At 28.5% G+C, this 114,117-nt stretch overlaps 1 protein-coding gene and 1 long non-coding RNA gene across 3 annotated transcripts; one reads left to right on the top strand and one right to left on the bottom strand.

Annotated features, from left to right (window-relative positions):
• Window positions 1–34,608: 34,608 nt before the first annotated feature.
• Window positions 34,609–72,899, bottom strand: LOC136981445 (uncharacterized). Its single transcript, XM_067277772.1, has 16 exons — window positions 72,805–72,899; window positions 53,118–53,455; window positions 41,944–42,124; window positions 41,776–41,852; window positions 41,579–41,677; window positions 39,587–39,775; window positions 39,080–39,189; window positions 38,311–38,428; window positions 38,010–38,217; window positions 37,783–37,850; window positions 36,786–36,866; window positions 36,540–36,704; window positions 35,897–35,988; window positions 35,694–35,802; window positions 35,464–35,619; window positions 34,609–35,385 (listed from the first exon to the last, which is right to left on the bottom strand). The coding sequence occupies exons 2-16, from the start codon at window positions 53,170–53,172 to the stop codon at window positions 35,276–35,278; spliced, it is 1,818 nt and encodes a 605-aa protein (XP_067133873.1). The 5' UTR covers window positions 53,173–53,455; window positions 72,805–72,899; the 3' UTR covers window positions 34,609–35,275.
• Window positions 49,970–56,864, top strand: LOC136981446 (uncharacterized). Of its 2 annotated transcripts, XR_010881709.1 has the most exons (4): window positions 49,970–52,308; window positions 53,907–54,010; window positions 55,773–55,818; window positions 56,761–56,864. It is a non-coding gene; the product is annotated as an uncharacterized lncRNA (long non-coding RNA). The 2 variants fall into 2 exon arrangements; XR_010881708.1 differs by having other exon boundaries at window positions 49,971–52,308; window positions 55,773–56,852.
• Window positions 72,900–114,117: the final 41,218 nt, after the last annotated feature.

The raw sequence follows: 114,117 nt of genomic DNA, 5'->3' as shown, positions 1-114,117 counted from the left end.
TTTTCTTTTATTATAAAGGCAGATCAGATTTTAAGCTTGTATGTGTAGTCAGGGCCGGATTTACATAAGGACATTTGGGGCCGGTGCCCAGGGCCCCCACAAAACTATGTTTAAACATTTTTTTTTTTTTTTCCTATTACTGCGACAGCCTTGTGTGGCTTAATCATGAGGGCCACAGGCAAAGAAAACCAAACCCGGGGAAAAACCTATGGAACATCGGAAAATTTCGGGAAAAAATTTTACGTAGGTATTTTCCGATTAAATTAAAATAATTAGTTTTACACAATAAAATATATGTATGTTTACCATAACCTTATTTTAAAATGAAATTTACAACTTCCTAGTTGAAATCTAGTTGAAAGTACAGTATTTTGTGAAAATTTTCTAAATCATCAAATTTGCCTACTCTTAAAGGGGGGCCCCACCGAATTTGTGCCCAGGGCCCCTGGATTGGTAAATCCGGCCCTGTGTGTAGTACTTAACCCTCAATATACCAATATTTTTATAATGTGCGTTCCAACTCTTGAAAGAGCTTTACTCTCAGCCATGATTGAATAATTATACTGTCCTCAGGTCACTCTGATCCGTATAATACTCAGTACTTTGTTGATTTTTTTCGGATAGTGTTTTTTTCTTTTGCAGAATATAAGTAGTGTTCTTGTGTTTTTATTACAATTATAGTTTATTTGTGAAAATATTTACAATGAAAAACGACATTTTGACTTTTGTCATGTTATGAACCACACTGTTGAACTTAAAATGCTTCAAAGAAGTAATAAGAAACAAATAATTGTAAGAAATAGAAGTCTCATTCCCATCAAAAATAGACAAAGGAAGTGCAAGAGATTGATATGTAGAAACTGCACATTACGTGTACAAATTGTGCAATATATGCATCGTTCTGGATAACAAAAGTAAATTTACATGAACTAACCTTTTGTTCGTCATGCATCAACACGAATGTCTGGAACAAATTTCATTAAATACCTTCCAGTAAGAATTATTAACATCGCTTTCTTTAAAAAAAAAGGAACTTAAAATGTTACCATATTTTAAATCTAGCAGCTTGTGAAAAAATCCAGCAACAAGTTGTGTAACTATTCCGGTCATTGCTAATTTTTTTAAAATAATTTTTTATTTTTTTTAATTATTATCGAATGGCAAAAAGCGCAATTTTGAGGGTAGAGATGAAATTTACAGGAAAAAAAATGTAAATGCTAATAACGAGTAAAATCGTCATTAGGTCCAACCCTACTGGAGATACACACGACCCCCATTATCTCCCAACCTCCTCGAACTTTAACCACCAAAATTTAATAGAATCAATTCCCGTAATACACGAACTCTTCCTGCAAAATTCCTAAAATTTTCGACGAAAAGCACAAGAGTTATTAGGCTTCAAACACGGTGAACAAAATCGTGCAACACACACACTAACATCTATACATGCAGAATTCCCCCCGAATTTCTTCGCATTTCTCGTAATTTCAAGGCCCCAGAGTCTAAAAATGTAAAAATCTCGAAGGATCATTCTTTGACCGATCGCCATACTTCCTCGCTGTCATATGTAACAGCCGAGAAAGTAAAAATACTTTCCCCCTCTCTCGAATGGTATATATTTTTATTAAAATGTAAGACTCGCACGAGAAAACCCCCCTTGTTCGTTCCACGTGCAAAACAACGTGTTTTAAGATGACAAAAACGAAGATTTCTCTGTAAAATAATTAACTCTTTGTGGTTACCGTTAAGACAATGACAAGAAATATGTTTAGAAAAAGTGAATGTTTATGAATTTATGTAAATTTAAAACAGGATAAGTAAAAAGTTGCAATGGAGAATGTTGTTGTTAGAACGAATTTACAAATTGTCTGCAATAATTTAATTCATTAATTATACATTAATATAATTGTGAAGAATTTGATTTATAAATTGCAAAAATTTCTGTGAAAATATCAATATACCGATTGACGAAACAATAAACAATGAACAATACAAATAATAAGAATGTAATATAACAATCGGGCGTCTTTGTCAATATAACAATCGGTCTTATTTGTTTCACTTCATTTAATACGGGGAGACGAAATACGTGTCTCTCCGGACTAAATGGGGGCGGAAACCCAAATCCTCCGAGCCTTACCTCCTCGTGGTGCCCCCGGGGTAGTACCTATCTGCCGCATTCTCGTGTGATCTGACCGGGACTTATAGGTTAAGAGGATGCCAGTCAGAAAGTGCAGTCGAAATTATCTAAATAACAATAGACAAGTAAATTTAACTCTAAAAAGAAAAAAATTACTGTTTAAGTTGTAAGACAAAATTAAGCTGTTACTGTTCAAGTAAGTAGTTTTTGAAATTAGTTAAATACTAACTAAATATTTTTCTAAATATTTCTAAATTATTTATTTATTTATATATTATTATTACTACCCATTCTGGATACACTCCTTGATTAGGAAAACAAAACACTGCGATACAATGAACATGAGATTTCAAACAAAATTATATATTATTATTACTACTCATTCTGGATACATTAGACATGAAACATTCAATCGATACACAAGTTTAGTTCTCTTTAAAAATATTTTCACAATAGATAGATAACACGTGTCTTAAATATTTGGCGCTATGATTACATGAAACATTCAATCGATACACAAGTTTAGTTCTCTTTAAAAATATTTTCACAATAGATAGATAACACGTGTCTTAAATATTTGGCGCTATGATTACATGAAACATTCAATCGATACACAAGTTTAGTTCTCTTTAAAAATATTTTCACAATAGATAGATAACACGTGTCTTAAATATTTGGCGCTATGATTACATGAAACATTCAATCGATACACAAGTTTATTTCTCTTTAAAAATATTTTCACAATAGATAGATAACACGTGTCTTAAATATTTGGCGCTATGATTACATGAAACATTCAATCGATACACAAGTTTAGTTCTCTTTAAAAATATTTTCACAATAGATAGATAACACGTGTCTTAAATATTTGGCGCTATGATTACATGAAACATTCAATCGATACACAAGTTTAGTTCTCTTTAAAAATATTTTCACAATAGATAGATAACACGTGTCTTAAATATTTGGCGCTATGATTACATGAAACATTCAATCGATACACAAGTTTAGTTCTCTTTAAAAATATTTTCACAATAGATAGATAACACGTGTCTTAAATATTTGGCGCTATGATTACATGAAACATTCAATCGATACACAAGTTTAGTTCTCTTTAAAAATATTTTCACAATAGATAGATAACACGTGTCTTAAATATTTGGCGCTATGATTACATGAAACATTCAATCGATACACAAGTTTATTTCTCTTTAAAAATATTTTCACAATAGATAGATAACACGTGTCTTAAATATTTGGCGCTATGATTACATGAAACATTCAATCGATACACAAGTTTATTTCTCTTTAAAAATATTTTCACAATAGATAGATAACACGTGTCTTAAATATTTGGCGCTATGATTACATGAAACATTCAATCGATACACAAGTTTATTTCTCTTTAAAAATATTTTCACAATAGATAGATAACACGTGTCTTAAATATTTGGCGCTATGATTACATGAAACATTCAATCGATACACAAGTTTATTTCTCTTTAAAAATATTTTCACAATAGATAGATAACACGTGTCTTAAATATTTGGCGCTATGATTACATGAAACATTCAATCGATACACAAGTTTATTTCTCTTTAAAAATATTTTCACAATAGATAGATAACACGTGTCTTAAATATTTGGCGCTATGATTACATGAAACATTCAATCGATACACAAGTTTATTTCTCTTTAAAAATATTTTCACAATAGATAGATAACACGTGTCTTAAATATTTGGCGCTATGATTACATGAAACATTCAATCGATACACAAGTTTATTTCTCTTTAAAAATATTTTCACAATAGATAGATAACACGTGTCTTAAATATTTGGCGCTATGATTACATGAAACATTCAATCGATACACAAGTTTATTTCTCTTTAAAAATATTTTCACAATAGATAGATAACACGTGTCTTAAATATTTGGCGCTATGATTACATGAAACATTCAATCGATACACAAGTTTATTTCTCTTTAAAAATATTTTCACAATAGATAGATAACACGTGTCTTAAATATTTGGCGCTATGATTACATGAAACATTCAATCGATACACAAGTTTATTTCTCTTTAAAAATATTTTCACAATAGATAGATAACACGTGTCTTAAATATTTGGCGCTATGATTACATGAAACATTCAATCGATACACAAGTTTATTTCTCTTTAAAAATATTTTCACAATAGATAGATAACACGTGTCTTAAATATTTGGCGCTATGATTACATGAAACATTCAATGAGTGTATCCAGAATGGATACACTTTTTGATTAGGAAAACAAAACACTGCGATACAATGAACATGAGATTTCAAACAAAATTATATATTATTACAATAATAAATTAAATAAATATTTCTAAATATTTTTCTAAATTTTTCTAAATAAAAACTTGCATTATTCGGAAAATTCACAAGTTCCGACTGGCATCCTCTTAACCCATAAGTACCCTGGTCAGTGACGGAAAGCGAGATAGGAATAGGCAAACAAGGCAGGGGGTAGTTTTTCCTCCCTGTCGTGTCTCCACCTTGTCGTGGTGGGGAGGCTTGGTGATCTGTGCTGCAGTGTCTCGATGGGATTTCTCGTCAGAGTATTGTGGCCTGATCCAACTAAGAGAGACACACGCCAATGCTGAGCAGGAAGGCATGGTGCAGAGGTAGCTTTCTGCCTTATCTTTGAGTACGCCTTGTCAAAAAATTCACGTGGCTGGTGACATTTAAAATATGGAGTTTAGAGGAAGTTTCTGTAGTTACTACAAATATAAACTGAATTCTATCTGTAACAAATGTATAAACACACCTGTTTTTTTATTTTGGGTTAAAAAGCTATAAGAATTACTTATATCTACAGATTTTAAATATAATTTAATACATTTTAGTAAATTTTTATATTAAAATGATTACTAGTTTAAAAGATATTTCAATTTTTTACTTTCGGACCGTAACAAATTTGTAATACACAGGCTTAAAAACGACTAAAAAGGTATAATAATTTAAGTTGCTCGTATTATTATTAACAACAGAGGACAATAATAGTTTTGAAATCAAATACAGTGGCAATTTAAACAGTGTGCAGTGATATTGTCACCGGATGTCAACAGTATTGTTGCTCAGGATACGCTGTTTGTATTATTATCGTGTGATTCTCATATCCCGTTTCTGTTAGCACAATACCCACGCATTATTGTATGTTCTGTTTATTGTTTGTCAATGTTCAGGATCCACTGTTTGTACTTTACAGCAATTATCTTTGTAATTTTGTTCTCTCTGTTCATTTTCAGCATTTGTCACCTTGTGTTACAGTTTAATCATTCCTTATCTTAGTCCCACAGGGCCGGATCATCGAATAGACAAATGAGGCAAATGTCTAGGCCCGGTTTTTTGAAGGGCCCGGTCAAACTGTCTACTGTATTTTGAAAAGATTTGTAAATAAGATAGTTTACTTTTCTGTTGGACAACTGTACATAATAAACAAATAAAAACATATTGCTTTTTATATCGTTATTATAAATTCTAAAATCTAAAGAAAATATGTTCTTATGTTCTTCTTATTGAAAGTAATTCTTCCGATAATTTAGAATTTTTTATATAGCGATAAGAATAATATTAACTATATGTATTCTTAACATCCTGTGAAATGTTGTTAAACTAGCCGTTCGGGACGCCCCTAGTGGGCATTTATAAATAATAATATACATCAAGAGACAAGTCGCTCCAAAATTTATTAGACGATCACCATTTACACTGATGTTCCAGAACAATTTTATAGACAGCCGGACCTTCCTTTTTAGGCTACTCAACTGCCTACGTTTTAAAAGTTCCTTTAAAAAACACAGAAAAACCAATAAAGTTAAAAAATCTTTAAAATTGGTATGGTAATCTTACGACATCTTTAGGTCATCCTTATCCCGTCGAGATCTCGGCTCCTTTTATCCACTGAGAATTAGCGCTGTTTAATGTAGATTACGCCGATATATCCCTCTGGTGACGAATTTAAAGTAAATTTTTGTTTAATTTTCGTCGGATGGATAAATATTTTTTTAGAAACAAGAGACAAGTCGCTCCAAAATTTATTAGACGATCACCATTTACACTGATGTTCCAGAACAATTTTATAGACAGCCGGACCTTCCTTTTTAGGCTACTCAACTGCCTACGTTTTAAAAGTTCCTTTAAAAAACACAGAAAAACCAATAAAGTTAAAAATCTTTAAAATTGGTATGGTAATCTTACGACATCTTTAGGTCATCCTTATCCCGTCGAGATCTCGGCTCCTTTTATCCACTGAGAATTAGCGCTGTTTAATGTAGATTACGCCGATATATCCCTCTGGTGACGAATTTAAAGTTAAATTTTTGTTTAATTTTCGTCGGATGGATAAATATTTTTTTACAAACAAGAGACAAGTCGCTCCAAAATTTATTAGACGATCACCATTTACACTGATGTTCCAGAACAATTTTATAGACAGCCGGACCTTCCTTTTTAGGCTACTCAACTGCCTACTCTTTAAAAAGTTCCTTTAAAAAACACAGAAAAACCAATAAAGTTAAAAAATCTTTAAAATTGGTATGGTAATCTTACGACATCTTTAGGTCATCCTTATCCCGTCGAGATCTCGGCTCCTTTTATCCACTGAGAATTAGCGCTGTTTAATGTAGATTACGCCGATATATCCCTCTGGTGACGAATTTAAAGTTAAATTTTTGTTTAATTTTCGTCGGATGGATAAATATATTTTTTACAAACAAGAGACAAGTCGCTCCAAAATTTATTAGACGATCACCATTTACACTGATGTTCCAGAACAATTTTATAGACAGCCGGACCTTCCTTTTTAGGCTACTCAACTGCCTACTTTTTAAAAAGTTCCTTTAAAAAACACAGAAAAACCAATAAAGTTAAAAAATCTTTAAAATTGGTATGGTAATCTTACGACATCTTTAGGTCATCCTTATCCCGTCGAGATCTCGGCTCCTTTTATCCACTGAGAATTAGCGCTGTTTAATGTAGATTACGCCGATATATCCCTCTGGTGACGAATTTAAAGTTAAATTTTTGTTTAATTTTCGTCGGATGGATAAATATTTTTTTAGAAACAAGAGACAAGTCGCTCCAAAATTTATTAGACGATCACCATTTACACTGATGTTCCAGAACAATTTTATAGACAGCCGGACCTTCCTTTTTAGGCTACTCAACTGCCTACTTTTTAAAAAGTTCCTTTAAAAAACACAGAAAAACCAATAAAGTTAAAAATCTTTAAAATTGGTATGGTAATCTTACGACATCTTTAGGTCATCCTTATCCCGTCGAGATCTCGGCTCCTTTTATCCACTGAGAATTAGCGCTGTTTAATGTAGATTACGCCGATATATCCCTCTGGTGACGAATTTAAAGTAAATTTTTGTTTAATTTTCGTCGGATGGATAAATATTTTTTTAGAAACAAGAGACAAGTCGCTCCAAAATTTATTAGACGATCACCATTTACACTGATGTTCCAGAACAATTTTATAGACAGCCGGACCTTCCTTTTTAGGCTACTCAACTGCCTACTTTTTAAAAGTTCCTTTAAAAAACACAGAAAAACCAATAAAGTTAAAAATCTTTAAAATTGGTATGGTAATCTTACGACATCTTTAGGTCATCCTTATCCCGTCGAGATCTCGGCTCCTTTTATCCACTGAGAATTAGCGCTGTTTAATGTAGATTACGCCGATATATCCCTCTGGTGACGAATTTAAAGTAAATTTTTGTTTAATTTTCGTCGGATGGATAAATATTTTTTTAGAAACAAGAGACAAGTCGCTCCAAAATTTATTAGACGATCACCATTTACACTGATGTTCCAGAACAATTTTATAGACAGCCGGACCTTCCTTTTTAGGCTACTCAACTGCCTACTTTTTAAAAGTTCCTTTAAAAAACACAGAAAAACCAATAAAGTTAAAAATCTTTAAAATTGGTATGGTAATCTTACGACATCTTTAGGTCATCCTTATCCCGTCGAGATCTCGGCTCCTTTTATCCACTGAGAATTAGCGCTGTTTAATGTAGATTACGCCGATATATCCCTCTGGTGACGAATTTAAAGTAAATTTTTGTTTAATTTTCGTCGGATGGATAAATATTTTTTTAGAAACAAGAGACAAGTCGCTCCAAAATTTATTAGACGATCACCATTTACACTGATGTTCCAGAACAATTTTATAGACAGCCGGACCTTCCTTTTTAGGCTACTCAACTGCCTACGTTTTAAAAGTTCCTTTAAAAAACACAGAAAAACCAATAAAGTTAAAAATCTTTAAAATTGGTATGGTAATCTTACGACATCTTTAGGTCATCCTTATCCCGTCGAGATCTCGGCTCCTTTTATCCACTGAGAATTAGCGCTGTTTAATGTAGATTACGCCGATATATCCCTCTGGTGACGAATTTAAAGTAAATTTTTGTTTAATTTTCGTCGGATGGATAAATATTTTTTTAGAAACAAGAGACAAGTCGCTCCAAAATTTATTAGACGATCACCATTTACACTGATGTTCCAGAACAATTTTATAGACAGCCGGACCTTCCTTTTTAGGCTACTCAACTGCCTACGTTTTAAAAAGTTCCTTTAAAAAACACAGAAAAACCAATAAAGTTAAAAAATCTTTAAAATTGGTATGGTAATCTTACGACATCTTTAGGTCATCCTTATCCCGTCGAGATCTCGGCTCCTTTTATCCACTGAGAATTAGCGCTGTTTAATGTAGATTACGCCGATATATCCCTCTGGTGACGAATTTAAAGTAAATTTTTGTTTAATTTTCGTCGGATGGATAAATATTTTTTTAGAAACAAGAGACAAGTCGCTCCAAAATTTATTAGACGATCACCATTTACACTGATGTTCCAGAACAATTTTATAGACAGCCGGACCTTCCTTTTTAGGCTACTCAACTGCCTACTCTTTAAAAAGTTCCTTTAAAAAACACAGAAAAACCAATAAAGTTAAAAAATCTTTAAAATTGGTATGGTAATCTTACGACATCTTTAGGTCATCCTTATCCCGTCGAGATCTCGGCTCCTTTTATCCACTGAGAATTAGCGCTGTTTAATGTAGATTACGCCGATATATCCCTCTGGTGACGAATTTAAATTAAATTTTTGTTTAATTTTCGTCGGATGGATAAATATATTTTTTACAAACAAGAGACAAGTCGCTCCAAAATTTATTAGACGATCACCATTTACACTGATGTTCCAGAACAATTTTATAGACAGCCGGACCTTCCTTTTTAGGCTACTCAACTGCCTACTCTTTAAAAAGTTCCTTTAAAAAACACAGAAAAACCAATAAAGTTAAAAAATCTTTAAAATTGGTATGGTAATCTTACGACATCTTTAGGTCATCCTTATCCCGTCGAGATCTCGGCTCCTTTTATCCACTGAGAATTAGCGCTGTTTAATGTAGATTACGCCGATATATCCCTCTGGTGACGAATTTTAAATATAAATTTTTGTTTAATTTTCGTCGGATGGATAAATATATTTTTTACAAACAAGAGACAAGTCGCTCCAAAATTTATTGACGACTTTATTAGCTTGTTTGTAAAAAATATATTTATCCATCCGACGAAAATTAAACAAAAATTTAATTTAAATTCGTCACCAGAGGGATATATCGGCGTAATCTACATTAAACAGCGCTAATTCTCAGTGGATAAAAGGAGCCGAGATCTCGACGGGATAAGGATGACCTAAAGAAGATGTCGTAAGATTACCATACCAATTTTAAAGATTTTTAACTTTATTGGTTTTTCTGTGTTTTTTAAAGGAACTTTTTAAAGAGTAGGCAGTTGAGTAGCCTAAAAAGGAAGGTCCGGCTGTCTATAAAATTGTTCTGGAACATCAGTGTAAATGGTGATCGTCTAATAAATTTTGGAGCGACTTGTCTCTTGTTTCTAAAAAAATATTTATCCATCCGACGAAAATTAAACAAAAATTTACTTTAAATTCGTCACCAGAGGGATATATCGGCGTAATCTACATTAAACAGCGCTAATTCTCAGTGGATAAAAGGAGCCGAGATCTCGACGGGATAAGGATGACCTAAAGATGTCGTAAGATTACCATACCAATTTTAAAGATTTTTAACTTTATTGGTTTTTCTGTGTTTTTTAAAGGAACTTTTAAAACGTAGGCAGTTGAGTAGCCTAAAAAGGAAGGTCCGGCTGTCTATAAAATTGTTCTGGAACATCAGTGTAAATGGTGATCGTCTAATAAATTTTGGAGCGACTTGTCTCTTGTTTCTAAAAAAATATTTATCCATCCGACGAAAATTAAACAAAAATTTACTTTAAATTCGTCACCAGAGGGATACATCGGCGTAATCTACATTAAACAGCGCTAATTTTCAGTGGATAAAAGGAGCCGAGATCTCGACGGGATAAGGATGACCTAAAGATGTCGTAAGATTACCATACCAATTTTAAAGATTTTTAACTTTATTGGTTTTTCTGTGTTTTTTAAAGGAACTTTTAAAACGTAGGCAGTTGAGTAGCCTAAAAAGGAAGGTCCGGCTGTCTATAAAATTGTTCTGGAACATCAGTGTAAATGGTGATCGTCTAATAAATTTTGGAGCGACTTGTCTCTTGTTTCTAAAAAAATATTTATCCATCCGACGAAAATTAAACAAAAATTTACTTTAAATTCGTCACCAGAGGGATACATCGGCGTAATCTACATTAAACAGCGCTAATTTTCAGTGGATAAAAGGAACCGAGATCTCGACGGGATAAGGATGACCTAAAGATGTCGTAAGATTACCATACCAATTTTAAAGATTTTTAACTTTATTGGTTTTTCTGTGTTTTTTAAAGGAACTTTTAAAACGTAGGCAGTTGAGTAGCCTAAAAAGGAAGGTCCGGCTGTCTATAAAATTGTTCTGGAACATCAGTGTAAATGGTGATCGTCTAATAAATTTTGGAGCGACTTGTCTCTTGTTTCTAAAAAAATATTTATCCATCCGACGAAAATTAAACAAAAATTTACTTTAAATTCGTCACCAGAGGGATACATCGGCGTAATCTACATTAAACAGCGCTAATTTTCAGTGGATAAAAGGAACCGAGATCTCGACGGGATAAGGATGACCTAAAGATGTCGTAAGATTACCATACCAATTTTAAAGATTTTTAACTTTATTGGTTTTTCTGTGTTTTTTAAAGGAACTTTTAAAACGTAGGCAGTTGAGTAGCCTAAAAAGGAAGGTCCGGCTGTCTATAAAATTGTTCTGGAACATCAGTGTAAATGGTGATCGTCTAATAAATTTTGGAGCGACTTGTCTCTTGTTTCTAAAAAAATATTTATCCATCCGACGAAAATTAAACAAAAATTTACTTTAAATTCGTCACCAGAGGGATACATCGGCGTAATCTACATTAAACAGCGCTAATTTTCAGTGGATAAAAGGAACCGAGATCTCGACGGGATAAGGATGACCTAAAGATGTCGTAAGATTACCATACCAATTTTAAAGATTTTTAACTTTATTGGTTTTTCTGTGTTTTTTAAAGGAACTTTTAAAACGTAGGCAGTTGAGTAGCCTAAAAAGGAAGGTCCGGCTGTCTATAAAATTGTTCTGGAACATCAGTGTAAATGGTGATCGTCTAATAAATTTTGGAGCGACTTGTCTCTTGTTTCTAAAAAAATATTTATCCATCCGACGAAAATTAAACAAAAATTTACTTTAAATTCGTCACCAGAGGGATACATCGGCGTAATCTACATTAAACAGCGCTAATTTTCAGTGGATAAAAGGAGCCGAGATCTCGACGGGATAAGGATGACCTAAAGATGTCGTAAGATTACCATACCAATTTTAAAGATTTTTAACTTTATTGGTTTTTCTGTGTTTTTTAAAGGAACTTTTAAAACGTAGGCAGTTGAGTAGCCTAAAAAGGAAGGTCCGGCTGTCTATAAAATTGTTCTGGAACATCAGTGTAAATGGTGATCGTCTAATAAATTTTGGAGCGACTTGTCTCTTGTTTCTAAAAAAATATTTATCCATCCGACGAAAATTAAACAAAAATTTACTTTAAATTCGTCACCAGAGGGATACATCGGCGTAATCTACATTAAACAGCGCTAATTTTCAGTGGATAAAAGGAACCGAGATCTCGACGGGATAAGGATGACCTAAAGATGTCGTAAGATTACCATACCAATTTTAAAGATTTTTAACTTTATTGGTTTTTCTGTGTTTTTTAAAGGAACTTTTAAAACGTAGGCAGTTGAGTAGCCTAAAAAGGAAGGTCCGGCTGTCTATAAAATTGTTCTGGAACATCAGTGTAAATGGTGATCGTCTAATAAATTTTGGAGCGACTTGTCTCTTGTTTCTAAAAAAATATTTATCCATCCGACGAAAATTAAACAAAAATTTACTTTAAATTCGTCACCAGAGGGATACATCGGCGTAATCTACATTAAACAGCGCTAATTTTCAGTGGATAAAAGGAACCGAGATCTCGACGGGATAAGGATGACCTAAAGATGTCGTAAGATTACCATACCAATTTTAAAGATTTTTAACTTTATTGGTTTTTCTGTGTTTTTTAAAGGAACTTTTAAAACGTAGGCAGTTGAGTAGCCTAAAAAGGAAGGTCCGGCTGTCTATAAAATTGTTCTGGAACATCAGTGTAAATGGTGATCGTCTAATAAATTTTGGAGCGACTTGTCTCTTGTTTCTAAAAAAATATTTATCCATCCGACGAAAATTAAACAAAAATTTACTTTAAATTCGTCACCAGAGGGATACATCGGCGTAATCTACATTAAACAGCGCTAATTTTCAGTGGATAAAAGGAACCGAGATCTCGACGGGATAAGGATGACCTAAAGATGTCGTAAGATTACCATACCAATTTTAAAGATTTTTAACTTTATTGGTTTTTCTGTGTTTTTTAAAGGAACTTTTAAAACGTAGGCAGTTGAGTAGCCTAAAAAGGAAGGTCCGGCTGTCTATAAAATTGTTCTGGAACATCAGTGTAAATGGTGATCGTCTAATAAATTTTGGAGCGACTTGTCTCTTGTTTCTAAAAAAATATTTATCCATCCGACGAAAATTAAACAAAAATTTACTTTAAATTCGTCACCAGAGGGATACATCGGCGTAATCTACATTAAACAGCGCTAATTTTCAGTGGATAAAAGGAACCGAGATCTCGACGGGATAAGGATGACCTAAAGATGTCGTAAGATTACCATACCAATTTTAAAGATTTTTAACTTTATTGGTTTTTCTGTGTTTTTTAAAGGAACTTTTAAAACGTAGGCAGTTGAGTAGCCTAAAAAGGAAGGTCCGGCTGTCTATAAAATTGTTCTGGAACATCAGTGTAAATGGTGATCGTCTAATAAATTTTGGAGCGACTTGTCTCTTGTTTCTAAAAAAATATTTATCCATCCGACGAAAATTAAACAAAAATTTACTTTAAATTCGTCACCAGAGGGATACATCGGCGTAATCTACATTAAACAGCGCTAATTTTCAGTGGATAAAAGGAACCGAGATCTCGACGGGATAAGGATGACCTAAAGATGTCGTAAGATTACCATACCAATTTTAAAGATTTTTAACTTTATTGGTTTTTCTGTGTTTTTTAAAGGAACTTTTAAAACGTAGGCAGTTGAGTAGCCTAAAAAGGAAGGTCCGGCTGTCTATAAAATTGTTCTGGAACATCAGTGTAAATGGTGATCGTCTAATAAATTTTGGAGCGACTTGTCTCTTGTTTCTAAAAAAATATTTATCCATCCGACGAAAATTAAACAAAAATTTACTTTAAATTCGTCACCAGAGGGATACATCGGCGTAATCTACATTAAACAGCGCTAATTTTCAGTGGATAAAAGGAGCCGAGATCTCGACGGGATAAGGATGACCTAAAGATGTCGTAAGATTACCATACCAATTTTAAAGATTTTTAACTTTATTGGTTTTTCTGTGTTTTTTAAAGGAACTTTTAAAACGTAGGCAGTTGAGTAGCCTAAAAAGGAAGGTCCGGCTGTCTATAAAATTGTTCTGGAACATCAGTGTAAATGGTGATCGTCTAATAAATTTTGGAGCGACTTGTCTCTTGTTTCTAAAAAAATATTTATCCATCCGACGAAAATTAAACAAAAATTTACTTTAAATTCGTCACCAGAGGGATACATCGGCGTAATCTACATTAAACAGCGCTAATTCTCAGTGGATAAAAGGAGCCGAGATCTCGACGGGATAAGGATGACCTAAAGATGTCGTAAGATTACCATACCAATTTTAAAGATTTTTAACTTTATTGGTTTTTCTGTGTTTTTTAAAGGAACTTTTAAAACGTAGGCAGTTGAGTAGCCTAAAAAGGAAGGTCCGGCTGTCTATAAAATTGTTCTGGAACATCAGTGTAAATGGTGATCGTCTAATAAATTTTGGAGCGACTTGTCTCTTGTTTCTAAAAAAATATTTATCCATCCGACGAAAATTAAACAAAAATTTACTTTAAATTCGTCACCAGAGGGATATATCGGCGTAATCTACATTAAACAGCGCTAATTCTCAGTGGATAAAAGGAGCCGAGATCTCGACGGGATAAGGATGACCTAAAGATGTCGTAAGATTACCATACCAATTTTAAAGATTTTTAACTTTATTGGTTTTTCTGTGTTTTTTAAAGGAACTTTTAAAACGTAGGCAGTTGAGTAGCCTAAAAAGGAAGGTCCGGCTGTCTATAAAATTGTTCTGGAACATCAGTGTAAATGGTGATCGTCTAATAAATTTTGGAGCGACTTGTCTCTTGTTTCTAAAAAAATATTTATCCATCCGACGAAAATTAAACAAAAATTTACTTTAAATTCGTCACCAGAGGGATATATCGGCGTAATCTACATTAAACAGCGCTAATTCTCAGTGGATAAAAGGAGCCGAGATCTCGACGGGATAAGGATGACCTAAAGATGTCGTAAGATTACCATACCAATTTTAAAGATTTTTAACTTTATTGGTTTTTCTGTGTTTTTTAAAGGAACTTTTAAAACGTAGGCAGTTGAGTAGCCTAAAAAGGAAGGTCCGGCTGTCTATAAAATTGTTCTGGAACATCAGTGTAAATGGTGATCGTCTAATAAATTTTGGAGCGACTTGTCTCTTGTTTCTAAAAAAATATTTATCCATCCGACGAAAATTAAACAAAAATTTACTTTAAATTCGTCACCAGAGGGATATATCGGCGTAATCTACATTAAACAGCGCTAATTCTCAGTGGATAAAAGGAGCCGAGATCTCGACGGGATAAGGATGACCTAAAGATGTCGTAAGATTACCATACCAATTTTAAAGATTTTTAACTTTATTGGTTTTTCTGTGTTTTTTAAAGGAACTTTTAAAACGTAGGCAGTTGAGTAGCCTAAAAAGGAAGGTCCGGCTGTCTATAAAATTGTTCTGGAACATCAGTGTAAATGGTGATCGTCTAATAAATTTTGGAGCGACTTGTCTCTTGTTTCTAAAAAAATATTTATCCATCCGACGAAAATTAAACAAAAATTTACTTTAAATTCGTCACCAGAGGGATATATCGGCGTAATCTACATTAAACAGCGCTAATTCTCAGTGGATAAAAGGAGCCGAGATCTCGACGGGATAAGGATGACCTAAAGATGTCGTAAGATTACCATACCAATTTTAAAGATTTTTTAACTTTATTGGTTTTTCTGTGTTTTTTAAAGGAACTTTTAAAACGTAGGCAGTTGAGTAGCCTAAAAAGGAAGGTCCGGCTGTCTATAAAATTGTTCTGGAACATCAGTGTAAATGGTGATCGTCTAATAAATTTTGGAGCGACTTGTCTCTTGTTTCTAAAAAAATATTTATCCATCCGACGAAAATTAAACAAAAATTTACTTTAAATTCGTCACCAGAGGGATATATCGGCGTAATCTACATTAAACAGCGCTAATTCTCAGTGGATAAAAGGAGCCGAGATCTCGACGGGATAAGGATGACCTAAAGATGTCGTAAGATTACCATACCAATTTTAAAGATTTTTTAACTTTATTGGTTTTTCTGTGTTTTTTAAAGGAACTTTTAAAACGTAGGCAGTTGAGTAGCCTAAAAAGGAAGGTCCGGCTGTCTATAAAATTGTTCTGGAACATCAGTGTAAATGGTGATCGTCTAATAAATTTTGGAGCGACTTGTCTCTTGTTTCTAAAAAAATATTTATCCATCCGACGAAAATTAAACAAAAATTTACTTTAAATTCGTCACCAGAGGGATATATCGGCGTAATCTACATTAAACAGCGCTAATTCTCAGTGGATAAAAGGAGCCGAGATCTCGACGGGATAAGGATGACCTAAAGATGTCGTAAGATTACCATACCAATTTTAAAGATTTTTAACTTTATTGGTTTTTCTGTGTTTTTTAAAGGAACTTTTAAAACGTAGGCAGTTGAGTAGCCTAAAAAGGAAGGTCCGGCTGTCTATAAAATTGTTCTGGAACATCAGTGTAAATGGTGATCGTCTAATAAATTTTGGAGCGACTTGTCTCTTGTTTCTAAAAAAATATTTATCCATCCGACGAAAATTAAACAAAAATTTACTTTAAATTCGTCACCAGAGGGATATATCGGCGTAATCTACATTAAACAGCGCTAATTCTCAGTGGATAAAAGGAGCCGAGATCTCGACGGGATAAGGATGACCTAAAGATGTCGTAAGATTACCATACCAATTTTAAAGATTTTTAACTTTATTGGTTTTTCTGTGTTTTTTAAAGGAACTTTTTAAAAAGTAGGCAGTTGAGTAGCCTAAAAAGGAAGGTCCGGCTGTCTATAAAATTGTTCTGGAACATCAGTGTAAATGGTGATCGTCTAATAAATTTTGGAGCGACTTGTCTCTTGTTTGTAAAAAAATATTTATCCATCCGACGAAAATTAAACAAAAATTTACTTTAAATTCGTCACCAGAGGGATATATCGGCGTAATCTACATTAAACAGCGCTAATTCTCAGTGGATAAAAGGAGCCGAGATCTCGACGGGATAAGGATGACCTAAAGATGTCGTAAGATTACCATACCAATTTTAAAGATTTTTAACTTTATTGGTTTTTCTGTGTTTTTTAAAGGAACTTTTTAAAAAGTAGGCAGTTGAGTAGCCTAAAAAGGAAGGTCCGGCTGTCTATAAAATTGTTCTGGAACATCAGTGTAAATGGTGATCGTCTAATAAATTTTGGAGCGACTTGTCTCTTGTTTCTAAAAAAATATTTATCCATCCGACGAAAATTAAACAAAAATTTACTTTAAATTCGTCACCAGAGGGATATATCGGCGTAATCTACATTAAACAGCGCTAATTCTCAGTGGATAAAAGGAGCCGAGATCTCGACGGGATAAGGATGACCTAAAGATGTCGTAAGATTACCATACCAATTTTAAAGATTTTTAACTTTATTGGTTTTTCTGTGTTTTTTAAAGGAACTTTTTAAAAAGTAGGCAGTTGAGTAGCCTAAAAAGGAAGGTCCGGCTGTCTATAAAATTGTTCTGGAACATCAGTGTAAATGGTGATCGTCTAATAAATTTTGGAGCGACTTGTCTCTTGTTTCTAAAAAAATATTTATCCATCCGACGAAAATTAAACAAAAATTTACTTTAAATTCGTCACCAGAGGGATATATCGGCGTAATCTACATTAAACAGCGCTAATTCTCAGTGGATAAAAGGAGCCGAGATCTCGACGGGATAAGGATGACCTAAAGATGTCGTAAGATTACCATACCAATTTTAAAGATTTTTTAACTTTATTGGTTTTTCTGTGTTTTTTAAAGGAACTTTTTAAAAAGTAGGCAGTTGAGTAGCCTAAAAAGGAAGGTCCGGCTGTCTATAAAATTGTTCTGGAACATCAGTGTAAATGGTGATCGTCTAATAAATTTTGGAGCGACTTGTCTCTTGTTTCTAAAAAAATATTTATCCATCCGACGAAAATTAAACAAAAATTTACTTTAAATTCGTCACCAGAGGGATATATCGGCGTAATCTACATTAAACAGCGCTAATTCTCAGTGGATAAAAGGAGCCGAGATCTCGACGGGATAAGGATGACCTAAAGATGTCGTAAGATTACCATACCAATTTTAAAGATTTTTAACTTTATTGGTTTTTCTGTGTTTTTTAAAGGAACTTTTAAAAAGTAGGCAGTTGAGTAGCCTAAAAAGGAAGGTCCGGCTGTCTATAAAATTGTTCTGGAACATCAGTGTAAATGGTGATCGTCTAATAAATTTTGGAGCGACTTGTCTCTTGTTTCTAAAAAAATATTTATCCATCCGACGAAAATTAAACAAAAATTTACTTTAAATTCGTCACCAGAGGGATATATCGGCGTAATCTACATTAAACAGCGCTAATTCTCAGTGGATAAAAGGAGCCGAGATCTCGACGGGATAAGGATGACCTAAAGATGTCGTAAGATTACCATACCAATTTTAAAGATTTTTTAACTTTATTGGTTTTTCTGTGTTTTTTAAAGGAACTTTTTAAAAAGTAGGCAGTTGAGTAGCCTAAAAAGGAAGGTCCGGCTGTCTATAAAATTGTTCTGGAACATCAGTGTAAATGGTGATCGTCTAATAAATTTTGGAGCGACTTGTCTCTTGTTTCTAAAAAAATATTTATCCATCCGACGAAAATTAAACAAAAATTTACTTTAAATTCGTCACCAGAGGGATATATCGGCGTAATCTACATTAAACAGCGCTAATTCTCAGTGGATAAAAGGAGCCGAGATCTCGACGGGATAAGGATGACCTAAAGATGTCGTAAGATTACCATACCAATTTTAAAGATTTTTTAACTTTATTGGTTTTTCTGTGTTTTTTAAAGGAACTTTTTAAAGAGTAGGCAGTTGAGTAGCCTAAAAAGGAAGGTCCGGCTGTCTATAAAATTGTTCTGGAACATCAGTGTAAATGGTGATCGTCTAATAAATTTTGGAGCGACTTGTCTCTTGTTTCTAAAAAAATATTTATCCATCCGACGAAAATTAAACAAAAATTTACTTTAAATTCGTCACCAGAGGGATATATCGGCGTAATCTACATTAAACAGCGCTAATTCTCAGTGGATAAAAGGAGCCGAGATCTCGACGGGATAAGGATGACCTAAAGATGTCGTAAGATTACCATACCAATTTTAAAGATTTTTTAACTTTATTGGTTTTTCTGTGTTTTTTAAAGGAACTTTTTAAAGAGTAGGCAGTTGAGTAGCCTAAAAAGGAAGGTCCGGCTGTCTATAAAATTGTTCTGGAACATCAGTGTAAATGGTGATCGTCTAATAAATTTTGGAGCGACTTGTCTCTTGTTTCTAAAAAAATATTTATCCATCCGACGAAAATTAAACAAAAATTTACTTTAAATTCGTCACCAGAGGGATATATCGGCGTAATCTACATTAAACAGCGCTAATTCTCAGTGGATAAAAGGAGCCGAGATCTCGACGGGATAAGGATGACCTAAAGATGTCGTAAGATTACCATACCAATTTTAAAGATTTTTTAACTTTATTGGTTTTTCTGTGTTTTTTAAAGGAACTTTTTAAAACGTAGGCAGTTGAGTAGCCTAAAAAGGAAGGTCCGGCTGTCTATAAAATTGTTCTGGAACATCAGTGTAAATGGTGATCGTCTAATGAATTTTGGAGCGACTTGTCTCTTGTTTCTAAAAAAATAGTTACTGCCACCGACGAAAATTAAACATAAAATATACTCAATTATACTGAATAAAAGCTGAAAATCATCGCTGGGGTGCCCTTGTGGATGTTCTTAGCAATGTCTGTAAATGTAGTAGCAACAGTGTCATTCTGGGACAATAATATTTATATCGTTAATTTAAATAGTAGCTAGGGGCGCCTCTAGTGTTTAACAGTGTGAAGTTCGTTGCAAGTGTGAATTTTGAATTCTTTACTTTTCTACTGTAAGGCATGTTGAGGTTCAGAGGTAGGTCATTTACCATTATTATAATAGAGTAGACAACCGTATAACACGGTAGATACGTTCCGTGTTATATGAACTCCGTGTTGTACAAGTCACTTAGATTTTACAAATACATGAGCCGGGCACTCGTGCACTTTAGCCGGTACGGCTGTTTGAAAGGTTTTCTTCCCTAAAATTAATCGATTCTAGACTAATTTGACTCGAACATTTCCAAAACATGTATAATTTTTTAGGAATAACCCATATAAACTATGCTATAAACAAAAAATTGTAGGAATACTTACCGAGTGCGCATCGTTCGAACACGCCCATGCTTAAGCTTGTTTTCGTCGCGGAGCGGCTCATTGAACGGCGGACGCGTGTTTCCCGATAAGTTATTCTTTCTGCGAAAAATTCGCTGAACTTTGGAGACGTCATTAATAGAAATATACTTTTTATAGCTGTTGAATAATAAATGTTTTTTAGTAGGTCCGCTGCTTGTTTAAACTCAATGGTTTGTGCAATGTCCACTATTTGTCCAGATTCGACCAATCCTGTTGAGACACGAGTCGGCCATGACAATTTGACTCATTCTTTTACCGTGTTATACTGGTACGAGCCGCTTTTAGCGTGTTATACGAATCCGTCTCATATGAACCCGTGTTGTAGGGGGTCCTACTGTAATTTTATAATTTTGATTATTTGAGCTTGTTAAATTATAAATTTTAATATATTAGAGAAAATGAATTATCATCACGCTTCGGGTTCTGAGAAAAGAAAGTGCATGAAGAAGTTGGAAGAAGTAAATAAACAGAAACGCTCTGCTAAAATATGTTATTCATACAAATGTAGACGATATCAATGTGGAAGTTGAGCCTGAAGAAAAGGACGTTGGTGAATATTCTGGAAACAGTGAAAATCAAGAAGTACAAATAGAGAAGACAGAAAACAATGAAAATATAATTGAAGTAGTTGAAATGAAAAATATAGAAGACAAAAACATACCAGAGGTTGAGAAGAAAAACGAAAATGCAATTAATGAAGTAGAAATACAAAATGTAGAAGGTAGATCCAACATCGTTAATGCTATTTTAATTTTTGACAATTTGGACATTTCATTATGGCCTTTAAATTTAACAACAGACACGCAACATTATTTGCTTAAAAATAAACCATCGTCAAATATTTCTCTTGTGCACACCGCTAAAAAAGTAGTGGCAGAAGGTGGAAAAACTGTAACTCGGACATTAAAGAAAAATATTTTTACTCGTAACAAAGCAAACGGTGAAAAAATTGAGCGAGAATGGTTAGTGTATAGCCCAAGTAGTAAAGCATGAAGTAAAGCAATGTTTGCAAGATATTTGCGATCAGAAGAACTGCTTTTATAGAAGGCTTCTCGGACTGGAAAAATGTAAATGTAAGAGTAAAAAAACATGAACGTTCTACTGACCATAGGCATTCTATTGAAATTTTGATAGGAAAAAATTCAGTTGAGGGACGTGTAGATACTATAGTTGAAAAAGAGTATTTAGAAAACAAAATACTGGAGAAAAGTACTGCTGCGGGTAGTAGCAACAATTAAATTCTTCGCTAGAAATTCTCTTGCATTTCGTGGCTCTAATGAACTCTTTTCTGAATGTCAAAGCGGGAATTACATTGGAACTCTTGAATATTTGACAGAATTTGACGACTTTTTAGCATCGCATATAAAACAATATGGATCAGCTGGAAAAGGCAACGTGAGTTATCTTTCTTCGACTATTTGTGATGAATTTATTGAAATATTGAACAAGAAAATGTCAGAAGTTAAAGCTGCCAAATATTTTTCTATAATAATTGACTCTACTCCTGATATAACACATTTACACTAATTAACTTTTATATTGCGCTATTTATCAGAAGATGGAACCCCCAATCGAGAGATTTTTTGGATTTATTTCCATTTATTCTCACTCGGGGGAATCATCAGAAAATGAACTTTTACATAATATTGCAAAATTAGGACTTGATATTAGCAATTGTAAAGGACAAAGTTACGATAATGCAGCAAATATGTCCAGCAAATACAATTGGCTCCAAAACCGCATTAAAAGACATAGTGAAACAGCCCATTACGTTCCTTGTGCTTCGCATTCATTAAATCTGGTAATAAATAGTGCTAGTGAATCATGCTTGCAGGCAATAACATATTTTAATTTACTGGAAATCATTTATACCTTTTTTCGGCTTCTACGTACAGGTGGAACATTTTAGAAAAAAACTTTTGCCGCAAATAATAAACATTTTACAGTAAAAAAGTTATGTACTACGAGATGGTCTTGTAGAGCTGATGCAGTTAAAGCAATTCGCGCTGGGTTCGACCAAATAAAAAGTGCTCTTCTTGAAATATCTTTAGACGAATCTCAGAAATGTTCTGTTAAAGGAGAATCACGAAAAATGGCAAACAAAATGAATACTTTAGAATTCATTTTGTTAACAGTTATTTGGGATAAAATTCTTTCCAGAATAAATGCAAGCATTTTGCAGTAAATATTTTTGACAATTTATATCATTACGTTAATAGTTTAAGAAGTTCATTTCTGGAAATAGAAGCTGAGGCATTAAGCACGTCAGAAATAAAAGTGTATTGTGATTTAAAAAAAGGTTCCAAATAAAAAAAAAACGTTTCTTTGATGATGCTTATAATGATGAGGGAAATGTAAGTTTTTGTCAGAGCCAAGAAATGTTTAAGCGAAATTGTTTCTACGTAATTTGTGATAAAATATCTCTTCAATTAAAAGTTAGAAGCAAAAGTTACGAAGATATTGATGAAAATTTTTAAAACTCTTCGTACAAACATAGCTGCCGACGAAGACGTATCAATTGATACCGCATTGCTAAAAAAATGGTACAGTGGCGACATTGATACTGAAGAATTGGACGAGGAATTGTTGCAATTTAAATTAATTTGCGAAAGTCAAAATTTAACGTTGCCATCTGATATGCTGCAATTTATAAAGAGCACAAAAATAGTATCAACATTTCCAAATACAGAGATATTATTACGAATATATTTAACTTTGCCTATATCAAATGCATCTGGTGAAAGGTCATTCTCAGTATTAAAACGTGTAAAAAATTATTTACGAAACTCACTGAATGAATCAAAATTAAATTCTTTAGCTGTTTTATACATCGAACAAAATGCTTTGGATAATATTAATTATGATGAAATAATTGATAATTTTGCTGAATTAAAGACTAGAAAACAGAATTTTTAAATAAAGTTTATTTAAATACCTCTGTTTTTGTTGACTTCGGTTATAGTCGATTTTTTCGCGAAAAATTTGTCTTTGTTTTCGTCGATTGCCTCGGATTTCGTCGGCGTGCTCGAGTGACCTCGCTGCTAATTTTGCGAAAACAAAGGGCGATCCACGCGTTTTCCGGCGCAGTGTGGCGTTATTTCTCGTTGTGTGAATATTACCCCGCGATGGCCCGCCATTGGCCAACGGTTCCGTTTCCTGAACACTGGGAGTTCAGTCGTGGGTTCGCGCTTTGCCAGGGCGGGCTGGCCACGTGAAGTTTTCCGGGTTATCTCCACGTCTGTAACGCCTGAATATGGGCCAGTAACCATTAAACGGAATTCCCGGAAGGCATTATTCCCTCGATACGACCATCATAAACGCATACAACTACTGTTACATGACAATTACGTCACACTTTACCACGGGGCGATATAGGCTAGAAGCTCGTGTCCAGCTTTTACAAGATAAGACCCCGCGTATCTAGCCGAACAATTCCATTGCTTTTATCTTAATGCTAATTAGTTTTTTATATTAATTTCTTATTTCTTTTAGTATTTAACGCTATATTAATTTTCTATAAAATGTGTTTTTGGTATGTATTTTGGAGTGTTAGAACAAATTAATTGGATTTACATTGATTCGTATGGAAATAATTGCCTCGGTTTTCATCGGTTTAGAATTTCGCCGATTGTTTTCGGACGGATTATCGACGAAAACCGAGGTATCACTGTATTTATATACTTACTTTTTAAAAACTATCTTGGCTTTTATTTAAATTATTTTTTTCATTATTCAATTTACCTCTCATGGGTAAAATATTATATTATTTAAATATTAACAAAAAGGTTAAATTAAATAATTGATATTTTAAGGTAATATCGTTATTGTATAACAACTTTTGTTAGACATTTAATAAAATAAATTTCAATTTTTTTTAAATTTATAAACAAACTTTTCTAGAAAAACTAAAATTTTTTGTTGTATATTAAATATTTTTTATTAATAAAAATTTAAGATTTGTTTTAGTTTTTCACATTACAGTAGTACCTCAGAATACGAAATTAATCCGTTCCTAAACTGTCATGAAAATGTCGTAAGGTGAATCATTTTTCCTCATATGATTACATGTAAAACCAAATAATCCGTTCCAACACGAAAAACACTCAAATTAAAGCTAAGTAGTACATTGAAAAAAATAACTTTAGTAAGGAAAACACTGAAAAATGCGTTTTGTAGTTGTAAATGTATAAATAACCATAATAGAATAACAATTGATATAAAAAATGTAGCTTTATTTGCACTTGAGATAGACCTTTGAGGATAGACGACGATGGAGGCGTAAACTGGTGGTGGAAAAGAGGGAGAAGGGAAATCATACTAAAACTTAACTTACATAACATAATGTATCAATAACTAAAAATAACTTAACACTAATTTTTTTTAATCTTCTCTGTTTTATATATATTTTTTAAAATTTTTTATTCACTGCTTTTTGCTTTCTTTCCTTCACTTCCACCAGCACTTTCACTGGATAGAGGTCGCTTGGTAAAATATCTATCCAAAGAGGTTTGGCTTTGCCTACTTTTTAAAATGTTTCTAAAATGACTTAGGCAAATGTCATTAAACTGAGCAGCAATGCGGCCAGTGTGAACCTTTTCGGGATGTTTCTTTTCAATAAAATCGGTCACAGTCACAATCAGAAAGAACACGTGATCATGACGGTGGCGCTGCAAACTAATGTAACGTCGTATGGTGAGCTTTTGTTCGTATCGTGGAGCAAAAATATGTTCGAATTTCATGTCGTATGCTGTAGCGTTCGTATGTAGAGGTATTACTGTATTTAGTTTTGTTTTATATTTGTTGTGTGCATTATTTCTTGTGGGAGAGGGAGGGGGCCCGGTAGGAAAAAATGTCTTAGGCCCCAAAGTGGGTTAATCCGGCCCTGCTTAGTCCCACACATGCTCAGGCATGGGCTTTGTTCATCACACTATGGTTTACCGTTAACGCGCGTACCTGCTTGTTCTTGTATGTATTGATTATCACTTATTGTTATACCACTGTAGCACTGTATATCCACTGTATAGCCGCTTCCATTTGCACCCCTGTAACCATTTTCTTGTGTAGTCAAATTTATTTTCTTACTATGTAACATATTGTTTCAAATAAAATCCCGGTGCGGCTGGTGACCTCCCCTTCCCCTTCTCACTTCTCTTTCACATTTTCATCCCTTTTGGCACTGGGCGGCACATATGTGTTCCGGCACGAAACCGGTTTGGTAGGTACCTTGACTCTCGCCAGAACAGATATGTTCCGGCGTTTTTGCTTTAATTTTTCTTGAGAACAATGCATTTTATACATAAGCAGATCACATTATCGTTTTCTCCTGTTTTTATTCTACATCGTAGTATACTTTTTGGATTTTATTTTTAAATAAATTCGTTGCTTTAGATTTTTTAAATAAACGTACTGCTCAGATAGGAGTGTATCATGTTTAGCACAGGATAAAGCAAAATATTTTTATTACAATTTATTTTCATCCAAACAAACAATTCACACTCAATGGAAATTATAATACATTATTTACATACTTTACTCACTTGAATACATTCAAGAAGCACTCACATCTAGAAAAGTAAATAACAATGTCTGATAAATTCAAATTTCACAGTTTACTATTTAATATACCAGTTTAATTATGAAAGTGAATTTCTAATATGAAAAATTTTCTAAATATGATTTTTAAAAAATTCAAATGATACATGAAAATATATAAGCTTATCAACCTACTCCAATGTTGGCCTAACTTGCCCCAAATGTTTCTAAACAATATGTTCAAGGCAATTATTCTTATATCAGTCTCGACTTTTATAAGATACTTTAACATACATTATTGGCAAGAGAATTTTATGCATTTTATTCATTGAACAGCATAACGCACGAATCAAAGTATTCAAGTAAATATAGTGAAAATTAATGAGAAAATAATATAAGTAAACAAATTTAACAATAATTCAAAATCAGTGGCGTGCCGTCATTGGAAGCGATGGAAGCGCCGATTCCACCTTCCAATGACCTTCCCTCGTATTTTATAAAATATAAATTTTCATATTTTAACGTATTTTAACATTAATTAAAATTAATATTTTATTATAACTGCATTATGTATCTTTTACAAATTTCTATACTACATGTGAAAAAAAACGATAAGATTGCTACTGTATGTTCAAATAATTCGGTAGCGGAAGGAGTGTCGAAACCAGGTCAGTTTCCAATCAGCCAGATTATATAGGCATTGGCACATGCGGTTTACAGAGCACCAACGTCACCCGGTTTAGCTGGTGGATGCTTCACACATAAAGCTTCTAATTTTATATCCCGGACCGGTTGTGGGCTGTTAGCCGCCTGCCTGCTAGATATTCGGCAGCCCTCGCCCGATTACGTGAATCACGAGCAGACTAGATCAACGGCGGGCAACCCCCGGCCCGCGGGCCAGCTACGGCTCGCGAAAAGTTTCTATCCGGCCCGCGAGATCTTTAATAGATTATTAAATTGGAAAAATAACTAATTAATGGTTATTTTTCCAATTCTTTGTAATTTTCGAAAACGATAAGAGAAATAAATGTAGTAATTAACTTTTTATTTATTTATTTCATATTTGCAGACTAAAAAAATTATGAGTTACAAGAAGGCGTCAATTAACTACTACGGCCCGCGGAAAAAACGTAAAATTTATTTTGGCCCATGTTATAAAACCCTAGACTAGATTTATAACTTAACCCAACCGATAGGAGTTTACTGGTATGTTTTTATGATAGTTCTGTATAGTTGACAGGAGTTTTAAAAAAATCCATTAAAATATTTGATATATTTATTCCGCGTTTATTCCGCTCTCCCATCTTATATTACTTACGGATTTCAATGTTAAACCGGTGATATTACGATTTAGTATGTCCCATCTGTAAGGGGATGCAGAAAAAACGTGCACAATTCTAGTACAGTGTTAAAAAATTAACTGTTACTTTGGCAGCATCATTTACAACCAAATTTAATGAATGAGACGTACAGTACATACAATGGTACAAAAAAAAGCTCTAAAATTTATTTTCCTTAAATTTACGATTTATGTATCGGTTGTCATAAAAATTCCTTTCCACTTCTTCCCAAGACTACAGATATTCAAGTACAAAGTAACCGGTTTCGACTTATTTCTACTTAAGAAGTGACTAAATAATTAAGAGATTAGGGAATGGGGACATAAATAAAACCCTGATGAAAGAGCCGAAATTTTACTTAAACGGAAGCTTAACCGAACCAATTTCTTGCCGAGTACAGTGGGGTCTGATCAGGCCGGATGGCCGAGCGGTCAAGGTGGCAGCCTACCGCTCTGGGGGACCCGGGTTCGAATCCCGACGGGTCGAAAAATCCCCAGGAGTTTTTCGGGGGTGGTCCGTCCGGATATGTCGGGCCCCGTCCCTCACCACCCGGTCGCCCCATTGTGGGCCTGGCCGAACCCATAATGGCTTGCATAAAGAGGCCCTCTTAGTGCCCACAGGGCGGAAAGAGTTAAAAAAAAAAAAAAAAAAACACCAGTGGGGTCTGATCTCTTCGTAATATTAGATGTAATAAAGACAGAAATTTTTCCAGTTCAATGAGAGTGACCGAAAAGTTGTAAATTTTGGAAATTTCCGTGAACACTCGGTCCTAAAACGAATTAGTTAGAAAACGAACGACAGACAATCTGTTAAGTTTAACATATTTAGATTTTTACAGCTATGGTGAGAAACGTTTAAAATCTACAACAACCCCGTCGCGTCCTTTGATATATACTAGTGATGCGACAAAAGAGGCATTTGACATTGACCGGTATCGGCACCCTCGGGATTTGGCACGCACACACCTACCTGGACAGTCTCTGATTCCATTCATTAGCCACTCGTAGGGAGTTATTTCACTAAGTGGATTGTTTTAAGATTTAAAAAGTAAAGAATATTTTGTTATTTATATGTACGTTTCTTCACAAAGTTATATTTAATTATAAGTTTCTTTAAAACTATATTCGTACAATTGAAGACTTTTTTGTACTAGGTATGTATATTCATCACACATTTTGTTTTATCAAGTAAGCTTTTTTTATAATTTTAATTTTAGCCCTTATATCGTGGCTAGTGATTCAAAAATTTATTTTAAAAAAGTTTTGGTTCAAGACCATATAATGAAAAAGAAAACATTATTAAAAGAGAAAGACCGATGCCTAAATTAAATATAAATATGTCAACAAAAAAATTTCGACATTTTGACGATAAAATTTATGACGAATGACGATTCTTTCGTAAAATTGAAGCAATTTGGAAATCAAAGCGGAATAGAATTTAACTTTGGTAGACAATATAAAATAAATATTAAAAATTATAACAAGATAATTACGATTAATAGATGTTATATGTTTTTTTTCAAAGCGAGAATTGGCATTTAGAGAGCATAGGGAATTTATTGAATCTAATAACGGAGGTAATTATATTGAACTTTCTTATTTATTAAGTACGTCAGATAATCTATTTAAAAATGCATATAAAGAAGTATACGGTTTTTACTGGCTTATCGAACAAACGAATACGAACGGGCCCTGACGCGCAATTAATTGATAGCCCCTGTAAGTCGGCTTCTTACAGAAACACAGCTTCCCTATCATCAAATGTCACGGCACGCCACTGGTCTTTCTTAGATTTTACGCTTTCTAACATGTGAAATATCAATGTAAAGGCACTGGTTGTTTAACTTAGCTTACGTAAGCGTCATTACCCTCCATTGCCATATGCTTTTTTTGGCTTACAGCATATTATAAATTAAACAAAAACCAGGAATTGGAAGCTAAATATATGTAGTTTATACAATATAATGATTAAATCTAACAATTTAAAATAAAGATGAACTTATCCTCAGTTGAAATTTGCAAGATTTTTTAAGAGATCGCCTCAATGAAAGGAAGGAACTCTGTTTCTGACGGCGATCACCACATGACTATAGACTTATGATGACATTTGCTACCTGACGACAACAATCACGAATTCACAATTCATTTCTGTTTCGAGATAGCTAAGTGAACGGGATTGCACTCTGAGAGTCATTGCCCAACTTTCGCCTAGATAATTTAGTTTCTTACTAAATTATTGTAAATCTTATATAATAGAACTACGATTAACCAAACGTCTAATTATTAAATCACCACTTGCCTCTTTACATTCTCCCACTGACTTCACACTGCAAGTTTCTTACGTTCTCAGTGAACGCAACTCCAATCATGTCTGCAAACTTGCGGAAAAGAAAACATGCTGTTCCTACTATGGCAGAAAAAGTTGAGATTGTCAATGCGTTGAAAAAAGAGAATCTGAAAAACAGGTTGCAGACAAATATGATGTGGTGTGGGAGCAACAAATGTTTTGGACATTAAGAAAAATGGAAACAGAATCCTGCAGTTTGCTTCTACCCTAGAAAGTGAAGATGACTGTTCTAGTAGAAAGGCAATGAAAAAAGCAAACGAAGCTGCAGTTAGAGAAGCATAATACAGTAGACCCCTATAACACGGGTTCATATAACACGGATTCGTATAACACGGCGAAAAAATTGCGATCGTATTCGTATAACACGCTAAAAAGAGACTCGTATAACACGGTAAAACGTCATTGCCAACTCGTGTCGCGACAGGATTGGTCGAATCTGGACCAATAGCGGATATTGTACAAACCGTTGAGTTTAAACGAGCACTGGACCTACTAAAAACCATTTATTATTTAATGGCCATAAAAATTATATTTTTATTAATGATGTCTCCAAAGTTAAGTTATTTTTCTGTGAAAAATTCGCTGATCAGGAAACACGCGTCCGCCGTTCGATGAGCCGCTCCGCGAGAAAAACAAGCTTAAGCAATGGCGTCGTCGAACGGTGCACACTCGGTAAGTAATTCTACAATTTTTTGTTTATAGCATAGTTTATATGGATTATTCCCAAAACGTTATACGTGATTTGGAAATGTTGAGTCAAACTAGTCTAGAATCGATTAATTTTATGGAAAAAAAATCTTTCAAACAGCCGTAGCCCCTAAACTGCACAAGTGCCGGGCTGTGATTGGCTCATGTATTTAAGTGACTCGTACAACACGGATTTATATAACACGGGAACGTATCTACCGTGTTATAGGGGGTCTACTGTACGCGGTTTCTCGTTTTCAGTCTTGGGCAGCACAGCAGCAACGTCAGTGACGTTGTAAACACGTCATCACTCCCAGGGATCTGATTGGTCAACATCTACATTTTACGTGACCAGAAAAAATTCCCACTGAACACCTCCGAAGTGCCGTATCTAGCTATTCCTGTGCCCTGTGCAAGAATTTGCATTTAGGCCCCTTAATTAATTAGGTTTGGGAAAATAATAAAACAAATACATGCATTTTGGGCCCCGTTTCAAGTGGGCCCTGTGCGAATGCACCTGTTGCACCTTCCTAATTACGGCACTACCTCTCGACTTGATTTTCCAGAAATTTTACGCGTGAGGGATGTAAAATTTTTCTGGATTTGGCTTTCAGTTTACGTTTCCAGTGGTGTTTTTCTGTAAGTGTGACTCCAGCTTTAGACAACTGTTTGTTGCATTTTTTTTACCTAAAGTGATGGTTTTTGTATAAGCCTATTTACTATGGCAGATTCAAATGATCGGTAGGATGCTACTCGCACATTGATGAATAAATAAATGCAATATTGTGTACAATACTGTGCTGCTACTATGAAATTTCACATATTAATCCACTTATCAGAATCTTCAAGTATCGGAATCACCTGCAGAACAAATCAATTCGAATAATCGAAGTTCTATTATCGATAATTTTCAATAGTTCTGCAAAATGTTTTTAAAGTAATAACTTCATATTGCAAAAAAAATGATTTTTAGTTTAGATCAGTGTTTCTCAAACTTTTTGGACCACGACCCCCCTTCTGCACTTAAAAATTTCAAAGGACCCCCGAAGAATAAGTATGTGTCAAAAAACATCCCGGAGGGAGGGGGTTAGGCTTGTATTTAAATATTTAGCCTATATTATTTTTATTATTTATATGTGCAATTTATTTAAGTAAAAATTATTTTATATATTTTTTATTTCTATTATTTCTAAACATGAATCCATAGTAAATTTATAAAATATTTGAAAAAATTGATCTGGCATCAATTTTTCAGCGACCCCCCCAAATATTTTTCACGACCCCCTTGGGGGTCGCGACCCCCACTTTGAGAATCACTGGTTTAGATGATTAAAGATCAATGAAGTACGAAATTGACATATATCAATATTTAATAAGAAGTAGGAAAACTTCGTCCCTGGCCGAAGCGCAGCGACCGCTTGAGAACTCACAATAGATCATTAGGGGGCGCTAAATTAAAATTTGTTTTCAATACTATAATAAGTTGCTAATATTTCTATATTTCGTTTTATTTCGTTTTATTTATTGGGGTATTGGAATAGTATTTATTAATATGTCACACAGGGAAAGGTGAAGATCCTGAAAGTACGCTGTGATGAAACCCAACACTAGTCCAGAGGATATCCGCGGCGGCTTAATTTCTGTTTTTTACTGTGGGGGACAGTTTCGAATTTACATTATCATCTATTCTGGCTTTTCAGGAATGCTGATGGCCTTCATGGTTTCATCTGCAAATGAGAAGGCCACTTTCGTGAAATTCTGGGTTCCATTACGCGATGACTGTTAGACTTTCTTCCGTGGATCTCTATTTGAATAGCGAGTGGGACCTGTCTCTTGATTTCTAATCGACTCAACACGAGACCTATTGGATTCTGCCTCTCTCTCTGATAGGATCCAAAAAGGGTTAGGCTGCTGTAGTAAATTCCCAGAATAAGTGTAATTAATATAAAAAGTAACAAATTTTATTTTATTTATTTGTTTATTTAGTTTGTTTTCAAGAAAACGAGGAGGAAATCATTATAAAGAAATGATGGCAGAAAGTAGTGTGGGTTTTAGACTTTTACGAAGGAGAGGCATGCGAATTCGGAATCGATTGTTCTTGAAATTGTTCAGAGTTTTATGCTTCTTTCTGTGTGAAAGTGTTCATTTGAGCTGTGTCAAGAAAGCAACGTTTTCAGCAGAACAAGATCTCTGTAACATATTGTAAACCTATTTTCTTGTGTTATGCCATTAAAGAAGAAATTTTGTTCTTGCTTCATCATTTCAATAACCCAGAATTGGGTCAACACTTGGTACCATAACATAATCCCCATGTTTCAGTATTGAGTGATCTTCCCACACAAATTCGGGAAGACGGTACAGGCGTTAGTTGCCGTTTTGGGACAATTCGTTTCATTCTGGATAGAGATATTCAGGAATCCCAAAAAATTTTCGTGGACTGTCTGTCCCGGATAATAAATATCAACAGATTTGCTGAATGCTTTACCTTCGAGAGAGATTCAAATTGGAATATGATTTGGATTCCCACAATTTTTCGTAAGTAAAATAATTGTCTTTCCGAATGGTTGAATGGGGTGAGTCGCACTTCTATTGACTGTTTTTTGAGTCTTTTTAGTGTTCACTTCAAATAGAAACGAAATGTATGTCTGATCAGTGATAAATGTTTTTTTCTTAGCGAAAAAGTTCATCATCTTAAAACGCAGTCGTAATTCACAAAACAGAAAAATTCTCCTCAAAGGATATTACTGTCGACGAAATATTCCCACGGTGGCCAAATTGTGGCTCCCGTAAATCGGATTCCTACCCCTTATTACTTAGGGATAGGGTCCGACACTTTGGTGCTATTACTCTATATACGTTATATATAAAGGTTAGGTATAAAATACCGTTTCAATATAGAATACTGTCTCACGTATTTCTGATACATGATATATGGCTCCTATCGTAACAAGGTTTGGCCACCTCTGCAATATTCATTCCACCGTTCACTAACAACTTGTTCTCTGTGTAAACTAAGCATAAAATTAGGAATAATTTCGGATTACATTCTCAGTTGTGTAATTACTTATTAAATTGGAATCACAAAAACAAAATGAGAAACTACTTTATTTCTATTATTGGGATTAAATCTTTGGAATTTACCGGTATTTTACCACATCTTAATTTCCACATCACAGGTAATTTACCACATCTTAATTTCTACTATAAATAAATTTTAAAAATCACATCAGGTATTAATTATTCAGAATATGTTTTCCTTTAAAAATTTTAAAATTATGAAAAATTGTAATAAATAATTTTGATACAAATAAAAATTAATTATTTTAAAGCAATTTCTAGATATGTCTTACATATTATAATTTAAATTTATCGGAAATTTATATGATCATACAGTAGATTTTATATAAAATTTCCAAATTTTAAGTTATAAATTTTGAATTTATAAAAAATAAAATGTGAAATAAAATTAATTTAAAATATTCACTAGCTCCTTAACACAATTTTAGTTTATATTTTATTTCACAGATGGCGCTCGTTCAGGTTTTGACCTCGATACATCGACTTGTGATTACCGCATTCTAATAATGTGCGCTCATATTTAGTCCTGTCCACGCTATCATCTTACGGTTCTTAGTTCAAACTTCCTTTTATTTATATTTAATTCGCCAACAACGCGATATCGCATACTGTTTTTAGTGAAAAATGCACGTGTCTTAATACAATTAGACGGACAATATCATTTACAATCCAAGGACACATTTCAGCATCAGTGAAAATGGGGTCTAAATCTGATGTAACTTCATTTACTATTTATTTATTGACCTATAAATTGGTATTATTATATTGACGTGTTAATAAAATTGCTCTAAATTCAAATATTTTTTTAAAAAATGTAAAACTGGTGACAGTCTCCGCAAATCGAAGTGTCTGGTCACCCTAAACTATAAATATATTAATCGTATCAACTGGACTAAATATGGCGGATCGGCGGACGTATTTCAAAGTACTTAAAAGTCTTGGCCAATCAATAAATCTTTTCTTTTGATTATTCAAAATGCATATTTATATTCAAATAAATTTTATTTTAATTAAAATTTGTTAAATTAATTTTTCTATTAATATTTTTAATATATCATTATTAAATTTTATAATTTTAATTAAAAAGTTTTAATAATTAATGCATAACTAATTATAATTCAATTTACATTTGTTTATATTGCTATAAGTATATAACAAAACTCAAATTATTATAATACAAATATTTTATTCATTCATTCGAGGTTATATAAATAGAAAATAGAAACTATAATACAAATTTTTCACACATTCAAACTCGATGACATATTCTTTCAAAAAAAATAAAAAATAATAATAATAATAAAATAAAATTTAAAAAAAATTTAAAAACATTCTTTCAGGTAGAAGCTATTTACAGTTTTTGATTATTTATAATCTACTATTTCACAAAAATATCTAGTTTTTGCTAATTGAAGAACAATTTACATATTAAAGAATCTTACAAAATACAATCGAACTTAGATGTACATGTAAAATATATATAAAGTCTTTATATATATATATATAAGTATGTGATGATAGGTACAAAAATGACTTGGTGGACTAAAATCAAATCACAGTTGCATCTATTTAGGTGGAAGTTGGCTTAACTCTCGGTATCTGTTGCAACTACACTGCTGTGTAGGAACTAATAAGCACTTTGGTTTCTTGAATTCGAATCTGAATCTTTGGAATTGTCCATTTGACTTTGAGTGTTGTTACCACAAAACGTTCTTCAGCTCGGTTTTGCATTGGATGAATGGATTAATTCTCTCGACTGGATTCTACCAACGTTAGAGAATTAATATACGAATGTAAAATTTTTAAAAATTCACAGTTTTAAGGCACTTTTTTTTAATGTAGTAGATGTTCTGCCATCGCTAAAAATATCGCCGATATCGCAAAAATGACCGAACTGTATGTAGAAATGTTAGCTGAAGCTGTAGTTTCTGGTGGAGGACGACCTGTAATTTAATTGTAAAAATTAATTTAATAATTAAAATTAAATTTTGTAAATTTCTTATATTTTGAATTTTACGTACGAGTAATTGGTTTCCATGGTTTCGTTGTAGATTCTTCTGGTTCTGTTTGATACCAATATGGATCTCGTGAAGGTGGTCTGGCAACAGATGGAGTTGATGGTATCCACGGTGGATTGACTGGAACGAAAGTCACCGGAGGTAACTGAGGACAGGATGCTGAAATGAGGCAATAAAGATGAATTTTTGTAATTGTAAACAATATTAATTAATTAATCGTACTGACTAAATACCTTGTTTCATTATTTTCATTCCATAAATAAGAGGATCTTCTCCTCTTATACAGCTTTCGCCAGCTTCTTTTATGTATGCTTCTTCGCCATTTTGAAGTATTTTTCCTGACTGTAAGAGTCAATGAAAAATCAAATGGTAAATAATGAAACCTTTTTTTTTAAAAAAAATGTATTATTTTTAAACTATTCAAATTTACACTTACAAAGCATTGAAAACCATGCATATCTCGTCTTTGAGTATATGTATATAATATTCCATTTTCTTCCCAGCTACCAAGACATTTATATTCTCTTTCTAAATAAAGTTTTTAAAATTAACATTAATAATATAAAACGATTTAATTTAAAAAATACTGCTCGAAAAACTAAACGAATTGTTATAGTCTCTATCCCCTATTTTAATAAAATGTGCAATGTGGAAAGTGCAGTGAACCGTGCTGTGCTAAACTTGAAATGGTTTTTGTGGCTGTGCATGTATATGTGACTTTGAATGGACCTACTTTCTAATTTGATGTCACGTCGAGTGTGGACGAAGGTAACAGAACTTTTTCGATGAAAATACCGCATCCATTCTAAAAATAAAGATGGATTTAGCCTCTGCTAATTGACTTTTTACACGACATAAGTTAAAGCTGGAAAATAGGTATGCATAGAAATTGTTTTGATTTCTTTTAATAATCGATTAAAGTTTCTTGTACTTTGATATTCTGTTATTTCAGAAGTACCGTACTACAGAATACTAAATACTACAGAAGAAAGTGATAAAAACAATAAATAATAGCCTAATTGTGTTTGCCCTATAGATGCACAAATACATTCGAAACATTAGATTTTAATTGATAGTACCTTCATAAATATGTGATCTATCTTCGCAATTGCTGACTGTATAGAACATGATATCAGGATTATTGCAATCGGATGCTACTTTTGCACATAATGTAGTAGTACCAGGAACAACTCCAGTATAATCGCCAGTTATAGGACAAGGTGATATTTGAGCCATGTTTATTCCTATAATATAAATAATAATAATAATTTAAAAATCTGATCTATTTATTAAACAATAATGGAATATATATTTATGCAACTTACTTCCTTGCGTAATCCATGTTTCCTGTCTGAATTGTCTGTCGCTACAAAGAGTATCCGAATATTGCTTGCTTGGCTGAGAGCCTAAAAAAATAGATTAAATAAAATTAATTTTAAATAGTCTAAGTATTTTTAAACAAACACGATGCTACTAATCCTTAATCTATTTTCGTGACATAAAAGCACTTCACTCTAAAAATGTAGATTACAAGAAATAAATTAAAATTAAAACGTTATTCAGTTAACATTTTTAATTATAATTTTTACTATTTTATTAATACAATAACTAAAATTAATGTTTTAATATCTATAGAATCATATTACTTTGCTAAATATTTATATATTTAAAACGTAATTTAAAATACGAAAATCGCAATTTTTATAATGTAATAATTAAAACACAGTTACTTATTTAATATAATTATTAAAAATTATATAATTTATGTAGTTTTCTTCTGTGTTGTTTAAAATACAAAGATTTCAGTGCTGAATTAGAACAATGAATAATTTATTTTTATCTATTGTAATCGTGTCCTTAAAATTATTTAATAAATCATTGACACTTTTATTTTTGAACATAAAATCTATTCAGTTATAATTGTTCATTTAAGTTTAATTACATTAACTAGTTTGATTGTTATTATCTTACTACTATAATTTTCTATATCAATGCACAGTAATTGTATCCAATACGTTATAATTACAAGAGCCATACAAGAGTAGAATAAAATTGGCATAAAAATTAGTGTAATGATCAGATGTAAGCTATAAAATTGAATCATTATTTAATTCTTTTTTTCAAAATTGAATAATGAACTCAGATTCACGTCAGTTATATTTTCCAATGAAATTTTGATATTATATTTTCACTTTTTTTTTTTTTTTTGTATTGAATCGAAGTTGAAACTTCCTTGAAAATAAATATAACATCTAAAGAATAACTATTAATTTATTTAAGCATTTTAGACGTAATGACTGATATTAAATTATAGGTACTCACCAAACTGGAACTCTAAAACGTTAACACCACGTCTCTTCAGCCACAAACAATTATAGGATTCGTCTCCACTGAAACAGTATTGACCTGATAAGTACAGGATGTTGTCATAACACAAATCTATTCACTAAAAAAAAACCTTTAAAACAACCTTATGCTAAAGACAATCGGTTTTCTCCTTTCCCTCCCTCCCTAGCAGATTTTTTTCTATATTTTTCTCGATAACTTACCATTGAGTTACAGTGTATACAACGTATCTTTCGTTTGGCGTGTTATTTTGACGTCTAATACACCGAGCTGACACTGTCTGAAAATGAACGGAGTCACGAAATGTGAATATTTTCCCTTCAACTTTAATATGTTCCCATTGTCCTTGAATCCATTCTGGAAATTTACAACGTGATGTTTCTACCTGAGTAGGCAAGCTTCGATTCGGTACTTTAATAAAAATTGAGGAAATAAGTATATTTTTACTTTAATATTTTCCTTTTTTTTAAAGTTATAAGCACATTTAAGTGATACTTTACTTACGAGGCGTTAAAATAAGAGATTCGTATCCGTCCGTCGCGCTTGCCAACTGATTGGTGCATGTTGAATCCGCCGAAAAAGATACGTATACTCTCCCTGTAGTTTTGTCTTGTCTATAAAGCTGTAAATATATTATTCATTTTAAACTATAATAATAAATCTGAAAAACCCAATAAACAAATAATATTCAAGAAATCGCTGCATCGAAATGTTGTATAAGTAAATGAAATTTATGAATCTAAGAATTGTCATTAGGTGTTTTTAATTGTCTTGTTATCTTATTTCATTTTTGAAATTATGAAACTATGTTATATTTGAAAACTGACTCTCTTCAATCACAAATAATATATAAAAAATCATTATACATAATTATTTAATTCCAAAATTCTTAATTAAATTAATATGAATAGAAGATCAAGGATTTAAATCAGATACGTTTTAAAAAAATTAATACATTTAAATCCTTGATTGAATATTAATCTATTTATTTACGTTTTTAATTTGAAATAAGAAATTAAAATAATTTAAATTATTTCATATTATAATGATGCCATTAATTTTCAATAATGGCCTATACTCAGTTATTTCCTATTGATTCACATTATAATCTTAAATTATTACATGTATATATAAAACGGCTGTTTTATATATAAATATTAAAATATTATATTTCGCATTATTTATTACTTATACAAAAATTTCGAACGTTATATTCATTGTGAAACATTTTAAATTATTACTATAGAATAATTAAACAATAAAATAAACATACCCCGCATCGATATTTCGGTCTAGCATCGGGATTTTCACGTAGATCCATCAAAGCCAAATAACGATCGCCCATGGGTCCAGCCCAATCACCCAAACACAAAAAACTCACATCTGTTTATAAATATTATAATTTATATTAATATTTTTACTTATAAATTATTTGATACACTAATTCATTTTAAATAAGGTAAAAAATAAAATGGATATCCAAAAATAGATTTAATATACTGTATCATTAAGTCTACGAGATGATAATTTTATATTTTAAAGTAGAAGAATCTTTTATAAAAATTATTTGCTTAAATCATAGTTAATTACACGATTTATTACATTTACGTTATATTTAGATTAATAATTATATATAATTGTAATTAAATTGCAGGCTAGTGTATTTGAAAATATCAGAGAGATTAATTAGCATATTGTTTTATTGTTTTAAAATGCGCTTGAAACAAAATATTCATTAATGATTTCGTTTAAGTAGTTAGAATTTAAGAGATGAACTTACTCATGTTGGGAAAAGAACATTGTCGAAATCTGACACCAAGTTCGTTGCCATTAGGGCAATTACCAAGTTCCGATAAAGGTTGATCGCATCGGAATCCTCCTTTATTTGCCGTGTAAGTAAATCTATATCGGCCATTTATAGGGCAAAACAAATTTTCCACAGTAGAAACGGATCCTATTTGTTGTTTACCTGAAAAGATCGAATTAAATACGTTCATTTTTTGAATTTTATGCTTTAAAACTTCCATATATATCGAATGCATTCCATTTGGTAAACCTAGACTAACTGCAAATGTTTTTTTTTCTCACATCATCTGTCTAAGGAATGCGGGACCGAGTTAGGAGGTTTAGGGAGGAGTATTTTTTCTCACGGCTACCTGACCCCAGTTGAGGCTATATAAAACTGGGCATAACTTTCATCTTACCGACATGACATCATACACTAAGTGGGTGTAAAGTTAGTAATTGCATTCTCCGCCCAGGGAGGATAAAAATAAACCTACACGCTCCTCACATAAAGAAATATTTCAAAAGATTTATAGAAAACATACTTTATACTTTATAGATGATTAAGTAAACAAAATAAATCTAAAACACTGTCTACAATTTCAGTGGTGAAGCATTGTTGCGAAGATTTTGACTTGTCTTAGGCGCTTGCAGAGTTTATTCTATATATCTTACGTGTTTTTTAAACATTTTATAAAGTTTTTAAGTTCAAATTTTGTCTTTTGAGTTTTCTTATGCAGATAAATATTGATTTGTATTGTTATAATTTCGTATTGAGATTAAACGTTTATACTTAATTGCTTTTTATATATAGCCTAAACATGTGTATAAATGACAAAAAATTATTTTTGTGTATAGTTCAATATATATATAGCTTTTTAATGTGATTATAGAGAAAGCCATTCCATTATTACATTGAGCTTAAAATTAAAAAAAATGAATATCCTAACCACGCATGACGAGAAGCTTAATCATTTTTAAGGAACCACCAAACAATAGTTAATTATATGGATTTCTATAAATAGTCACATTTTTCTGTATTATTCTAAAGAAAAAAAACTTCTTTTGTACTTGATAAAACACTTTATCAAATCATTTATGATTACGAATAATATATTTTAATCCGAGTTTTACATAATTTTTTCAATTTTATACACTTAAAAATAGAATATAATTACAAAATTTAGAAAAATTAATTTTTTTTTTACACAGATTAATAACTGTCAGATCGTAAAGTCTAGAATTTTAATAATTTATTATAGCTCGTTATAAATAGGTTAATAATAACAACCTTCATTGTTACTTAATAATGTATTTAAAAAATATAATAATACTATTGTATAATCAAAATTACAATTTTTGAAGTTGTTATTTTCTATTTCAAATTCTTTTTCCTTGTTATTATTTTATTTATTTATTTGTGTTTTTTTTAGAAAGAGAATTCTTATCTATAAAAATGCACTCTAACTCATTATGAAAATTTATAAACATTATAAGATTATATTTCTTTTAATGTATGTGAGATTTGAGGGAAAAAATACTAGAAAATATTTAAATCTATAAAATATTTCTATAAAATTTAGAAAAATAGCATGAATAAGGATATTGAATGTGATTTAAATTCATTTTAAGCTCATGTTCAAATCTGGGTAGTGGTTTAAACTAAGTGTCTTAACAATAGACAAGCACTGTTGTCCTGTGGTAAATAAAAACGTGTAAAAAAAAGGTTGATGAACGCTTTCAATAACATAAGATGATCAAAAATTAAAGAAAAACTAGGAAGGTCGTATAATATGTCATTATAATAAATCTTATCTTTTTAATGTTTGTATTGTACTTGCGTGTCAAGTTACCTTTAACAAGTATCGCTAAGACAAAGAATTACGCGGTCTAAAAATCATAGAGGAGATCTGTAATGAAATTAGCGCATTCGAGAATAGCGTTTTTGTATTTCCTTGGGTAAGATAACCTTCCTTCCTTTACTTACGGAACAAAAGAATTTCTTTAAATCTTCTTTCGATAACATCTCGATCATTGGGACAAGTTGCTGTGGCTGCTTCTTCTTTTGTATAACACTTCGCAAGTCCTGTTTATAAAAGAGAATTTAATGCAAATTAATTAATTAAAATCTTTATAAAAATAATATCCTATAAGATGTTTAGATTTTAAATCACGTTCCGTTACCTTCCGTATGAATAAGTAATACATTTGGAGTGTTCATTGTTATATGAAAGCACCTCATGCAATCTTCACCTCCCGTGCTATTAATAAATGAAATATATTAGCTGTATTTTTGAAAAATAAATGTTTACAAAACTTGTTAAACGAAATTTTTCTGGGTTTTGTCAATACCTGTCTTTCAAAATAATATTGTTCCCTCTCCTTCGATGACATCCTCCCCAAGGCGGTATGGCATCTGCTTCTACTGTTATCTCAGAATAGGTGACAATGTTGCCTCCGTATGCCCCCGAAGCTTGTGTTTGAATCAAAAAAGTCCCTTGATGCTCGAGTGGAAAATAACAAACAGATTTAACTGCAAAAAATAAAAAATACATAAAATAAACTTGCTAAATTCAATAAGTTTAATTTAAATACTTAAAATTACTTAATTATTTGTCATCTTTCATCAAGTGATTGTTAAACAGGGAATAGGGAAGTTCTCAACATTTTCTAAAAGTGATAACCCAATAAGAGTTTTCAAATGAAACTTCCTGTTCTTTCTGAGTCGCTTTTCACATTCAGTTGATCACGGTATTGCCTAAAGGGTGTATCTAACAAAGGATAAACGAAACGGAAAGACTTACAGCAACTGAAGCCCACTTCCTTTCTATATCTCGATGACCATAGTTAATAAATAAAAAAAACTGAAATCGTATACGTTAGAAATATATTTGTAAGACGAAATTTATATTTATCAAACAAGTTTTCTGGTTTAAATAATAGATGTATAATTCCAGTTATAACAGTTCTGTGATATATCAGATGCATAACTAGCTACTTTGAAATAGTACAGGATATATATCAGATATATGAAGTTAAAAAAAAACTGTAGCTAATACGGCAATCCCTTTCTTTTTTAAGTCTTCTTCCCATGGTCGTGATTTTATTCCCTAAGTGTCAAGTGACCCATCTCAAAGATGGCGAGGGGTATTCAGTGGGAATATATGCGGTAACTTTGAAGTCCGTGGGACGAACTAAACAATCCAGGTCACACCGTTGTGTGAGTTAAACACTTGCAACCGGAAGTAACTTGATGTTGGAACATCCGGTAAGAACCTCCGGAAGTAAGGACAAGGGTCGCCTTTTCCCCATCTCTTTTGTGAGGTAGTAACCTACCACGGAGCTATTCTCAGTCTATCTCGATATAAGGAAGACAGGTACTATAAATCTGTGTCAGTTATGTTGACGAGCGAACCTAACTGTTGATTCGGTCTTCGTTTTTTAACGTGAGATAGCATAAATTTGAAAAAAAAAAAATGGTGTGTGTCTCAGCAAATTGTTCCATTAGATCTGCAGCGTTTCTTTGTCAAAAGTTAATCTGTTTGTATCCGGCTTGCCTACGGGTATATTCTTCATCCATTGTCTAAATCTCTTTAGTGTAGACTCGAAGAAAATCGTGAGCTATTTGCCTACATCGAAGTGGTTTGTTTACTTTTAACGAAAACTTTTTTTTTTTTACTTTCGTTTTGTATACGACAAAGTTTTACTCTTTAATTTAAGATGGTAATTTCCTTCGAGTAAGAGACATTGGAATTTTTTTATGGACAATTAAATCTCTACATGTTGTGCAAGCGACCCTAAAATCCTTAAAGATGCTTCACGATATTTATATTGTATTGGTCTCCAAAAATACTTCAATCGAAGCATAACTCGAGATATTCTCTCGGAATCGACACGATATAGCGTAAATAATTTCTATTGTTTCTTTGAGTTATTTGGAATAGAAGACACGACATTGGTATCAATGACCTCTGATATCACTAGGCACTGACCTTGTTTCATTGGAGAAATTTGGCATCTTATCTGATGGTTAATGACTAATGATTTGCGAGGTCAAGTTGTCTGAAAGGCAACTTTTAGCGAGAGGGATCGTTCTAAATTGTTCGTTGAAATATCGGATAACACAATAAATCTTAAAGCCTATTTGTAACATTAGATTCTATCAATATTCATTTTTCAAAACCTTGATATATGATATATTTCGATATATTCGTACGTAAACTATAATTAATTATTTAAAAATATCGTAATCTTAACAGAACTATTTCATTCTATCACTTTTTATAATGTACACTAGTTATGTTTTTGTTGGTTTTTTTAAATCCCGAAATGTCTTTTTTATCCCTCTGACATTTCGTGTGGATCCGTCTATTCATTGTTCATGGTATATTCAATAGATTCGAATTTTTCGTACGCGAAAAAACCATCAATCTTCATTAATATTAAACAGTCATGTCACTGTTTACGGATAATTTATAATTAATGAAGACACTTTCAAAGCTATATATTTTATTATAAAAACTCCTTGAACCTTTAGCTGGAATTCCATTTAAAATTGTTATTCCATCAATAGTCTACATAAAAAGCGCAAATAAGTATTACCAAAACCTGCATTGCGTTATAAAAAAATCAACTTTCACCCATAAACATGCTAGGAATCTCAATAGCTCTTTCACTTAGCATTAATTTTACGATGCCTACAACAACCCTATACTAACGAATTAACCTAATTCCAAGAAGATGGATTACTAATGGATTTTTTTAAACTTCGATCATAAAATTCCAATTTCCAATAAATAATAGACAATAAATCACAATTACTTTTTATTATTCTAAACTATTGCTAATATTAACATACTTATCTTAATCTTTGATCATTTCTTTAGAATATATTAAGAAAATACAAGACGTTAACTACTTAATTATTCAAAATTAAAATTCTTCTAATTATATTTTTTTTTGGGATCGTAGAATATTTAAGATGAAAATCACTAGTATTTATGTAACATTAATAAATAATATTTAATAGAAATTATTATAGTACTTAAGATTAATAATAATATTAATTGTGAGAATTACTTGAAATTATTCTTACAATTCCTAAAACACAAATAAATTCTTTCATTGTTCCGGAACACTGAAATTAACACTGATCAAAAGTAAAACGGATCTTTTCATTTATCCATTTCTTCTTCTTTTTGTTTTTTCTTTACTTTATTTTAAGAATAAAGAAAATTGACATTCTCGAATAATCGTAATTCTAATGATTCTAAGAAAACTGCGAAAAAAATTAAACAAGTTCGGACTATCAACAGTAATAAATAAATCAAACTTGAAAAAAATATAGTCGAAGAATTTAAGAAGATTAAATTGAAATTTATAGATTTTAAAGTTACGTTTTTACTTAAGTTTAAATTTTTATGTAAAACATTAAAAACATATATAAAACTAAACATATATCTTGTTAAGTACATTTTAATGAGATTCAAACCAATGTAATTTTTTAAAATTTTAACCTTAAATTATAAGCTTTAAATTAATCTATTTGATGTGTTTAAACACAAAAACATTTTGATATCAGATTAAAGTACATTTTAACAAATTCAAACAACTTAATTAAAATAATGAAAGATAAACTTATTTTATCGCCAAGAGAAACAAATTTATTATTATAACTTTTGGAATCCTACTTTATTAATCTGAGCTGTCAATAGCTTTATGGGATCAGGGAATACACCCGTTTTGCCATATTTTTAATTAATTAATTTTTTTGTTTTTTTATAGAACAAACGAAACTTTATAACAAAAATCAGCATTAAATATTTTATTTTTGTTAGTAAAAATAACATTAATTTCTAGGGATATGAACCATAATGGGCTTCAAAGTTTTCTCCGCGAGCGAGATAATATTACTCCCCCCTCCTCTCGACGGCCCTGTTATTAATATACGAATAAGAAAATTCTGTTTAAAATGTATTATAACGATAAAGACAATCATTTAGAATATATTTCAATTTAAAATTTGATTCTTAATACTTTTCTTTGCAATTTACGAATATTCTTTACGTCTTTGCTTTGAATATCTTTCTATTATATCATTCAACGCTATCATAAAAACTACGGAATTGTTCAGTTTAATGTAGATGGAGAATGACACTAAATACATTCTGGTTACCAAATTTTGGATGACTTTATTTCGTGAAAAAACGAACAATAGTTTGATAGCTGTTTTGAATGGCATGTCGAGAAGAATCTCCATTGTTCCAGGAATGAAGTGAATGATGAAAGCGCTATGTGGAGGTGGAGATGAGCCTTTTCAGGAATAATAATAGTTTCTGCTATTGTTATTACATAGAGCTATAGGACCTGCTGTGACTTACACCGTTATTTTTCTTTATAATCATTGTCTAACATTGGTATCGTCTCGTGACAACTTTATCTAATGGTTAAAAATTTTTCCTACATCCAAAATTTAATCGTAAACTATAAACGTAGACCTATATATATATATACTGTATATATATTTTAATTTATGGCCTTTAATTCATGCAATATAGGTTGCTGTTTTACGATTTTATATAATACAGAAATAATATTTTATTATCTTTCGAATTATAATAATCTTGTTGTTGAATATACAAATTTAAGCTTGTTTTTATTTCATACACTATTATTTCCGATTTAAAAAAAAAAAAGCCAGAAAGGGGTAATAAGATAGGGCGATGACACCTGTTACACTGAAAAGAAACTAAAATTGGAGGATAGAATAATCTGTTAGATATAAAGATTTTTATATATTTTTACATTTATTTTTAATTTCAATCTTGTTCTGCTTGTATTCCTGGAGGCTGTTCTAACCACCTGCAACCTATTCAATCATAAACTGATTTCAAATAAATTTAATAAAAGAAAAAGAATATTTTATACTATATTGTCACTAAAAACTCGTCAAGAAGTCCATTGATCAGTTTTTATATTTTCAGTAATGAGTAAATCAAGCATAGGATTAATGTTTCATAACTTAAAGAGCAATTTTCTTTTTTATTCAGATTATTTATGAATTTTAATTAGACTAAATGCAATTTTATAAACCTTCAGTCTACTTAAAACGCGTTAAAGAACATGAGTCGACTCGATATCTATTCTTTAACAAATCAAATGATAACATCAGATTTTCAAGGTGAATTTAAGCTTCAATCAAGATATTATCTATCATTTATTTCTTTCTTTCCTCTTCATTTTTTTTTTTTTTTTTTTTACAATTATAACTTGCTTCATAATACACACAGCTGATTATAAATATCTGACTGACTCATCAAAATTCCGATTTGGCATTACAAAAATTTCATGCAAAAATAGCCTTGAAAAATATGATACACACGACATTAAATTCGATAAAGATAGAAAGAAATTCAGAGATTTATGACATTGAAATATAATATTTTAAATTATTTTCCTCAAACGTATGCAAATATAACTTTGCTAGGATTAACTAACTTTCTGCTCAATAATCAGTTTCTACTTGAGGAAACGAATGCAATACATTATTTAAATCTAGCGTATTTGTTTATTGCAAACTTCACGAAATAAAGCGGGTGAGGAAGATAATATCACCTATGCAAATCCCATGAGTATTACGATATTCGTACTTATACTCACCAATAAAGTACATTATTAGAGAAATTATACGGTGAAGGATGTTGTTGTTTCGTCAATTAGACAATGTTCCCATACTCTTCGTGTCACGTATCTAAACATTCCGTTCTGCTTGAGTGATATTTTCGAGAGATCTCTTATCAACGACTTCCGTCCTACTGTCAAATACTGTGCACGATTATAGTTAGACATAATTTCTTATAATGCTTGATAAAACTAAAAAATAAAAACTTTCACTGAAAGATAAGAGGAGAAAATGAAAGCGTTCTTAATTAATTAATTGCTGTTATTGCTTTTATTATAATCAGTTTAACTAAATCGTTCCTAAATAATAAAGTGGAAGAGTTTAAAATCGAATTTTCTCTTTAAAAAGTTTAAAAAAACAATGCACATCAGGTATAAATCCTCATCGATTTTTATATCCATTAGAAATGTTTTAGATTATTTTTATTTTAATTTATTATGTTGTTAGTTGATAATATATGCATCATTTTAATATTATCTGATATTCTCTAAATAAGAAAAACTAAAGTGTGATAACTTTGGTTTAATCTGTACATTTTAGCTTCTTTAACTTTATTTTACATAAGGGATGATGCGTGTTACGCAACTTTTTGTTTTCCTATCGGCAAATGCAGTAGCCTTATAAAGAACCTAGTTTTGCATAAATGCTTCGTTAAGTCTGTACAAAGACCCGTGCTACACCTAATTATCACCATTGTAATCATTTTGCCACCTTCTGTTAATGATTGTCCCACCCTGCAATTGTCGGTTCCTGTTTAACATGCATTCTTCTTCATCCGATGAACGATTTATTCTATATAAACAAATCGTTATTTATAATAATAAATATCTTACCACTTATTTTTTTGTAAAAATTACAGTATACTAAATTTCTATGATACTATTATTAAAATACAGTAATTTAGTATTCATTCGGGGTCTTGATTAATCACTTTTTAGAAACTAAATAGCCTAAAGTTTAGACCATCAATTTCTATGTAAAATTTAAAATTTCTTTATTACATTTATTATTTATTTTAAAGTATTAAGTAAACAAAATTTAGAGCTGAAAATTTTGTAAATTTTCTATTAACAAAAGTCAAATTTATGCAGTAAATTTAGGCTTATATTCTCCTACCTAATCATTATAATTGAATATTAATTATAATTTATCATAAATTAATTCAACATTAACACTTTAATAATTATTAAACCATAAACTAGATAGTCGCAATCGATATATTTAGCCAAAAGTAATTATGTTGGTATTTTCAGAAGTTTTAATTTATCCTATAGGAATCATAACGAGTTCAAACTAACATCCCTGTTGTCTCGGATTATACAATACAAATTTAATATTTTCTATATTCAATTTCGGTGTTATTCATTGATGATGAGAAAAATAAGGTCAAGGTATTTTCAAACAAAGAATAAAACGTAGATAAAGAATACATGTATCAGCAATTTCTATTTGACTATGATTATTTTTATTTATATAATGAGAGTCTAAGATCAATCAACTAATAAAACATGAAGCAAGGTCAAGAAGAATCGTAATGTGACCTCATTACATCAATATACTGTACCTTTGCTTATGACCTATCTTAACCATTTGAAATTATACCTCTGAATAACTCTAATTTTCTATATCTGGAGTAAAAAACAAAATAAGATATATATTTGCCAGAATTATATATATCTTATCTTTTTAAGAATTAAATTACATTTGTATAACAAATAACTTTTTTAAACTTTATTAGCTACTTTAAATTATATGACAATATTTTAATATTGTAATATCCTTCATTCCTTAAAATATTATCTTAAAAAAAACAATCATTTTTTATGTTTATGAAAGTTATTGCATGTTAAATAGGAGATCACAGCTTGTAATACATAAATTTCCTATTAAGTAGAACAAATATCTATCTACTTAAAATAAACCTGAAGTATAGTTAATTAAAATATTAGAAATCTAAGCCTGTATATATATATGAAACTGATAGGTGTAAAGTTTGAGAAAATATTTAAATTTATTGTATAATTAATGTACTTGTTAAATCTGCAGTTATTAATTTATTAAAGTTATACTGTAATAAAGACCTATAATTTCATTTCCGACCATTAAATTTCATTGAGAAGTAGAAAATGAATTTTAATGAAATAGTAACCCAGATACATAATGCCATCAATTATCATTAAAGGAATTCGAGTGCAATAATCCCAAAGTCTGTAAATATGAATGGAAACATTTTCATTTATTGTCTTTTTTTTCTCTTTCAGAACAGGTTTAGGATGACTGGCCACGTGTCCCCACGTGGCAGATTTTTTACATTGAAGCACGCAATAGCTCAAATGCAGATGTTGGTAGTTCTACAGAGAAGGACCTGAGAGCAGAATCTTTTACGGCTTTTTGTTCGCACAAAACATTCTAGTCAACAGAAGACAATGAAAACGCATGGACATCTGTCGACGTCTGCACACGCCAGGTGGTCAGTAGCTAAGCAACCGTTGCATAGTTACCCCCAGGTGATGAAGAAAGGTGGGCCAAACTTCCTCGGATTCTATTAAACGAAGCCCTACTCAGTATTAACCTTTAAAAGATAAACAGATTTTATTTACGAGAAGTAGGAAAGGCCTTTTCTCCTGTCAAAATTATGTGAACCATCAAATATTCTTAAAAATCTTAGATGGAATATCCAAAATTAATTATGATTTTTACATAATTTTATACGTAATTAAGCGCCAACGAATAGCAAAATGACAGACTGATAACAATATAGATTAAAACATATTATTATTGTTATTATTAACTTCAGTCTATTAGGAGGCAGCTCTTTTGCCTCTGGAAAGCGGCTGTGGATGTAAGGGTCATTAAAGAAAGGAATTTTACCTAAGAGGGCACCTCTTGTGATCTCCAGGAAGGCAAAGTATTTGCAGGGTACCGCCTCGAGTTTTTTCGCTTCTTTATAATTGAATATTCGCCATCTTGTGTATTGAAAAATGTCATAATTATTAATATTATTCCCTGTACGAATGAACATGTTCTTTCAGAAACTAGACCTTTATGGCTATAATATTTAAGAGCTTTATAAATACTAAGATGCTGCAGTCATGCAGTTACTCCGCCCTGTTCGTTCTTTGCTTGGTATGTAGCCCATCCCTAGTTACAAAACTGTTGGGGGTGGTAAGAACAACGACTTTTAGGAGTGGAGTTAATTGACAATGGCGAATTTTTGAATCTGCAGAAAATAGTCGAAATATTTCCCAAACTTTTAAACGAATAAGTAAATATCTGCATTAATGTTTTGCTCCGGTAGACGAAATACAGTGAATTGAGTTAAATAATGAAAATTGTTGGCAACCTTTGACATGGAAACAGAAGGTGAGAGAAGATGGAAGGCAACAATCCGTACCTTTTTCCACTCGATGATTTTACAGACACCTGCTGTGAGAAGCAAACAGGTGCAATGGCTGAATTATTATAAAAATGCCTAACGAAGATGTTCTGAAAGTTAAAATTTCAGTAAGATCTGGTATAATTTTATATGGTTTCTGGTAATAATCAAACTTCTTCGCCCATCTGAATCCGAGCGCTTCGTACAAGAACCATCATACGAGACAATAGCAGACGACGTGGTTCACCAATCACGTGACCTGGGACCTCCTCACATCCGGTAGGGTCGCGACACAATCTGACGTCAGCAGAATAATCTACGGATGTCGTTAGCTAGTAAAAACATAGCGACATTGCAACATATGGGAATTTAAAATTCTTTGTCGAATGTAATTGTCTTCAAACAAATAAAAGATGCTAAGGTTCCAACTTCATTCATTACTCAGATTGTCTATTGTTGGAAAGTTCCATTAAAATTTATTTTGCAACAACAGAAAAGGATATTTTAATGGTGTTTAACAGTAATGGAAATATATGTCGTTTATTACCCACTTTTAGCACTTAACATTTCTCTCTTTAATTCTTAAATATTGATGGTTGTATGCATGTCCATTTTTAATAAGTGGCAAACCTTTTTACAATAAAATAAAAACAAATTATTGCCTTAAAATAAAAATATTTAAACTCGAAAAGAATAAAAAATCCACATGTAGGCGTTTACGACTATTTTTCTGCAGCTTTTTATCTCTTCTTGCAAAAATATGCTAGCATCTAAATTAAATCTTGTATTTTGTTTTAAGATGAAAAGTTTTCCTTATTCCAAAAAAAGTAAATCTGATAACTTAATTCGGGATTTGATCCGTGCTGTAAGCCGAAATCACGGAATTATCTTGTCGATCAGACTAATTTCTTTTCTTTCCCACGGTCGACTAAAGACTGTGGTGGGGGTTGAAAAAAAGAGAATATTCCCCACAGGACGGGGGGTTATTGTATGGTTCCCAGTCTGCTCAGAAATCTTACTGAGTTCAGAGGAAACCTCTAGAGACAGTGAGGTTGAACGGTGGAGCACGCAAATGTCTGCCTAGCTTCCGTGACTTAAGGTGTTTGTTGTAGCAAATGAAATATCATCCAAGTGAAACTCCCACGGATATTTAAAATCCTGTTTTGTATAAATCTTAGAAAAACTTTTGAAAATAAAATGTTTTCGAAAATGACGTGATGTCAATTTTGTTGCATAATGCAACTCGGAACAGAACGATTATAAAAAAAATACGAATGTTAGATAAAATACGTATTAAACTGTCGATTCAGTGAATTTATAAATAAAGCCATTCTTTCAGTTTTCACGGAACATGATTACGAACGTTAATCGAACAGGATGATAGAATGTAACAAAGAGCGTTGCAGTCACAGTTCTGATTTTCGACCACCTGGAAATTTCCAGCATGCTTGGTTGAAAGTAATTCGCAAAAGTTCACTGTTTATATAGAAAGTGAAGCAAAATTAACACATATAAATGCCATTTTAAATGATTAATTTCAGAAATAAGAAGCGAGATCTCAGTCCTTGAGAAAGATGACCTATTGCGTCACTTTGTAAGTTGCGGATCGTCTTCGTTTGTATAAGTAGTCTCTATACTTATTATATATACTTTAAAATAAGTCTAAGTCATAATTAATTTCAATATTTTAAGGATTAATAATGATCTACAACACTCCATAATTTAAGTATTTTTTCTCTTATTTATAAAAACATTTTTCATCTGCATTATTTTATAGTCTACTTTTTTAAATAAAATTATTCAACGCATTTAAATTTGCATACACTTTCCTCCTTATAATACAATTAAATCTACGACAATGAATCATTTATTAAGCAGATTGTTACAATGGATAATATTTTAAAAAAGAAAAAAAAACCACTGATTTGTACACAGGAACGACATACAGCATTTGTTTTACAGATTGATTTTCCCTGGTAATTCTGGCCACGATCCAGAAGGGAAGCGAAAAATTGAACTTCACAATTGCTTTATGGCATTCGTGATCAAAAGCAATAGTCTATACAGCGATCAACTTTCGCAGCCACTTATTAACTTATCGTATTTAAACATAAAATGTGTTTAAAATAACGATAAAAAAATATTTAATCGTTTGTGGCAAAATTCCTTGATTTGTGGATCCATTATGTGACAAAGAGACAAAAGTTTTTTTTTTTATAATAGTCCATTCGACGATTGTTCTTAAACTATTTATAATTCTTAACTATTTATAATTTAACATCGTATAAGATCTATATTCAAACGATAAATTAAATATTAAACGAAAACTTCGTTAAAACATACGGCAAACGCGACATATGACAGTCCATTTAAACAAAGTACCGGCATGATTCAACAGGTCGTAGGAGAACCCACGCCGTGTCTTGTTTACGTCATAATTTCTAAGAAAGTTGTTTGAAATTTACTTACCTTGTTGAACATAGTTTGTAAAGAGTAGTAAATACATAAACGTAACGACCACCATGCTGGTTGACCACGTGTACAGGTGGGTTAGCTTCCAATGTGGACAGGTGTGTGAATGGAGGGACTCCAGGAGTTACTGGTGTTCTCCTCTGGATCCTGTGTGAATGAAGCGTGCAGAAGTATGACGTAGCTGAGGGGGGTCAGGCGTGTCTGGCTGTTCCACCAACCATCACCTGTTGCGGCGAGCAAAGACTTCAGACCGGTTTTAAACAGCACAGGTGAGCCTATTGGTCAGTGTCGGACGATGAAATATCATGTGACACCATCAATGGATATTATACATCCTGCAAAAACAGAAGATCAACAGTAAATGAGTTTTGTTGATAATTCAAGCTGACATAATGAACCAGCTTTTTTTCCCCCTTTTTAATGTTGGATAAAATTGAATTGCTTCACCGTATATTCTATAATTGAATTTTTAGTTGTAAGTTTTAATATGAAAATTCTCATCTCCGAAATGTCTTTTTGTTAATAAATAAAATTATCTAATTAATTAAAAATCAAAACACAAGTAAAAAACGTCTCAAATAACAGAACGTAGTACGACAAAATTACCTATAATTAAAAATAATGAAAAATATATAAATTTATTAAAATAGATACACGATCAATTTATAAATGAATTAAAATGTTACGTATTTGATTTTAAATGTAGAGAAATGATAAAGTGTAATTATTCAAATAGTTAAGCAAATTGTTTACAACCAATCTATCATATTTTTACTTTTTAAGGAGAAGGGGGAAAAAATGATTTAATGTGAGCCTAACACACCTTTATGGAACACTTTAGGAAAGGATGTCGTCAGGAAGACGGGATTGAAAAGCTATGAGTCAGTCAGGTATGTTGTCAACACCCAAACATTAGTTTAGTGATACTTAGAGTACATGCATAATGTAATTACATCAGGAATGCGTAACATAGTCTAAAAGTTTCCAAACAGGACTGTAACATACTTTGAATCATAAATATACTATAAATCTATATAAAAAATGATTTTTTTCATGATGTCTTTAGGCAACATAAACTTATAAGCAGCGAAACTTTTTCTCTTAATTTCATTCAGATTACTTTCGAATTAAAATTCCAAATAATCATACTTATACCTGTTCAAGTTTTAAAAACCCAGCTACAGAGAAGAGAGTACTGGATTATTCATCTACATTTAGTAAATATTTTATTAAAAATTAAAAACTCATAAAAAATATGGCTACAGTCTACACTAAATATTGCCTAAATATAATAATACAAATTAAATTTGTATTATACTTAAGACTGTTCTTTTATAAATATAAGATGTTGAAGTAAAAAGATTTGAATATTTTAAATTAAATAGACCTACTTATTATTAAAACCTTGTTTTTTTTTTACTTAACAAGCCAAAAGGTGTATAACATTCCGATTTAATGAAGTCAAACAAATGCATGCTTCAGATATGATGTCACAAAATTCAAAAAGAATTTAAAATACTTTTATAGTTATTTATTAAAAAATCATTTTAATAAAATTACTTAACTTTTTAGTATTATATGAAATTTTATTTCATAGATTTAATATTATTTTTAATAGATATTTCCTAAAGAAACTGTAATTTCAACAAGAATAAAATAGAATTATAAATAATTAGAATAATTATTATTTTTTTTAATTTTAAAACAATAAGAAAACTGTGTGAAAATATCAATACGCAATTGAAAAATACACTTATTTAACGATTTGTTATAACTACAGTATATTTATAACTGTATACTTGCTTAATGCGAATTTTGCACTTTATACTTGTTTAATATTTATTTATTTATATTTTATTAAAATATTTATAGAACATATATTAATATATAAATATTACGATTTATTTTCAATAATAAAACTATTAGGATTTTATGCTAATTTATAATACAGGTTTCTTGTTTCGTTTAATAGCGGAACTAGTGATTAATTGTTCTGGAATCTGGCATAAAAATTATATTCGAAACATCTATAAAAAATACACATAAAATTAATTAAACTCATTTGAATTTTATTTGTGAAGTAGGCTTTATAAATGCAGTCTGAAAAAAATTTCAAATTTTAGTAATAAATCTTTATAAAATTTACAATTAATTTAGATAAAATGTGTAAATAATATAATTACTTTTCGTTTGGACAGATATAAGTAATGATATTATCAACATGTACTGTAAATAATAGGTATTAAACGTGTATAATAATATAATATTAGATATACTAAACATATATACTCTTTCATTCATACACCAAATGTATATTTAGAGCTGAAAAAAATAAATAATTATATAAAGAGTTGAAGACATTGCTGAATAATCATTAAAGCATAAAATAATTGTCTATGCTAAATTTTAAAACTTGTCATGCATCCCATTTTAAAATAATTTTATAATAAATTGTTAAGGTCTAGTTAACGACCTCTTCTGTTTATTAAATTAATAAAAATACTTATCTATATTTTGATCCAGAAACACACAATGGCGTTTAAAAATTTTAAAGTGTAATAATTTTATATCAGATATTATAAATTAAGTTTAACGGATACAATGATATATACTTTACGTTATTAATTTTTAAAAAATACGCTTCTATCACAGGAAAATACAGTACGAAAACTGTAAAATTGTTTAACGAAGAAAAATTGTACGTATGACATAGCGGAACAATACAGTTTTATATCAGGAAAACTGGAACATATTCGCAGGAAATCGAACCTACTTTCAATTTTGTATCATAATTACTTTCGGGGGTCTATATTACAGATTCTCATAACGTTTATTAGCACGACCTAATTATATACTAGATTTAAACACTACTACGTAGGACGATGACTTGATTTGGCAAATGACAAAACACGTTTGTATGATGGAGTAGCTTATCAAGATAAATACCAATACCATGAGGTGTCACGTCCTCATTGATCTTGCATCAATTCTTTTTTTTATTCTATTAATATCTTGTTATCGATACCACCTAATAAGGTTAACACGTATTGTTCGATTTTCTGAACAACTGAATCGGAAATATTTAAATAGATCGACTTTGTTCGGATCTTCTTTGATATGGATCTCAATTGAAAAATGTCAATAATATAAACGATCTCTTATACCCTTCTCAAAATATAATTTTCTATAGGATATAGTTCATTCTGTTCATTCTACTTTTTCAATTAAGTGTCGTTGATTTTATAGCATTAAAGTTTATTCAATGAGCATAACTGTTTGAGTAAATTCTATGCAATCAATAAGAATGATACTCGTATAGATCACGTAACGATGACATTGTTACGTTTAATAATAACTTCGGAACTGGATCGTATAATTTCTTGTAAACGAATTGTGAAAAATGATTATAGGAACAAAGGGGTTGACGTTTATTATTTTAAAAGTATAAAAATTGATTAAAGAATGTCAACAGAACAATTTATGTAATTAGGTTAACGGAAATAGCAAAAAGAAATGAATAAATCTTCGAAAAATGCCTGAAAAAAATTTTACTATGTCACTATTAATGGCTATGTAACCTTGCATAGGTTTATTTTTCACATGCTTATCGTAAACCACGAATCATGTTTATTTCTTATAGGAAACTTTTATTTAAAACAGCATTAGGAATAAAAAATAATGCCGAAATTCGTAAAAAGTGAGCTTCATGAACATAATACGAAACTTAAAAAAGTTTTTGATTGTATGGAAAAAAAATACGAATTTGTTGATGCATGTAATAGAGGTAAGAAAAACTTGAAATCGCCAAAGCATAAAGTCTATTCAAAGAATAAAACATATAATCAAAATACAAATTCCGGTTAAGATAGAATTTCTGATATTTTGGATATCGTAAAAAATAAAAAAATTAATAAGTAATAAATTTTATTATTTAAACAATGAAGAATTTAAATAATTAAAATTCGACCGAATTAAATGTAGAAATTTCGATAATAATATTAACGTATGTGGATCCATTAATGTTAATAAAAAATAGGGGTGTTAATGATTAAATTAGTATAAAAATTTAGTCATATGACTTTATAGAATATTCTTTTTTCTTTCTCCGAACTGAAGACATAATTTTGAAATTGAAAAATATAAAAAAACAGGACCATTGATAATTGATAAAATTATCAAAATTGTTAATATGTTTAATATTATTGTAGATTGTACGTAATTTTTGAATAGATAGGAAACAGTTCAATTCCTTTCGATTACATCTGCAATGGTGCACAGAATCAAGACCGAAACAATTTCCTTCCGTCTGTTCCAATATTAGATTTGGAAAATTAACAATATTGAATGTTTTCCTCGAAGATGCAACGGAGAGAGATGCAAATAACACACCGTGATAAATACAAAAACTTCTTCTGCCATGGAAGTTTTCTTCTTTAAGAACATTCGTTCAAGTTTTACAAGGTAAATTATCGTTATTGTTATGATAATGAGTTTGAAAATAATGAAACAATTATAAATATCCTATTTTAAAAAGTTTTAAAACAATTTTTCGGTTTATAAGTAGGCTGTTTAACTTTTACATGCTAATTAGTTATTGTAATTATTCAATTTTTCTTAATATTATTGTGTTTAACTCAAATAATAGAGATAATAAATGCTCTAATTATCTCCATTAATTTATTAATTAGTTATATTTAAATAATATTATATAGTTGAAAATCAACTTTTCCTATTAATATTTCTGATTAATTAAAGAAGTTGAAAACAATTTAATTATTCATAAATATCAAGTTACATTTTATTTAAAATATAATTTTTATTTGTTTTAAAATATTTTTAAAAATTATATTGTAAATTTAAAATTACTGTTATCACATTTATCATAAGTTGTTAGAGTCTGCTGTACGATATCATTAATCACACTTATCTTGAAAATTACGGTGTTCCTACAACACTTAATATTTTATTGTACTTTATCAACAGAAATTTAAGGGATTAAGAACACCCGTACTTATTATTAATATCACATTATAAGTACCACAAAAATTATTTCTTTAATTTTCATACATAAGCTCTTATTGTCTAAAATTATTTACTGTTTTCTTTTATAACTTGTGTAAAAAGGAAGTTTTATTAATATTTAGTAAACACTTTTAAACGCAAAATTTAAGTTATTAATAATTTTTATATTGAAACAGTAAATGATTGATAACTGCAAAATATGAGAAACAGTATATTATTGATTTATAAAGGACTACACATTGTGAAAGGAGACCAAATATATAATTAGTTTAAAATTTTTTAATTTAAAAAATAATTTTATTTTGACTTGTATAAATTTCTATTCAAATTTTTAAAAATTTATAAGAATATATAATTTACGAAACATATTGTTAATGACGTTTTTTAGTTTACTGTTAGATTTTACTCTTAAATGCAATAAGTGCAGATTATTTAGTAATGTTCGTGGATTTAAAAAAAAAATGTACCTGTTAATGGCCACTAATGCAGCATAAAGTAAGAAAATTTGCTAGAAATATAGGAAAGAAAGATTTTATTGCAACCGCTGGGTGGTTCAACCGGTGAAGAAAACTATTGTGTAAAGATGCCCTGGTGATGAGAATAAAAGCTTTGATTCTGTGTCAATTGAACTGTTGTAGATAATGACTGAATAGTCAAAAATTATTGCTGAATATTCATGGAAGAATTTCTACAATGTAGACGAAACAGCCTTTCTCGTGCAATGCCTGATCATATTTACATGTATTATGATAAAATTGCTAAAGGATTTAAATCACTGAAAGAACATATACTACAGTTTTTTGTTGTGCTAATATTCAAAGCCACGAACAAGGGTTTATAATGATTGGAAATAGTAAAATTCCTAGATGTTTTAAGGATATGAAACATTTACCAGTAGATTTACTATTAAAATGCAAATACCTGGATGACCACTTGAAGTGAAAGTGTAACACAAGCAAATTAATAGTATATCATTTTATTTTGTATCCTGACAATACTTATCAGATGTAGTTAATAATGTTCAGATATTAGGTTTTAGTTTTCGAGTCGATCATTACGTAAGCCTGACATCGTGTTTTCGGTACACATTATATAAGCACATAGCGTTAAAAATATGTCATCCAAAAACAAAATATTTTCTTCCTGCGAATACATCATCACTGATTGAGACAAAGAAAACATCTAACTTAAAGACATACTACAGTAGTGAAATTTATGCAAGAAGTTTAGGAGAACAAGACGATAATCAAAGACACAATATGACATATTGCTAAAAGAATTTTCCTGCTTTGATGCACTACATCTGTAGATTTCGTGGTGCGATTAAGTGTCTTAGAATGGTTTTAGAAAGGGTGGATTTTAAAAATAGGCACAGAGACATCGGAAATAAAGTTATGCACGTTGATCATAAATAATACTCCAAAAATGATGTCACAAGAAAAGTTTAAAAGTTGGTTAGCAATTTCCAAATAAATGCTCATAATCAAGAAGTGCGAGTGCTTGCTTTATCATGGCGCAATATACCGTACAGATGTGTTAAAGTTTGAAAATATTACGAATATGAACGTTTTATTAATGAAAGTGCTAAGACTTGGACTACTGAATGGACTACTGAAGTAATTATTAATATAATTAATAAATTTAATAATTAAGTTAAGTTTATTTTAAAACATTTAAAAAATTATTTTAACCTATTTTTAAATTATATGATTTCAATTCAATTCAATTAAACCTTTATTCGTAGTAGGCCTTAGTCTGTTACATAGGGAGTTATTATTGATACATATCAATATATTAGATCAAGTGGTTAATGCCTTCCGACTGGTCACAACAAATTTATTAACATAATTATATAATTTATATATTGTTTCTATCTTGGCTGAAATGAAAATACTATACATCGATTTTTCCAAAGTGTAGTCACTTAAAAAATGAAGACCATACCAACTACAAATCAAGTGAAATTTTGAAAAATTATCGTTACATCTCGGGCAGACATTATTAAAATACAATTAAAATGTATTATTAATCAGTATAACATCTTTGTTAAGTCTAAGTTGAATAAAGAATTTTTAATGTTAAATGGTAAGTTTGTCAATATATAGGCCTAGTTATTAATGTAAGGACATTCCAATATCATGCTGTACCAATCCGGCGATTTACGTATATGAATATCTTCAATATCGTGAGATAATGAACTTTCCAATACATTCCGAATTAATTGAGTACTTAATTCTTCACTTATCTCCGGCGCATCTATAAACGGCCGTATGGAAAACCCAAAACTATTAAACACTTTAGCCAATTGACTCACTCAATTTCTATTCGGCCCATTTAACAATGATTTATGATATAATTGTCTCAGTAGAGTGGACGAAAGCCGCCACCGTCCCTCAACATCATAAGGAATTTAATACATCTTTTTATAAACATTGCACTTAGGTTGGAGCTGAGTAGATTTAGACTAAGTGCACTACCAAGTATATCAAACTCTAATGAAAATATTTTACGTATAAATCTATTTTGAATTACTTCCAGTTTCTGATATTTAAAGAGATACCAGATTGGAGATGCGTAACTCAGTGCGTTTACTATAATAGAGTTAAACAGCACAGAACTTGAATATTTTTTAGTTTAATCATTGAAAACAACTTCACTGCATTGTTAATTAGCTTGTTTGCTTTGACCATGGACATACTAACTTGTTTATCAAAGGATAGAATAGGAGCTAAAATAACCCCCAAGAACTTAATTTCATTCACCATCTTTAGCTCTTCCTTATTAATATAAAAAGACATTCTTACAGGGAAGTCTAGCCCCATTTGTAAAAATCATTACAAACGAATTACTAGGGTTAATTTTTAATTTTAACTTCGTAAAATATGTCATCAGTGCCTGAATTTTTCTACGTAATGCAGCTGCAGTAGGAGCAATTATCACAATATCGTTAGCATAGGAGATTGGATGTACAATATAATCATCAAATATGAACCTATCATCGTCTCCATCAAAACAATTGTTTATATCGAAAGTGTAGAAATTAAAAAAATGGAGGGTCTCCTTGTAGCAAACCCCGATCTATCTTAAAACTGTGTTTCCTCTCTTGAAGTAATATTTCCTCGGTCTTATTAGGGATTTCCTCTAAGAGTTTCAATTTATTAAATCTTCTACTCATTGGTAATCTCGAGTCCTCTTGAACTTGTATTGTTTTCTACGTAGTGTTTATTCAAAACATACTTCCCAATACCTTCAACTGAATACCCAATACCCAATCAACTGAACTGGATAGTGATCAGATTCATCTATATTAAGTACCGACACCTTAGTACATAGACTTAACATCTCTTCAGAACAGATAATATATTCTGTAACAGACTTACCAGTATGGGCTATAAATGTGTATTCGGCCGGAGTGTCTCCAACCACCCTTCCATTCAGTACGAAAAAATTGTTTTTCTGTATAAAATTCAGTAAGATTCTGCCACTCGAGTTTACCAGTTTGTCTTTAAATTCTCTTCTATTATTAATATCAAGTCTCTTACCTCTATAAATCGTGTCCAGTTTGTCTCCTATGTGAGCGTTAAAATCCCCTCCTGCAATCCACAAATTTGAATAGTTAATCCATTGGTCAATAGCTGTTTGAACTTAAACTCAATCTGTTAATAACATTCCAATCTTTCAGCTGAACTATGATCCGTATCTCTATAGTCTCAAAAACACCAAAACGACACTGTTAATTAATCTCTAACGTAAAAGTCACCAACACCTCGGACGAATACGTCAACTCTAAATTATATGATTTAATAAAATTAGAAATTTTTTTTTATTAATTTCAATCTAATTAGCTTCACCGCCTATATTGCAAACAATAACAGAGTGATCTCACTCGTCAGTTATTATGATCAGTAGAGGGTAATTTCAGTAATTACAATATGCAGTATCTACTGCATTTAATTTGTATTCATTTTATATTTATAATCTATATATTCGGTGATGTTTATTAATATTTTAACTATTAATAACTTAATTTTATAATCATTTTTAGATCATTTTTGATATGACTTAAGATTTAATTTAGGATAAAATTTATGACAACATTAAAATTATTTTTTATAAATTATATATATCCTGTTAACGTGTTCTAAAATAAAAATTCTTTAACAAGTTTTTCATTACTTTTTCCGGAAACATAATTTTATACAACATTAACTGAACTTTCAAATTTGAATTTTTATTTCTCATGTTTTTTATAAAATAATAAAGTTTTATGATGTATCATTATGTTTTATTTCTTACAAAACGAAAATGTGCTAATTAAACACTTAAGTCGTTTATACGAAGATAGTATAAAGCATCATTAATAATAAGTATAAAGTTTTATTTAAAATTTTTAAAAATTATTCGAGTAAAAAAAATTTTTAAAACCAAATTACGTTTATCATTTTGTGCAAACTTCTATTTGATTCTATTATCAAGTTTGAATAGAAATGATTATGGATTTATTATTGAACATTAAGTTAATTTTAGACGTTTATAAATTATATAATATAATATCACAATCTTATTTATTCCTATCCTATAGAATTTATAACGAGATAAAACTGTATATAGAAAAAATACTTTTACATAAATCTTTATATAATTAACACTCTTTATAACACTCTTTATTTAACATTTTACTCCATTTCTATCATAAAATAAAACAATTTAAAGTTTATAATTATACATTGGAAGCAATTTTTTAAAGCTTTAAAACAGTAAATTACCCAATAAATTATTTAAAAAAATGTATAATTTTTAAATAGCAAATTCTTCATTAATATTTAAAACTTCTTAAAGAGAATTAAATATAATTTCATCATATTTTAAATATAAAATAAAATGTAGATAGTAACTGAGATGACTGTTTACTATAAAAACTAAAACTAAATTTGTTTATATTATTACAAAATAAATTGTTAATATAATTTTGTCTGTTTTTGTTTAGTTTCTATACATTTTATTTAATATCTTTGGAATATTACATAAATATAAATTTTGTAGAATTTAGGAAAAACTAATTCGGATCATTTAATAGATAATTTGTTTATGCAAATTACGCACCTGCTAGTAAAACAACTTTTAAAACTTTTTAAGTTTTATATTTACATTATGTTTACTGTCATTAAACTTAACAGAATTTAATGAACCATTACGCCTCACTTAAAATATCTCGTTTAGAAAAAACAAAATTTCACAACAATCGTAGAAGGGAAATCATTTTTTTTATAAAAAAATTAAATAAAATCAAAATATTTTTCATATGCAATTTTTAATCTATTCTATTACGAATTTAAGCATTTCAAGCCTTCTCATGCTAATTTTTTTTGTTGCTATAGCATGTTAATTTAATTAATCATAGTTAATAACATAATAACAAATTAATCATAAGAGACTTTGTTGTATAAAGTATTTATCAGTTTAATCTGAATGGTGATTTCTTGCAATTGTTTTTTACTGTTCAATGCATTATTTTGTATGTATTTTATTGATTGATATTATTTGCCTTTTAGTTTTTTTTTTTTTTTTTTTGGCTACCTATTCTTTCAATAAAGAATTCAATAGAACATTATAGTGGCTGTCTTTGTATTGATATACGTTTTAAAGAAGATTATAAAATAGATAGATGATATATTTTAAATATATCTATATTTAGAATTGTTTTGTGATGTTTTTTAAAATAAATAATATCAATAAAAATTGAAAAGCGACGAAAAGAAATTTACAATGGTACAATCAAAAACATTTCAAAAACTGTCTGGAATTTTAGTATAAAAGTTTTCCACACCAAAATTCAATACGAAAATACAATACTCTTCATAAAAATAACGAAGAATTTGGCATTGTTCGCATAATAATAAAATAAAATGCATTAATTTTATTATATTTTTATTACGTTTCAGGCACTTAAAGTTTTTCTTTAATTTGAGTAAAAAAATATAACCATTAACTGTAAGCATATAAATTATTTAACTATTTTAAATTTTTCTTATTAATTAATCTAAATTCCATACAATACTATTTTAGAAAAAAATCCAATGGTGGAGTCCATTATTATATTTAAATTTGTTTGTAACAAGCTTATTGAGAATGGAAACAAAGTTTAAAAGAAAAGGAGAATTTTTCCTTTAAATCAATAGTTATATTTTTTGCAGAATAGCAAAAAAGTTTGCAAAAAAAAACCCCATAATAATTGAAAATCCAGTTAGACATTTCTATGTTTATTTTGTAAACAATTCATAAATTCGAGATTAAAAAATTCTTTCGTGAAATTAAAACTAATAGGAGAACGTTAATCAGAAGTTTAATTAAATTACCTCAAAACAGGAATTGATATTATGCAAGTAAAATATAAAAAAAGGTAAATTTGTCAATTATTGTATATCCAATAATTAATTCATTCTCAGCACGATTTTATTAATTATAGTTAAATATTATAATATTTATACATTATTTCAGAAATATGACGACTTTATTAGTGAAAGGTTTATGATAATTTTATCAAAATTTGATATTTTTAAAATAAAAATTTTTTATACATATTCTTAATTTGTTATTAACAATAAAATAGACATATTTAATTATTACTATATTAAACTATAGCACTTGTTTATAAAACAAATGATATTTTACTGTAGTGAAATCGTGCATTTCATAACAATGTAACAAAATGGCGACGATTTCGTCACTTGATACTTCAATGGAATTTTGAATAGGGCTACACGAAAGGTTTATCTAGATCTGTATCACAACTCATAAATTTTTTATTCATGATAATATGAAAGCAGTGGTCATTAAAGTTTTTTAATTAGGTTTTATAGAAATAAATTGTAAAAAAAGTGTATAGTATCGCTATGCAGTATATATGTCTGCATTTTTTTTCTTTTTCATTTTATAATTGTTTTATAAAAAATTTTTTAAAAAACAGTTGTTTTTATATTAAATGGCTTTAAAGATATCGATTATTAGAAAAATTGTAAAGAAATGACTGATTTTAATAAACTTATAATGAATCTTGTTAGTATAATGCAAATTTCAAAATGAAAAAATAGGTTAAAAAGTGTGTTGAAATTGTTAATTATTATTAAATTGAATTATAAGTATAAAAAACTTTTTAAATGTAAAATTAGATATAAAAATAGCATCTTATTTTTAATATTTCAAGAAAAAATATCTTCGTTTTTATTAGCTATTCGTAAAATATTTAAAACCTACCATTGGGATAATGAATCTAGATAAATTATAAGATGGAGATTAATAAAAATATTTTAAAATGAACATGTAGATTCAGAATACCAACTTTAAATAGAATTTATTAAATAATTAACATTTGTTGTAACGGCATTTTTCTTGTCTCCTTCTGACCTGTGGGCACTAAGTGGGCATAATAATTCTTTCTTTCTTCTTATTTGAACTGAAATTTATATATTTATTGCTAAAAAATAATAATAATAAAATGTTTTAAGTTAGAGAAACACTATATAATAATTTTATAAGCAAAGCATCATATTATCAATATAGCAATAATATTGAATATTTCTCTTTTATAAAACAGCAAGAAACAAGACACGCTACTTTGATAATTCTAACTGTTACAAATATAAAATAGAATAGTAAATAAAATATAGAAAAACTTGCCTAAATCAGCTTGAATAAAAGAAAACCTGCCTAAACAGAAAAATAACTTGGTACCGGGCGATTTCGGATTACCCAGGTTTTCCTGTATCCTACATCTTACTGATGACAATGGAATGATTTAGTATTCTTTTGAATACTATAATATTCTTTACTATAGTATAGTATAATACTATAGTACTATACATAGTATTTTTTTGAATACTAAATCATTAATGAATTACTTCGGATGATAATTATGAGTAAGCTCAATGTCTTTACGCGTCTATGAAGTTGAGTTTCGTATCATTTTATATAATATTATTTATAATATACAGTAAACATTACTCAAAATGCAAAACAACTAATCTAAAATACATACATATTGTGTACTAATAAGCCATAAAATTTTGCTTCTAATCTCTTAACAATATAATCAAGGTATGATACATATTATATCTATACTTAGGCATTTTTACTTCGCATATAGCCAGGGCTGAGTAACCATTTTAAATTAAGTGTGCATGCAAGCAAATCTTAATGCAAAATTTTCTCACTCTCCAACCGAAATTTTTCGTACATTATTATTATTATTTTGATCTAGTGGCTAGACGATGCTACGGGAAAGCTAGATTTAGCGAATTTTCCGCCAAATTGACAAACTTGCTTGCTTAGATTTGGTTTCGGCAAAGCAACACGTGGGCGATTTGCCGAAGGGTGCCTCCCGGGAGGACTTTTAAGGGAAACTGGTCCCTATTTAGGTTGTTACAAACGTTAAGACAACCTCCACGTGGCCAGCACGTTGGCGAGGCGCGAACCCACGTCCGACTATTGGTTTTATCCAGTCGGCCACTGGTGGGCGACAACCTTATTTGTAAGTCAGTAAGTTTATATCGCAGAGATAAGTTTGGAAATAAGTTGTTTGCTTTATATTCTTATTACTTATTATTAGTAAAACGGATGATAGTGTTTGTTTCTTCATTGCACTTTTATATAATAGTGCTGTACTCAATAAAATTATATTAAGTTAAAATATACAACTCAATGACGATGTTGGATATTTATTTTTTAAGCTGATCTTTGATTGCGTACCGGAAAAAGTCGTTAGTGAGCATGCCAAGGGTTGTACACTCCTGGCATATTCTGATTACATATATATACAGGCCTAAAATATAAAACTATACTATAGTACATTTGTATAGACTTATACTATAAAACGGGATTTTTTATGAGTTCTAAATACTGTCTTTCTGACATCAATATTAAGACATCAATAAACTGTAAGAAGTCCTTTATAAAAGTTATATAAACATATAAATAAGCATTAAACTATTTCGTTTAATGCTTCTTTATGTTACGACGAATTTATTGTTATGTAAGTACGTAACAAATTTCTTTCTAATGATTATATTCATTAGTATCGCATTTATTATCTACTTAAAATATAAATCCTTATTTTATTGAGATAAATAAAGAAAAACCAGTACATTCTTCTATTACTACCATTAGATACGGACTTTCCAACTAATTCTTTCGACATGCACGAAATGAATTTTTTAATTTTATTTATTTATTTTTTTCCTGGTTGATAAAACAAAGAACATTGTAATTGTTCACATTGAATTCATAGATAAATATTTTTTACCGCACAAAACTATTAAGTCATTCTAAAGCAAATTGCTACATAATTTTGTTTTTGTGTTTGTTTTAGATGTTTTAATATTAAAATATGAAAATCTGATGAAGATAAATAAAACTTATGCATAAAAATGTATGAAATATGTTGTTAGATTGAAAAACAAACAAATTTTAATTGTTTTAAATCGAAATAATTCATTCTGTTTCCATTAAATTATTTGTCTTTCTTATAAAACCGATACGAAACCGTTGTAAAAATAAAAAGATATTTAATTATAAAGAAGAATTTGCAAGGGCATTATTTATATATATGTGTGTGTATATCAATATATATAAATATAGATAATGGTAGCAAATTGCAAATATATATATGTGAATATAAAAAAACTCTATAGCGAAACCAGTTTAAAATTATAGATACTTTATAATTTATTTCTAAAATAATAATTATCAATTAAATCTGGACCTATATTTAAAACAATATCAAAGCATATACAGAATTATTGTTAATTTGATTTACAGTATTTTAAAAAATTGAGTGGTTGAGATTATATATAAACTTAATATCTAAGAATATAGATTTTATATAAGTTTATATATAATCTCAACCACTCAATTTTTTAAAATACTGTAAATCAAATTAACAATAATTCTGTATATGCTTTGATATTGTTTTAAATATAGGTCCAGATTTAATTGATAATTATTATTTTAGAAATAAATTATATTAATTATCTATAATATATAACATGGATATACATTACATATACATATTATGTATATATGTATGTATATATATATAAATCTTAACTACTCAAGATTTTACAACAAGTATCTGATTTTTTTCGTACATATATCTAAGTTTTTTAATAAAAAAAATTTTAGTAATGATACTTTTGTAGTTTTACGTTACGATGCATACAGACATCAGACAGACAATACATTGATAAATGTGTTATTTGTGTAAAGATTTTTAGTATTTGTGTAAGATTTTTTATGTCATTTCAGAAGGATTAAAGTATTTTATGAACAAGTTATACAGGTTAATAATTTCCGGATATCCTTTTCAATAAATTTATAAATAATTTTTTGCGTATTAACTGTGTCTAATAATAATATAAATTAAAATTTTCTTATTGTAATTCCAAGGTTATATATATATATTAATAACCCTCCAATATATCCGCTTTATTCTTTATACTTTTAAAATTAATTAATCTTAAAATTTTAAGTAAATTTATTTATTAAATCTTAAAATATAAGAACAATTGCAAAATACTTGTTTTCATCTGATAAGAGCGCATAGTTACTAATGACTCTCAATTTTATAATGGATCTAATTATAACAAAGGCACGCATCGAAATATTTTCCTAGTTGGGTTATCGAAGTAACATAATTAATTACATTCTTATACGTTAATTAACAGTTTAATAGATGCTTTTTGGCATTAGAATAATTTTAATGATTTTTCTCAAATAAATATAATTAGATTTAAGAAAATTTAAATGTAATTTTAATTAGTCTTGAAAAGTTACTTCATTTAAAGTTAATAATTATTTAAAATCCTATTAAAGATAGCATAAAGTTTCCTATTTTAATTTATATTTTAGATAAATTTTTGGTAAGAATCAGAAAGGTTATTTTAGATATAATGAAAAAGTAAATAAACTACATTAAATCTTCTTTAGATTTAAAAAAAAAATGGCTAATCAATAGATGTAAAATAAAGTAATCTCTTAAGATTGAGCTCAAGTTAAACTCTACAGTAGATTAAACGAAGGAGGGAATTAATACTTATATACTGCATTACTTCTCTTCAAAATTCAAATTAGACAAGCAATGTATCATTTATGACTGCTATGTCTAATTAAAATACTACTGATTGATTAGGCTTACTTAGAATTTAGAATTTTTAATTTCTTTCTTGGAAATTTCATACGCTTTAACACTTATTAATATCAACAGCTTTCATAAATATTAATAATATTTTGCTATACATTGGAGCAACCAAATAATAAACTTCGTAACAGAACTACTCTCTAAATACACCCAAACAGAGCTGAATGGAAGAGAGTATGTTCTATATTTGGACATTGATTGTATGTTTCCTTTATTTTCTTCACTTTTTTTTTATTCTGTTCAAATTCGAAACCATTAAAGAAGTATTTAGGAGGCATCACTCCCTCGCAAATGCTGAACCCGAGTTATTTGAAGGTCAAACATTCCCGGTATGACAATTGTTGGCGTGAGAAGTGGAAGACGCAGCCCTGCTTGGGTGACTTTCCGTTGCACGTGTCCAATGAATTACTATATTTCACATACCTGAAACAGTTGCAGCACGATTTGTGTTCAGTGACTTTCAGGCTTCGTTGGATTTCATCTTGTCCTTCTCTCGTTTTGCTACATTCCATTAGAAAACAGGAATGCTTTTAAGACTTGTTTTCTGCCAAGATAGAGTGGACAAAAACAAATCGAGAACGTAACTAAATTGAAAATTCACAAGGAAGATGACTATCCAGATTTCTTAACGTAACAATTAGGCTACCAACAGTCCATTAGAATACTTTTCCATAGAAACAGCGTTTCAGTTTAGCTCGAATATATTAAGCTACAACTGGTTCCAATTTTTTCATTGGCACTAATTTGCGCCTTTTAAGTTCTCGCAGAACAGTTACCATTTTTATATGTCTTTATTTTGCATGTAATTATTTTATATTATTTTACTTTTTCTAAAGTTATTATGCTGTAAATAAAAATCATTAAAAATGCTCTTTTTAAACTAATTTAACTTTTTATATTTTTAAAACAATATATTTCGTAGTTATCTTTGATATATTATGCAACGAGTATGCACAGTATCCACATAAATTATATAGAGCATTGTGTTACGAGTACGTAAGTAATTAAATTATACAACTAGTATTGTTTAAACAGAAAAATTCAGTGCTGCCATTACATAATTTTCAGTTATAAACTATTCGAAATTAGCTTATTTATTTAAACTAAGATTATAAAACATGCTTCAATAAGTTAAGTACAGTACTTAATATTAGCTCTAGACTCTTTATTATTATGTTTATTATTATTATTATTATTATTTTTAATATATTAACAGGCTAACTATAAAATCGCTTAATTTTAAGTCATACATAAGTAGAATATTTTAATAAACAATTTTAGTTTAACATAACTGAGTTTGTACACACATTTATTATAAAATAATTCATGTAATAGTATTTATATTATTGTTTTTGATATATCTACGATTAAATCATTAAAGCTTTAATAAAACTTTATATTTAAAATTCTATTTAAATGCTAAAACTTTTTGTAGGAAAATTTAATAGTTTTGGTTAATAGAAAATTGATTCCGAATTGTTTTCCTGAAAATTCGATATTTTGCTATTTGTTATTAATTTATAATTACAAGAACATTTATAATTTATATTTAAAGTCGAAAATTATTCATAATCAGTTTCCTTTTAGGTGTCGTTATTCAACTTTGACAATATTGTTTTGATAATACCTTTAATATTATCTTTAATAATATCCTTATATAAATCTGTATTATTTGATTTATTAAAAATAATAATGTTCCGAAATTTTAGGCAATTCATACAATAACATGCTTTTTTTTTTTTTTTTTGTTTTCATAATTTCAGATTTCAACGTAAATAAAATGAGAAATGGGGCGTTTATATAAGATTTATGTTCTTAACAATGAAAAATCAATACAATTATTTAAAAATTGCTACATATATAAAAGCACAATCGTAATATATAGTTAGACTGACAAAACTTCCATATAAGCAGTAAGAAAAAGAGAATTTACAGTTAATTTTTAAGTAAATGTATGCTTAATTATCAGAAAGGATGAAACGAAACAGGGAAAGTATCTTTAATTTCTTGTTAATTTAAGGAAATTACAAATGTTATATTATCCATTAACACTTCACATAGATTAAATTAAAATTATATTTATTCTGTATAACCTTTTAGTCAGTTATTAGTCATTATTATATTAGTCAGTTAACAGATTTAATATCGAACGATTATCATCATTTGCATTATACTATAATTAAAATTTCTATACGTTTAAAAAAATAAAATTTAATTATAATTTAGGACTTAATAATGTTCAGATTAATTTTGTACTGATGCCATAATAAATATAAATATTTTTGTATTGTTAGCACAGAAGAGTTCCAATGCAGATAAAATAAATTAAAATTTATTGTTTAAAATTATGCTAGTATATTTTTATAACTTTAACAGAATTATGCTCTATTTATAAATGAAAATAGAATTTATTTATTTTTCAATCAAATTTAATCAATGGTAAGATCGATATTGAGTTTACATATTACAGATAACACAGATTAATGACCCACGAGTAAACAAACCTATTAGACCATAAAATTTAAAAAAATTCTGTAAAATAAATAGATTTAATCTTAAAAAATAATTTTTATTAAATAAATTATTTAGGAAAAATTGTTTATTTTACAATTTAAATTATTTATACAAATCGCGTGATGAATGAATAAATAAATGCACATCTTCCTGTTCTCATTTTACACCCTTCAGCAAATTAATTTCTCCATTAAAACAGGAAACATTTTAAGTCTGTATTATTAGATGTTTTTATCATCTCGATGTTGATATATTTATCAAAAATAAATCTAAACTTCCGTTTTAAATTTCTTACGAGAAAAATCATTGTTTATACTCAAGCGATTTTGCTGATCAAACATCTCTTTTCTCTCCACGAAGATACATCGATAACAAAGTTATGATTAATAATTCGATTTTAAATACCTTACCGGTATACTGGTTGGTATCTAAATTATGCATCAAACATCAGTAGAGGTCCTAGCAACTGTTTATGACAACGCACTGGACAGAAAGGTCAGATACTTAATGATCATGTCAAGATCAGTGAGGTGTGGCTCACTTAACAAATAAATGTGGGAGACAGGATGTCAACTTCGTGTTATGTCATTTTGTTTTTTCTAAAAACTGTGGATTATTCCTCAAGAATGAAAATGCATATGCATGAAATATAACAATATTTCACGCTATCCCATATCGTTATGGTTAATCAATGGTTAAGAAATTTTAATAGCTAACATGAACTTTATGGAATTATTTAACAAAATATTTGAATTTTTACTCATGAATCGGTGCTAACACATTGAAAATAACTTAAAACAATGAAGCAATTCATTTTTTTAAATATGCTTCTTCGTACATAATTTAGCACACCAATTATCACATCAATGCCACTATAAAAGTATCCTGAACTTCCGGTATTTAACATGATACCATGTGAACAAAAGTATCCGGTATACCATGACAATGAATACTCACACATTTATTATGAGCGTGTCTTGTTTTGTGTCCATCTCAAATCTTGTTCTAACTATCATGGGATATGGTAAAGCATCCGAGACGGGCAAAGAATTTCTGAGAAGTCAAGCGTTTATTCTGCATTTTACCACAAGCGAACCTAACCTGCTTAGATACAATCTCATTTCTTTGTGAATATAAATTTAATATTCAAATTTATATGTAAATTATCGTAAAATGATTTTATTTTTCATATTTTTTCAATATAAAAGCTGAAAATATGTAATATAAATGGATGCAAATATTCCAGTTTAATCGAAATGTTTGCATCCATTTAATTAAATAAAATAATAATACATACAGTTTTATTCGATTTAAATAATATTAATTGTATATTATATAAATCCTATTTTTGAAAAAATTCAGTTTTTTCTAATGCAATTTTTAACATATTTTCTTTCAGTAAGATGCAAAATTTAATATTTAAATAAATGTTTGATATCGATTGCATTTTATTTATATTTAATTTACAAAAACTTATGTTAATTAATATTATTATTTAAGTAATTTCTTCAATTTCTACTTTATTTTATTTAATTCTTTCATTAAATTTACTTTAAAGAATGATTTTATTTGGAGAGTTAAAACAAAAAGAATTTACAGAAAATTTTATAAAAATACCAAAATTCAAAAAATGCGCTTTAAATGAATTTTTTTAATTAAAAAAAAGTAAACAATACTTTTAAATACAGTACATATTGTCTCTTTATAACAATATATTTTTTTCTATTCTTAAAACTAAGATTTCCTCCAATATCACCTAAGTATCAGCATAAGATTATTATTTATAATTTTTTAAATAAATAAACTGTATAGATATAAAATTTATATCCTTTATCAACTGATAATAAACTAATAATAAATATTCAAAAAAAAAATTAATTTATACGTATTTAAAGGCCTATAATTAAAGTTTGTGGAATAAATCATTTTATTTTACTAATAATTTAACACATCTTCCACAAAATTAAAGCGAATATTTATTTAAATTACTATATAAAATTAACCTTAAAAAATTTTAAAATTACTGCTTCAAATATACTATATAGGCATTTATAAAGTGATCCACTTATCAATCTCATGCCTATTTGCTTCTTACCTGTGAGACTTATTACAATTATACGAATACCGAGCTATAAAAAGCGAAAGTACTATTGAAAATAAGAAACGTGATTAAAAAAAATTGAACGTGATCACGCGATTCTCCAGCTAATTATGGAGTCTGCTTGCAATTCTTTAAAGTCTGCCGATAATTGTATCATTCACATTTTTTTCTTTATTCCGGACGTAGATTATATCCAACTACGTCTTTTACAATTTAAACACAAGTGAATTTGGATGGTTTATTTAATTTTTTCTCCATTTAATCATATACTAAGGTTAAAAAAAATGAATTTTTGTTATCATTGCTCATCCATTGATCGTATTCTACTTAAATAATCAATTAATACAAATATTTAATAGTTATTTTTATTTAACTAACCCAATTACAATCTTGTATTGGGTCTATAGTGTTTTGTATCTAGTTTCTTAGCGTAAATTATCTAATGTACAGAATGTAAGCGGACAGATAAGGTGCCTCGTGTGCTAGTAGTTTAAAAAATAAATAAAAAATTCAATCTGATACAAACTGGCTAAGCGGGTTAATGAAAAAAAAAGGAAAAAACTCAAATCATGAATGAAAAATTACTTTGCACGGAATTAATAGGAGAGTCATCAAACTTTTAAGGAGAATTTTACTAGTAATTCATTGAATAAATGCGAACAAGAAGGTTGTTATTTAATTTAAAAATTTACGATCATACTTATTTTTAAATGAAATTTAATCCGGTAAAAAATTTTATGAGTTGGAATATTTAATTACAAAATAAATAAAATAATATGCATATAGTTGAAAAGTTGAAAAAATATTTAAAAGTGAAAAATTCCTAGAAAAACTTAAAAATTAAATTTTCATTAACAGTGAACAATTAATGATTTAAATCAATTTTTCCCAAATTATAATGCTATTTTTAAGTCGTATTTTTATTACTAAGTTTTATGAGTTTATTTACTTGTAAATTCTATATTAATTTATGTTATAATTTCTACAGGAAAAAAATTTATGAAGGTTTAAAATATTTTTTTTTATTAATCAGCTATTATTTATTACTACTTTTATTAATTATTACTTTCGCATATTCAGTTTAAAAATTATTATATAAATTATAATGTAAAATATATTTTTCATGTATAAAAATAAGTTTATTTTTAATATTTAAAGAAATTATTTATCATTTAATCATAAAAATATTCTTCTATTATTTATAATTTATAACTATTATTTATTAATTATCGTTTATCAGACCAAAAGATACAAAATAAGTAATATCATAAAAACTTTTATAGCTATTAAAATTATTTAAGTGCTTTGTGCTCTTCTTATATTACTATTATTAAATAAAATTCTTAATTAAAAAATTAAAGTTTATAGGATATTAAATTTTATATAGTTAGACATCTTTTTTTTATATTGGTCTGTGGAAATGGCTACATATACTTTATATATCTACATGAATAAGTTTGCATTAAAAATGTCTAAATTATGTGTCTGATATCGTTTTCTAGTAATTTAGAGATATTATTAATGTAAATTTAGATGCCCAGGATTCTAATTTACAAACCGTATGACCTATAAAATATGTCATTAAGATACAAGAAGGATAATCAACTTCTAATAATTTATCAAATCGTTATTCCGAAAAAAATTGCATTTTCACTAAAGTTATTTTAATTTTTTTTTCAATATCAAATTTACTTTAAAAGCAGATAGAAAAAATTAATTGTCGGAATTATCAATAAACAAGTATTATCAAAGATTTAACTAACGTTTTGATGCATACCTAAGGAAGTATTAATAAATTATACTAGATAACTTTTTAAATAATTTAAATTAGAGACAATTATGGCAAACTTTGTAACCCTTTAATTACACGACTTTGTAAATAAAATCAGTGCAAATTTTAATTAATATTCACATTCCAGAATCAAAATTTAGAGTCAGAAGTTAATTGATTAATATGTGTTACATTTTAAGTACTCGAATGCTTATTATTTAACCTCTAGTTTTGAGTCTGGTTTTGAATAATAAATATTAAAGAAAATTCAGTTAAAATTGTCCAAAAGATAGGTTTACTTCCATTTAAAATATAAATGTATTTTAATATATAATATTAAAAATAAGAACGATAAATACAAATTAAATTCACTTACAATATCATGACAAATTCGAATCTATATATGAACTATATCATTTAGTCGAACCGATGGTATTTGATATAGATAACCTGTGATATAGTTCTCTCCTAAAACTAGAAAAATTGGTTTTTTAATTTTATCCCTCAAACTATTTAGAGTAAACAAGTAACATCTGCAGATAACCTGTTGTTTACTACTAATTTTTAGCTAGAGTAAAACTGAGAAAAATCATGCTTTGAATTATAATTTGACATTCGATAATTTTTTTTTTCTATCACATTCGGGGTGTTCCGTAATTAAATGTGCAAACCTGGGGGAATAAATTTCTTAATCAAATAATTAAAAGTACAAAAGTTCATGTAAGAATAGAACGTTAAACTCTCGATTAAGAAGACATTATTATTTCTAAATTTAAGCAGCAAAAAATTATGATTTATAACATGAAAAAAGCATTAAAAAACAACTCTTAATTCCACAAAGTAACTATTTTTAAATATTGTTTTAAAAAGCTGTGAGCAATTATTGATAATAGATTTTGTAAAACACAGCATATATAGGCCTGTATATATATATATTATCTACAGACACATTTTTGTTTATTATAGTTTATAAAATATTTTTTTTTAAATTCGAAAATATGAAAGCTGTATTAGCTGTATTATCTCATTAATGACGGGTTTAATGCACTGTATTGATATATTTTTTTTAACTAACAATTTATCAAAGAATTATCGTCTTAGGGCTTGTGCTGCCAATTATAAAGTATTCTGAATAAATAAAGACGGCAACCTGCCCAACCAATTACGATTCATTCAAGATTCTCTTTATGCTTATTGAAAAATATTGAATTAATTATTTTTTAAATCTAATCAATCTTTCGAACTTTAGTAAATTGTGGTTACAAGAAATAATAGTGTGTAAATTATTTCTTTAATATTCCGCCAAGGACATTCTTAATCTTACTCAATTGCCTTATCTTCAGCAAAATATTTTTCAGCTGTTGTAATTATATTTAAAAAAATTCTAGAAAAAGTGGTTGGAAAGCATGTACTACGTACTATAAACTGCACATAAATTTAAAAATAGTTAGAAAATAACTATAAAATGTAAATAAAAATAAGATTATACTTGTGTACATGGGCGTCTACAGAAAATTTTCTAAGGGAGGCAAAGCTTGGAGACGAATAATTACATCAATAAATTTTTATTTAATTGTTTAGTTTTTTGAAGGTTTTTTTTAACACAGACAAATCATCCCTTGGTCGAGGCTGTAAGTATTCATCTCAATCACTTTTACGTTTATAATTTGTGGAATTTTTTACTCAAACCTAGGGGCAAGTGCCCCGTTTGCCCCCCTCTGCAGACGCCCATGCTTGTATGTGTAATGATTTGACTTGTTTTGTAGAAGTAAAAGATTATGAGAAGATTTATAATGTGATAAAAAATTATTCTAATAAATAAATCAATAAATAATTGCAGGATAGTCAGTTAACAGCTGAATAAGCTATAAAGGATTTTTTAAAAAATTTATAATTTAATCTGTTAAAATGTTATAATAATCACGATAATGAACGATAATAATCACATTTTAAACAAATTTTGTTAAGTTGGTAAGTAATAAAGCACTTGAATATGATAGTAATTTCGTTTTTTACAATGGATAACTGAATTTTCAGCGATCTTCTACATTCATGCTATTTTCTATACCCAATTTTATTTTATGAAAATAGAAAATACTAAATATACTTTTTATAATCGATTATTTTGAATTAATACTTTTAACACAAATATTTAAAAATCTTAATATTTTCTGACTCTTCCTAGCACGAAACTAATAAAAATAAACTATTCTATGAGGTATATAGAATGTATGTGTTAATGTTTTGATTATGTATTGTAAACTATAGTTACATGTAATATTACTCGGCCAGTGATTAGGTTACTGTATTAGCTTATATATATATAAGCTAATACAGTAAAATAAACACAACGAATATAAATAAATATATATGTATATATATTCGTTGTGTTTATTTTTATAAAATATTTCATTAAAAATGAAAACTATAAAATTTTAATTAAAATATAATTATTTTGTAAGAGGAATAACACAATTATTTTCTTTTTCTAATATTCTCTTATAATTTTGAATTTGTGCTGTCAATCTTGTAAAAATGTCTGAAAATTATTTTATTTGCCGTACTCTCGCTCATATAAGAACATGCTTACATATGAAAATCGCTTGTTTACTTAATTCTCAAACATATGTGCTTCGCTTATAAGAGATGTTCTTATATGTGCCAGCTTATTTTGGCACTGCACTGCTGTGTCAATGTAAATCTCAATATGATGATACAGTAACTATTCAATGTCATCTCTGTAGTAACCATTTTTAAAAAGAAAAAGACAAAATAAAAAAAAACAATCCTTGTGATTCTATGAAAGTTAAAAAAAAGAAAAAGAAAAAGAAAACAGAATAAAATGCCGATTTTTCTCCATTCATAAGAACATGCTCTTCTATGCGCGGAAATATAGTAATTTGTTTAGGATTCTACCATATTAATAGCATATTTCCATAAAATTATAAAGTATTGTTATAGTTTTCTTAGATCTAATTCTTGAAAGTTCTAATAAGTGATTTATTATGACACTTTATATGAAAGAAAGACAATGATTTAACTTAATAGCATAAAAATATTTAAATAGATTTAGCATTTTTTATACTCGAACGAGGTGTTTCTTCTTGAATAGATAGCGAATTTAATAAGCTATATCATAACTCCTTAAGTTACAGTATTAATAGATAGTACACTATTTTACATTGCAAAAGATTTAGAACTACAGTAATTTGTATTCACAATCAGTAAAGAAATAAAAATAAAAATGATATATCTTTCAGTTGTATCTTTTTATGATAAACCTGATACGAAATGGATACATCGAAAGTCTCTTTTCCATATTTAATGATTGTTTTCCTCATCACTTTTGTCGATTTTTAATTATGTAATTACATACAGTAATCTGTTAAATTTTTTTCTAAATTTTAATCTCTCGCATCTATTTTTAGAAGGAACGATGTTAGGACATCAAACTCTCATTTTGTAGTCTTAATAGATCGTTAATTTTGAGTATTATCAATTTTATCTTTATATTATTTTATTAAAATACATATCAATTATAATAGCTATTTTACTTATATGGAACATTGATATAGGGCAAACTATTTCGTTATTTAAAGGAAAGAATGATATTCATCTCTTATTCTGTTAATTCATCAGTTTAACACTTAATATAAATTTTAGTAAATTAAATAAGCATTTCATTAATTAGTTAAGTCTTGACTATTTATAATTAACAGTAAATAAATTACCGTTAATAAATAACTGTTATGAATTCATGAGATTTGAATATTCATATGATATACTAATGAAAATAAAAAAATTGAAACAAAAATTAATTTTCTGTATAAAATTAAATGCATTTTAATGTATAATATGGCAAAAAAATTTTACGAAAATATAAATTGAATCTTTTTACAAAATATTTTCAAAAATATTTAAAATTAGAATCGTGAGATGTTCCACGCTTCTGATTTCAAACATTTTAAGTTATTCAGCCTCCAGCCATTAAGTTATTCGACCTCCAACACTTATAAGACTCTAAATTATGATTTTAAAAGATCTATAGATTAAATTTAATAGTTCTAAACTCTTTTCTCGTAGAAGGAATTCTTAAAATATTTAAAAGTAAAAATATTCAAATAAATTAACTTAGTGCAGGTGAGATTGCAGCATTTATGAAAAACTCTCTAATCACGGATCTAAATAGTTTAGTTTGTATTTAAATTCTTATCTTTTATCGGGAAATTTTGAAAAGCTACACCTGTATCATTGCGCATAAATTGCTTTAACAGGCAAAGTAACACGTTTGAGTACTTTCTAAGCGACGATACAGGTGCACCTTTAGGAAATACGCTGAAAACGTTAAATTAGGATTTTAATTTTTTAATGTATTTAATTTTAAAACGAAATTAAATATATCAGCATCAAAACATCGTGAAATAATCATTGATTTATCAAAAATTATTATTGTGGAATCAATTTTTGAAATACCGAAAATTATAAAGCCGAATTTAATTTCGGTATAAATTCATTTTTATAATTTTCGATACTTTATAATTATTTAAAATTACGAAGATGCATTTATATAAAACGTTTATAAATATTAATGTATGAGTTCTTGTAATATTTCATACGTTCCTAATCTCACTGTTTCGGTATAGATAGTGAATTGAATTAAAAGGAAGAAAATTCTGATACGATCTACGCCTAACCTATAATAATCCATATCTTCACCAGGATCGTAATTTTTTTATAATTTTTTTTTAATATAATTTTTTTCCCCGAAAACAATTTATGCGTTTAGGAAAATCCGATCCGTAAATTGGTATTTAAATTACGGTCACATCGGTAGACGATAGGCATCAATCTTTGGTGCTAAAGAGGGTTACATCCCTATCATATATAATGTGAGACGATCAGTCAAGTTTCTTAGCAAATAACTCGTTTTAACGAAAGATAAAAGAAGAATATCTAAAAGAGGACATATTTCTCTAGTTTAGTGGAAGAGAACAAGTTTTGCCATCGCTTCAATAACTCCCCCTGCTGTCCAGTTCGGTGATTACATGGTCGGAAAGAGAACGACCTCTGACGACAGTTTTGGTTCGGTAGCTCAGTCAACGTTCGGATTGAAATGCAATTTTTAGTCATTTTCTACACAGGACTGCAGGCATTATTCCTTTTTACGATAATGCTATGTCATCTGTCAAACAAAAAAAAATCTTCCGGTTCTATTTCTTACAATAATTTCTTCAAAATGGCCCGATCCTTTTATTATTCTTTGTTTTCAAAAAATATTTTTCTCTTCTGAAAATCGAAAAAAATAATGTTTTTATTGAATTTTTACATTATTTACATTATTCTTAATAGAAAGATGGATGAATTTTGTATAAAAACAAATCGATAAATTTTTATTTGGAGGGGGAAAAATGTCTAAATACAGCACAATTTATAACCTATATTCAAATTATAACTGCATTATTTTATATATGTATTCGTAAGCGTACATAAAATATATTAAATACATAAAAAAATTTTTTGACTAGTACATTTATGTTTTATTGTTATTTTAAACATGACAATGAAAATACATAATTTATTATGAAATATAAATTGCATATAATTCTGTGATAAATAATGCATCTTCATTGCCTTGCCTAAAATAAAATAAACACATTCTCGTCTAATGAGTAGAGGGATTCTTCAGTAAGGTTGGAAGAAATAAGGCTTGCGTTTAATGAAATTCAAAATCGGCTATTAACGCGGTTGGAATAAATAAATGAACATAAACAACAGAGGACGAGTTCCTGGCTGTCGTTCTGCTCTGCCGATTAATGTATGGGATGATGTAAAAAGAGTTCTGTAATTACAACAGGTGGCTCCGCTTCAATCCTTCTGGCGACAAGGACAGGAAGTGCGAAAAACTATTGCACCGAATCTGACATTCAATCCCTACATTTCTACCATTTTTAATATTGATTCCGACTTTATCCCGTCTTTGATAATGATTTTAAAGAGCATCCTTGCTCTCGTCGTTAATTCTTTAAGTAATCGTTACATCTCTTCGGCTTATCGCCATTTTATTTCTAATCTAAGTTTCCATACACATGTGTGTGTATATATATATATATATTAATAATTTGAATAATATTCTCATAACTCTAGCCTTTTATACACTCTATATTGTAACATTCACTATCCCCTAAGATACAAAATAATCGTCGTATTTATAAAGTTGCATATAGAATCTGGAATGCCTTCTCTACCTATACCTACGAAACAGCGTTAATTATTTACACGATGTTAAACTATAATAAAATAAAAAAAACCGGGATGTTACGCGAGTTTAGAAATATGTAATTAGTCTGTTGTAACCTTATGTAAGAGGGTTGGACTGATGAAATTAATAAGATATATACCGTAAGTCGACTGGAATGCAGACGACACTCGAACAAAATCGAAAACAAATTAATGCTAATTTCGTAATCTGAAATTGCAAAACAATTATTTCTTTTTAAAACTATTCATTCGGTAAAATTGAAGTTATCTCTTGCAATTATTATCCACATCCGGTTAAGCAAGCAATTGTCACAATCAAATTGGAGGGAGTGACCTTTCTAGTTATTGGTTGCATTATGTGTTAAGTACTGGTTTGTTTGTTTGACTCTCCAAATACGAAATAGTTGGCTCGTGCCTCTTGTTCGTTTATCTTTCCATTAAAGTAATACCAAAAAAATGACAAAAAAATAAGCAGGATATAAGCTTCAACACAGACAGAAATCAACGATTTGCTTAATAGTCTGATGCATTAATCATTTTATGATAATTATCTTGAATTATCTGAAAATTAACTATTTATTCAGAATTTATGAAGGGTTAAAAAAAAAATACAAAAGTACATTTATATTCAACAGTAGGTTTAATAACTTTATTTTCTGTATTTATTTCTTTTTTTTTTCCTCTCTCTTTCTCCTCTCTGCTGTTTTTATAAGAAATGTGAATACAAAAATGATTTTAGTCACTTTTCATCTCAAGAGTTTAATTAATTTTTTAAAGTGTATTAAAATTTTAACTAGAAATGATTAAAAAAATTTAAGATTTATTTTCAATTATAAAGCAATCAAGACTTTTATCTTACACAAAAAAAGCGGATAAAATCAATGAATTCTATTGATATAAAAGATACAAAGATATAATTGAGATTACAAAATTTAATTTTTAAATATATACAATCATTTCATTTTAAAAAAGAATTAATATATATTTAGATTAATGAATAATAAATCAAATATTTTTAAAGAATATATGATTTGTTATTCATTCATTTAATGTTTTAAAAAATAATATAATCAAATTATTTTTTATAATTGGCTATATTGAAAACAATTTATCTGTATTAAATATAAAATTTCATATCATAAAAATTTTTATTTAGCATCTAAATATTTCTAGAGTTATTCATAGTAAATTCTTATTGTATAACAAAAATAGATGTTGATGTTTTGCAGGAAGTACTGAAGGTTAAACGTTATACATTTAAATTACTCGCATTCACCTCTTTGTAAATTTCATAATACTTTCAAGGATTGCATCCAATCTTTAAATCTGTAATCATACAGTCAAATTTTAACTCTGTGATTAAAGATTTTATTAATTTTCTCTGATATATATTAAAATTTTTCATTAAATATTACGGACAGTTTAACTACAAATTTCCATCAACGAACTCTTTAACTTCATTTAAATCGACACTATAAAAAAAAAAAAAAAAAAAAAAAAATTTCCAAAATATTCTAGAGTTATATATTTTAATAGAAAAACAAATAGGGACAGAATTTTCAAATAAGCCTAACGTATCGATTACAAATTCCTTCGTTAATTGATAAAGTTTTTCAGAATTCCGGATCTGAATGATTAACGGAGCTTGTATAGTATCGGAATTTCTGATAAATGGGCTGAGAAGTCTGACATTAGATTTATCTGATTTAACAAAAAGAAGATGAATCTTAACATTTCGGCTATGTAATTAATTACTATAAAACATGTTTAACATTAAAAGTCGTAAGTTAAGAATTTATATTTTATTAAATTTATTAATATTCAATTTATTAGAATTAGATAGTGAATGATGAATTTATCGGTACGTATGTTTTTGTTCCGGATACAAATTTACTTATTTATTAAATAATAATAATTTTTTCGATAAATTGCTTATAGAAGAAATACATAACTGAGTTTTTTTTAATGATAAAATAATGATATTAAATGACTTGTAAATGAAAACGAACAGATACATTAGTCAATATTATTATGTTTTTTTTTTTATTTAAAGAAGAAATCAAACTAATTTGCATCATTCTACTTTAGAAAAAATAATTTCACAGATCTGCATCAATATTGGTTTTTTTTTAATTCGTATATTAATAATTCGTTTTTAAATAATAATAATATCTAATACAGTGATTTTTATCTGATAATTTTAAAAATTAGATAATCAGAAAACAATTGGACTAAAAGCTTTTAATATGAAAAAAAATCAAGAGAAGAAATTACTATCTTCATTAGAAATACAGAAAAAAGAAGATAAAATACGCAAAAACTATTACAAATTACAAATAAATTATTTAATACAGTAATGCGAAATTAAAGAGCAGCTTTCAGTGAGAAATAATAAACGAAACGAATGTGTAAATTAATCTATATATATATACAAATGAGGATGTTTAGTTGTTTGTCCGCTACGTACACCTAGGCCATTCTACCAATTGTTACGAAACTCGACAGTTACGTTCACATACTTTTAACTTTGATAATTTCGAACATTCCACCCCAAAATATCGTTTCGATTTCTGTAAATCAATTAATTTCTATCTACATTCGATTAGTTGGCTTTGCACATAGCGTCATCTATTGGCAAAAAACTTGAGAAAATAATAAACTAAATATGATTCTTACAAAAAAATATATTATTTTATAAAAGTATATATTATATTCACTTAATTGCTGCGACAATGATATAGTGCTAAATAGATGCACTGTATCATTACTGCAACATGTAGCACATAGCACTTGCCTGCATGAAATGGAAAGTGTTACCGTATGAAAAGTCTATATCTATAAGTATTTAATTTTCACATCTAACAATTCGGGTTTTTTTTTTATTTCTGTACGGTACTTTCTTAATTCTAATAAACGCCCTCCAGTAGCCGAGTGGATAAAACCACCGAACTCTGGTAGTTAGTCGTGGATTTGGGCATGGCCAACGGGCTGGCCACATGCAGTTTTTCTGGGTTTTCTTCACGTTAGTAACACCTAAATAGCTTCTCATAAAAGTCTTTCTGCGATGCATCCCCTCAGCCGATCGCTCACTTGTTGCATTGCCGTAATCAAATAAACCAAACTAATTCTAAAGAGTGATTATTTATTGTGTCATCGTCACAATCCCCGCTGCAATCTTTCAGTCACAATGTTCTCAATTCTTTTAGTGCCCCTGTACATCATACTTTTCCTGCTAGATAATCGGAACGACTCTATTGCTATATAACTTTCAATTCAGAATTTTTCCCTGAACAAAGCAACGTGACTTCCCTTTCAAACCAGAAGTTCATATATAGTTAATCTGGACCTCCTGCCACTGAGCTTTCCATATCAGTTCGAACTTTTATTTATCTAACTCCTTTCTCAAGATTAAGGAAGGACAGACGGGATGACAGTCGGAATTTATAGGTCAACAATTTTTTCAGATTGTCGCCCCAATAATTTTTCTATAAATGCAATATTTACGAGAACATACTTTCCGACAAGTTTGTATGACAAAATTTGTTGAAAAAATTTTCAACAAAATTTGTTGAAAAAATATGAACACTTTATTATTACATAAAAGCAATTATTCTCGCATTTTTACAAGGTTTTATTTAAACAAGTCATATGAAGTCTCGGACGTTAAGGTTAGCAACTTCGATCACATACGGGGCCATCACAACCTATCCAACACGAATTAGTTTTTAAATATTCATAGTAGACTAGTATTAATCAGTAGTCGTAGATCATCCTCTTTTCCAGGCGGTCAACTACTACTTTTGGTCAAATTTACTTCCACCCCCTTCCGCAACAGTCCCTTCTTTTTATCGGACCAGAGGTATGGTGGCATTCGAATAGGAAAATTACATAATAGAAGGTTACCAGCGTGCATAAAATATGTTTTAAGTGGTTTTCGAGGTTTTCGAGTTTAAATAGAATGTCCATTTTTAGCGAAATTTGTTTCGTTGGCAGATTACCATTTGATATTCGGCTGTGAATGTTCTATGGTATAGTTTCTTACAATTAACATTAGGAAAAAATATCATATCTTAAAAAATTTAAGATTTATTATATTAAAATACATTTTTCATATTTTCAACTAGCGTACCCGGCCATGCGTTGCTGTGGTTCAAAATGTATCTATTATAAATGTATAAAACTTCACCCGCAAGGTAGAATTTTGAAAAATTCCTTCTTAGGGTACGTCAAGAGAATGTACACTATTAAAACGCAATCCTAAATGCAAAAACCGAATCTAAAATATTATAATATAAGCGGAGTTCTTCACGGCAAGCCTTAATTTTGTCCCTCTCCCTCGCGGGAGAGGGAATTTCGACATCTATAGTATATAAAAACACGCGCGTATTCGAATGCAACGTTGTGTCAAAATTTCAAAGCAATCGGTGAAGAACTTTCGGAGATTAGCTATTAGGAACAAACGAACATTTACATTTTATTTATATATATATTCAATTAGTGTCTACTTGATCAAAGAAATTGTGCCATTTCGTACTATCCAAGTATCGAAATAAACATGACAATGGTAGGTTGGCTGAAATAACCACTATCTTTAATATAACAAACATTAAAACGAAAACCATATATACGCAGGGGTGTCAAACTCAAACTGCTTAAGTGCCAATTTTTTGTCTCGAGTATGACATCGGGCCAGATGTTTTGAGATTTTGTAGCCAAAAATTTTCTAAAAAGTAACCCAAAAGTAGCCAACTCAAAAATTTCTTTTTAATAATCCGAGATTTCACAATAAAATTAAAAAAAGAACACTATTTGTAATTTTCCAGCAATAACTTTAATCATAGAACAAACATTTTCGGTTAATTTACAGGCCTGAAGCAGGTCTGTAAAATGATCTGGAACAGGGATCGCAAGATTCAAAATACAAGTATAAACTGTAATTTACTAATATGTAGAAAACACACATTTTATGTGCAAAATGATGAGAATTATGTGTGACGGACTTTAATTTGAAATTCAAAAGATGAAATAGAGAGAACATAATGTAAACAAGAAATTAAATACAAAAATAAATCAAATAAAATAAACATCTCCAAGTAATATGAATACATAAAAATAAAAACAAAAACAAAAACAATAATAATTGAGTTCAACAATTTTGTTTATTAAATATTATTTGTTTAAGTACAAAATATCACATTTTCTTTGGTATCAAGATAATAAAAAACTGGCCCGCGGGCCGTATCTTTGACATGCCTGATATATAGTATTTGATTTATATTGTCTTACGGTTGTCTTACGTAAGGATTTATCACACCGAGTGACCAATCTAACACATTTTAAAAATTGTTTAAATTGTGTACACTAGAGGAATAAAGAATTTTGAAATTTTATTTCAAATCGAATAGAAGTTTCAATTTTAGGATTCGAGATCTCATTGCATTAAAAGAGAGGAAGCGTTCAAATAAAAATGATCGCAAAATTTTAAATTAATTTTATTACAAAGTTAATGAGGTGTTTTCTAACCGCTGTGAAGAGACGGATTCGAATTCGATCCAGATTATTACGAATTTTTATGGATAATTCGATTCAAATCGTCATATTCAATCCTTCACTTTTGTTCAATTGATGCCATGTAAATTATTAAAAATTTAATTATAAAGTACTTTAAATTAAATGGAAATATAAAGTCAGCCTAGCAAAATTTCTTATTTAGATTTCTCTTTATAATTTCTGTATTTAATCATACATAGAATATACTGTATAGAATTACACAGATAAGATCTGTATAATTTCTGTAAATATTTGTTACGCTCTATATTACGATATTAACTTCAATTAAAAATTAATAAATATTAATAAAACAGATACCATTATAAAAATATTTAAACAATTGAACTAAATTTGTTGACTTGAGGCACTAGCGCATTATGGGCTGTTCGGTTGTAACTACAATATACGTTGCCTATTATGATCGTAAATAGAATCGGTTAACATACGAAAGACGAAGGAAGGAACAAACTATCCACGAAAAAATCGGAATGAAGATCCAGACTGGATTCAAATCCGAATTCCCTGTGGCAATAAGAAGATATTTTACCAGCAGACAAACCAGCCGAGGTAAAATACTTACAAAAGTCGTCATAATAGAAACAAGTTTTATGTAGGTTTTTCCTAGATTCGCTTTGTTTTTATGTTAATTTGATTTATTAACTAGAAATGTTATTAAAGAAAAACTAAAAATGACAACATGCACATTTAAACGAATTATTCAATTTGTTTTGCCAGTCATTTAAAAAAAAATCCTTAGTATTATATCTGTTTATTTTCTATTTAATATTTGATTATTTAATTATTTTAATTTGTAACAGGTAAAAAATTAATAATTTAATTTAAATCATAGAAGGCAGTTTTTTCAATATATTCAAAAAATTGTACAGTTTATTGCACATAAATACAGCCCTACAACTGTGAATGTTTTAATAACAATTAATGCACAGTTATAAAGCACTGATTATAAATGAAACAATTTCCATTAAGATTATTTTAACTATTTAGATAGGACATTAACAACTCTTCTAATAAATATCACTTTCTCATTTAATTCCCGGACACACTTTCTTTTCTGTCCTAGTTCTGTATAGCTCTGATAATTAAATGCTCAAAATATCAATGCCCAAGACTCAAAGTATAAGGATTCTTGATTTTAGACTATAAGGTTTAATAATTATGAACTTAGGACATTAACAACTCTTCTAATAAATATCACTTTCTCATTTAATTCCCGGACACACTTTCTTTTCTGTCCTAGTTCTGTATAGCTCTGATAATTAAATGCTCAAAATATCAATGCCCAAGACTCAAAGTATAAGGATTCTTGATTTTAGACTATAAGGTTTAATAATTATGAACTTAACCCAGTAAACAACTCCATTTAAATTACTTAACATTGCTTTTTTATAGAATTCTATGGAATATTTTATAAAAGCTTTATCCTTTTATTACCAAGAAAACATGGCTTAAATATATTTTTACTAGCTGATAAGCTGTATTTTATTTTAAATAATTAAATTAAATTACTTCAAACGTTGTATAACATAATTATCAATTATAATTGCTTTATAATTAATAAAGAAAGGTTGAAAAACCTTGACTATGTAGCATATATTTATTTATGTTTTGAATAACATTTAAAACTTATTATTAAATATTATTTAAAAATAAACTAAGAACAGAAGCCAGTCTTTAAAACTTTCAAGTTCTGAATCTGTTTTATTTATTTCTTGTTTTAATAACAGACTAGAATTTATTATTATTTTTTAAATGCTATTTTTCTTTTAATTGTTTTATAATATATATTCAATACATATATTTTAAATAAACATAATAACTGCTTCATTCGTTATTGATGTTATCTAAGCTTATACGTTAAAGCAAGTTTGAAACTCAGTACTTAATGTCTACAAACTGGAAGCTTGACTCGTCTCCTCCTTCATTTGGCATAACAGAGACAGCTATTGAAAGCTAAACATATAATTTCTTTTATCTTTTAAATATAGGTTACTCTATTAACTTACAAAATAATCAATACCTTTTTATAAAATTATATGACGTTTTATTTAGATTAATATTATAAAAAAATTAGATAATACTGTCGATTTGGATACGTATTTAATAAAATCTATTTATAAATTAATACTTAGAAAAGTATCGGAGATGTCTGTCAGTTTTTTAGAGGAAAAAATGAATATTTCAAATAATAATGTCTTGAATTAAATATTTTCATTCTTGGAGAAAAATTTTAAATTCTAAAGTATTGATAATTCCAAAAAATCAGAAGAAAGTAAAACATTTTATTACCTTATTTTCGATTAATCTTTTAAAAATCTACCCAGTTTGAATAATAATTCAGAACAGACCAATTAGTGTGTTCGATGCCACCCGAATCAGGAATTAAGATGTCTCCTGATGTATCTGAGACTTGAAATTTCGGAATCAAAAAATTTATCCGAAGAGTCATTGACCCGTTTATTTATTTATTTTTTTAATTTTATAGATTATATGATACAAATCAACCTCAGAAAAGTTCTCTTAAATCAGACTGTCACGGAAACTCAATGCACGTCGTATTATTGAATAGACAATAATTTCTCTATTGCTACTTGCATTAATTTTTTAATTTAAATCTATCACGTATTTTAAAAGTAATAAAAATGCTATATACTTACAATAACTTCAGTAATAACATTATACAGAGCGTGTATAATTTTAAATAGCATCTTATATTAACTATATTATAAAAATTAATGTGTATTCTCGGTTTTTAATAAACATGGCGTCCACCCTTGTGTCTTCTTCCTCTTCTCTTAGAGCGCTCCCTCATGGTCCCCTTTTACAAACTCCACAAATTCCATATATATGACTACATATTACGTTTGAAGATCTTTTACTTATGATTGCTTTTATCTTAAAATATCCGATTCATAAAATATTTTAATCATATATGTATTGAATTTCATACTAGTGAATGAAAATTATGATAAATATTTACTATATGTAAACAAATAAAATCGTATTATATTTATTACTGTATTTATAAAATTCAACTTTCATTTTTAAAGTGTTTTGTTTCTCAATTTTGAATTTATTTTCCAACACTTTAATTAGTCTTGCAATTAGGGTGTTGGAAAAGTTCAAGATTGAGAAATAAAATACATTTCGGCAAGACTTGCATTATTATTAGACTTGTCTATAGAAATTAAAGTTGAATTATATAAATGTTATAGACTTTATTGTTCTTTTTATTGAATTTCTTTCTTTAAATAACATTTACAATTTTTAAAAAGCTTACATAAAATTGTTTATGTCAGATTATAGATTTACATTTACATTATTTTTAGTTGAAAAAGCATTATAAAAACGTTTACAAAAATATTTGTATTATTTATATAGGCTTATTATTATAAAAATACATAGACGTAATTTACTTATAAAAATAAGGAGTGATAAAAATAATTAATTAAATTAAAAATTCCCGTAAAATATTGATTTCTGGGAAATTAATTCGGTAATTTTCTATAATTATGACAGATTACTATTTAACATTATATAATTGTGTTAGATTATTACTATTAATAATAAAAAACTATAATTAGCATAATAAAAAAAATCCGTTTTATAACATACAAATATCATTTCCCAATTTTAATCGGGAAATATATTTGAAAACAAAATAAACGTCATACCAGAGAAGACTTCATCCGATCACACGTAGTAGGATATCAAGTTTTAAGCGAAAAAGAACCGAAGTTATTCAATCTTTTTTACTTAAAATTTACAAAAAAAAAATCTTAAAAAATCCCAAGAGAAGAATTTGAAAAAAACGAAATAATTGGAAATAGAAAAATATCTCAAGAGAAAGTTTGAGAAAAAATAAAGAAGAAATGGAAAGAGACAAATGATATAAAATTCCGTCAATAACAAAACCGTAACGATACAAAGATTTATTATAATTTGTTTGTAAAACAAATGCATTATAGTAGAGTATATTACACCAGTGTTTAACCCATTTTTAAAATTTATTAAATTATAAGCAAAATTTTAAAAAATCAAGAAGATTTAAATGATTAACAATAATTAATAAATAATTTTATTGTATAGGCCTACTGAAAACATTAAATGAAATCGAATATTTTGCAAATAAAAAAATCATCTTCCGTATGTTTTAAATCATGCAATTAATTAAACTTAAATAGTTGATTTTAATTCGAGGTTAATACAACAATTTTACTTTAAAAGGGGGTTAAATCTTTTCTCCAACTTTATTCCTTTTATATAACTAGATTCATTATATAAAATTTAAATATAAAACTTAATTTAGGCCAATCTAGCAAAATTAATTCGTATGACCTTCACTGTGAATTGTATAACTAACGAGATGACAGAGAGAAAGTCGAGTTCTTTCGAAAGATTGAGGTATCACGCAAAACTATTAGGAAATGATCAACAAACTGAATACATTTGTGTGAAAAACGTTTGTGTAAATTATTTCTCAACTTCCTGAACACACCACCCTCAAAGGAAGCGAAATTATCATAAAATGAGATATTTACTGACAAATAACGCAGGAAGAATGAGGAGAAATGCAACAAATGCCCTTACCATTCAACCATCGTTAACATTTTAGGTCATTTCAGCGATTCTACAAGCTATAATAAAATTTCCAAGTTAAGTACAAAGAGCAGAAACAGTGGGAAGTACAGAACGATGTAAAAGAGAGGAAGTTCATAAATTTAACCCAACTCGGCGAATCTTTAAAAAGTGTTAAAAGTCCAAAATAATTGAAATGAATGTAGAAGTTCGCTTTCTTATTTTAATTTAGAATAAACATATTTTAATATTTTCAATTAAAGATAAAATTATAAGGAAGTTTTAAAGAATTAAATTGTTTAGTCTATACTCTTATTGTCAGTAACTCTTAAAACTGGTTATGGAGCCTATTATCTTTTGACGATTAGCTTTCCTTTAAGTAGTTACTAATAAAGTTTAAAATTATTGCAAATATAAACTTATATACACTTTAAATATTTTAGAAATTAATTAATTTAATTTATTAATTGTATCATTTTTTTTAAAAAAAAGATATCCTATCTCTTGGTTTTATATGTTTCTAAAACGTTAAAATATGCGAGTTTTTCAAAATACTAAATGAGTAATGTTAGAAATTCTTGATATTTCTTTTGTCGGCGAAAGTAAAAGATACTTATATCAGTTTCAACACCTGGTATCCATTTAGTAACAATTGAACAAAGCTAATTGATTTCTTTACTGCAGGCAATATGGTCTATTCTTCGGTTTTTTTTGTTGCTGAAGAATGAATTAAGTTTTTATTACGAAAATCGATTAAACCTCTTTAAGTTTTTCTTCATACTCTTCAATTTCATTATTAAATCTACATTATTAATATTTTTTATACGAGAAATAATCATTAAATCTGAAGATACTATCAATGATTGTGTACACAATGAATGTAAACAATAAGATGAAAATATACGAAATTAGTTTATTTCTGTCTATTTTCTAAACAAATATAAATAAATAATATAGTTAGGAATTATTTTAAGTTAGATATAAAGTATTAAACTAGTTTTAGAATGGGTTATTTTTATTGGATTATATCACTAGATAAAATATTTGAATCATACCTTTAATGAAATAAATATTTAATTTATGTAGAAATCTCGTGAGTAGAAAAAATTGTGAAAATGTTATCCATTTATCACATTACAGTTAAATGTCTTTGTATGTTCACAGCACATACGTAGATAAATTTTATCGTTTAGTTATCTTAATGTGTTATCACAAGCAGGTTTTGTTAGGTTAGATGAAGCCCGCGGATCGGTTTTTATCCGCCTAGACTAGACGACGTCTTATAAACACAGTCAGATAATTATACACACGAAATCCAACAGAGGACTTTTTAAATTCTCTAAAATATATACTAATGTGTTTCTTTCGTTTTTCTTTTAATTAAAATCTACTTTAATTTATTTTTAAAATATTGAGATTACATATATTAAAAAATTGAAAAAGAAAAACCTCTATAATCAATAATAATTAATGTTTTGCAATTCGTAAACATTAGCATAGAGTGTTTGGCCTATTATATAAGAAAATATTTAAAATCACAAAAATTTATTTAATTTGTTTTTATTAAATTAATAAACATCTGAGATTCATTGCATTTATATAAAGTTTCTTAATGAATTTCTTATAATTAAATTTTTATACATTTAATTAACTTATTTTCTGAAAAATCAAGAAACAAATTATAATTTCGTTGTCTTATGCATAAGATTCGTAGTATTATAGATGAGCTATTTTATTATTATTATTTTTTAAACCGTATCACCTTCATTGTGTGAGAAGTGATAAAAATAGAGATAGGAATGGAGACAACGAAGGAAAAAGAATTTCTGAGAACAATAATAATCAAGACGAGAACAGATAAAATCAGAAATGCAAATATTAAAGAAAAGTCAAGAGTAACGAAGGAAGATATCATCCCTCAAGCTCAATGACTTCAATCTTTTTCAGTTCAATCTTCTAACCGAAAAAGAGATCACGCTGCATAAAGTATTTCTCACTATATTATTATACAACAGTAAATTTCAGCTCTTACCATCTAATAGAAGATCTACAAAAATATTTATACTGGTAATCGAATACTTTTGGATGGTTGAAATTTTTATAACAATTTATTACAGAGTAACTTAAAAAGCAACGACAATAAAAACAACTGAGATGTAAAAAATAAAAAATAAATAAAAGTGATTTGAGACTGTCAAAGAAAAAAAAATAAACAATAATAATTTACAGATTTATATATTTTGGCTGATATAGAAAATTCTACTAAATATATTAAAGAATGTAATACTACAATAGCATGCGATTTAATTGTCTGGCAAACTAATTAATTGATATATCTTTGAATCATACCATTTGCATTATGATATTAGTTAAACAGTTGTGGTTTTATATTCGTTGTGAAGAAAAAAATATTTAATACTTAATGAAAAACAATTACATGTGTTAATAAAATACACATTGATAGATTTATTCTATCCAGTTTTAAAGTCTGAATTTATATCATTTACTTTTTTATATAAACAAATGGAACTGATATCAAGTAGCAGCGTAACATTTAGTATATATCATACATTATTCATCTACCATATATCTTAATGAAATATAAACTCTAATCTAAGCATTAATATCATTAAAAATGCTTAATTTATATTAAGAATTTAGATTAATATTGAATTAGTTAAGTTTATCACTTGAATTAAAACAGACAGCGAAGACTAGAAGCTAAAGATTTATGATATCCGTTTATAAAAATTTTTAAAAATCAAATTTGATATCCCGAAAATTTATATTATTAAAACTGGATCATTAATTAAATAATGCACAATAAAAATACAATTACGTGAGAAAATTATCAATGTAATTATTTGAAGAATAGGTCTTTATCAGAATAAATTAAATTTTCATAATTTATTTTAATGCATAAATTTATGATTTAAGTAATTTATTGAGGGTTTAATCAACCCGAAAATTCATGTAATAAGCATATTCTTGAATATATTTTTTAAAAATATACAAAATCAAACAATGATTTATTTTGTAGAGATTTAGAAGATCGAAAGCAACACTTGAGATGCATTTAAGAGCACAGTGGCTTTTTGAATAGCCAACAGACTACTTACTTAAAATACAAAATAATTAATTTTTATTATACAATAAAATATCTACATTAATATAAAACATATACAGACATTAATATACTTATAACATATATAATATATTTTTATATATAATAAAAGTACTAATAATAAGTTATATCTTTAATATGCACACACGCATACGCCTATAGGTAGGCAATATACGTATTTTTTCAGCCTTTCTTAATTAATTAAAACGAAACGAGAATTTATAAATAAGGTTAACAAATGAATTTATAATGAGATAATAACGCGTATTCTCTTTTAAGTAAACTCTTTTTAACATTAACAACGCTTTTCAATCATACAGACAATAAAATTTACTTTACGATCTTTATAATTGTTCTTCTTTGGTAACGATGGTTTATTTCAAGAATTTTAATAGTTCATTCATAAAAAAAAGTATGTATATAAATATATATATATATATATATATATATATATACAGTCTATAGACGATGAATGAACATTAGTAGATCGTAAAATGAACATTGCCCAGCCATTCGGTTTCTTTAGGAGACGAAGCAGCTTTTTACTTTGATAGACCGACGATTTTTTCATCACCTACAGAAGTAGGCTTCTACATCATTAAGATGATTGCCAAAATATTTACTTAAGCATAAGTATTACTCGCGTATTTGTAAATTAAAAGCTACTTTCGAATTTTCGAGCGTAAAATCGCGATAAATTATTAACCTAATGAAACAAAAAAAAAAAAAAATTCAAACCGTTGAATTTCGATTATCACGGTTGAAACGTATGTAATAATATCTAAAAGAATGCTGTTCTACTGGTTGTTTATTAAGTCGGAAAATATTTTTTAAAAAATGAGATATTTTTAAAATTAAATTTTATAAAATTTTACACAGTTTTCTGGTTGTTATAATTATAATTATTTTTTTATAAAGTTATATAAAGTAACTATCATTTATATTATTACCTACAATTACATTAAAATGTATATAAAAATATTATAAAAGCTATTCCCATTCATTGTATTTAATATACGAATATCAAATACAATGAATGAAAATAGTTTTCTTTAATGTACAAAAATAAAATTCTAGATGAAAGCTATACTCAATATAAAGTTTCTAAAACCCGTTTAACTGTATTTGCTTTTACTGTTTTTGTCATTCATAAAAGAGGACTAAACATTTACTTTTCTTTTATGAATGACAAAAACTTTTTATGATACTTCTAAGCTGAATTTTAAATTTCATTCCGAAATTAATAAATAATTCATTATTATTTGATATAGAATAGAATAAACAAAAACTTGTAGATAATTTAATGAGATTGCGAGCATTATATTATTTAAAAATATTTAAAATAATAGTTTTAAAATTCGTGAAATGTTAAAAGTCCTTCTTAAATTATAAATGAATATGTATTATTAGAAGATAATCTTGTATTGTGTTGTCATTTTAAAATAATTACCATTTAAACTTAGTTCCTGGGAATTTCCCTTTTTATGCTAGTTTCTGTTCCATTGTTGGTTCTACCTAAATTTTCCTGCGAAACTTCCCTCCAATTAGCGGCGTAAAGTATTGTGTAATGTAATTTTACAGTAATACTGCTGATACAAAGCCCAGATATATATGATAAATGAGCGTTAAAAATAATTTGTATGCGTAATTTTGAGGAAAAAAATAATGTATTCATATATTTTAACATTTCATTTTTATCAAAAGTAAAAAGTTGTTTTAACATAAAATTTAAATTAAAATTGGAAGCAATCTGTATACCTGTTTCAAGTTTTATTATAAAGTCTGTACACAGATTGCTTCCAAGTTTTTGTTATTACGTTTAGATAGTCAGTGATTATACCAGTCAATCTTTTACGTTACTTAAGCTATACAGCTTACATGTAACCTATCACAAGAAGATACTGTATTTGCATTATAAAAATAAAGTAAAAACTTTTTGAACATAATAAATAAAAATTTAACTGCTTTGTAAACGCATTAAACTACAATCGAACCAGAAACTTGCCTTTTACGGATATAAATTTTTATTTAAAACACTAAAAAACTTATCTAAAAGGTTTGTTTTTGATTAGCAATTACTTTACCTAAAGCTAAACTTAACTAGTTTAAAGGAATGCGGTATTCCTTAAGAAGTTTGAATTAGTGGTCGTGTCTACTTTTCCGAGAATAAGATCCAATTCAATTGGCCTTTTAGTCAGATGATCTATTGTGTCCATCCATCTTTTACAACTATCCCAATAAATTGTATCCTATTACCGAAGGAGCTAGTAAAATAGTCATCTCATTATAAATTCGGCGTTACATTCTTATCAGTTTTCGATGTTTAATCAATATGACTTTTATAATGATGTATTGGCACAGCACTCAATCTGTTAAAAGCGAAAATAATAAATAAATGTCGTAAAATTATTGTAGAGACACGAAAGGGACTTAGATCGATACACTGTAGATTAGAGTTTATAGCGTGTCTTTACAAGGAAATCTTTCGACGTAATTAAACCAAATGGAATTCGAGATGGCCGAAAGGCCAATTACCAAAAGCGGTTGGCATACGGAGGACATTGACTGATCCCTGCATGGGTCACGCATCAGTGTTTGACAATGCAGGAAATGCTACAGATGAGTTAAATATAAATCCATTGGATGGATCAACTTCTTCCTGTAATACTCCATGAACACAAAAATAATGCTTTTTATATAATTATATGGAACAAACTCCTCGGTAATTGATCTATATTTCCGGTAAAACTAAAGTTATAATTTAATCATCATCGAAATTTATATGACAACAAAATGCATTAATAGGCCTGTAGGCATGGTAAAAACTGTTATGTTGGCATCTTTATAATTAAATATAGAAAGAAAAATAATTTTCTTATTCTGTCACGTTATCGTTCATAAATTTCGAATAATTGTACGTGAATACCCTTGTTCATTACAATACATTTTCAATTATAATTATTCCCGGTTATAAGATATTCTTAAAGAATATCTATTTATCAATTTATTTACGATAAGATTAAGTTAGATAGGATAATTTTTTATATAAAAACGCAACGTAAGAATAAAACAAATCTAGTTTTACTCTTTTAGTAATAATTAAACTTTTGAATTTTTATGTTATAAATTAAATAGTATAGAATTCAACACGCAACTTCAAAAAAAAAAAAAAAAGCTTAGTTATAAATAAATAAATATATAAAAATTAAAAATGCAAAGGCTATATAGGCTATATATAATATAAGTAACCCGAAGATGATGATAATTGCACGAAACACGGACAGATGGCGCCCTCACTAGAGGCGATCATTATTTTTTGTGCCAGTAATCCAGTGACTTTTTTTTTCCTTCAAGGTGCAAAGCGTTATCAGTCTAGGTGACTATTATAGGAGTAAGAGGCTAAATAAGGGCTGTTCGTCATTTCACTTTTTTTCTCTTTCTTTAACTCTCTGCTAATGTTATGGTGTCACGATTAAAAACCTTTGAAAATCGCACTTAACTTTCGAAAATATTTCATCACCATCCAAAATAAATAAATATAATTTTTTCGCTCAATACGTCTTATTTCGGGTTTTATCTATTCCTATCGCTTATGTATAATAATTATAAATATGCATATTTGTATATGTAATTACTAGGTGAATATTTTCAAATTTAGTTTTATTTCTTTACATAATAATTCATTTATTTTTTATAAAGTTTAACAAGGTTAATTGATTAAACGTGTCATTATTTAAGAATAAATATTGTATTGTTGAATTTTTTGGCACTAAATAAAGTTATTAAATATTTAAAAGTATAATTAGAATATTTATTATCATTTAAATTGAACAATTTAAAGAAATATTTATCATACTTTATAGAAAATATTGTATAAAAGCTCTTAAAATATCATTTATAAATGATTTTATATATAAATAAGCCTATGTTTTTTTTTTTATTAGGCTTTGGATATGCTAAAAATATTTATTAAGTATTCCGGAAACATTTTTCATGTTATTTAGATAAACTTTTCTTTAAAGATAAATAAAATATAGCTTATTATATTTATTTCATATGAAAAATTATGCAAAATTATTAGCTAAAAAAGTTGTTTTTAATAAATACACTCATTAATTATTATTTATTGTGGCAGGGAAAAATATAAAATACTAATTATAAATATTATAAAATAATAAAAATATAATGTGGCAATATTTTCAACGCAGGAACAATATACTAAAACATTAACGTGATGTGAATATTCATAACTATTTTACTGAATGTCATTTCACTAGTATTATACGTTTCCTTGAATATTTATGCTTACTTTTTTCAGTCACACGTTTGAAGAGAAATATATATTATGTTATCGTAAATACAATCAATCAACACAGTAAACAGATGATCAGTGAGCCTATAAATCATACAGTAAAGTTTTGATACTGAAAGAACTTTATCAAGTTCGAAGATCTGTGTTAGGTAGATCTTCCATCATTTTTAGTAATTAGAGCTTTCATTTCTACATTTATTTGTTTATGTGAATAGAAGGGAAAAAAATTCTATCGAAGATATAAACAAGAATTAGATCTGAGGTTTAAATATGCGCATTCTTATCCGAAATAGATTATATAAGATCGTATATATTCTTAAAAAAATATAAAAAAATCGTAAAAAATTACAGTAAATTATATTTTATTAAACAATTCTTCAGTGTAAACTAATCATAACTGGAAAAAAATTAATTTAATTTATGACTTAAAAGTGTATAAATTTAATTTAATTTAATTTTTGTTATTCACTTAATATTAATTACTTTTTTCTTATATTTCTGTATATATTTTTTTTACTTTGATAAAATAATTGATAAACATTTATAAAAATTAAGATCTTAAAAAATGATGCCCTTTTATCTGATTGCCAAGGCGGATCTGATAGTCTTGAAATAACTAAAATTAATGATTATCCCTGATATTATCCCTCACAAAAAGCACATTGTTTTTGTCATTTTTATCCGAATTGAATTTCAGGATTTTTTTTGTTTTTTGTTACAATAATTTATTATTAAAAAAGACAACGCACTAAAGCATAGAAATATTTAAGGGAATTAAGAAATTTTTAGTAGATTCAAACAAAAAAGTTATACATCTACACTATAAATCTCCAGCAATTATTTTTCATGTTTTGAAACTTAGTAATTTTCTTTTAAAATATTATAAGATTTACTATAAAATTAATATTTTATATCGAAAATAATATGCTTTTTTTAATAATAAAACATTATTAAATTCTTAAAAATTTGAGGTATTAAAAATTGGTTATTAAAAAATGTTATTTAAAATATTCGTATAACTTGTATTAAATTTTTCTTTTATTATTATTAAAATATTATAATTTATTCATTTATTTTTGATTAATAATAATAAATTATTAATATATAATTATTATAACAAATGATTTATTTATTAATATAAATGAATAATAATAATAATTTATATTAATAAATTATTATTATTATTATTATGTTTAAAAATATGCTGATAAATATAAAAATAATAAACCCAAAATAATAAAATTATTTTATTTTTATTATTATACATAAGTCTACATTATATTTACAAGTAATAAGTAAAATAATAAAAATATTTACTACTATTATTTAAATTAAATTTAATATAATTATTTAATAAATTAAAAAATTGTAGCCTATATTTAGAATATTTTTAAGAATCTACTTTTTCCAGCATGTTTAAAAGTTTGTAACGAAAAAAAAAAATATGTAGATTATCAATATGATTTAATCAGGAAATATGGAGGATTAGGGACAAGATGGATTATTTTATAAATGTAAAATATATTTATCGAAGTTTCAATCTCTTGAAAATTTCATCTGATAAAATTGCCCTATCAATCTCATTAAGTTTTTCACTGATAGATGATAAGTATTATAAATTACTCGAAAATAATCTAAGGTAAAGATCAATAGTTTTTGTTGTGAATTATAATGCTTATTTTATTCCTAAATCCTTTTTTTATGTGCTAATTCTGCTATTTTTTAAAATATATATCCTTTAATTCAAATAATTTTCAAGATTCTCAAGTAAGGATTAGAAATCTAACAAAATGAGACACCAAGAAATTGTAAAAAAATAGGCCAAGTGTATCTTGGCCTAATTTTTTAATATTACATTGCCAATTATTCTAACATAATCTCAGACTCATCTTAAACAGTAAATAAGACTCTACACATGATCTACGCAAACATTTCAATATAAAAATGATTAAATCAGAAAGTTATATCAAGTATATAAAAATATGTTTACTATCTTATTGAAAGTTTATTTAACGAACAATTCTATGATTAATTAATATAATGAAATGACAAATACAAATACAACGAAACCTGCATTTATCAAACACTAGATTAAGTGAGCACTTGTACTTAGCGGATATAACATCCAGTAACATTATAGTAAAAAGAATAACGATGAACATTTACCTTGATTAAATGGGCACTGTCTTCTTCAGACAACGGACATAAACTACCAATCTTCCTATCCTTAAAAATCTTTTTTAAGCGAGCAGTAAAATAGATTATATGCTTCCCACTTATACTACTTAAAAAGTACCACATTTATCTTCGGTGCCATCGTTTCATAGAAGTTTTTTTGTGTCTTTAAACTGGTCAAACGAATTTCCGCGGTTATGTTTTTAGTTAGTATTCCGATATTCTTCTGCACAGCGGATTGATGCTGGCATATCTTCCTTGCACAATGGAAGAGAGGAATCAAGGAACTGAAATTTTTAAAGAAGGAATGAATAAAAGAAGCAACATGAAATGAGTCATGTGTTGGGAAAATTGGCAAACATCTTACTTGGGAAGGCCTAAATAGCGTAATGTCGCCTGCCTTGTAATACTTGCAGTTTTGAGTCCCACTGCAGCACGATTTTTTTTTCTATATTTTATTAAATTAATTTACTCATTAATTATTTTTAATTATTAAATTTAATACAAAAAAAACATTTAACGTATCTGGTTCCAAACTAAGTCGTGTTAATTTATTATCGTGTAAAAACAACCTATAATTTCGGCAATTCATCAGCTTTTTTCTAAATTCTGCTTTTATCGTACTTTCTTTCACAAAACAAAACCTTGTATCAGTTATTTTTTTTTTAAAATACTGTAAACTGCAAAATAGTTATAGTATAGGACAATTCTTAACGGATATCTGTCCTAAAACAAGAATCATTAGTCCTCAGGGTGTTCGATAAACACAGGTTCTTCTATAATTCAAAATAGACAGGGAAAATTAGATAACTGACAAATTTTCAAGCCAAAATTCAAAATATTCAATTTAAGATGACGTATATTTTCATACTTTTATTAATTATAAATACTATGCCGATCATAGCTTTACCAATAAAAAATAGAAAAATACAAATTCCTATATCGAACAGCCAAAAATAAGGAGAAAAGTAACATTTAATTTGGCACACAATCCTTACGTGACCTACTCAAATCCCTGCATATTATGTCTTGAATTTCACCTTGATTTTCAATATTACACACCGAATTTCACTTACAAATCAGTTTTTAGTACATATATAGAAATATATGCTACTTATAGAGGAGACATGTTGATATTTTTCAGATCGATTTTCCGATGTAAACTAATTATCATCGATATATGTGATGCTATTTTCACTATGTCCTATATGTATTCAGATATACAGTCAAATTACCTTAATTCAAACATCAAGGAAAATTTAAATATTCTGTTTCTGAAAATTAAATTAGATTTCTGCAAGTTTTTAGTATTAGTCAATATCAATTCCTCCCCTCTTTCTTTTTCTTTCGCACTTTTAATCACTTCAAACTTCAAAGAGAAAGATAAATTTGTATTAGACACAATAAGAACATAGCTAAACTATTGCACTATCTAGACACAAATGTCACTAAAATTGTGAAACACGTGATAATTTCGTCCTTGTCTAGGAGTGTATAGAACACGTGCGTTTTGGGTAAACCCCGAAATGCCAGCAGTTGACTCGCTACGTTCTCTTTTCCAGTGTGTGACATATTAGCCTTAGCTTCGAACTATCCAAATTTATACTAATTATGTACATATTTTTAACATTAAATTCGAATTTCCAGAAGAATAATAGTTCAAATTATTGTGTAATTGTGTTTAACTGTTACATTAAGTTTAACTGTGACTCGAGACGGTAAGATCGCTCGAAATGAAAGCATAAAATGTACGAAATAATTTTCTGGAATATAATACAAACGTTTTAAGAGTGATAAATAAAACAACATTTAAAAAAATCACTCTAAACTAATACAATAAATGTTTATACATTTCCATTTTAATCGATTTTTCATTAAAATAATAATAACTAATCGAAGTAATTAAACGATATATACTATAACAGGGGTGGGCAAGCAAGAGTTCAGTGGGAGCCGCAATGTAGGTTTTGCAAAATGCATGGGAGCCGCAGTTCTGTACTGTTGTGGTGGATAGTATGGTAAGGTGCGCGATTTTATTATATAATATAAATATAATATAAAACAAATATGAATTTTTTAAATAAACATATTTTCACAAAATTATAAAAATAAAACTGTAAAAATATTAATAAAAAACAGAAATGAACACTTTCAGCAAGAGCCGCACTTGCCCATGCCTGTACTATAATAACAATAGTTATTACTATACACAATATACAATATTTATGACAAACAATAAAGATAATTTAGCGCCATCTGTTGTATTGAAATGAAAACAAAGCAATATGAAACAATTAAATTAAAACACAGTTGAAATTCTTTTAATTATGTAGTAAATTAAACCTGAATTTTAAATTAAGCAAATGATCACACATGCAAATGATCCTGGCCGCTTTTAAAGAGCCATTTTAGGAAGTTAAGATCGGAGGAAGCTCCGAATCTTTTCGAACCCCCCTCCTATCTAGCGACTTTTTAAAATACAACCAGAATTAACGAAAGCACCGTCAGCTCGAGTTGTGGTTGGTTAAGATTTGTCAGGACAGACGTGCATAGCTTACGTTATCATCTGATTTCTATCTACTTTTTAAACTCGCGTCGTTGCTCGTGCGAAATGAGACGAGTATCGTTAGCGCTTATTCTTGCATGTTAGCATATAGTATTTTCACCCTCTTTAAAGCGTAATAACTCTTTTTTTTATGTCGAAAATTTCTGAAATTTTGCAGGGTGGTTTGTTTATTAGGAGGATTGACTCTATTAAATTTTTGTGATTAAAGGTCGAGAGGGTGGGAGATAAAGGGGTCGTGTGTATCTCCAGTAGGGTCGGACTTAATAACGAGTTTACTTGGTTACAAGTAAACTCGTCATTAAGTCCGACCCTACTGGAGGAATACAATATTTTTATAAAACTCATCCCTACTCTCAAAATTAAGCTTTTTGCCATTTTATAATAGTTAAAAATATAAAATGTTTTTAAATAAAATATGATAACAGGGCCATCAAAATTTGGCCATCAAATGGCGCCATCAAAATTTTAAATGTTGCCGGGAAAGTTGAGCAACTCGTTGCTGGTTTATTTTAAATTCTTGTTCTACAAATGCTTTGTGTAACTGCTAAATGTCAATTGTTTTTCTAAAAGATGCTAAAATTCAGCTAAAAAATTAAATAAAATATTTCATAAGTAACTAAACTAATAAATATCCATAAAATTTAATACTTATTTTATAGAGTAAAATCGTATTTTTAAACTAAATCTCTATTTTTATTATAATTAATAAAGATTTTCGATGAAAAAGTGTAGATTCAAACGCCAGAATAGAATATTTACTTAGTGCATAAATGTTATTTTAGATACTGAATATTATATACAGTACTTTAAATTTAATATAGGACCTATAGATTATAAATTAATTAAGCAGTTACAAATAAATGTAAATTGCTACTGATGTATAATAAGTGAAATTATTCTAAAAGTTACACGTAGATTTCTTGACCGATTGAGTTTATATTCATTTATAATTACTTTGCATCACGAGAAGACAGGTTAAGTTACTAATATTAACTACAATTATAATAATATTTATTAAATATTTAATAAAACAATATTTTTACTATCATCGTACATGTACACGTAAAGTGTATACATTCTAATTAAATTATTATTTTAATCCCAACTTAAGTTTAATATAAATTATTTAAAATAAAGATTTAATTTGATTATAATTTATTATATAATATTTATAATTTGATTTTAATAAATTTTTTATAAATTATTTACAAAGAAATTATATTCGAATTCTTTTATTTATTTGAAAATAAATATTTATCTGTTGTCGCATTTATCTGCGAGGTATTACTTTATGTATCTATTACTTTATATTAATCATACCATAGACATTTTAATTAACAGTTTTGAATAACTTCAACTTTTATTAATTCAAAATTAGTATTTTTTAAATATTATAATAAAAATGAATTTATTACGTGTGAGACAACGTGCAATTAGTTATTTAATGTTAATGTCTCTCTCAAGTCTCCATTTTACCTGTTATTAATTAATAACTACTGTATAACCTATTTTTAGTTTTGCATATTCTAATTGAATATTAAGAGGATTCTGTAGACCTTCCTTAATATAGCCTAATTCTTAAATATTTTATTGTATTAGTCGTTAATAAGAACAACACATATTCCTAAATAAATGATTTCATATTAGATTTTCTGGGATAACGCCAAGTACAAAATAAAATGTATCTTCTCTCTTCAGATTTTACAAACGTTAAACTGTGACAAAATGTCATCGATTTTTTGTAATTTTATAAGATACTTGATTTTTTTCTGCTGCTTTTCGGTCTCTAAAACGATGCCAGCTTTGTCTAAGCTCTATTTAATGAACTGAACACCTGTGACTGTCATCATCCATTGATCAAGAAGCACTTTCATTACTTCATCAATTCATATTAAAAATTATTTATCTGTAAATAAAAACAAATTTCTTCTATATTGTACATTTTTACATTTAAAATTTAATATTATAAACTTAAATTGCTATTTATATCGTGTACGCGTAGTAATTTACAGTATATAGAGAATGTAGATATATTATTACGTAAATTAGAATTATTGTAAAAAAGATAAGTTATTAGTTATTTTATAAACTGTGCATCGATAAAAAAGGATGTGTTCTAAATTCATTTAATAAAGATATAACTACAAACTAACTTACAAAAATAAATTACAATTTTTGTACGTTTCATATTTTATCCTACAGATGGCGAGATAATACAAGTGAAACTAAAATCTCTATAAAGAGAGTAGTGATTCAGAGCGTGGCGGTTGGAGAACCATTTTATTTATAAGGCTAACTAGGCTGAAGCCTAGGGATCCGTCAATTTAAAAAATTGTGCATAGAATTTTTCGGGAGACATTCAAAATAGATATAGGGCTATGAACTGCGGTATAATACCGTACTTGTACCAGGATCAGGCTGTCAACTGTATTGGGGTGAAAGATAAAAATTCCGGAAGGGGTTCGTAATACCTGAAAGTCTAGGGATCCCAACCATGGTTTTTTTTTTTTGTAACTTTTTCCGCCCTGTGGGCACTAAGAGGGCGTCTTATAGCTTATTGTGCCGCCTTCCAGCCATGGTTAATACGGTCCTGACGAAACGTTTAAGGCATCAGCCTGCATCTTGGCAGTCAGCGCTCTGGGTATGACCTGGGATCGCATCTGGGCAACCAATCCCAGAAATTTCTCATGGGCGTTCTGTTTCGGATATGCCAGCTGCACTATTGTGGGTCTGACGAATCAATAATAGATATGAAATAAAAGTCCTTTTAGTGTTTACAAAACGAAAAAATAAAAAAAAAAGTAAACGTTTTTACTTTATAATATAATACAACTCCTGTTTTAGACTGTATCTGATTTTATACATCAAAAGGTATTTTATTAATATAAAGATATAACGCAATTTACAATGTACTGTACGGCGAATGAAACTGTACTTTATCAGAGGACTAAATATGGAAGATTAGAAGTTGGAATGCTGGAGTTCCTATTTCAAATAGGAAAATGTTAATTGAGTAAATAAATATCACGTATAATTTAATTTCAAAACATTATTTTATTTATTTATTTTTTGCATTATTATAGTATTAAATGCAAGAATAAATTATGTAAATTCAATATTAACTTAGGCAAAAGATAACAGAATCACTAATAAAAATACTTTTATTTCATATTTTAATATTAAATTTATTTATGAATACTGTAATTCTAGATAGTTTATCAAAGTTATTTTCAACATAAACATGCAAAAATTTGCATTTAAATAATGCAATAACAATGGATTTTATATTCTATTTTATGTATAGTCCTATATATATTTCTAAATTGATTGTCCGCTGTAGAGACTAAAAGGAAACTGTCTATAAGGCTAGTAGACAAGGAATCTAATAGTGCAATTTAAAATAACTAAAATAGCGAAAGTGCTATTTTAGTAATTAGTTAAAATCTATTATATACAGTATATAAAGAAATAAACATTAAAAATGTCACACAGCAAATTAGAATAAAGCTTTATCTATGACAAGTGATCTGTATTTTTTTTTAATAATATACGTCTAACTCCACACTTCAGCAAACCAAAAACGCCGCCATTATTTCTCTCTCTTCGACGCTTCCATTCTAATTAATATTCATTTTTCAATTACCGAATCCGAATTTTTCACGTCTTAATTTTCGGCGCTTTATACTATTTACAGAACATTTTAATTTAAAAGTTTGTCATAATCTGCATATATTTTCATAGTAGTTATGTATATATTAAATACTTTCTTAAGTAGCTTCGTATTTGAGATGAAAATTAATCCTATTCCAAATTATCCTAATAATAAAAGCGACACACCCGGTTTCATTGCAACGCGATTCTATTTTATCTTTCAAAATTGATTTTCTTAATTTTTTAAAATAATTTTTCAATTAAAATTTTTTACATGAAATAAATTTCTTCCCCTAAATATCCGTCTGGTGCGTGGCCAATCAACTCAATTATTTTAATAATTCTTTGTTTTATTAACACACATTGATTCTTAAACATCCTCGTAAATATTTAAATTACACTAAAATACAATTCACATTGTAACATAAAAAGAGTACTGGTATACTATCAGTAAGATGGTCCTGTTTCCGCTCTCAACGTAAGTACACCCACCATTTATTGCATTAGTGACATAGGAGACCGAAAATTTGGTAATTTCTTCTGAAGAATAGAAATTGAAATTGTGCATCTCCCTAAAAGCGGAAACATAGTTGTTTTATTGTGTTAGTTTTTAGCTTTTTTGTCAATATGATTCCCCGTTGGGAGTGATACATTCATGTTTGTAAAAATTGCAACATGTGAAGAAATCATGTGAATAAACTAAAACTCACAAGGAATGAAAAGCAAGGTATGACATGCAAATGATTAGAATATCAGAGTGATAGTATATGTGTGGGCTGAGAAGTGCCCTCTGAACGGTCGTATGAATACAGGACAGTAGCGGAAAGTTGGAAGTAGTGTATCATTGTCTCCTAGCGGTAAACGTTTCGTGAGAAGTCACTATGCATCATCGACAACAAAGGGAGAACATATGAGCAGATAACGGGGGCGAATGATTGGTCTGTGTGAAGGGGGATTTTCTTATCGTGAAATTACAACTCGTATGGGGCATGATGCCACGACAATGATGCAAGTGTGAAAGCAGTGTGCGCCTGAGGAATAGCGCAGACTGAGTCACAATCTAGATGAAATGCTCGGTGCGAACGGGGTATTACGTTAGCACTGGGCGACAGATACCTCATCCATATTACAATTACAGCCGTACAATTTTTTATCTCGACAGTTGGCACACCATTGGAGCACTGCCACAGGTGTGCCATTGTCTGTGTTCACAGTTCAATGATGTCTGCTGAGGTGTAGATTACATTCAAGCATTCCTTTGCGCATAAAATTCTCCTGATGCAAAACCATCGATGCCTGCAACTACAATGGGCTTAACACAGCCACTGACATGACAATTGGCAACTTTTCCGATGAATCCTACTTCAATTTAGAATACAACAAGAGAGACCCGGGATGAAATTCGGACGAGTCGAAAAATCCTAAGAATTTTTGGGGAGTGAACCGACTAGATATGTCTTGTCCCATCCTTTATCACCCGGCCGTCCCCTTGTGGGCCCAGTCGAACCCATAATGGGCTTGTTAAAAGGACCTTCTTAGTACTCAAAGGGGGACAATTTCACCCCACACACAAAACTTTAACGACTTCCGACCTTTTTTGTGAGCTTCTGAAGAATAATTCAGCTACCTCGTGGTGATATGTGCATATTGCGCTACAAATGTGCATAACCAGCGAGGCAGCTAACTTACTTTTAGAAGACTACAGAGAAAGATTTGGTTAAACCCGGGCAACATCATATCTGTTTGCCAAACATTAATAAAGATTCTAAGCAACTGATAAGTTTAAGTTTTCAATTAAACGTTTAAGAATTCTCAATAAAATTTATTAAGATTGAGATCAACTTACACATTAAAAAAATAAGTAAATAAAAAAAAGTTTTAGCAATATTTTTAAAATAAATGCTTAGTCAAAACTTAAAACTAATATTTTCTAATTAAAGTCACATAAAAACTGTTTTTTTTTTATTATAGTGTCAAGAATGAACTATATATTTATAAATACAAACTATAAGAGCTTTGCATTTTTTGCTTTTGTATTTTAGTTAATACTGTGTTAAAAATTTCTATCACAGGATGGTCACATTCATGGCACATATACCCAAAATGACATGTCGAAAGAATCCTCCTAACATGTAACATATCATATGAATACACGTATTTTACTGTAAAATATTCTCCATAATCAATCAAAAAATAAAATCAAATATTATTTGATAATTTAATAAAACTTGTTTTAATTTGGATTTTAATTGATTTAATTCTGGTTTTTCAAGTTATTCTAAATTTAATTTTCCTCGTTTTTCATTTATTTAAACAGATTAATTCTGAAATTTTGTAAATAAAAAATGACATTAATTGCACTGAATAATCTAAATTTCAATTGTTCTTAATATATTTCATTTTACTGCTCTACAATAAAGTTTTTAGAATTGCAATAACTTGAGAAAAAATTTTAAATTCCTTTACTTTTTTTTGTCAATATAGCGTTTTATTTTATTCGCTAATGTTTAGCGTTATATTAACAAATATTTTTCCAAAGTTTAGCATTATACAGTTTAAGCTTGAAGTTACTGTACCTGCATAAATAAATTTATTAATAACTGAAAGAGAATGAATTTAAATAGATAAACTTTTAACAACGGTTTATCTTAAAGATATTTAAATGTGAAGTAAATTGTGACTTGTCAATTAGAGCCACTTGTTTTAAATTAATTAACTTTCTAGTATTCACTAGTAACCTAAAACAGTGACTCTCAACCTTTATGAGCTAGTGGCACCCATAATTTTAACTAACAGAACAATGAGCCAGCGGCGCATATGTTATATAAACAAAATTAAAGATCTGTATTTGTTTTAATATAAAAAGTATAAATGTAACATTAAAAAGCAGAAAAACAAGTAGTATTTTTAAATTATTATTATTCTTTTAATTTTTTTTTTAAATACTGTGGCACACCTTTATGAGAAGTTTGCAGCATACTGGTTAGGAACTATTGATGTAAAGTAACTTTCAACATAATTTTAAGGTTGTTATCTTACAGTATCATAAATTTTAAATATAATTTTTGTTTTTTAAACAAAAATTATATTTAAACAAAATGGAAACAAATGATAGCAAAATATGAAAATTAGATAATAAAGTTAAACTTATTATTTTTTAGTATTTCGAATTTAAATTTCATTTAGTATAATTAACCCAGTTATGACTGTCGAATTCACCATTAGAATATACTTCTCTCAAATATGATAATTGCTACGGAGATGTTTGAAATTTATGTCCGCGTATGTTAATTAGGCGTTTGAATTACATTCTGTTGTCATCATAAATTTGTATTTAATGTAATTATATAGAAAAAATATAACTGAAAACAGAAAAATTCAATATATAATTATCCTTTATAAAAAGTCACACTTTGTCCGGATAAGTATGTATTGTTATGAAATAGAATATCCTTATTTGCAATGCTAAAAAAAATTATCAGAATTTTTTCTTTTGTAAAGGTTTTTAAACTAATTTTAAACAATTGTAAACATAAAAAAAAATAAGTTTAATACATAATCTACGTAATTACTAACTCTGCATAATGTATTGAAAACAGAATACTCTTTTATCTTATATAAAAAAAATATATATAGACTGCTATTTTGACAACTATTTATTATAGTAGAGAATATTTAGAACACAAAGGTTACAAATGATTTTAAAAAAATTAAGGCAATCAAATATTACAGCTACTAAATTGTAACGCTCCTATATTAATTTAATATAATTATTAATTTTGTTATAACTATTAAATAAGCTAATTAATAACCGTAAAAAGGATTCTAATCAAAAGTCTGACGCATTGTGAATTATAACTGCAATTTATCCAAGTTTGTTTCGATTATACTACACTTAATCTACAGCATAAATTTTAATTCGCTATTTTCTTGCTTATTTTCACAGAAATAAACAGTAGTTAACTCTATAATTAACTCTAAAATGCATTGGATTCTTAATTCTAAATGTTCAATTCTAGTATGTTTTAATAATTTACACGAAAAATAACCTAAATTTGATATGTATTAATTATTTACCAACTGAATTTAAGGACTTGCTAGAATATAACTAATTAAAAAAAAAGTTGGAATTAACCGACTAATGCTTGCATAATAAATTGTTTACTTTAATATTTCTAATTACCCTGCCCTTTGGCAACAGGTTATTTCCCATTTTGCTAACAAAGTTTATTATTATTATTTTAAAAAATATGCATTAAATATTTTTGCATTGTTGGCATTCTGAATTTATAATCTCCGCTTAAGTTAAGTATTTTTTCTCATTGTTGTTAATATGTTCTAGTATAGCTTCCATTTTTGCAATTTTATGTCTTTAACCTCTTGCATTCAATAGAATTATATCCTTTGATTTACAATAGTAATTAAAAGTAATTTAATCTTAAAAAAATTAAATTACTTATAAATTCTAAATGTCCAGGAAAGTAGAAAAATTAATGTATGTATTTAGTTATTTTTACAATAAATTATGCAAGATTTTTTTCTAAGTTAAAAAAATAAATATTTTGATATATAGGTTATGATTACATAATTATATCTGTTTACAAATTATGAATTATAATGAAGCTTAATTCTCAGTACTGTTTAAATTATTTAATTGGATTCTTCATTACTGTAATTGAATAAATTAGAAATACCTTTATATATTTATGTAGTTTTGATTTATCATATTTTATCATAATATAATCATTTTTATTAATTATTCATCTTATACTTTCTTTGTAACCTATAAAAATAAACTTCTCTCAATTAAGTCGTCGATTATTGAAGTTTTATAAAATTAATAAACAATTTATGTTTATTTTTTCATTTTAAAAATAGCAAAAAAATATATTTAAAAATCAGAAAGTTATAAAATATTAATTAAAAGTTTCTCGAATTTAATTATTAAAAAAAAAAAACATTAAATTCTGTACAAACAAGGAGTGTTCTCCTATCATCACAGACTGATAATTTAATTCATGTAAATTATAAAAATTGTATATTTATTTGTATATTTTCTATAAATTATAAGCAAATATTTATACTATTCTGTAGTCTAATATATGATTATTTATTTAATAAATCTCACTTTTAACAGCCAAGTCGTGCTTATCGTTATGGAGGACCCGGGTTCGCATCCGGATAAACACCCCATAAATTTTCGAGAGCGCTCTATCCCGAATATATCTGGCTCCACCCCATTATGGACCTGGCTAAACCCGCAATGGGCATAATTTTAATATATATATATATATATATATATTTTTAAATGACCACAGGCGGAAAGACACAAAAATAAAAATAATCCTACTTTTCTGTTCATGTTAAGAAATCAATGAAAAGTGATTGAAATCACTTGATCATCCTTCCACATGATAAGTTCTGGAGCAATGAATTTTCGAGTCGAATAATCAAGTTTTAATCCGAGAAAGCAAAGTTAAATATATAACTATTTTAAAGAGAAAACACTTAAAAATCACTGAAGAGGATTTCCATGAATTTAACCTTAGCATAGGAACTATGCATTCGATAACATTTATATAGAAACTCTATTTATTTATTTTTATGAAAAACTTTCAATAACTCATTTTCAGAGATTAAATATAAGGAAACGGAGAGTAAGACACATTTTTCTTTTTTTATTTACTCATTTACGCTAGGAATGTTCATGCCTATTCGCGATAAAATTATCAGAGCTAAAATAACAAAATTTGCAGCATCAACTGTGTAAATTTATACAGTATGAATTGGGAAAAAAATATAAAAAAGTTAATTTAATTAAACTTTATTTTATTTTCTTCCATTCACACTGATCCTACATCTATCAGTGTGAATAATTTATTAATGATATTCGTCGTGATCTAAGATAAAGAAGTAGTAATTACATTATTTATTTACGTTAATAGATAAAACAAAATTTAAATAATATATGAATATTTTTAAGCCTTTGTGATGATTCTTGATATTATTATTTTTTTACTGCAAATAAGCAAATAATATTAAGTAGGAGTGAATTCTTACATCGTGGCAAGTTGTTTAGTTATCTAATAATACGTTTTATTATTATTTTTTACTTCAATTTAAATCAGTAGGTTATCATTCCTTCCATTTTGTTGTTTGTTCCTTC

This window comes from Centruroides vittatus, unplaced genomic scaffold (genome assembly GCF_030686945.1).
Source record: "Centruroides vittatus isolate TY-2023 unplaced genomic scaffold, ASM3068694v2 contig_754, whole genome shotgun sequence".
Lineage (NCBI taxonomy): Eukaryota > Metazoa > Arthropoda > Arachnida > Scorpiones > Buthidae > Centruroides > Centruroides vittatus.
This window is presented reverse-complemented; position numbering and strand designations above follow the sequence as displayed.

Excerpts from the sequence above, each read along its gene's own strand:
- LOC136981445 (XM_067277772.1), bottom strand. The coding sequence starts at position 53,172 with ATGGTGGTCGTTACGTTTATGTATTTACTACTCTTTACAAACTATGTT. Across the intron at positions 39,190-39,586 it reads ATGTTCTTTTCCCAACATGA|ATGTGAGTTTTTTGTGTTTG; the intron begins GTAAGTTCATCT and ends ATTTATAAACAG. Across the intron at positions 38,218-38,310 it reads ATCTCTTATTTTAACGCCTC|TACCGAATCGAAGCTTGCCT; the intron begins GTAAGTAAAGTA and ends TTTTTATTAAAG.